Source organism: Micromys minutus (genome assembly GCF_963924665.1).
Source record: "Micromys minutus genome assembly, chromosome: 16".
NCBI classification, from domain to species: Eukaryota; Metazoa; Chordata; class Mammalia; order Rodentia; family Muridae; genus Micromys; species Micromys minutus.
Genome location: NC_137985.1, coordinates 45957114 through 46093931, shown reverse-complemented (window position 1 = coordinate 46093931; position 136818 = coordinate 45957114). Strand labels below are relative to the sequence as shown.

At 46.9% G+C, this 136818-nt stretch overlaps 3 protein-coding genes across 6 annotated transcripts; 2 read left to right on the top strand and 1 right to left on the bottom strand.

Moving 5' to 3' along the window:
• Positions 1-71274: 71274 nt before the first annotated feature.
• Positions 71275-90442, top strand: CHRNB4 (cholinergic receptor nicotinic beta 4 subunit; the record flags this gene model as incomplete). The annotated part of the gene is made up of 6 exons (XM_080930215.1): positions 71275-71326; positions 75852-76000; positions 84180-84224; positions 84329-84438; positions 85135-86116; positions 90302-90442. 6 exons carry the CDS (start codon positions 71275-71277, stop codon positions 90440-90442), a joined length of 1479 nt encoding a protein of 492 aa, XP_080786341.1.
• A 3329-nt stretch (positions 90443-93771) lies between these two features.
• On the top strand, positions 93772-104448 carry CHRNA3 (cholinergic receptor nicotinic alpha 3 subunit; the record flags this gene model as incomplete). Its single annotated transcript, XM_080929998.1, has 6 exons — positions 93772-93835; positions 95670-95809; positions 95915-95959; positions 96897-97006; positions 101135-102146; positions 104320-104448. The coding sequence occupies 6 exons, from the start codon at positions 93772-93774 to the stop codon at positions 104446-104448; spliced, it is 1500 nt and encodes a 499-aa protein (XP_080786124.1).
• Positions 104449-110912: 6464 nt separating this feature from the next.
• CHRNA5 (cholinergic receptor nicotinic alpha 5 subunit) lies at positions 110913-136098 on the bottom strand (the record flags this gene model as incomplete). Of its 4 annotated transcripts, none has more annotated exons than XM_080929999.1 (6): positions 110913-111074; positions 112536-113364; positions 114922-115031; positions 116783-116827; positions 118813-118964; positions 135993-136098. In XM_080929999.1, 6 exons carry the CDS (start codon positions 136096-136098, stop codon positions 110913-110915), a joined length of 1404 nt encoding a protein of 467 aa, XP_080786125.1. The 4 variants fall into 4 exon arrangements, with proteins under 4 accessions (XP_080786125.1, XP_080786128.1, XP_080786127.1 ...); XM_080930002.1 differs by having other exon boundaries at positions 113187-113364; XM_080930000.1 differs by having other exon boundaries at positions 111050-111074; positions 112663-113364.
• Positions 136099-136818: the final 720 nt, after the last annotated feature.

Here is a 136818-nt window from a genome sequence, read left to right as displayed (position 1 = left end):
CCGACTGTTGGGATTAAAGACCTGCACCACCACTTCCAGACTAGGAATTCATTCATTTGTTTTTGCAAGTGGGTTGTCTGTAGCTCTGGCTGTCCTTGAATTCACTATGTAGACTAGGATGGCCCTAAACTCACAGAGATCCAGTTGCCTCTGCCTCCCGAGTGCTAGGATTAAGAGCATGTACCATTACAGCAGGCTTTGAAATCCTTATATTCTATGAGGGACCTTGCTTTTTCCCTTTACACTGGTCTTGAGGTACCTATCCTGGCCGCCTAAATATCTCCTGCTTCTGACTTCCTTAAATTAACAGAACAACACAGGGAGACATTGGGGTTTGTTTGTTTTCATTTCTGAAGTACCACGTTATGGTGCTTCTTAGCTTTCAGAAGGAGCCCCGATCCCACTGAGATACCAAGAAAAGTTGCAACTTATCTTTCCAGAAAAATATCTTCACCAATAAAGCTTGTACTTAATGGAGATTTGTGGCCCCAGCACCATAACCTGAGCTTTGAACTAGAAGTAAGGTACTGCCGGGTGTGACTGCTGCCCTACTCACAGATGTCACTTCCTTTTTCTCCTTCAGTCCCTGGTGCTCAGGATCCTAACAGACGTAGCAGTTTTAAACAAGGCTTGGCAACAAAGGGGCCCATTCTGGTCAGAACTAGGTATCACTAAACAGGTTTCACTTGATTATCTTTAAGTGCTATAAGATGATTTAAAAGCTCTTACATTGTGATTGATCCTACCTATTATATCTTAGAGACCTAGACAAGCATTAATCTCACAATGATTCTGTTCAATGCATCAGCATGGACCAAGCCCTAGCAGGTATAAAAAGATGAGTAGATTATCTGAATTAAAGAAGTTTAATATATCACATTCAGAAAACCAGAATACTGTCTACTGGTGTATTGTGCTACAAATAACAGGAGAGTGGTTATAATGAAATACACTGTTTCATATAATGAGTATCCACAAGCAAAACCATCTCCAGGATTAGTTCGCTTAGTGGGTAATAATGCCATCAAGAACTGGAGATTATCTGAAAGGAGTTTGTCAGGCTGAAAGTAAACAGATATATGGAGACAAAATATCCACAGATAGAAAGGATACATTAGCCCATTTTTCCTTGCAAGACTTAGGAACCTTTTCAAGAACCCTCCCAGTAGACTTCTCTCCTGTGTACAGAACAGTCAGGGGCCAGGAGAAAGATCAAGCTGAGATGTGGAACACTAGGGTACATGCCAGGAACTATAGTTTTGTCTGGTAAGGTCACTACTTTTACAATGAGTTTGGCATTGCTCCACAAAAAAGGATGCATACCAGTTTAAGAAAACAAAATAGCCATCAAGGGGAGGCAATAAACCCAGACTCTCTATATCTGGCCTGCCCCTAACTTTTAAAAATTATTGTGTGTGTGTATGTGCGTGCGCACACGGAAGTCAACCTCAGGTGTCATTTCTCAGAGATGTCCATCTTGCCTTTTAAAATACAGTGTCTCACTGGTGGGAGCTTACACACGGATTCTTCTACGTTGCCTGACTGGCCATCAAACCCCCAACAATTCTCCTGTCTCTAACACATGCCCAGATTTTTACATGGGTTCTGGAGATCAAACTAAGGTCTTCATGCTTACGTGACAAGCACTTTGCCAACTGACCTATCTCCCTATTCCCTCCCCTTAATTTAGTGGAGTAGTTTATACCCCTCTGTGAGGGTCTCCAGCTCATTCTGACCAGAGTGAATGGAAGACATAAAAGCAGACGGAAGATTGTGGAAGGAAAGGAAGAAATCCTAAACTGGGGGCAGAGGGTAATAAAATATGTGTCATGAAAGTAAAGAGGGAAGACGGAGGACCCCGTGAGAGCTGCGTGGGAGCTAGAAAGAAGCACACATAAGAACCAACCATAATGGCATATGGATAAAAATGTCATAATGGGGGCCAGGGAGAGAGCTCACATGATCAGCTGCTCTTCTGGCAAGCATGGGGGCCTGGGTTTGATACGTCCCGACACGTGCAGCTCAACTACACAGTGTATGGCAGACCAATACATTTGTGTTAGTAAAGAATCCTTCATCACATGTCCTTTCACGTGCTTGCTTTAGCAGAACATCCTTTCATCTGTATCTGCTTCAGCTAAACATTCCTCCATGAGTCTGCCTTAGTCTTTCACTTGTGTCCACTTCAGGTAAACATTCCTTCACGTGTTTGCCTCAGCAAAACACCATCCAACCAACTTTCCAAAGAAACCTTAGGTTTCCACTTCAGGTGTCCTCTTGCCTCTACATGCATACACACACACAAACTCACAGAGAGATAGACAGAGTCAAAGAGAGGATGCTGTGGTGAAACAGTTACTTTATGCACAAACACCTTTGAGGAGACTTTGGATCAGCCCAAGTCAGTAGCGAGGAAAGCAGAAGCAGAGCAAGCCACAGTGAGACTAGAAAGTATCACGCCAAGTCCGGGGACACACCTGTGGTAGAGCTGCTGGGTCTGAGAGGTGATAACAGTCAAGAAAGTTTTATTCGGAGTAGCACTGAAAGGTCTCGAAGACAAGGTGGAAGACAGTGGTACCGCACAGCCTAAAGAGACGCCGAATGTAATGTACTCACAGGGCTCAGGACAGAGACTTTGTATCTCAGGCCTGCAGTTAGTAAGATAAGTCAGGGCAAGAGATATTTTTAAAAATTAAAAACTGGGCTTAGTAACGTAAAACTATAACCTGAGCCCGGAGAGGCAAAGGGAAGGGTCTTAGACTCCCTGCTAGCCAAGGCAACTGAATTAGTGAGCTCCAGATTCAGCAAGACACCGTCTCAAAAGATAATGAGAAGATAAAATAGCAGGACAGCCAATGTTGACTTCCAGCCTATATAGAGGAGGTGTGTGTGTGTGTGTGTATACACAAAACACACACAACATATGTATGTGAAGAGAAAAGCACTTTCATCGTTGTAAAAGACAAAACAGGATTCAGAGTCTTAGAACTGGACATATCAAGCATTTTGAACTACCCAGTGGAATAACAAGAGGGCCTTTAACCAGGCTGTATATGTGCCCGGAAGGATGCACCATCACATTAATAATGAACATTCCTGGCAATGACTCTTGAGACTATTTCAATTTTCTATCTGCTTATTTGTATGTTTCAAAATATTGCTATTGGATGGATGCATGTCATTAGCCTAAAGACATAAATCTGAACTAGTCTATACATATTTAAGGTAGATGTCAGTCATGGAAGAATTTTAAAAAGAAAATGTAATGAGCCAGTACACATCTGTTTGGTTTGGTCTCACACATGGGTTTGTGTGTGTCCTTGGGGTGTGTGTGTGTGTGTGTGTGTGTGTGTGTGTGTGTGTGTGTGCTTAGATGCATGTGCATGTAGAAACCAGAGTCCAATAACAGGTGTCTTCCTGTCTTACTCTTTACCTAGTTTTAGGGGTGGTGCTGGGATTCGAACCCAGAGCCTCATAAGTTGCTAGGCAAGCACTCTGTCACTGTACTACCTCCCAGCCCCAACTTTTTCTTTTGTTTGTTCATTTGTTTGTATTTTAGGTCTCTAACTGAGCCTGAATCTTGGAGATTGAGCTGGCCTGGCTGGTGAGCAAACCTGGGAGATCTTCCCCACATCCACCTCCCCTGCTCTGGGGTTACAGGCTAGTAGGACTACATGCATGTTTTTTATGTGGCTGCTGGGGGTGGAATTAGGGAACTCATGTTGACACTGTGAGCACCTGGCTCTCTGAGCTACTTCCCCAGCTCCTGGTTTGGTTGATCTGTTTTCTAATCACGTAAGGATGCTTGAAATAGATGTGACTTAGAGGTTGGATTACAAACACCCAAACCTCAGGCTCCTAGACAAACAGCCAATCCACCAATGCTTTGCAAATTTTACTCTGTTTTAGAAAAAAAAAAAAAAATCTTTCTCTCCAGACCATGCCGAGTAAGGACCTTGAAGCTTTCAGTTTGGCTTAGAGGATCTTCCTCCTCTGGGATCAAATTTGAGCCATCGAGGGGTGTGATTTCCAGGAGAAATTCATGGAAACAAGAGCTTGATTCTGTCTGCAGTTTTCCATAATCAATGAATGCATTATAGGATTCTGAATAGCCTGAAATCAATAGATGATCTCCCTGGTTACATTTAGGTCTCATCTTACAAGGTATGAAAAATTAAATAGTGACAAGTATAGTCCTTCAGGCCTCATGGCCAAGGGCAGACAACCTAGCCCACTCAGGGTGGAGGCTTCTTTACCAGTTACAAACCTGCTCCAGCTAAAAGCTTGGAGCTCCACTCAGAGGGTAAAACAAAATCTGCTCATGGCAGAAAACCAGAATGTCACTGAGCTGGCTGCCAGGGTCACTCTCCTGGGAACATCCGGCCAGTCACATTCTCTGATACTTGGTTTCTTTGTGTGTCAAGAGGACTCGGACAGAGTTCATATTTTCCACCATCCAGACATGCTTAGTTCCAATAGTGTGAGGGAGTTTGCAAGCTCAAAGGGTTGGAAGAGTCAAGGAGCCCATAGGTGTGAGAGCAGACCACAATGGAAGGGACAGAGGGAATGCAGGGCAGTTAGTCGTGTATCTTGGCAAGGAATTCGGAAGGGCAAGGAGAAAGAAACCCTGTCCTGGTTGAAGAACTGACTTCTCTCCTACTTTCTAAATGTGACAGTTCCTGTGGTTCAGTTTCCCTCTGGACTTCAAAGGATCCTAGATTTGGTCTTAGATGGCACTGTCCCAGAAGTAAGCCATTAAGGAAGGATTCCAAATACAAGTATTTTATATTGAAGTTGATCTCAGGAAGAAGGAAGAAAGGCAACCAGAGTTTGGTCTCTCTGTTAAACTGAGAGCATTCTAGAGTGCCTCAGGATCTCAACCATGCAAGAGAAATCTGAACTGTAAGCAGATCCCTCCCATCTCCCCCTTCCACACATTACACTTGTGTTACACATGGCTGACACCCCCCTGCTGAAAGAATGCAAATGTTGGCAGTCAAATCCCTGACTCTTAGTCTGGGGTGCTTCCCTACTGCTCTGGATATTCATCCATTTTTCCTTTTTGAGGGGATGGTTGGTTGCTTGGTTGGTTGGTTTTTTGAGACAGGATTTCTCTGTGTAGCCCTAGCTGTCCTGGAACTCACTCTGTAGACCATGTTGGCCTCAAACTCACAGAGATCACAGATCTTTCTGCCTCTGCCTCCCGAGTGCTGGGGTTGAAGATGTGAGCCACCACTGCCCAGATATTTCCCCTCTTTATAGTCAGTTTTCTCTGGGTGTGTGGTCACCTAACCAAAGACTGTCTTTTTCGATATCCCTTGCAAGTCAGTGGGGCCCAATAGCTAAGACGTGGACAAGGATGTACGCCTGGAAGAGATGACATCACTTTCATGGTGACAGAGCAGGATCACAGCTGCCCTTCGCCTGCTGAACTCACTTCCTACCTACTATGTAAGAGAGAAAGAAGCTCTCGAATGTCAGCACTCTATTTTGGGTTCTTTGTTCTCAGCATATTCCCTAACCAACATACTCCCTCTCAGGACAGTTGGCTTCCCTTTGGGTCTTATTGTATTACTCTTTCTGGATTGTGTCCTTCCTGGAAAGAGACAGGACACAAAGAGAAAAGAAAAAAGAAAAAAAAAACACATAAACCCATTATTAATGTTTGCATTCCCCGTGGCTGCCAACCATTCTTTAAATAATCTTTGTATTTGGGGAAGGTTCTGACAGCGATTAAATAAAGCCAGACAGTAGTTAAAGTGAGGAAAACAGACTCCATTCAGTTAACTTCTGACAAGAGGAAAAAAGGCGGAGCTCCTTTCCAGCGTGTGCATCGGTGACCCGGCTCATAGAAAGGAGGTTAAAGGGAAGAGCTTGCCAAGGGCTGGTTCTAAGCGAAGAGCTTGCTGAGGGCTGCAGAGGTTGATTGTGCCAGCCGTGACCCGGAGCTGTCCGCTGTCAACGTTAGGATCTGCTTCTCCTTGTCAGTCCTGGTGTTTACATTTCAAAGCAATGGTTTTTGGGTCCTTGAGCAAAAACACTCTGGGTTGAAAGATACACACACACACACACACACACACACACACACTCACACACACACACACACACACACACACACACAAAGAGATAGAAAATATTTCAGTTTGTAATACATGTCCTAAGAAAGGGAGGGAGGACAGGAGCCTGTCTCAGGTGTTGGCTTGAACAGATTACACTGTTTCTTTTTTGACTTCTGAGCTGTTCCACATAAAACACTCAAAAGAAGATGGGGATGGGGTGGGGTGGGAGAGCCGGAAGAATAACTCAGCCAGTAAAGGCTAACCATAAAAGCATGCAGACCTGGGTTTGATACCAGAGCCCATGTGTGGTGGCACACACCTTTAGTTCCAGCACTTGGGAGACAGAGGTGGGCAGATCTGTGTGAACTGAGGCCAGCCTGGTCTACAAATCTAGTTCTAGCATAGCCAGGACTACTCAGAGAAACCTTGCCTCAAGAAACAAAACAAAAACAAAACAAACAAACAAGTCAGGTTCAGTGGCAGACTCCTATAAGCCCAGCTCTGGGGACACAGAGACAGATGGAGTCCTGGAGCTTGCTGGCCATTAAGATAGCATGTCTAAACAAAGGGGACCAGGCATGGTGCCACCTGATTTTAACAGGAGGCAGAAGCAGGCAGGTGTCTATGAGTTTGGGGACAGTGTAGCCTATATACTGAGTCCCAGGCCAGCAGGGAGTGAGATCCTGTCTCAAAATAATAATAACAATAACAACAACAAAAACATTTTTTAAGGACACTAGAAGAAAGAGGACTGGGTAGCTAGAAACTGGGTTCAACTGGAGTTAAACCCCTTCGTGAAGGAACTGGAATGGAGCTCGGCCGCTAGTCCCCAGCCCTACAGACCCCTGTCTTCCAAACACACTGTGTTCCCAAGACCATTGTTTCTACATCAGGCCTGTGTGTCTTCTGTCTCTGCCGCAGACTCTCACCCCTTCACCACACTACCTTCTATTCACTATCCACTGCTCAGCTTGTGCGTCATATGACTGTCTTGGGACACCTCCCAGGATCTCACTGTCTTAGTGAAGTTTCTAGTGCTGTGGCAAATACCATGACCAAACGCGTCTGGGGAGGAAAGGGGTTGTTGTTGATGTTGTTGTTGTTGTTGTTTTGTTTTTGCTTTCTGGTTACAGCTTACAGTCTGGCATGGGGGAAGCCAAGGCAGGAGCTCAAAGCAGAAACCCTAGAGGCAAGAACTGAAGTCAAGGCCACGAAAGAACAGTGCTTCCAGCCTTGTTGCTCGGGGCTTGTTCAGCCTCTTCTCTTTTGCCCATTCTCTCCCTCCCTCTCTCTCTTCCTCCCTCCTTCCTTCCCCTCCCCCTCCCCCCGTTTTGTCTTTCCAGTTAACTAGTTGGTATCACCTTGACCCCCACCACCACCCCCCCCAAAAAAAAATTAACCAGGATACTATTATGATCACTGATCACCTCTCCCAGAGCCAGAGTAGGATTTGTTCACACTAGCACATCAGTATCCTTGGCACCCTCAGATTCTTGCAAGGAGCCACATTTGCTATTGTTTATTGGATAATTCCCCAATGAATGTGTTTTATGGCATTTAAACTTCAGGTCTATCTCATTTATGACTCTAGATCTATAGGCTCATGCCATAGGGCCAACTAATAGCAGTGTTCAACAAATATGGAGTGAATGTGTGAGTGAGTGAGTGAATGAATGAATGAATGAACAAATGAATGAATGGAGAGACATCTACGTTATCTGGCACAGAGCATACCAAAAGTCACACTGAACTAGCAACCACCCAACTTGGATTCTAACCCTGACTTTATCACTTCCTGGGTAATCTTCAGCAGTAATAGCAGTAATACGTTTCTTTGAGTTTCAGTGTCCTGGTCTTAAACCCAAAGGGCAGTGGTCCTGGGACTCTTTAGTTTCCCAGATGCTGGGAGTGTTCCTTTTTTAGTATTCCTTCCTGACTCCAGCAGCTGCAGGGCAAGGTGTTTCTCTTCAGGCCCCAGGGTAATACCTTGTCCTCCCAGGCTTACAGAATAGATATTCCTGTCATTACCACCTAGCCAACAGTTGACCAATCTGCTTGAGCAACTTAGGAAATAAAAGAAGCTAAGGTGTGTCAAGCTTCTGGCAAACTCGGGACTCCCAGTTCTCCTGAAATAACCTTCCCCGTTGAAAACTAAGGGGTTAATCTCAGCAAGCCTCCCGACCATTTCCCACAGGAACTCCCACGGCTGTTCTCATGGGGACATGCTGTTGTAGAGCAGGACATGGTGCTGAGAGAAACCACACAAGCCCTCAGCTGCCTAACAGAAGGTCCCGGGGATGGGTTGGGGCCCGCTTACTTGTGGGTGTGTCAGACATTCTGGGAATTCGTGTCAACCCGAATCACTCCCTCTACAACTGGAAGGTCTGAATCACAAGGCACTGACAGTTGTTTGCTTTCCTCACGCCACTCTCCTGAACTCCTCCTCCCGGCTCCCTAGCCCACTCCTGAGATCAGCACACCATCGTGGGAGTGATACAGAGCTCTGGTGCAGAGCTACAGCCAGAGAGAGCTGGTTCAGTGCCTATTCTCCCTGACTCTGCTCCCGAGGGCTGCTCTTAGTCACGGATGGGCAGCATGGGGGTCTTCAGAAGCATTTACTCCCAGAACTCCTGTGGTCCTTCATTACATTACCACTTACTCTCCTCTTCCATTCAGGAAGGCAAAGAGGAAATGTGCGGGGAAAAGATCACCCTGCTAACAACATATTCCCACACATTCTAAGTGGTAGAAGGCTGCCTCGGAGAATCACAGGTAACACATCACTAAGATGGAATGACCCACGACTACATGCATTGTTTAAGCAAGGAGTGCTTGGATTTCGGTAGGGGGGGCTCCATACTTCAAGTCCAATCACTTAGGAGGGGCTGTGTCCTTCTAAAGCCTGCCCTATTCCAGCTGACATTACACAAGGTAGTAATGTCTCTGCTAAGGACTTCAGGTCAGAGTGAACAGGACATCTTGGGAGTCCCTAGATTGGTCTGCCTTTTCTTCATTTGACCTCCTTCAAAACAGTCCTAGTAAGTAGTCATTGTCAGACATCAAAGTGCACGACCTTGTCAGGGGTGTAGCTGGGTTCCATTCGGAAAGATTGTCTGCTAATGCAGCAGACATGATAGGTAACGTCTGAGGGGCTTGCAGCAGAACGTAAGTGGGCATGTGGCCCCTTCAAGGAGAAAGTCGCACTGTTAACGCACCCTCCACAAACGTGCAGTATGCCTGGTGACGTAGTACAAGACTCATCTAGGCTGGCCTATCTGTTCAGTTGGAGACATTTTCATGTGATAACATAGGACGCTGATCCCAGACGTCCGAGCTTATATGAAGTCTGGTGCATGAGGAAGAAAACATTGTACTTAGGGTTGAACGATAGCACCAAACCTTTGTGCTTTGTCTTTCATCTGGCAACAAGACGTTCAGGCTGGGGACCACCTTGCCTTTTGGCTTTCGTACATAGTAATCTTTGTGGGAGGAAAGAATAGAAGCTTGGAATACAGACCTTCTGCCAGTTCAAACAACATGTTCCATTCGTCACCAGAGAAGTTGGTGCCAATCCTGACATGGCATGTCATAAGTATACAAAGTTGACACCAAACACATTATGCAATTGATAGAACATGTCCAATTTAAAAGCACTGGATTCTCATATCAAAAGGGGAAAGGGAGTCACACAGGAAATGGATAAATCCAGAAATTCTATGATTTCATAGGAGGAACTATTCATTTCAGCTAATGATGGAGATTAAACTTAGAAATTTAAAGGTGAAATAGTCCAAGCTTTTAAAATTGCCTAGGATACATCTTCCATGAATGATTATTTTAATTTACTTTCTGTTGCTGTGTAATCATGACCAAAAGCAACTTGGGGAGGAAAGGGTTCATCTCCACTTACAGTTTATAATCCATCACTGAGGGAAGCCGAGGAAGGTATCCAGGGCAGGAACACAGAGCTGAAGGAGAAGCCATGAAGAATCATTGCTTTCTGGCTTTCTCTGTATAGCTTGCTCAGTTTGTTTTCTTATAAAACGTGCTAGGGTTGGTACCACCCACAGTAGGCTGGGCCCAACCACATCAATTCAAAAAATGCCTAAAGACGTGCTTACAGGCCAATCTGATCGAGATGTTTCCTCAACTGAAGTTCTCTTTTCCAAGATAAGTCTAGCTTGTGTCAAGTTGACCGAAAAACTAACCAGGACAGGGTCAGCATACCTTCTTAACACTGAGTATAATTTTTAAAACTATTACATTAACTATATATAGATATAGATAGATAGGGATAGATAGATAGACAGACAGATAGAAAGAAATAGATATCCTTTAGTTATCAGTTCTGTCTCTCTGACCTAGGTTAGATAAATTAACAAAACAAAAAATTGTTAAAATGTAAAGTACTGATACACACATTGCTTTTTTACAGCAGGTGCAAGCATTTAATATGGGCAACTGAAGAACCTCGGGATGTTTGGTGTGAAGGTGACTGTGGAATGTGACAAGGTCTTAGCTGTGAAGTCACAGCAAGTCCCAACGGTTATTACCATGTGCACTTTCACCAAGGGACATGCATAGTTTTGATAATTACATCCTCTCTGCGTTATATTTCTTCTGGTTTTGCGTTCCAGGAAGTCCAGGACAGAGGACAGGAATGAGAATGGGAGAAACCACATCTAAGAGGACATAGAGACCGAAGATAAAAGCCACAGCCGGTGTCTCAAGGTGTTGAGTGTTCTGTAGGTAACAGGAACCTGGGCCACCTGATGGCAGTACCAAACAAAGGACAGTTAGGGTTCTGGAATACCCGTCTCCCCTGGCCTGGGTGTTTGGGCAGAGTGCTAAGGGGTGCAGTGAATTCCTGGGCTACATGATGAACTAAGAGATGAAGAAAGAGAAACAGTGGAGACAAGCCAGGGGAGAGTGGGGGCAGGGCTGTCAGCAAAGGGAGTGGCCTATACAGAGGCACAGAAGCCAAATGACTGAATGATGAAGGCAAACATGAGGCATGAAGCAAGTCTGGTCCAGTCCTGGGACACCTTAGTTTGGGGCTTGAACTAACCAAATATAAAATTCGAACTACACAAGGAATAACTGAGAAGGACTTGACTATATCACAAAAGACAGAGAAAAAGTCAAAGGGCAGAGCAGTCTGGATGCTGTAACCATGGTGACTGTAGCACAGAGAAACGGGGCTCTCTCAATGCTACCCACTACCAGAAGCTCTTAATATGAACTGGCCCTTCAATACTCCCAGTAAAAGCTTCAGAAGAGATGTTGCTGTTGTTCCAACTTGATATGTGAGTAAACTGAAGCACAGAGAGGTCAGGGGAACAGCCTGCATTTACCCAGCTGTAACTGGGCTTGGCGCCGAGGTAGTCTAGCTCCAGAATCTGTGACTGGGGTCAAGGAGCAAGCCAGGTAGAGAAGACTAGGACTGAGGCCAAGAGTAAAGCTGACACTGGATATCCTTACTGTTTTCTCCATGAAGATCCCGAGGACCAGAAACCATGGCTGTTGCCCCTTTCAAATCAGTTGTACCTCCATATTCTCTCTCTCTCTCTCCCTCCTTCCTTCACTCCCTCCCTTCCCCATTCTCTCCCCCTTTCCCCTCCAGTGTATGTGTGTGTGTGTGTGTGTGTGTGTGTGTGTGTGTATGTGTGTGTGTGTGTATGTGTGTGTGTGTGTGTGTGTGTGTGTGTGTGTGTGCATGAAAGCCGGAGGACAACCACTAGTGTTGTTCCTGAGGAGATGTCTACCTTGGTTTTCTTGACGGGGTCTGGAGTTCACTGGGTAGACTAGTTAGCCCTAGGAATCGGCCTGTTTCTCCTGCCCTAGTTCTTGTCTCCCACCAAAGCCTTAGTTCAGGTTTCCATTGCTGTGAAGAGACATCATGACTAAGGCAACTCTTATAAAGGAAACCATTTAATTGGGGGCTGACGTACAGTTCGGAGGCTTAGTCCACTGTCATCCTGGCAGGAAGCACGGCAGCATGCAGGCAGACATGGTGCTGGAGAGGTAGCTGAGAGTTCCACATCTGGACCAGCAGAACAGGAAGATTGATTGGGCCTGACTTGAGAATCTAAAATAAAAAAAATGCTTACACCTCCAGAAATGCCTCTCCCTATGAGTTTATGGGGGCTGTTTACATTCAAACCACCATATCTTGTCTTGAAATTTTAAAAACTATATGTTTGTTTGTTTGTCTATGGGGGATGTGCAAGCCACATCATGAATATGAAAGTCAGGAGCTGGTTCTCTCTTTGTACCATGTGGGACCCAGGGATCAAACTCAGGTGGCTGGGTTTGGTAGCAAATGACTTTACCTGCTGAGCCATCTTGCCCATACACACTCAGCTTTTGTACATGGGTTCTGAATATCAAACTCGGGTCCACAGACTATCCCTCCAGCCCTTATTGAGGAGCCTTAATAATTTTTATTTTGTATCTTGGATTAGATAATAAAGACCAGATTTCAAGAAAGAGATGGAACAGAGGCGGGGGGGGGGGGAGGCTTCGTCATAGCCCTGCTGAAGGTACTGAGTTAATTCAGGTGGTTGCCATCTTGGTCTCCTGTGTCCCTGCTCAAGTTGCTGAGCCAAAGGGAACTCTCAGAAGCTTGTTATTGTGCCTGGCAGTTCCTAATGGCTCTTTGTGACCTGACTCAAAGTTGATCTCTCCCATTGTGGGTGTCCTGGTGATTGGATCACTTCGCCACTTCGCTCTGGAGCTCTGAAGACACAGGTTTTCTTTTCTAGTTGTCCTGTTTGTAAAATGCTCTGCCGCTCCCTCACTTTTTTGTTTTGTTTTTTTGTGTGTTTGTTTTTGGAGACAGGGTTTCTCTGTGTAGCCGGGGCTGTCCTGGAACTTGCTCTATAAACTAGGCTGACCTTGAACTCGTAGATTCCCCCTGCCTCCCAATTGCTGGGATTAATGGCATGTACCACCACCACCTGGTGAAATGCTCATCTCTTAACCCAGGGCAGTCAATGGCCTCGGATAGATGGCACAAACATTCCACAGTTCTGCATTTCAACCTGCTAATTCAGTATTTTTCCCCAAGTTGTATTGTTCATTTCGACCAATTGAGGCATGTTCTTCGTGTGTGTGTGTGTGTGTGTGTGTGTGTGTGTGTGTGTGTGTTCACTTATGCATGTGTGTACATGTGTGTAACCAGATGTGCTCACCTGTGCTGAGTACCATCCTCTATCACTCCCCACCTTAGTTTTGGGAACAGGGTCTCACACTGAACCTGGACCTCAACAATCCATTAGTCTGGCTGAGCAGTGAGGCGCTGAGGTCATCCTGTCTTCACCTCCCCAGTGCTGGGGTTCCACGTGAGTACCACCACGTCTGGCTCTTTACTGACTGACAAAGATCCGAACTCAGGACCTGATGCTTGCTTAGCAAGTACTCTCTCTCTCTACCCAAGGAACCACATGTTCCCAGCCCTTGAAGCATGCTGTTCTTAACCCAGACACATGGTTGCTACTGAAACTAATAAATAGAAAGCAAGAGTGCACATGGAAGGACCCATGGCTCCAGACACACATGTAGCAGAGGATGGCTTTATTTGGCATCAGTGGGAGGGGAGGCCGTTGGGCCTGTGGAGGTTTGATGCCCCAGTGTAGAGGGGATGCTAGAGCGGTGAGGTGGGAGTGGTCGAGTGGGTGGAGGAGCACCTTTATAGAGGCCAAGGGGAGGGAGACATGGGGGGACGGGATGGGAGGGTTTGTGGAGGGGCAACTAGGAAGGGGGATGTCACTTGAAATGTAAAATGAATAAAATGATTTTTAAAAGCAGTGTGTTATGTCTACTTCATTTATCACTTTTGACAGCCGTGCCGTAATGAAAACTGAGTACTGAGTTCAAGAGCCTCGCTAGAACAAGGGCTTTGAGCTAAGACAAGAGGATGTGGAGTACACTCCTGCTATTGCAAACACACAGACATTCAGCTATGGTTATGAGCACTTTCCTGTCCCACTAATGTGTGTGTTGTCAGAGGAGAGTAATCACACTTGAGGCTTTCTGAACCCGGGAGTGTGCTGATTTTCCACACCTGTCTCAGTTCACAATCCCTGCTACACACATCAAGAAACCAAGGCTGTAGCTGTTGTGTGTTTTCCAGCTTGTGTGTGCTGAGCCTGTATCTGAGCCCAGATCCTACACTCTTGGTCATTATAGAGCCTAGAGTCACCTATATAAAATTAAGGTGTTTTCAACTATGTCTAAAGTAGGTGACTGAGTTTGGAAGAATTCTGCTTATATAATCCATTGAAATTAGATTAGATTGAGATAGACAACAACAACAAAACCCTAATGATCTCTGAAAACATAAAATGTAAGCCATGTGAAGCCATTGTCAGAGATGGGGCAGCATTCGGCTTTCTTGTGAACAAACGTCTTTTGCTGGCAGACGGTGAGCCAATAATACAGTCTGTAGCCAGCAGTGCCTGTTCCTTGGGACACACACACACACACACACACACACACTCACTCTGAAGGGAGTCACTGAACCAAGTAAAAGAATTGGAGTCGCCTGTAGAGTTGGCCCAGCCTCGCCTCTTTTCCTACAGGCACCACTTGGGTAATGAAACTAAGACAGGCCCGGGCTGCACATCTTAGGGACCACTGGTAGCTCCAGCCAACTGTGAGAGGGAAGCAGAGGATAACATCTGTTTAACCAGAAGACAGTCTGGGACGTGGCTTGGGGCTGTGTGTGCAGATGGTGTGCTCCAGCTCGGAGACCGGGAGGAGCTGTCCACGTCAGGAGCTGGATGGAGTCAGACTGTATCTCCCTATTGCCCGCTGCCCAGGGCGTCTTTGAAAACAACGGATAACCAGTTGAAAAGCCAATGGACTCCTGCAGTGACTGTGGACAGGCTGTGCTGTGCTGCCTCTGACCCACATCTGAGGACAATGCCGTAGGCCTGAAGGCCACCTTGGGAATCTTTCCATACATGGACACACCAGGGCCTGCCTGCAGAAACTGATGTGGAGGAGAGTTCTTTTGGCTTGGAGCATTGTCCTAGAGGCTGCCCTTAAAATTGTCTCTGAAAAGGAAGAGCTGTTGGCTTTGTTTGGAGGTATGAAGAATGGGGGGGGGGGTTCTATGTTTAGAGCATGTAGAGACAGATTTGCTGGGAGAGAGCTAACCTGAGCCCTCAGACATTGCCTCCTTTTACTGGTGGACCAGTTTCGGAATCAGCTATTCTCCAGCTGTGTGACTGTGCTGAACCTTGGCTTCCTCATCTATGGATGGAGACGGCATAGCCCGTTGTAGTGCACTGTCATAAACTCTTGCAGGGCGATGAGGACGTAACAAAATCACATGACAGCACATTGTCGGGTATGCTGAGTGCTGGGCAACCTCGATAAACTTCACAGCATTTTGAGGTGACAAGTGCCACTTGGCTTCACCTGAGTGGCTGAAGTACTTGTGATGACTGACTCGTAGTGTGTCTATTTCCTATAGGTACAAATCTCTCTCTATCTTTGTCGCCCCCTCCTCAGGACCTGGCCACTTGCTCAGTAGCCCCGGGGGACCCTGGACCTCCCTGCTCTTGTCTGGGTCTGTAGCAACTGTCCCATAGCTGAGCAGGACTGTCACCAAAGTATCAATGGCTGCATGACTCCTGCCCTCACGCTAACTACAGGAATATCACATGACTGGCAGAAAAGTAATGATGAAACCCTTCCCGTTGGATGACCACCCAGTCAGTCGCTCTTGCTTGGTGGTTTTGATACAGCCAAAAGAGCTGCTGGGGGAGTTCTGCAAACACACCTCTGGTTTTACACAGGCAGGAACTTTCTCCATTAAGAGAGACACTACCAGGGCACAAGACTCAGGAATATTGACCTCTTGAAGCAGCTACACCAACTCACGCCCAAATGTCCGTGTGAGCAGCCTTGGGCTCTGTGCACTTCTGAGGCGTCACGTGGCAATGGAAAGGAACCGGTATAACGAGAAATATAAACCTTAGCAATGACAGTAGGTGAAAAAAAAGGCAAACTCCCCAAGGAAGAAAAGGACAGCATCCTTTATAAAGCCCAGGAGACAGTGGGGGAGGGAGGATGCATAGATACAATGTGGGGTTATACAAAGATGAGAGAGACAAAACTGGATCACAAGGAACTGGAGGAGGGAGCGTGACACGCCCACCCTCACAGCAGAGCAAGGGAGCGTGACACGCCCACCCTCACAGCAGAGCTCCCTGTTGTTCCATGTTAGTGCTTGCGATTTCTCTTGATGCAAAAGGTTTATTCAAAATACCCAAATGACGGAAGTAACCTGGGTACAAAAGTGTCCATTCATGCAATGGGATGTTAATTTGTCCATAAAAGGGAAAAAGATATGACACAGGCTACAACAGGGACTGACCTTGAGGATACCACATTAAGGATCCTCACAAAAAGCCACATCCTGTATGATTCACCTTATCTGAGATGCTTAGTCAAACACAGAAAAACACCGTAGAATGTCTGGCAGGTCAGGGAAGAGGGTTCAGGTGTTTTGTAGGTAGTTTCAGTTTTACAGGATGAAAATGATTCTGGAAACTGTTTGCCTAGCACTTTTTAGTTTTTAGTATACTTTATACCATTGGACTGCACACTTGAAAATGGTCATCGCTGTATGATGGTCAGTTTTCCAGTTTCTTGGGGGTTTTTTGTAAGGATTTATTTATTTTATAAATGTGAGTACACTGTAGCTGTCTTCAGACACACCGAAGAGAGCACTGGTTCCCATTACAAATGGTTGTGAGCCACCATGTGGTTGCTGGGAATTGAACTCAGGACCTCTGGAAGAACAGTCAGTGCTCTTAACCACTGAGCCATCTCTCCAATCCAGTTTTCTAGTTTCATGTATTTCTTTGTGTGCATGGCGGGGGAGAAATGATTGTATGTGCACATGCATGTAGAAGCCCAGGGCCAGTGTGGAGTGTCTTTCTGTATCCTCCCCTACCTTTATTTTCTGAGACAGGGTCTCTCATGGAACCTGATACTCATCAGTTTGGCTAGGCTAGCTGACCAATGAGCTTGGGGGTGGGGTCTGTCTCTATTCGCCCTCACCCACCTCAAGGCTGAGGTCACAGGCATTGGCTGCCATACCTGGCTGTTGACACGTTCTGAGTAGGCAGATTCGGGCCCCAGTGCCTGTCTGGCAGGCACTTTAGTGAGTCATCTTCTCATCTCAGCTTTTCAAGTTAGAGTAAAAAATCAGGGATGGTCACCTTACAACAGCAGGAAGTTCATCCTGGCTCATAGTTTTGTAGGTTCCAGTTAGAAAACCTCATGGTAGTCAGGAAGCAAAAGAGAGGGAGGAGAAACCAGGGTCCTCATATCTCCTTCAAGGGCACATCTACTCTGACCAAACTTCCTCCCTCTACCCTCCCCTATCTTAGAGTCCTGTGTCTCCCCAAACCACCATCGATGAGAGGGGTCAAAGCTTTAACATAACGAACCTTTGGGGAACATTCAAACATATGAGCCTATGGTGGCCATTCTCATTCAAACCACCACAGAACATATTAAATGTGCCTGCATGTGCCATTATGAACCAGATAATTACAGAAATCCAAAGTGATTTTTTTTCCTCTTTACCAAAAAAAAAAAAAAAAAAAAAAAAAAAAAAAAAAAAAAAAAAAAAAAAGATCATTTTCAAAGTTCTCTGGCAGAAATGATAATCTATCTCAGAATTGCCAGGAAAGCTGAAAACATCATCTGCACTAAGTGTTCCCTCCTGTTACTTTCCTGATGCTCGGACGTAAAGAACCCTCCTGGGGCTGCAGCCATCCCCTGGTGACAGAGACCATACTGAACTTGTTCAGTTCTTGGTACCAAGCAAACAAATACACAGCCCTTCCAAGAACTGCTGTGCTTAGAACCCGAGCCAGGAAAACGCCTGTGGCAAGTTCAGTGAGATTTCTGGCACCTAGAAGACACAAACAAAATTTGCTCTCTAGTTTGGGAAGGAGTTGGCTCTGCTGGTAAAGGACTCACCCCACAAACATGAAGACCTGAGTTTGGGTCCTCTGCATCCACAAAAAAAAAAAAAAAAAAAAAAAAAAAAAGCTAGGCAAGGTGGCACATGTCTGCAATACCAGTATTGGAGAAGTGGAGACAGGAATTTTCTGCAGAGCTGGCAGATGTGTTTGGTGTATACCTTTAGTCTCCAGTCCTGTGCCCCTGGTAGGCATTGCTAATCGATCACTGAATAGTGCACCGGTCATCCTGGTCTACCTTAGAATCCTTTAGAGCACAAGAGGAACCATATCTGCACCCTCTATGTTTTAGTCAGGAGTCTCTAGAGCAGTACTTCTTAACCTGTGGGCCGTGACCCCCTTGGGGGTTGTATATGAGATATCCTGTATATCAGATATTTATATTACGATTCACAACAGTAGCAAAATTACAGTTATAAAGTAGCAGCAAAGTAATTTTATGGTTGGGGGGGTCACAATAGAATGAGGAAATTTATTAAAGGGTCACAGCATTAGGAAGGTTGAGAACCACTACTCTAGAGAAACAGACTGATAGAATTTATATACACTTAAATTTGTGTGTGTGTGTGTGTGTGTGTGTGTGTGTGTGTATCTCACATATCTATATATATCACACATATATTGTTGGAATCAAGCAAATGAGACTTATCTTAAGTACTGCCATTTTGTTTTCAGACTTTATTTTGATCACAAGATTAAGTTCAAGTTCTCAGGCTCTAGGGGACCTTTCTAAATGTCTATCCAAATTCCTCCTTATTCTACTTTTATTCCCCAAAAACATAATGGCTGTTCCTAACCAGAAAAGAACAAATTACACTGATTGATGAAAAATTGTGACTATAACATGGCACAGATGCTTGTGGATTTTGAGCTTACAAACTCTTTAACATCATGGCTCAGGGGAGGTCACAGTTCAGCTCCTGACTCTGTTCTGTGGCCTGATCCATCAGTAGGAGCTTGAGTACATTTTTGTTATCTACTTAAATACTAAGATGAACGGAGACACAGTCAGCTCCCGAGTGTGCTGTTGCCCCTGACTCATCAAGTAAGGATTTTGCTTGCTGGACTCTTGTCCCTGCTTAGGTTGTTTCAGATTTTCAGACCCCAACAGTATATTTCATATATGTGTATATATGTCAAAAGGGGATTTATTGGGATGGCTTGCACGCTGTGGTCTGGCTAGTCCAACAGTGCTGAGTTCTGACAGAAAAGCCAAGAATGCCGTGGTTGTTTAGTCTGTGAGGCTGGGTGTGTCTCATCTGGTCTTCAGTGTTCATTGGAATCACAAAAAGGTAAGTTCTAAAACCAGGAAGGAATGGCCCAGCTGCAGGATAGATGAACTTGCCAGCAAGATCAAATGCAAGCAGGCAAAAAGGCAAAAGTTTGCCTATTCCCTGTCCTTTATGCGGCTGACTTATCCAAGGTCACACGCTAGCCATCGTTTCTCTTCATGACTTCTGAGTGCCGGTCCCCTTTAGCCCACTCCTTCCAGTGTTCAGACAGAACCTGAGCCACGGATATCCATCCCCCTGTGGCACTTCCAGTGAGCTTTCTGGCACCTATAAGAAGTCCCCTCCTTAGAGGAGGTTATAGCTTATAAAGACTTGACAGAATGTATGTATCAATAGACTCCGTGGGTCTGCCTCGCCTCAACAGTTCTAACAGAGACTGGTTATTCTTACTGTCACCGGAATGCCAGCCATGCTGTCCCAGTGAGCAGAACTCAGCCTCCTCAGTGTAGCCTGTCTATGGATGTCTGCTGTCTATCTTTCCAGTTAAGAATGCTGCTGCTGCTGCTGCTGCCGAGGCCTTCCATAATGAAGGGATGAAGCAGCCATGAAACTCTTCTCCCGATTCTCCCAGGCTAGCCCTTTTCAGAATGTACACCATCAAACCTGAGGCAGGAACCTCCCCATAAGTCCCAGGCCCCTTTGCCAACCCTAGCAGTTTCCATGTAATTGCCTAATTTGGCTCTTCCCATCATCCCCATCCACGAATGGTCACAGCAGTATTCTTTAGGCAAACCTACAAACTCCAAGTCGTTGGACAAATGAAATGAGAGAAAAATTGCAGGAATCTGTAAACTAGTTTGTGTGCAGTCACTGTGGAGGCTGAAGGGAAGCTCTGGTGCCTTCTGAGACTGCCTTTATTGAGGATGCTAGCCAGAGCTGGGTATGGTCAACAGCAACCTCTAGTGCCCCACAGTAGCAGCCTTTTGCTGGGCATGGGCTAGCAGCATCTTGTTCCTCCCTGAATAATGAGATGCCACCTCACAGCCTTTGCCAAGCTGCCTAGATTCGACCTCATACCAAGTGGGTCAGCCTCTCTTACAAATGGAAACAGCATTCCTCTCTTGAGAGCCCCCTGAGGAAGGCTTGGGAAGGAACTGGTCTGGCCTCATTCTTTGCACAAGAGGAAGTAGGGCTCAGGTAACACTGGCCACAGCATTTAGGTAGTCAGAGACCTGCTGTGTGTCTCAGCTCTTCCTCAAAGGCCATGACAGTCAGTGGGTCTTGCTCATGTGCCCCCCAGGCAAGGCGAAACCTACGGAGTATGAAGATACAACTCGAAAGCTAGCCTACTGGGTAAATGCTGCTGCTGCTGCTGACTTCAAAAAGGAAGTGGGTTCACTGCTGGGGAATGAGAGGCTTGGGACAGATGTGCCTGCTCTGTGCTGACGTGGCACTATTGCCTTGTGGCTATTTCCCCTTTCTGTCATAAGAAATGAGTCAGGAGCTGGAGAAATGGTCAGTGATTAAAAGAGCTGGCTGTTCTTTCAGAGGTCCTGAGTTCATTTTCCAGCACTCACATGGCTACTCACAGACATCTATAACTGTAGTCCCACGGGACTTGATGCCTTCTGGTGTGTCTGACAAAACCACATACACACAAAGTAAATACATTGTTTAAAAGGAAATTGGGCAGTCACACCCATTTAATGGATGGTAGCGACTTGGGGATAGTAGGTAGTTTGTCTAAGGTGGCCTTAGTAAATGCTGGCTGTACTATTTAACTCCAGGTTAGTCCTTGGAACTTGGGTGTTTTTGCCTATTTTCTTAGATCACCTTCAGGCCAAAAGAGTGAAGCCACATTCATAGAAATCTCTAAGGACCTCCAGTTAAAGTTGGAATATATCTGGACACTTCCAGGGAGACCCCAGGTAAGGACATACTTTTGAAGATAGGTGTGGGAGACATGATCTTATTTTACATGTATGATTATTCTTGAGTGTGTGTGTATGTACATCACGTGTGTGTAGTGCCTATAAAAACCAGAAGGATACATCAGATGCTCTGGAACTGGAGTTACACACAGTTGTGAGCCATGTGCTTGTGCAACATACTCTAATACATAAGCTGTCTCTCAGCCCTAACTCCTGAGTTTTCTAACCCTCTTAGAAGAATAAAATGTTCTTGAGCCACTGGACAGTAGCTATTTTTATAAAATTACTCTATAATAAGCTATTGCATCTAGTTCTCTGACCTATATCTTCCAGGGGAAAAAAGGCTTTGTATTTTATATTTGAAACAAAATGCTTTTATTTGTGTATTTTAAAAAAATGTAGGAGTCATGTCAGAAGAGGGCACCAGACCACATTACAGATGATTGTGAGCCTCCATGTGGTTTCTGGGAATTGAACTCAGGACCTCTGGAAGAGCAGCCAGTGCTGTTAACCACGGAACCAACTCTCCAGCCCCTCAAATACTTATTTCTAAAAGGGGTACTGTTTATATCTTAGTGCAGATTAGAGGGATCTAGGAAACTTGGCGTGCTCTGAGAGCTGTATCTCCAAACAGCCACACTTTAAGCTGGGGCTGTTTAAAACAGGACAGTGATTTGTGAACTGAATGTCCAATGCACTCAATGGTTACTTTATTTGTGGATGGATATATTATTTTTGTTGTTTAGACTATTGCTAACTGTACTGTAACAAATGTCCTCTACTTAAGTCCTCTCTGATATATAACAATTATTAGTAGCTACTAGTTAAGAGTTCATATATTTGAGTCTACATCCAGTACAAGTTGATACTGCTTATATTGGCCTTGCTTTTTGGAATGGTTTGAATAGGTTTGGCCCCATAGACTCATGGGTTTGAATATGCTTGACCCAGGGAGTGGCACTATTATGAGCTATGGCCTTGTTGGAGGAAGTGTGTCACTGTGGAGGTAGAGCTTTGAGGTCTCATATATATATACCTAAGTCTTGTCAGTGTGACCCAGTCTTCTCCTGGTTGCCTTCGGGACAAGAAATAGAACTCTCAACTCCTTCTCCAGCGCCATGTCTGCCTGGACGCTGTCATGCTTTGTGTCCTGATGATACTGGACTGACCTTTGAACCTGTAAGCCAGCCCCAATTAAATGTTGTCCTTTATAAGACTTGCCTTTGTCATGGTGCCTCTTCTCAGCGATGGAAAACCTAAGACACTTTTTCTTTTTTATTACTAGTGAAATTTAGTACTATATATGTACACTGGCATGTATGCATGCACATGCATGTGCCTGTGTAGAACATGCTACAGTGGACATGATGTCAGAGGATAATCTTCAATGTCCATCTTCACCTTCCACTTTGAGACAGAACCTGTATGTTGTTTGCTGCCACACGTGCCAGCCTCCCTGGCCTGTGAGCTCCCTGGCATTTCTTCTCTGTCTACTATCTTCCCAGGAGCTCTGGGCTTGCTGACACTTACATCACACATCTGGCTTTTTCTTGGCCCTGGGGATTTGAACTCAACTACTCACACTTGTGTAACAGACACTTTCACCCACTGAACCTCATTGCCTCGTGTGTGTAGTATGCATGTATGTGTGTGTACATGTGTATGTGTGTGTATGCACATGTGAGTATGTGTGACTGTATGTATGTGAGTGTATGAGTGTGCGTGTGGATTTCTTCTTTGCCAAATTGTTTATTTATTTTCTTGATTTACTTTTCATTAATATACCCATCTTTCCCATTGGTTGAGAAGTATTTTTATAGAATAGCCACATGGATATATTTCATCACATAAAAGTCAAAACTTCCATATGTTTCAAAAATGCCAGAAAAGAAGGCAGGAGAGATGCTGAGAAAAACCAAGGTGGCCATGGTTTAACTTTCTTCATAATGCCTGTTTTGAGTGTTTAGCTTAAAATTTCTATCATCCCTAAGATCACACAAACACTTGTTTTCCTCTTCCATTGATTGGTGGTGTGTTTAGAGTTCTCTGTCAGCTAAACCCCATAATTCGGGGTATGCAGCTTAAGGCAACCATGACTCTAGACTGATTTCCTTCCGGGCTGTTAAAAAGATCTCTTAAGTAGAATGTACTGAATAATTCTTCTCTTCTCAAGGATCTTTGGAGGGAGTCTGTGCATGGTGTGTGTAGGTATATGTGCATGTGTGTGTGTGTGCGTGTGTGTGTGTATGTGTGTGTGTGGAGGCCAGAGGTCAACCTTGTATATGTTGTTCCTCGGGTGCAGTCCATCTTGGATTTTGAGTCTCAGTGGCCAGGAGCTCACCAATTAGGCAACTGGATCAGCCAGGGAGCCTGAGGGCCACGCCTATTACAAGGATGTGCCACTCGAACAGGCTTCTTATGTGTGTTCTGTGGGGTTTAACTCAGGTCCCCGTGCTTGGTCAGCAAGCACTTTGCTGACTGGTCTATCTTGCCCTCTTCCCAGGGGTTTTATCTCTGGCCAATATAGACTCTTCTCCAGACTCGGGTTTGCTTCTGGACTTGCTAAGCTTGTTCTTCAATCTCTCCTGACTTCTGATGCTGTCCTTGTTTTAACGAGGATCCCAAATCTCAGGAACAGTTTGCATACGTTTGGAAATCTCTGCTCACATTCTTGCCTCCTACACCAGATGGCAAATCCCTTGAGGCTAGGGTCCTGCCTCTTTCCTCTTTGTGCTGAGAGAGCCCGGGGTAATGTAGCAGAGGCTAAGGAGGGGAGCAAGGCAGGATAGGAATGGAGCAAGCCCAAACACGAAGGCTGACAGATTGAGCATGGTACAGGATGCCCAACTAAATTAGAATGGTGGATAAGCACCAAGTCATTTGGTAAATATTTGGGACACACTTGATCCTTCAGGTTAGCCAGGAGTCTCCACTAGAATGCTCAGCCTCCTCCACACCCTCAACCTGCTGGTTACAGATTCAAGCTGACAAGTAATGGGCTTATTTTTACGTTTCCTCTTTTACATGCCCAAGGCTGCTGCTAATGTAGCTCAGCTCGAGATGCAAGCAACTGAGTATGAAGGTGTGTGTGTGATCTTCCACACCTACAGAGGCAGAGTGCAGGCCCCGGAAAGGTGACTCACAGCCTGGGCCCCAGGAGCCTTAACCAGAGCAGAGCAGGGCAGATATTCTGCAATCCAGCATCTGAGTCTGCGATCTCTTTAGCTTTTCCCTCTCCTAGTTAGGGAAAACGGGGCTCCCCTTTCCGCTTATGACACCCGCAGCTCCACTAGAGACACGACGCAGAGGAGAGGTGGCCCAGCTGTTTGAAGTCACATTTGCACAGGTGACATAGTTGGCCCAGCCTGTGCACTTGCTGCGAATGGCTCCTCGTTTGTACCTTGCGTCCCTCCAAGCTGCAGGGCTGGGACAGTAAATGAAATACAAACAGGGACTTGTCTCATGGGAAAGTTTAAGTGAAAAAAAAATCTAAAGAGGTGTGACAGCAGACATGAATCATTTTCTCCCAATAAGTAGCCAGGCTGGAGCCAAGGCTCCTCTCCTGAGACTGTCCTCTGTGTCCTCCTACTGATGGCCTCTAGAAAGGTGTCCATATTCTGTCTAGAGAAATCCTACCCAGGACTGCAGCTTTAACTGGGTCTATGTCCTAACTAAGATGGTCAGAGGCCCAAGACTCTGTGAAACTGACTGTCTAGGCCGCTTTTTCCTAAAGTGTTCAAACTTAAATACAAAACTAAATAAAATATGGAGATGTTTCCATGGGTAAAGGCATTCTCTGCCAAGCCTGACGACCCGAGTTCAGTCCTCAGGACCTATGTGGTATGTTGTAGGATATTTGATCACACTGTGAACACCAAGATTGGGTTACTGAAATCAAAACCTTGTTGTGGTGTGGCTCGCTAGCATACACCTTTAATCCAAGAACTAAGTGAGGTCAACCCCAGGTCAAGAGGCAGAGCAAGCAGCCAGCTGACAGCAGGGTGTAAGAGAACAGAAGGGCAGCTGTTTGAGTTGAAGGGGATGTAAGAGAGTTTGGAGAAGGGGAGAGAGCTTTTTCCTTCGGGACGTCAGTGGAGTAGGAGGGCAAGCTGGTTGCTTTCTCCACACAGAGTCTACCTCCTGAGTCTTCATTTGGTAAAAATTGAATGGCTAGGGTTTGTGTTTTTATAAAACAACAGTGACAGAGGAAAGAACTGGTCTCTCCTGTACATCGTACTCTGACCTCCACACACACTGACCTCTGACCTCCACACACACTATCCTCTGACCTCCACACACACTGTCCTCTGACCTCCACACACTGTCCTCTGACCTCCACACACACTATCCTCTGACCTCCACACACTGTCCTCTGACCTCCACACACACACTGTCCTCTGACCTCCACACACTGACCTCTGACCTCCACACACACTATCCTCTGACCTCCACACACACTGTCCTCTGACCTCCACACACTGTCCTCTGACCTCCACACACACTATCCTCTGACCTCCACACACTGTCCTCTGACCTCCACACACTGTCCTCTGACCTCCACACACTGTCCTCTGACCTCCACACACTGACCTCTGACCTCCACACACACTGTCCTCTGACCTCCACACACTGTCCTCTGACCTCCACACACACTGTCCTCTGACCTCCACACACTGACCTCTGACCTCCACACACACTGTCCTCTGACCTCCACACACACTGTCCTCTGACCTCCACACACACTGTCCTCTGACCTCCACACACTGACCTCTGACCTCCACACACACTGTCCTCTGACCTCACACACACTGTCCTCTGACCTCCACACACTGTCCTCTGACCTCCACACACACTGTCCTCTGACCTCCACACACTGTCCTCTGACCTCCACACACTAACCTCTGACCTCCACACACACTGTCCTCTGACCTCCACACACTGTCCTCTGACCTCCACACACACTGTCCTCTGACCTCCACACACACTGTCCTCTGACCTCCACACACACTGTCCTCTGACCTCCACACACACTGTCCTCTGACCTCCACACACACTGTCCTCTGACCTCCACACACACTGACCTCTGACCTCCACACACACTGTCCTCTGACCTCCACACACACTGTCCTCTGACCTCCACACACACTGTCCTCTGACCTCCACACACTGACCTCTGACCTCCACACACACTGTCCTCTGACCTCCACACACTGACCTCTGACCTCCACACACTGCCCTCTGACCTCCACACACACTGACCTCTGACCTCCACACACACTGACCTCTGACCTCCACACACTGTCCTCTGACCTCCACACACTGTCCTCTGACCTCCACACACTGTCCTCTGACCTCCACACACTGACCTCTGACCTCCACACACTGTCCTCTGACCTCCACACACTGTCCTCTGACCTCTACACACACTGACCTCTGACCTCCACACACTGTCCTCTGACCTCCACACACTGACCTCTGACCTCCACACATGACTGGCATGGATCCCTACTGCTGTAAGCAGGTAGCACGTGAATATACAGTGTTTACCTAAAGCAAACCCTTTCCTGTTACATCCAAATCACCCTTCCAGAGCTCTGTCTTTTGAATTATTTCACGAAAAAAATTCTATCTTAAGGAGCCTTACATGGGTATTTAGACTGAAATTGACACCACACCAAGGAATTGGAAAGACAAATGGGGTTTCAAGAGCAAGACATCCTTGTCACCGACTCCCCTCCCTCCTCTCCTAGGAACCTAACTTGGAAGAAAGGGGGATGTGAGATGATTCTCACTAAGGTGTAAAGGACTCCCACAATGCAACCGTTGTTATCAAGGCATAGATCCAGAAGTAGTTTTGGAGACAGGTTTCCAGGCAGGATAAATGTAAGTAAGGAAACCTCCTATGGATGTAAAAACTGAAACCCAGTCATCTTGAGAAATGGCCAACCTATCAGTCTCATCTATACCACCCAAGAAGCTCAAGGCTCCGGAGATCTGATCTGACAAAGTTTATCAACAATGGTTACAGTCTGGGTTCATTTAATAGCCTAGGATATTTTCTATATTAATAATTCCATGTCAAAAGAAAGACTTTGTCTTTATTCACAACTCAGCTTCAAATGGGCCAATAATAGTTTTTATGGGGGCTTTTGTTTGTGTAATTTCAAAATATTGCTCAGATCAGAGCAGTTTCACAAGAACTCCTGCGTTCAAATTCCAGGAGAGGCAGAGACAGAGACAGAGAGACAGAGAGAACATAGTAGCCCCCCCCCCCCCGCTCTCTTCAGCTTGCTGTCTTTCCTCCCCTTCTAAGATCTTTGTGAAGAATGAAGACTCAAGTCAGAGGCAGCTAGCTGCTTGTAGCTGGAGCAGGGGCATCAAAATCCTGTGCATTAAATAGACTTCTTTTCCCTCTGGAAAATGACGTCAAAAACACAAATACAAATGGAAAAAGAGCTTGGTTTTCTTGGCTTCAGCTGAGTCCTCCAGATTCGTTACTCCTCATAGCAGGTTTCAGCTCACTTCAAAACTGAGCTAGCCCCACTCAAGGTCAGCCAAAGCCACGGCTTGTGGCAGGACGGGCGATTCCACGACATGTCCTGCAGATGGCACTAGAACAACGCGGAAGCTGGGCTCTCTTTTCCAGCCCTCCAAAGGAAGGACAGTGAAGAGAGGCGGAGGGAGCAGGGCGGGGTTAGTGATCAGGGAAGGGGCGGGGCCTAGACCAGGCCGTGGTGGGTGTTCACCTCTTGGCTGGGCAGATCCCTGCTTGCAGAAAGTGGAATGTAAGTCGACACCCGTTCAAAAACCTAGGTCCTTTGGCCAGTTTCATCTATGGAAGACGATCATGTGATAAGCGCCCAAATATACTTCAGTGGGTAGAAAGGGGCACTATTAAGAATTCCAAGACAATGGGTGTAAACGTATGTCCACCTGTCACTGAATATATGTTCACCAACCCCCTGGTCACCTTTCGTTTCTCCTTTACAAACATCCGATGTTCTGTCCCAAGCATCACTTCGAAGGTGATCCAGCTGGCAATGGCGAACATCACCCCTGCAGCTTCTAGGGTCTAACCAACCATCCAAGGACTAGTTTTAGCTTCTAGTTAGAACACCACCCCTCAGTAACGATTGCTGGCAGGTTAGAAAATAGAGATGCCGGGCTGGGACGTTGACCTTATCTTACAATCTCTGTCTCTTCTGACCCTCCTTACTAAATTTATTTCTGTAATTTTGTTCTGAGTGCCCTCATCATCTCTGAATTTAAGCATACTGGTCTACTGAGTTGCAAACACACAAGCCCCATTAGGAACGATTCTTAAATATCCAAGAGTGTCCCATTCTCTATTCAACCCCGAATTAGCATGCTATTTATCCTTTGTTTCTGAACCCTCTTCAGTTAATAGCCCACAAACATCCATCCACAGCAGAAAGGGCTCAAATGTTCCTCATTTCCACTTTTAGACATTTCATTGCTACTCAAACAGGGAATTTGTCTGCAGGAGTCTTTAGTAGAGTCCTGATAGTTGTCTTTATAGCTGGATTGTCCTATATAAGGGTCTCCCTGGTAGTCATCCATTGCTACAAATGGCCTTGGGTTTCCATACTAACATTAAGTTAGAAGTGTGGGATTATCTCAATAACTTAGATATAAGAGGCTTCCTAATTACTAAAGTCCTTCTCATCTAAAAAGGACCCCAAGGGTCACTGGCTCGTGACAAACAAGAAATTGTAAACATTTGAAATCTGTCTTAGTCAGGGTTTCTATTCCTGCACAAACATCATGACCACAAAGCAAGTTGGGGAGGAAAGGGTTTATCTAGCTTACACTTCCACATCGCTGTTCATCACCAGAGGAAGTCAGGAATGGAAATCAAGCAGGTCAGGAAGCAGGATGCACAGGCCATGGAGGGATGTCACTTACTGACTTGCTTCCCCTGGCTTGCTCATCCTGCTTTCTTATAGAACCCAGGCCTACCAGCCCAGGGATGGCACCACCCACAATGGGCTGCCCCCACCCCCCTTGATCACTAGTTGAGAAAATGCCTTATAGCTGGAGCTCATGGAGGCATTTCCTTGACTGAGGCTCCTTTCTCTGTGATAACTCCAGCTTGTGTCAAGTTAACACAAAACCAGCCAGGACAATTGACCCCTTGTCAACTTGACACCAAACACATCACTATTAAGCCTCAACCCTTACTTTCTTATTCATCCCTGAGCCCTAAATAACCTTAAGAGTCCTGCAGTCTTAACAGAGTCTTACATATTAAAATTTCAATCCCTTTAAAATATCCAATCTTTTTTAAAATTCAAAATCTTTTTTCAATTCAAAGTCTCTTAGCTGTGGGCTCCACTTCTTCCTTCAAGAGGGAAAAATATCAGGAAACAGTCATAATCAAAAGCAAAATCAATCTCTAACCATCTATGTGATGAAATTAGGAGACACATCCTTTAGATCCTAAAGACTTTAGGTCCTAAAGCTTAGGAGATGCTCACATTACTGAGGGTAGAAGAGAGACAATAGGTAGTTAGGGTTAGGGTTCAGGTTCCTGGCTGGAAGCTAGAAAGAGCCTGTCCTGGGTGGAGGCCAGAAATACCAGGAGGACTTAAGGGCTCCTGTACTTTAGGGACTCAGTCCTTGAGGGAAGAATGTTACAGACACCATCAGTCTTGGAGGTCATTGAGGACAAGCCCTACTTGGGCTTTCCAGGTAACTCTGGGAAGGAACGCCCTTGTTCAGGAACCCCCTTCACAATCACCGGGTGAACCTGGAGAGCATGCAGACCTAGCTAAGGCCTGTTGAGGTAAGGAATAGAGTTTCAGTTCTGCCCCTGGCCCTGGGTGGTGACCTGCCATTCTAAGTTACACAAGCACTGCACACTATGGGCTCCTCCTTCTAAGAGTTAATCCTCGTGTCCCTGTCAATCACCTGGGCTCCTAAGAAAGAAAGCTGATTCGCCAAAAGACATATTAAGGCTAGGAGAGGACTACTCACCCCCTCAGCGAGCCCCACCCTCCCTAGAATACTGGATCCAATGGTTTCCGCTGGTCTCTGAAGGCAGCGGGCACACAGGGAGTACATACATACCCACAAGTCGACACTCACACAGCATGGACTAAAACATTGTCACCAGTGTGGTCACCTGCCAGGTGTTCTCAAGCAGCACCATGGCATCTGCTTACTTTTCTCACTTCTCAGAAAACTTTGATTTCCCCTTTCTATCATCTTCCTTTGGATACTGGCCAAAACCCTAAGTACACTTTCCCATGGCTGCGGAGAAGCTCCTCACCCTCCCGCTAAGTAGCTACTGCCCTGGTGCTCACCCGCTTGCTGACCTCTGTTCCTGAAGCTGGTTCTTCTCTTAGGCCATGGCTTAAAGGGCTTCTTCATCTCTTCCTCATCTCCATCTCCCTCCTCCAGGCAGCAGGCAGGAAATTTAAAAAACTCCTGTGCATCGTGACATTGGATTGGAGATGCCTATCATCTAGGCATTTACTTAGTGTGTGTGTGTGTGTGTGTGTGTGTGAGAGAGAGAGAGAGAGAGAGAGATAGAGCTCGTGTGTCTATGAGAGTACATGTGGCAGTCTGAGGAGAGAGGTAAGAATCTGCTTATGACTTAACCCTCTCAACAGCTCTGTGACACCATTCAGACAGGGAAATCAAGGCACAGAGAGGATAACTTGCCCATAGTAGTGAAGCCAGGATTTGAATGCATGGTGGTCTAAGAACCTGTGCTCTTCATCACCACATCATATTGTATTGGGGATACTTTGAGTATTTTCTTCTATTAGCCTGGGAGCATTTTGCCCATAATTCAGATCTTATAAATCTGTTTCAAAGAAGGCAACTAAATCAGGATGGGGGATCTAATGTGTGGCATTCATGAATAAATTATAGGGCTCTTTGGTTTTAAATAAAAATGATTTGCTTATCCCTTGACTGCAGTCAGACAGGACTATAATGCGCCAAGCTGCATCTCACTCTCCTCTCTGAGGAGCTGGGCTCAGCCACGGGAATAACTCACAGTGAAGCCTCATCACACCCTCCCTGCCCCTTTATTGAGCAATGGGGGAATTTGTTGAAAAAGAAAAGATGTTACTTTAGTACAAAGGGCTTAAGAAAGATGCTTTTCAAGTGGGGTCATCTGAGCTTTGGCCATTAGCCTGGTATCTTAGTTAGAGTTCTACTGCTGTGAACAGACACCATGACCAAGGAAACTCTGAAAGGGCAACATTTAATTGGGGCTGATTTACAGGTTCAAAGGTTCAGTCCATTATCGTGCTGGAGCATGGCAGCATCCAGGCAGGCATGGTGCAGGAGTTGCTGAGAGTTCTACATCTTCATCTGAAGGCTGCTAGTAGAATACTGGCTAGGAAAAAGGTATTAAAACCCATGCCCACAGTGACATGCCTTCTCTAAAAAGGCCACACCTACTCAAACAGGGCCATACCTTATAATAGTGCCACTCCTAGGCAGAGCAAATAAAACCATCACACATGGGATCAATGGGTTTTTTGGTGTTGACACTTGAGGGGGAGGAGGAGTGAATCTTTATTCTTGTGTGTGTGTATGTGTGTGTGTGTGTGTGTGTGTGAGAGAGAGAGAGAGAGAGAGAGAGAGAGAGAGAGAGAGCGAGAGAGAGCACATAGGCACTTGTGTACACATGTTGAACACTCCAGTTTTCTCCTTCCACCACATGGGTCCAGGATGTGGTCCTGGTCATCAGGTTTAGCAGCAAGCATCTTTACTTGCTGAGACCTCTCATCAGCCCTTGAAACGATTTCCTCTACTGAGCTTTATCTGAGAGCCAGTAACCTGAGACCAGATTAGGCTCCTAAAGGTTTGTCTTCCTTTTCATCCTTAGCCAGCAGATTATTTGGGGTGGGGGGAACAAAAGCAATTAGCCAATCCACAGTTTACTCCTGCTTCTCTGGCCATGAGGTTGACTTTGTGGTGGAGACTCTGCTTTTCCTTCATTATTGACTCTGTAGAAGGGGAGCAGGATGGAACTTATACCAAGAGGTTTCTTACAGACTCTGAAGTGTCTCTATCAATGTGACCAGGGTTCCAGATGAAATTATCTTCATGTTTCATTCTGCCTCTTAACTTTTATATATTTCTTTCTATTTTGATACAGGATCCCTCTCCAAAGCCCAAATGGCTTTAAACACTACCTCCCTTCCTTCACTCCCAAGTACAGCAGCCACGGGTATATGCCAACATATTTGGTTCTATATTCCTTTATAAATGAACTGACTAATCCTTGCTCACTTATCTTCACACTTGATTTACTTATAATTGGGTTTCGTGTGTGTGTGTGTGTGTGTGTGTGTGTGTTTGTGTGTGTTCACATGCACTGTGTGCCCACAGTGGCAGTCAAAGGACAATTTTATGGAGTGTGCTCTCCTCTTTATTTATGTGGGTGTGGAGGATAAAACTCAGGTCCTGCTGAGGCTTGTGCAGCAAGTGCTTTATGCACTGGGCTGGCTTCAAAGCCCTGCTCCCTTGTTTTTAATCAGACACATCTGCCTCATTATGCTGGTTTTTGTGTCTTTTCCCACTCAGCTCCAGGTTTCTTCTCTTCCCCCATGCAAGAACATCCATCACAGGGATTTCTTTCTCTTTAATAGTCTCCCTGAGACTATAAACACACACACTAACTAGACTCAGACAATGCTCTGTGACACACACACATTGGAACTACCACCCCACTTTCATCTTCTCAGGATGCAGGGCCCTCCAACAATGGATAAGTCAAATGTCATCATGCAATCTTTCCAAACCTCTGTTTCCTCATCTATGAAATGGGAGTTAGCAACAGCATCCCTAGAAGGTCAGTTTAGATGTTTTGGTGATGTGGGAAGGAAAGAAAAGCAATGGCATGATGTATAATAAAACTTACATCACCGCTATGGCATGATGTATAATAAGACTTACATCATCGCTTTTGGAAAGGTCTGGCCTATGTTCCCAGTTCCTGGGAGTCTCAAGTATGTGACACCTCACTGGAGCATCTGCCAAGGACCAGCCTTGGCTTAGAGAGGGGTTCCTGAGAGAGGGGGTGTCTGGGAGTGGCAAAACAAACAACTTGAAGTCAAATCATGGATTACAAGCCCACGTTCTGCTTGAGATGGCTCCCTAGACAGCTCTTGGCTCTGTAGTCTTCTTGAGTCATATTTAAATGCTCTCTGGGTAGTTCATGGGTTTTCTGGCTATGATCAGTGTCAGAAAAGCTGCTATAACAATTCTTGGATTTTTCCAACCAAGTCAGAAATCAATCCTGTTTTAAAAATTCTAAAAGTAGTTGTTGGGTTTTCTGATCAAAACCAAAAGGCCAGAAAAAATTCTAAAAGAGCTCTGTTTGCTCTTTGGACAGTTTTCTCCTTGGAAAGCTTCTAGGAAGCATTCTAAAAGACCCGTGTTAGCTCTCTATGTAATTCCTGGGATTTCCATCTGAAAGAACAACATAAGCACTATTTGTTCATTTATGTACTCTGTTTGTCTCCATTTAAGTACCAGACTGGATTTCAAAAAGCGGCCATTAAGTCCCAGAAACTAGGCCATAAGTAAGAGCCCACAAGCTCCAGGGACAGACCATAAAATCCCGAACAAGATCATAAACCACCTCCCAAAGAACAGCCTGGGGATAACCACAAAAATGGGGAAATGTCTTATCTCAGAATGGACCATCTGCGCTGGGCAGCCCTATCTCATCCTATGTTAAATGTTCATGACATAGGAATGCAGATCACTGACCACCTGTGACCACCCTAGCACCCACCAAGAAATTGTAGGTTACCCAGGCTGGCCTTGAACCCAGGAATCCACTGCCTTTGTATCTGACTGTCTTTGAATCATTCTGGCAAGCTGGCTCATAGTGTAGCTGCCTCTGTTTTGCTAAGTCCTCAAAGCCCCTAGTAATAATTCATATTGCATCCTTATATTTTGCATAGTTGAGAAATTATACATTTTTGAACTCATACTTTTAGAGTTTTTTCCCACAGCCTTAAGGGCTGACCTGAAGGTCACAGCATTCTACCATTTTGCTGAAACATTACCCACATCTTTGCCTCCCAGATTCGTGATGTCTCTAATTACCATGAAGTCATTAACCTTGGCAGAAAGGACATTCCTTGAAGGAGGAACATGAAAATTTGTACACTATTATACGAACAAGCCTTATGCCCACAGCAGCCATCAATACTTGTGGAGTCCCACACCCTGCTGGGTTTGTTCCAGGGGAAGGAAAACATGTCTTATGGTCCTTTACATGGTCAAGATGGACTCAGCAAATATCTGAGTTTCTTGGGGGAAACAAATGCCACAAAGGATAATCTGTGAATGTAGAGTGGGGCTTTGGATTACTGAGTGGCTGTGTAGAGGCCTGGGAACATTTCTGGTTGGTGATCATAGCTGCCCATCAAGGCCAGGGGAGTGCTCGCTCTGAGTACCTGGGGAGAAGACAAGAGGAGCCCCATGCCTGGGACTTTTCTGGTCCCTGGATGATTTAATCTATATCCTGTCCTATAATAAACTGTAGTGTGGCTCTGTGGGAGAATATCCAGAAGCCACATTCTCTGAGCTTTCTCATGTTTCTTCCCTTTTGCTGTGTTTGGTTGTGTTTGCTTGTTTGAAGTTTCCTGTAGCTCAGTTAGCTAAGGGTGGCCTTGAACTTGAATTTTTAATCTTCCTGTCTCTGCCTCCTGAGTGCTAGCACATAGGAATGTGCCACCAAGCCTGGTTCACATGGCAATGAGGGTGGAACCCAAGGCTTCGAGGAGCAAAGTCCTTACTCCAGAAAGTACAAGTGAGTTCATCCCCTTATGTGTCTATCTCTAGTTCTTTCTCTCTCTCTCTCTCTCTCTCTCTCTCTCTCTCTCTCTCTCTCTCTGTCCATGTCCATACAAGTTTTCATGTGACTCAGTGTGTGGTAGTTTAAATGGGCTGTCCCCCACATTCTTGTGCATTTAAATATTTGGTTCCCAGTTGGTGACCTTATTTGAGAGGCTTAGGAAGTGAGAGCTTGCGAAAAGAAGAATGCACTGCAGGCAGGGTTCGAATGCCATTTCAGTGTTCTCTCTTTGCTTCCTGTTCGTGGTTGGCTCTCAGTTGCTGTTTCTATCATCATGAACTCAAATCTTCTGGAAAACATGAGACCCGAATAAACTCTTCTGTAAGTTGTCTTGGTCATGGTGCTTTCTCACAGCAACAGAAAAATAACCAATACACTCAGACTTACTCTGCGACCCCGGACGACCTTGGATTTTTGGTTGTCCTGCCTCCACCTTCCTCAGGCGAGTGTTACAGTTGTACATCACTAATTTCCAGTGGTGCTAGGGATCAAATCCAGGGCCTAATGCACATTAGGCAAGCACTTTGCTAATTGAGCTACCCACGCATAGCTCATAATTACAGTAGATGAGCAGCTTGCTTTTCAACCCCCAGCTTAAAGGCTGCACTGGAGCTTTCAGATGATAAAGACTATGCATGCATTGGCCCTCTAGGTTCATTATCTCCAAAGGCTATTAAGACCATTCTTCTGCCTCTGTGAAAGGCACTGCCAACTCCTTCTTTCCAGGCCATTTCCTGTCTCTCCGGGGATCCTCTGCTCTGGTCCGGTTGCTATCTGATTGATTATCTCTACCAGGCTTCGATGAAACCACTTCTGAGGTCGTCCTGTCTCCTTAGGCCTGTTCAGACTTCCTTTCTAAAGCTCCCCTACGGGACTCTCCCCAGACTGTGGCCCCAGATGAGCCCACCCTCTGGTCTCTCTCTGTAGCTGTTCTGTTCCTCATTCAAGTTATTAGGTGCCGTGGTGAGCTGGATGTGCAGAGGGTCAGCTAGGACTGAGAGAAAGAGAAGCTTTTCTCTTGGGGGAAGCTAGCACAGAATCCACGTCCCCGTATGTTAGTCAGCCTCAACTGCCGCAGCAAATACCACACAGAGGGTGGCTTAACCATCAAAACCTTATTTTCTCACAGTCTGAAACATGGGAAGGCACCAGCAGAGCCCGTGTCTGGTGGGAGACCTCTGATTACAGACAGCTGCCTCCTGACCACCATCATGCCTCTCAGATTAGGGCTCTCCCCACAACTGTCACGAAGTCTTAATTCTCTCCTAACAACCCTGTTTCAGGGCTGGAGAGATGGTTCAGTGGTTAAGAGCACTGACTGCTCTTCTAGAGGTCCTGAGTTCAAATCCCAGCAACCATGTGTAATGAGAGATGATGTCCTCTTCTGGTGTGTCTGAAAACAGTGACAGTGTACTTATAATAGATAATATAAATAAGTCTTTAAAAAACAGACCCTGTTTCAAAATGCAGTCACATAGGGTTTTAGAGCTTGAACATCAGGATTTGGGGGAGACACTATCAGTATAGCAGGATGAAGAGAGTGGGGGAGATATGGCCCATGGAGGTGCAGCGAGGCCTGGAGGCAAGGGAGATGCCTCTGGGGGATCCATGTTGGGAATCCCTTCCCCCTGAGGGACCAGCCACACAAAGGTATAGTATGGAATAGAGGCTGGTCATGAGCACATGAAGAGGGGGGGGAAGAGGAGGGGTGGGGTGAAGAGGAGGGGTGGGGGGAAGAGGAGGGGTGGGGGGAAGAGGAGGGGTGGGGGGAAGAGGAGGGGTGGGGTGAAGAGGAGGGGTGGGGTGAAGAGGAGGGGTGGGGGGAAGAGGAGGGGTGGGGGGAAGAGGAGGGGTGGGGGGAAGAGGAGGGGTGGGGGGAAGAGGAGGGGTGGGGGGGAAGCAAGAGAGAGGAGGGGGCAAGCTGCCCCTTTTTATAGTGTCAGGTCACTGGGGCGAAGCATACCTGGCTGTTGCTAGGTAACTGAGGGGTGGAGTTTGAAGCCTACTTGAGACTTTGTCTCAAAACAAATTAAATCCACCACTCAGGAGACTAAGGCACAAGAATGCTGAGTTTCAGGTTAGCTTTGGCTACAAAATAATCTCTCTCTCTCTCTCTCTCTCTCTCTCTCTCTCTCTCTCTCTCTCTCTCCCTCTCCCTCTCCCTCTCCCTCCCTCCCTCCCTCCCCCTTCTCTCTCCTCCTCCCTCTCTCTCTCTCTCTCTTCCTCCCTCCTGCCCTCCCTCTCTCTCTAAAAACACACACACCAAACCAAACAAAAAAATGCTAAGCAAAATTAATTGAATGTATAAATGAGGGAGGGAGGGACGGATGTAGAAGCTTCCTGGGAGCTGACTCAGAAAAACCACTCAGAATATTTTAGTAACCTTGGACATTGGACCTACATCAAGCTGAATGTGCCCCCTGTTTCAAACAACATAATGTGTGCCCCCTCCCTTTGTAATTCCATTTTTGTGACCAAATACAGCCTAAAACAGGTCCTGAAATAAAAGGAAATGGGATCCAGGCTGAGCTATTTTTCAGTGCCCACACAGAAAGGTAACCTCTGTCCCCAGCATGAGCTTTCAGGGAAATTCTCCATTTACCATTGTATGCCTATGGTGGTTAAATATGCCTATACTTAATACCAGATATATCATGGGAAAGAACATGTGCAAGAAACAAAGGCTTATCAATTAAAACAGAAAAACCATTTCTATCCCATCCCTAGCAGCTAACTCATCCCTCCTCCTGACCCTTCACAAAATAGTGTAGGAGGTTACCATGAGGGACCCTAAGGCTTTTTACAGCTCACACCCTCCTTACAGCTTCCCCCTCCCACTGAGGGTGTTACAGCTCCCCTTTCTCACTAAGGGCTTTTGCAGTCCCGCACCCTCCAAAGAGTGCTTCTACCTTATCTGAGTAGCCCTGGAATGAAGAAGAAGAGCTATGACCCTGGTACAACACTTTCCAGGGGGGCTTACATTATCTGGGCAGCCCTGGAATGTAGGGCATAGGCCCTTAGATACAACCCATGTTGGCAGCAGCCGATCAATTTAAAAATCAACATAACCCACCAATGCTTGCATGCTTAGTCACTATTGCTGTAGCCCACCCATTACTAAGTGTATAAACACTATACTAACAGAGGACTCGGGTTCCTCTCCTCTGGATGTAGGCCACCCCAGTGCACTGGACTAATAAACCTCTTGCTTTTGCATCGATCCCCGATCTCTTGTCTCATTCACGGGAGCCTCAAATAAATAAGACTCAATTTGGGTCTTACAACCAAAGCTCCCCTGAGTCTCTCAGGGGCTGCGTCTGCCTGCACTTCTGCTCTGCTTTTGTCTTCCCTTGATGTTTTGCTCTTTGTGTGTGAAGCTGACAGAGACCACTGAGACACACATCTCCAAAAAGATCTGGACCCCATTCTCATCCCTGGGAAGGCCTCAGTGGGACGAAGAAAAGAGAATGTTGGAAAGGGCAAATACCTCCAATGGGATGTCTTGGTCAGGATTTCTATTCCTGCAAAAAGCATCACGACCAAGAAGCAAGTTAGGGAGGAAAGGGTTTATTCAGCTTACACTTCCACATCGCTGTTCATCACCAAAGGAAGTCAGGACTGGACCTCAGGCAGGTCAGGAAGCAGGAGTTGAGGCAGAGGCCATGGAGGGATGTTGCTTACTGGCTTGCTCCCCTGGATTGCTCACCTTGCTTTCTTATAGAACCCAGGTCTACCAGACCAGGGATGGCACCACCCACAATGGGGTGGCTCCTCCTCCTTGATCACTAGTTGAGAAAATGCCTTACAGCTGGAGTTCATAGAGGCATTTCCTCAACTGAGGCTCCTTTCTCTGTGATAACTCCAGCTTGTGTCAAGTTGACACAAGACCAGCCAGTACAGGGGAGAAAAACCTTGGGGTACCCAGGTAGTGAGGAACCTAGGGTTGAAGAAAAGAGCCTCCCAGGACTGGTGACTCACTGTGAGACTTCACTGCTGTTTAAAGCTCAATTTGAAAAAGACTGGAATTAACATTGGCTTTGAGAAGCAATTTAGTCTCCCAGGGAAAAACTACCCAAAGCAGAAATACACACTGATGTGTAACCCAGACTGCCCCCCTTTAAAATGTGTTAAGCTCTGAAAAGTTTGTTTTACAGATTTCTAACCTACCCTACCCAAATCCTGTCCTGAAGAACCCCCTCCTCCTCATGCATCAGAAGTGAGGTGTGCTCTGAAAAAGCCTTGACAGCTGCCCCGCCCTACAAACTGGTGCATTGGTCATCCGTGTCACCTCACTTGTTTCAAAAGCCAACGGTTCTTGTGGGTCATGATGGTTAATATTATCAGCCTCACAGGACCATGGATTGAGTACCTTAAGAGGTGAGCCTCTGGACATACCGGTAAGGGACTGTGCAGATCAGGTTAGCATCTCAGTATATCTGGCAGACTGTGTGGATTAGGTCAATTGGTGGGAAGACCCGTCCTAACTGCTAGACGACTGAATAAAAAGAAGGTGAGCTGAGTACCAGCATCAGTCTCCATTTGCTTCCTGACTGGATGCAACAGGACCAGCTGCTTCCAGCCACGGTGGGGGGGGGAGGGTTGTACCCTGGAACCGTGAGCCAAGTAAACCCTTCCTTCCCTATACCAGCTCCCCATCGGGGCTCTGTGAGAGCAACGCACGTAAACAATGTACAAGGTCATGGCGTGCAATGAGAAGGGGAGCCACTTGCTTGGCTTGCCAGCTCCCGGGTGGTGCTGTTGCATGCTGGGACTCGGGCTTCTTTCACTGGGGCCCTGCAGGGAGCACTTCCTTGCCTCTCTCATCACCCAACAACCACAGGGCGCACATCTGATTGACGCTAAGACTTTCTCCCCACATTGAGCAATGCCTGTACTCAGAGCTCCTTCCACCCTACTTCCCTCTACCGGAAACATGAAACTCGGCCCTCGAGTACCAGCTTCTAAGTGATGTGCCGCATCAGCAAAGGAAAAGTAGTTAAGGGCATTGACTACAACGCCATGAACAATTGAGAAAAAATACCCAGAACTTCTACAGGTGTATTAATCGGAGCAAGACGGATAGGTGACGGCACATTCATCGGTGGAATTATCTGTAATTGTCGAAAAGACTGAAGTGGACTCAAATGTAGAGAAAGCAAGCCTCAGGCTCGCCTTTCACTCCAGCACTCAGGAAGCAAGAGCAGGCGAATCTCTGTGAGTTTGAGGCCAGCCGGGTCTACAGAATGAGCTCCAGGACAGCCAGGGTCACACAGAGAAACCCTGTCTCAAACACACAAAACAAACAAAGTAAGAATATCAGCAGGCTGCAGGAACATGTCTGTTTTAGTCATCCCTGCATGAAACTGTGTTCACACGTTCTACACATATGTGTTTGCAGGGTGTTCACCCAGACACTCAGGAAGGACCCACAGAACCCTGTAGCAGCTGCTGTCATGGGAGGGGAGCTGGGGCACGGAGGCAGGAGGAGAGGGGCTTGCTCTGTAGGTTGAGGTTCTGTGTGTGTGTGTGTGTGTGTGTGTGTGTGTGTGTGTTCATCCATGCATAGGCATGCATATGCATATGTGTATACAGGTGGAGATCAGAGAAAATCTCAGGCGTCCATTTCTGAGGCAGTGTCTCTCATCAGCCTGGAGCTTATGAATAGGGCTAGACTGGCTGGCCAGGGAGCCCCAGGTCCAGAGCTCTGACCTCTAGTTCACAATGTTGGGATTGCAGGTGTGTGCCACTGCACCGGCATTTTTACACAGGTTCTGCCACCACACTCAAGTCCTGATGCTTACAAGTGCACCTGCTGCTCAGCCACCCGAGCTCTCCTCTGTCTCATCCAAGTTTTTGCACTTGCATAGCCACTGAATTACCCTCTTTAAAATATCTAAACGGGGACTGGAGAGACGGCTCAGAGGTTCAGAGCACTGTTTTCTCTATTAACATACACTGGCATATTACTCAGCCATGAAAAAGAAATCCTGATACATCTTCCATATTCGTGGGCCTTAAAAACAGTGTGCTAATAAAATAAGGATCAAGGCAGAGTGCTTCCCACTCAGAGGAGGCAGAAAATTGAACAGTTAATTGGCAGCTGGGGCGAAAGGGAATTGGGGGTTGGTCTTGAACTGAGTGTTTTCCTTTGGAATGGTGAAAGTTCTGGAACAGGGCGAGGGTGATGGCTGCATAGCCACTGAATTACCCTCTTTAAAATATCTAAACGGGGACTGGAGAGACGGCTCAGAGGTTCAGAGCACTGACTACTCTCCCAGAGGTTCTGAGTTCAAATCCCAGCAACCACAGGTCAGCTCACAACCATGTGTAATGGGATCTGATGCCCTCTTCTGGTGTGTCTGAGGACAGCTACAGTGTACTCATATAAATATAATAAATAAATCTTTTCTTAAAAATGAAATCTCTAAATGGACCGTTTTGTGAATGCCTTATGACAAGACTAGAATATTTTATTTTAAAACACATATTTTTTTCAACTTTTCAGTTAATAGCCACCACGTACAAATCTCCCCAGAGCCCACTGATGTGCAACATTGGGACTACACCTTTGAAATCAGACTGGCCCCGGCTCTAGCTCTCTCTACCGTTAGAAGCCCTGGCAAGTGGATGAGCTTTGTAGCTAAGGTCAGCAATCGTGTTTTGTGAAGGGCCCCATGGAAAATGCTGTATGCTTGAAAGGTCACACGTGTCTGCTACATACAAGTAGCATGCACAAGCCCAGGTGTGACTGCGGCCCCATCAGGCAGGCAGGGACAGCCCCAGAGGTCCACTCTCCGCTTCACTGATGACTAAGCGGTTGCTTCGTTTCCAAGGTGGAGGACAGAAGCTGAACCTGTGTTGTAAGACTGCATGGGGTGTAGTGGGGGTAATGAGGCGAGTGCTTTGCTCACTGATCTTTAATAGGGAGACGATAACATTTTCTACTGCGAGTAATCTGTTTTAGTCACTGCTTTAGTGTTGTGAGGAGACGCCATGGCCATGGCAACTCTAATACAAGAAAGTATTTAATTGGGGCTGGCTTACAGTTCCAGAGGATCAGCCCATTATCACCATGATGGGGCACAACGCAGCAAGCAAGGCACTGAAAGTAGCTGAGAGCCTCATCCTGATCCAAAAGCAGAGAGGTAGAGACGGAGAGACTGGGCCTGGCACAAGCTTATGAAACCTTAAAGCCCACCCCCAGTGACACATTTTCTCCAATAAGGCCATGCCTACTCTAACAGGGCCACACCTCCTAATCCTTCTAATCTACTCAGATAGTGATACTTCTGGATGACTAACCTAGGTGGGCCATTCTTATGCAAACCACTACATGAATGACTGTTGAGGTAGGTGCTGTGAATAAAACAATCAAGTTCTCTTTATCGAGTACCTACTGCATACATAGGCCTGTCTTAAAGCAATAGGACTTAATGTTTTTGTTATTTGCTTTTAAAATGTGTTGCATGTTAGCATAGTCCTGTGCTTTTGACCCAGTAGCTTCTGTCACATTCGTGATCACTTCCTGGAGTAAAACTTTCTTGAGTCTACTCTGCTGTGGAGAGCAGAGCAAGGCTCGGTCCCACAGGCATCTTACTCCACATAACACACTCTCAGCTTGTGGGCAGGAGAGCTACGTACTGTTTCTCTGCCTAGCTCCGGCCACCACTGGAGGTTTGGAAATAGCTGAGAGATTTACAGAATGGGAAGACACAACTAGAGCCTAGTGGCCAGGCTCCAAGAATGTTAAAGGCCCCACAGAATCATTTAAACATCTGCAAAAGCATTGTAGCTTCTCTGTAATTCTCTGTAGCTCTGCCAGGAGAGATCACATAACATCTCACAGCTCCAAGGGACACGGGATCTCTGAAAAGCCAGCAGGCAATACCCAGTGTCTACAGGGCACTAATGAGAAGGCCCTGTTAGCTGTGCTGGGAAAGGGCTGGCTGAGGTCTGTTGTTACATACTGTTTCAGCTGTCTTTTTAGCTTGTCTTTTCCTTCTTTTTCTTTCTCTGGAGTCTCATGTGCCCCATGTTGGCCTTGAACTCACTCACAGCCCAGGATGATCCTGAACTTCTGATTTTCCTGCTTCTACTTCTCAAGGACTGGCATTATAGGCACATACTACCATGTCTGGTTCGTAGAGTGCTGGTAAGCAAACCCAGGGCTGGGGGGGGGGCATTCTACCAACTGAGCTACACCCACAGTCCTTGAGTCTTTAAATTTTTTTCTATTTATAGGAAGGAAGCAGTATAGTGTGTGGAAAGGGTCTTTGTCAAAGGCTAAAAGCACTGACAACACACTGACCAGCTGAACAAATCAGGAATCTAACAAACCTGCTCACAATGGGCTTGGATATTCTCAAGGTCTCCACTCCAGCACAAGCCTGGTCCTCTCTAGGTCTGTGGTCTGGGTCAGGTGAACCACCAGAATAAAAGCACATAGTTTAAAAAGAAAAAGAAGAGAAGGAGGAGGAACAAGAGGAAGAGGAGCAGGAACAAGAGAAGACTTTGAAAAGACAACTGTCAACGAAGCTCTTCTCATTCTATTCTTGAGATTGGGCTACAAAGGGCATTTGAAAGATTCTCTGAGCAGCCTAGTACACAGTCTGCCTCTTCTGCTCACCTGATGGGACTTATCCCTGAGAGCCAAACAGCCAGTGTGAAAAATGAGCGCAGGGAACAGCAGCTGTGCTTCCCCTCGGTCATAACTCCTGCATCCTAGAGAAAGATGTGAGCAGGATTAAAACAGCTTGGTGGGGTCACCTGCCGGTCAGGCCTGTAGGAGGGGAAGGATTAATAGTTCCTTTAGTCCAAATGTCAGGATGGAATTAATCTATATTAACATCAAGCAGGCTCTGTGTGCAGTGGCAGAAGACTTGTCAGGGGGCAGATGTTTGTCTCTGCAAGTCAATGATTTTAGCCATCAGCCTGACCCCTGCCTCTTGATATCTCATGACCTGTGGTCCTAACTCTGCAATGCCACATGGACAAGACCATCATCCCCAAACTATCTGCTGAGATCTGGGCTGCTTTTCCTGGTCTGTCCTATAAGCCTCTGTCTACTCAAACACAAAACTAAGTCCTTTCTTTCCTTCTACAGACAACAGAGAAACAAGTGAGTTATGTTGGCTTATTCCTTTATCCCAGAACTCAGAAGGCAGAAGCAGGCAGATCTCTGTGAGCATAAGTCTAGCCTGGTCTACATAGTGAGTTTCAGCTTGGTCTACATAGTGACTTCCAGGCCAACAAGAGCAGCATAGTGAAACCTTGTCTGAGAAGCAACCACCCAGGAGGATTACAAAGAAGAAGGTGGGTGGGCGAAGGGGTAGATACCAAGTCAACACAGCAAACAGTCTAATCGCCCCCCCCCCCCCGCAGACAGACAGACAGACAGACACACACTAATAAAAAAAAAAATCCCCAAACTCCTATTCCCTCACTTACTTTCTTAGGATACCATTTCACCTCTGGCTTTTGCATTTTCATGAAAGCTGCCAATTTTAATATTAAAATGCTGTTGTGAGGACAAAATTAGATTTGTCATGTAAATGCCAGGTATGCCCAATTCAATTAGAACTCTTTCAGCTACAAATCGGTTTATGGAGAGTGGCCAATCAAGTCTGGCAATTGGTCAAAGATTGGTTGGGACTTGGGGGAGTGTTTTATGACATCCTCAGGGCTTGTCCCCACCCCCCAATCCCCATGGCCACACAATAGCAGATCTTTAGGTTTTTTTCTTTCTTCTTCTCTTTCCTTCTCCCTCTTTAAAAAATTATTTATGTATGTATTTTATGTGTATGAGTGTGCTGTCTACATGCATGCATGACTGAAGAGAGCATCAGATCCAATGGTTGTGAGCTACCATGTGGTTGCTGGGATTGAATTCAGGACCTCTATTTTTTAAAGGCAAGGTCTCTCTAGAAGTCCTAGAACTTACTATGTAGACCATTCTGGCCTCAAACTCACATTAAACAGATGAGCCACCATACCCAACTCAGGTCTCATCTCTACCCGCTGTGTCATCCAGAGTCCAGCTTCCAAAATGACAAGGAGACCCCATAGGGGGTCATATTACTAAATACAGGGGTTACATAAAAGTTGACAATGGTAGGTTTCTGAATGTAAAAAAAAACTCTCACATTATTAATAATTCAAATTTAAACCAGGCGATGGTGGTGCACACCTTTAATTTTAGTACTCAGGAAGCAGAGTTGGATCTCTGAGTCCAAGGCAGCCTGGTCTATAGAGCAAGTTCTAGGACAGACATTCATGTCAGCAAAACATTAATACTCATAAAATAAAATTACATAGTGTTTTTGATTGCTGTTTAAGCTGTATATACAATTTTTGGGCATAGTGGAATATTCCCAACACTGAAGAGGCAAAGGCAGGTAGATCTCTCTGAGTTAGAGGTTATCTTGGTCTACAAAGTAAGTTTCAGGACAGACAGAGCTACCTAGAGGAAGCCTGTCATAAACAAATAAACAAGAAACAACTTAGAAAAATGTCTATTCAATGGCTGACTTGAATTTCATAAAATATTAAGTGAACTTTGACTTAGTGTACCATGGCATTGACATGCCAATGAAAGAATTCACTGAGACAGAAAAGGAGAGAGATAGGGTGTTTGATATGCTGTGTCATAGATAACAGACTGCAGAGATGGTCTGAGTGGCTGCTTTTATGGAGCAGTGAGGTTGGAGGGGCTAAAAACATAGTCAGTCAGTTGATGTTTCCAAGTCAGTGTCAGTCGAGGTCAAACTCCAGGTCTTACTGGGCGGGACATCTGTGTAGGGCTCATATCTAGATGATTAGATGGACATTTCTGAAGTGGAAACTTAAGGGTTCTTTGGAGAGTCGGTTAGATGGTGTTTTGCTGGGGCGAACACGTGAAGGAACATTTCATTAAACAGGTGAAAGACTAAGGCAGACTTGAGAAGGAAGTTTTCGCTGAAGCAGACACAGAAGAGGATGTTCAGCTAAAGCAAGCACGTGAAAGGACACGTGATGGAGGATTCTTTGCTAATGACATGCATGCATTGGCCGGCCTTACACTGTGTAGTTGAACTGCATTTGTCAGGGTGCCATAGAGAGAAACGCATCAAAAACCTTCTGGTGGCGCGCTGCAGCATCTGCAGACTCTGGCTGATTGGACGCACATGCTGAGGTAAGACCAGTGATGAGGCGAGGCACGTGGAGGACAAGTGATGTTTGAAGGGTATAAATAGGACTCCACGGAGTGACAGAGACAGAGCTTGGCTTGCTGGTACAGCTGGCTGTGGGTCTTGAGTCTTCGCTGATCTTTACTTCTGGAGAGAGGCACAGCTGAGAACTCCTGGTGTTCCTGTTGGTCCCTCCTGCTGACTGGAGCTGAAGCTGAGGCCTGCCTGTCTCTGCTAGATTATGTCACCGCTGTTGCTAACCCGACTCCACCGAACTGGACCACTGGTGTATCCGTGAAGTGTTTGTGAGTGGATCGACCTGCCACTGCCTGCGAACCTGTGAACTGAACTGCTGACTCCCAGACAAGAGTTGCTCCAAAGAACCTTTCTAAACAGGTCCACGTCCCCTGCATCTTCTCTTTCCTACCACCTCTGATGGGTGGTGGGCTACACGGGAGGTTAAAGCATTTAAGAACCATCATTAAAAATAAGGTCTGGAAAAAAAAAATTAAAGTTACACATTTCCCTATTTTGTAGAGGAATAGGTTTTAATTTCTTTCATTTTTTCCTTTTTTTTTCATTTTATTTTTTATTGGTTATTTTATTTATTCATATTTAAAATGTCATCCCCCTTCCCGGTTTCCACTCCGCAAACCCATTCCCCCCCGGCCCCCTGCTTCTATGAGGGTGCACACATGCATAAGTATACACGCCACAGAATTCATGTGAGGCCAAAGGACAGTTTCTCCTTCTACAATCTCCTACCTAGAGATTGTAACTCAGGTCATCAGGCTTGAAGGCAAGTGACTTTATCCACAGAGAGACCTCGGGAGCCTAGGAATACTTTTTACAGTATGGGCTGGTTCTTCCTGGAACAGGCTATCTGTGTAAGACACGAGCCAGTAGAGGTCAAACTCCAGATAAGTAGAGTCTGCCCATTAATTGACATGTGGAATTCTCTCCGGTAGTGGCGTGAGGCCCAAAGACAGACCATTGCAAAGGCTTGTTACAGTGATATGTTCTGGGCACTGCTGAGAGAGTACATCCACCTTGGCCGGAGCCCCTCCTGCATCTGCCCCAGAACACTGTCCACAACGGCAAGTTTCCATGTTCTGCGATGGGTCTAAACATAGTATGCCATTTTAGTGCTGCCGATTTATTTAAAGTGATGTTCTCAGCTTTGCAGAAGAAGAATCAATGTATCAATCGACTCCAAAATTCATCAAAGATGTTCTGCACCCTGAAGCATCAGTCACAATTTAATTCCTTGTGTGAAAATAACTAAGCATGCCTAACTAATGTGATATGTGACTTTTCTTTCCTCTCTTATAGCTGCTAAATTATCTATATACTAAGTATTTTTCAAATTTATGGGGGGATGGACAGATGGCTCAGCAGTTAAGAACACTGACTGTTTCTTCCAGAGGTCCTGAGTCATGGTGGTTCACAACCATCTATAATGGGATCTGATGCCCTCTTCTGGTGTGTCTGAAGACAGCCACAGTACTCATATAAATAAAATAAATAAATCTTTAAAAAATAAATAAATTTATGATTTATTATCACAAATGTTTGACTTATATACCTACATACCCATAAAAATCTCTCTGTTGAAGGCTGGAGAGATGGCTCGGCGGTTAAGAGCACTGGCTGCTCTTCCAGAGGTCCTGGGTTCAATTCCCAGCAACCACATGGTGGCTCACACTGTCTGTAACTCCAGTTCCAGGGATCTGACACCCTTGCACAGACACACATACAATCAAAACATCAATGCACATAAGATAAAAATAGTTTAAATCCCTCTGGGAAAAAGCGGCCCAGATGGGAAAGAATTTGAGTCCTTATTAAGGATAAAGAAAGAAAAAAATTTTTTTTTGTTTTCTTTAACTATTAAATGAACATTTTAATTTTGGCTCTGATAGTATACTTCAGATCAAGAAACTACCTTACAAGTGACTGTGAGGGCTGGGAGTATGCTGTGCTCTGATTGGCTTAGGTATAAACTATGATGGGAATATTCATGTATCCTGAGGTACCCTAACTTACAGACTCATTTGTGTGAACTCTTGTCTTCATACCTGTTCTCCAAAACTAGTTGTGCTGAGGACATTCAGAAGATAGTGAAACAATATCATTAAGTGGAGATTATAGAATCTAAAGAGAAAATGTGCATGTGTGGGCATGAGCTCATGTGGTGTATGTGTGTGTGTGTGTGTTCATTTTCTGAGACTGTTGTGCAGTTAGTGGTGATTTCCTAAATGAAAGCCAACAACGCCTTTGCCTCTTCACAGCGAGCTGTTGGTCTTCTGGCGGCATCCGTGAAAGCCTCAGGAATACCCTGACTAGCAATGTGCTGCTTCAGAAGGCTGCCTCGTGTTGGCTTGACCCCGCTCACATCAGCCAGGGAGCAAGAGAATTAAAGTTCCAATTTTATTTTTAGTCATTGAGTCCAGAAAGAAGAATAAATTTATCTTAAAGCAGCCTTATTGTAGAGATTAAAAGGAAATTGAGATTTAAACGGGCATGACTATTTTTTAAAATCTAATTGGTGGGGCTGAGCCCCAGTCTTCTATTCTGAGGAACTTTCTCTCTCGCCAGCACAGGACCTTGAAAGGCTGAGGGTGCAGAATCCAGAGCCTCAGCACAGAGCCCCAAACAAGGACACTGGCTCTGCCATAGGAGAAGCGGAGTGGCTGGAATCACACTTCAGATCCCCTCTTCTCTGCCAGGCTTAGCACCCGGTGTCAGACACCAAGAGCTACAGTGAGCATCAGACACTGTTTCAGCCTTACTGTCTTTCTTCTCCAGGACAGCACTGAAGAAGGGGACACCCGAAAAAGGGTGCCTGGAGACCCTCAAGCAAACAACGTACGTCTGGGATTCTGTCTTTCTGGCCATTTCCTGGCTTGCTCCTCAGTACACCCATGTCCAAACACGATCTTGTTACCTTTCCCCAGGCAACTTCAAGCACCTTTCCTATTCCAACCCCTGGACTTCATAACAAGCATAATAATAATTATGGCTTAATTCTAGACCATTCTCCCCATCAGCTATGGCCACTGTTGATATGACGGCTGGATGTTCCAACATAACCTCTACAATAACTCTGGGTGTCCTCTCTCCCATCCTTCCCTAGCCCCTAACAGTGTGAACTTTGGGATTTCAACCCCTCCATACATCTTACTACAGTGTCTCCAGCTCTGTGCTAGCACACATACTACATTCCCCCCAAGTCTTCAATCATTCGCCGTGATTGCTAGAAGCAGGGTCTGCATTCTTCACTAGGCATCTAATGCTCACAGCTCTTCTTATATCCACACATGAGGCGCGCCCTTGCGGACAATGACCCCTGTGTCTGATAATGCGTGTATGCCTGTGGATGCTGGGCCTGCCTCCTTCCTCCTCCTTCCTTCTGAAGCTCTGCTTTTCCTCCAGGTTCTTTGTGTGTGTGTGTGTGTGTGTGTGTGTGTGTGTGTGTGTGTGTGTGTGTGTGTGTGTGACTGTTTCTCCTTACTTCCTGTGCCCCTCGTGGTGACTATTTCAGAATTTATCCTCCATTTTCTCCACAGCCGTGAAGACAGTGCCTGTGAGTAGAACAGGAGGCAGTTATCAGTACTGGCACTGGTGAGGTTATATGCACACAGAATTTCAACCCAGGCCTCAGCTAAGAGAGGTGGCTGTACTCAATTCAACAGGAATCTAAGGCTCAGAAGATGTGTGAGATGGCTGTATCTTTGGTAGGAGTCCACTGAAGCCACTTCCCCAATTCCAGTACAAGAAAGTCAGTTCCTGGGATGGAGAACACCCCCACCCTCATCCCCCTGTCGCCGCTGCCTGGAAACACATCTGTTACCAGTTTTATTTAAAGGGCCCTTGAGTTTCTAAGCAGCTGGCAGGACACACTCCTGTGATCACTAATTCATACTTGTCCTCCCTCTCAGGCCCTGGCCTCAAAGGCCCACCATGAATCAGGGCCCCAGGCCCATGGCTGAGCAGGTCTGCATAATTTGCTGAATGTCACCAAACCCATCTGTCATTTCCTTAGCTTCCCAAATGCCATCTCTGCAGAACCTGGGAGGCTCTGAGCCATATGGCCAAGGAGCCCCCACTGTGAAACCCCATTACTGCTCTCAGATAATTAGCTTTAAAGCAAGCAACGTAATTAGGAAGGGGCTGTGGGAAGCAAGCCACAGGAAGGACTCTGAACTTCCCTGTACCCTCTCCATTGAGACCTCATGTCTGCAAATGCTCTGGCCCAAGGCCCACTGCTGTAGGGAGGCGGAGGGGTGCTCAGAGAAACGGCTTCACTCTCATGTGTAGATAATTGTAACAGGAGCATATTTTGAGGTATTACATTTTTTTTCTCTGCTTCTGTCATCCTTTTTTTTCTTTTTTCCTCTCCTAGTCGGGGCAGCTTAATTCACTGATGGGGATGGGGTGAAGATGACAGAGTATAGGGGGAGCTAGAGACAGGGCGCACCCCTGACTGTAGACCCAGCATTTTCCCCCTTACCCAGCAGCAGGATAGTGTACCAAGAATGACCCTATGCTCTCGGTGGGATAGAAATGATGAAGGAAAAGATGGCTGCCTCAGTAGCAAGCTGGGTAGATCAAGGTATATCTCTGACTTTGTATAAGACCATGGACTTGAAGTCCACCTGCTGTCCAGGACAGAAACGCAACAGCTCTGTTTGAGACCAAGGGTGGGGTCTGGGAGACACCTTAGTAGGTATGAGTGCTTGTTGGGCAAACATTGAAGACGTGGCATTTCAGAGGTGGCCAGAGGCCATAATGAGGCCACTGAGAAAATACACAGGTACATAGACTCTGAGGTTGAGCTGTGATTAGGCCAAGGACCCCCATCTTCCCAAAAGCCTGCGCTGGCAGGGCCAGTGCTGACTGGAGTGGACACAGGCACAGAGCCTCCTTGTGTCATTGGAGTAATACAAGTATGCTCAGCAGAAGAACTTTTCATACTAAAGATGTCTATTCTGCGGATCCCAGTAGCCTATCCCTGGTTGGAATCCCGTGACAACCACGGTGGCCCCATGTGCAGGCAGGCAGAAGTGCCTTTAGAGGTCTGTTCTTTAAGTAGATGTAAGGAAACCTGGGGAAAGGTCCGAAAGTCCAGGCAATAGGAGCCCAAAGAGCAGGGAGAAGCGAGCTGCCTCAGTTGGGAGCACGGATCCCATTCAATTTGTCCTCTGAACATGCTATCTATTCAGGGGACCCTGAACCAGAGAGCCGAGCTCTGGAGGTGATTTGTGAAGTGCCTCCCACTGCAGACAGGCTTTTAAAAGTGGTTAACATAACCTGAAACACAGAAAGCCAAGCATTTGGCTAATTGAACAGTGACAAAACTCACTAGAGATGTTTTTCTATAATTCAGATGGAGCAGAGCCAATACAGGAAAACAAAACAAAACGACCAACACTTGAGCACACACAGAACTCCCCAGTGCTACTTTCTTGGGGGTCCAGAGGAGACACAGAGGTCACACGCAGTGCAATCCAACATCGCTTGCGTCTCTTCTAAGCACTGCTGTCCCCAAGCCTAGTCTTTCCACAAGTGTCCAGAACTATTCTCTCTTCTGTGTCTTCCAGGAAACTCAACCCCTTGCCCTGACTTCTGAGCTCGCTCTACCCTCCCCTTGAGCTCACCAGGAGAACACCTTCTCTCAGACCTGCTCACACCCTTGCACCCTCCCTGCAAGCCTTTAGTTCCCTCAAATGCACTGGCTTGGCCTCTCTCGGCTTCCACTCTGCCCCATTCAGGATAATGTCTGGGAGGACAAGAACCACAAAGAGGGACTCTCCTTTTGCTGAAGGTGAGGAAAGGGACTGGCAAATGTTTATGGTTTTCTTTGTCACCACGTTTGTTTACACTGCAGAGCCTTGGTCCTAGAAAGATCACAGAACCCTTTGCCCATGAGCCTGGCAAGTGGCCCCCAAGAGGCTCTACAGTTGATCTTAGACAAAAGGCTAAGGCCCAGAGGACACCTGTGGCTCATTGCTCAGCCGCCCTGCCCTGCTCTCTGTACCCCTCCATCCCAACCACACTGGCCACAGTTGCCCAGAGAGACCAGGCCTTCAGGAGGCTCTCCCTTGAGCAGGTCCGCTATATCTAACGTAGAGGGACAAACCAGGGAGTTAATGTGGGCAAGGCAGGTCTGGCCCTTAGTGGTACCCAACATTTTATCTAACTGCAGGCTTCTAGCCTTGAGGCCAGTGCAGCTCTGCGATTGTACAGGAAAGAGGGCTGAGGGTCTGCTCGGCCCACATCTGCTTTAAGACCGGGATGTTGAGGCCCAGAGAGAATCCTTCATGGTATCTCATAGCTTCTGACAGGGGCTCCTGAAAGCCAGGTCTCCGAAGCTCAACTGTCTTCTCCATAAGCTGGGGATAGAGGAGGGCCGGTGGTCTGTGTCCTGGAAATGAATGAAATTGAAAGTGCAAATTCTGGGTCCTCTATGGTTGTTTGCATTTTAAATGGAACAGTAACGTCAAAACAGCTTTTTGACTCAGGCAAAGCCACAGAGACACTGCCTGAGGAAGGGGACTAGAAAGTGATAGATAACTCATGGGTTTGGAGCTCTATCTCTATCAATATCGATATAGATATAGTTAATGGTACAAGGTTCTGGAGCAAGATGGGGCACCCAGTGTAGAACATCAATGGAGTCTACACTGGCGTGATTAAAATAGTAACTTTTATGTGAATTTTACGAAAATTAAAAGAAATAAGAAAAGCTTTCTTGAACTGCCCAAAGTGGTGCATACCTGTGATCTCAGTACTTGAGAGACTGAGGCAGGAGGATTTCAAGTTTGAGGTCAGTTTAGGTACACAGTGAGTCCTTAGGTGTCCTAGGCTGTCAAGTCAGATCCAAAACCAACCAGGAAATCAACAAGCAAACCAATCCTTCCTGTCTGAACACACACACACACACACACACACACACACACACACACTCTGCTCCCAAGCCCCAAGTAAGAGGAAAGATTCCTCTGGTTTGCCCTGTCCTTTCTTCTTCCTGCCCTCACCAGACCTACCCTGGAGCTCCAGGTCTAAGGTAGGACCCCCACCAGTACAAGGGACATAAAATAGCAACAAACCATTTACTGGGGTGGGACAGGAGGTGAGGGGATACAATATGCCTCAAAGTCTCTGACAGAGGGGAGGGAGCAGAGAGCAAACTCCTGGTCTGTGGCATTGGTTTATAAGCTGGCTGCCATTGAATGCAAAGCCAGTGTTACCTTTCCAGGGAGCTGGAGTAAGCTGGCTGGAAGGGGGGGGGTCTCTGAAGCTCACCTGCATTTCCCAGTCACACCTCGTTTCCCCTTCTTTCATTCCCTACTTCTGTTCTCTATGAAATCATTCCTCCAACCCTTTACCCTCCCCAGCTCTGCCCAGCCTTGTTATTCTTAGTCCTCTTGGTTAGAAGAACACTGACTCAGAAAGCTTTGCAAGCCTTTACCTGCTTTTTCTAAAGGTTTTACTACCAGGTGATTTCCCCACCTGCTTTGTCTTAAGTGGGTTTTTCTTTTCTTTTCTTTTTTGATTTTAGATGCAGAGATGGAGTTTCTTTTTCATTGCCCCGACTACACTTCCCACCATGCCTAGAATTGTATTCTGTACTCTGTGAAGTATCTGTTGAGATGCTGGCAGTGCTGGGATAGAAGCCTCTGTCCACCTTCTAAGCCCTAGTTCTCTTGTAGGAGTTAGCTGTGTGATAGGAGGTGTGGTTCGAACATGGGACAATGCCGAGAGCCAGATAGGAAAGTCAGCACAAGCCGCCATGCTTGCCTTCCCATGGGGGAATATTCCTGCTGCCAATCAACTGTACCTTCCTCCTTCCTACTCCTTCCTCCCCCAAAGCTCTACTATTGCACCTATGGCTGGTGCCTCTTGGGTTGTCTAGAGCTTTCAGGAAAGGAGTCAAGTCTAATTTCTCTTGGCTTCTTCACATAGCATGGACCACACTGGCACACTGAGCCGTCTGTGCCCCACCCTCCTATCACCTGAGAGTCTCCCTTCTCTGAACTCGTTTATCTGGCTGTGTGATGGAGCTAGTAGACTCAGTAAACTCCAGTTCCCTTTAGAGTCTGTGGTCATAAAAACTGTTCTTGGTGTTGCCCAAGCAGCCGTTTCTCTCTGTGGTCAAATGAGGAGGTCTGGGTGGGCGAACAGCCCTCAGAGGCTGAGCACTCCTTGTCACTCAGCTGTTTCTACTGCACCACCACTCCACAAATGCCCCGGGATACAAAATCCCCCAGGGACCCCAGAGGCCTGCCAGGAACCAGAACCAGTGACCTGGTTGCTAATGACAGCCCCCAGCTGACCATGGGGAAGCTGTTACAACAGTCTGCAGGAAGCGTTTCACTGAAACCCATGCTCTGCAAGTCCATCTGGGGAGAGGCCTGGCCTCTGTAGGCACATTAGCTATTAGCTCTGGAGATCTGGACCTCAAGGGCCTAGGCGATGCTAGGAGGGTAAAGTTGGGTAACCAATTCCCCTCCAGAGGCTGTGGTTGGTTTTGCCAAGGTCTAGCTTCTGGGAACTTGACCATAGTGGGCATTTCTCCCTGAAAATGAGAGATCTACAAATTTGGAGAGTAGGTGAGACTCAGAAACAAGAAGGAACTTTCTGGGGGCCTTTTCATGGACAGGGATTCTTACCTCAGTACCAGTAGGTACTGTGACCTGAACTTAAAGCACTAACTGGGACAGTTCAGGGCTAAACCCTCTGCCTGCCTGGGGGTGGATGCTTGAACAGGAACCAACTGGCAACCCTCTTGGGGAGGGACAAAGCAGTCATGCCTTGTGCTAAAGGGTTAACAATATGGTGTTCTGGAGGGATTCTAGCCAACACCACTCTGTTTTCCTGTCTGTCTCAGCCCAGCTGAAGCCAGCATGTAGGCCCTCTGTCAGATAGGCATCCACAGTCTCTTCCTGACTCAGGAAGCCATGGCTCAAGAACACCATCTTTTTCTTAAATGAATGCATCCCTTCACAACTTCATATATATATGCTTTATTCACACACACACCCCCGGGGGATTTCTTCCTTCTCCCATCGAATCACTTCTTCCAATATCCCCACACACACACCTACTCTCATGATTTTTCTTTTTTATTTACTTCTCTTATCTCTTATATATATGTTTTTTAAATTTGAGGTTTATTTATTTTATATGTGTGGATGTTTTGTTGCATACGTATGCGCAACACACAATAGCTGCAGAGGTCAAGAGAGGGTCTCAGATTCCTAGAATTGGAAGTACGGATAGTTGTGAGCCGTCATGTGGGTGCCGGGAACCTGGGCTCTCTACTAGAACAGCAAGCGCTCTTAACCACTGAGCCACCTCTCCAGCCCTGTCCTTGTCATTTCTTTACCACCCTGCTCAGTGGCTCGTTGCACTTAGTTAGGGTACTTGCATGAGCACATATGGGTATTATTCACTTAAACAACTTACCAGTGGCCACACTATTGAAGGGGAAAAAAGTGACTTCCCCTTTTCAGTTCAGACTGTCTCTGCCTCCTTAGGGAAGAATAAGGCTTTATGAGGCTCTCTCCCAAGGATGGAATGTTGTGAAGGGTTTAATAACTATTATTTTGTATTATGACCCAGCCAGCCCCCCCTCCCCGAACTTATGTGACCAGCTTTAGCACAATTACTGGGTGATTCCCCCTAAACTATTTTTCTATTGCTAGACTGGCTACGTCACAGCTGTGCTCCAATTTACCCCCTGTTAGAGACTCACCTGGATTCTTTCTGCTCTGTCAGTCTGTCCTTGGGGAGAATTTCTCTAGCCACTTGCTCCTGGTCCGTCTTGTCTAATGGAGACCTTGTCTTCTCTCTTCTCCCCCACTTCCCTCCCTACCTGGGACCCCCCAGCCTAGTCACCAAAGCTGTGCCTGCCTCTGTTCTCCCCAGTAATTGTCTGTAGCCACTTTTATTTAACCAATAGCTTTAAATTAGGGAGCAAGGTTTACACAACAGAAGTGTGGGGGAGGTAGGGGGTGAACGTGAGTGTTTCTAGGTATGGTGAAGGTTTACTGTAGTACTGTAGATAAAGGGAGAGCATACATAGCCAGAGGCAGGGACAGCTGGGACAGCATAGCGAACATGACCCTGAGCCATGTGAGACAGGAAAGGGGAGAGGGGAGAGCCAGGAGACCAGAAGTCCAGGAGACCAAGAGGCCAGGAGGGTAGAGGGTAGGAAAAAAAAATGATCCAGCAAACAAATGGCTGATTATATAAGGAAGGGCAGCCCAGCTGTGGGCGGGAGAAGTTTAGGGTAGGGGGTGTGGCATGCCAGGCCTACCGTATAATAGGTAAGGACTCAGAGATGCTGGGAGAACCTGGCATCCAAGTCCACTGTGACACGGTAAATAGGCACCTCGGCCATTTGTCTTGGGTTTGAGACCTATTTCCCCCACTTCCTCTGGGAGGAAGGACTAGCTGTAAGAGATGGAGGAGCAGTCCGGGCTGACTTGGCTGGACATGTCGAACAGTACTATGGGAATACTATGCTAGTCTGACAGCACCTATCACAGCTCTAACAAGGCCCAGAACAGGCTGGCTCAGGGAGTTTGTCAAACTGGAAAGACTGTGTCACTAAAGTCAAAATCTGAGATGTGGTGCCCAGGAAATAAAGGAAGTAAGAGAGGCGGAAAGACAAAGTAACGAGGAAGAATCAAGAATAAGGAAATGCAGGTGGTTAAAAGTTTATTATTCTTGGTTGAGGCAGGAAGACTCTTTAAAAATGCTTCAGAGTCAGGAAGAGAGCATTTGCCTAGCATTCATGAAGCCTTGGGTTCAATCCTCAGCACCCCCCAGGGTGTGGGGGTGCAAGAGCTAGGAGGCTCCAGTCACAGATAGGTCCTAAGCTTCCCACTTAAAAGTAATGGCTCTGCCGTCTTCCTGTCATGGCCTTCCCTACAGCCACCCAACAACAGACATGACCCTTTTGCTCCCAGCTGTGGCTGGATTCTCCTTCCTTCTGGGCCCTAACCTCCCAGAGCCACCCAACAACAGACATGACCCTTTTGCTCCCAGCTGTGGCTGGATTCTCCTTCCTTCTGGGCCCTAACCTCCCAGAGCCTCCTGTTCCAGACTTTCTTGGCTGCCTCCTGTCTGGGTTTCTCTGCCTTCCAGCCTGTCTCCTTCACTCTGAGCTCTCTCTACCTCCTCTCTCTTCCTTTTAGAAGCTGCCTGTCTTTCTTTCAGTCCCATTTCACCTAGTGTCCCTCCATTCATTCCCCTCTGCTGTTTATATCTCTACCTGTTCTCTGTTGCCATTCTGAGAATCTGACCTGCACTCAGTCGTGCCCATGGTCTTTGTCAGTCTCTCCCATCCCACTTCCTGACTTTTTTTCCCCTAATGGATTATGACAGGCCACAGAAACATGAATGCCTGTGCTGAAGGGTCGACCACAGCCACTCTTTAGCTTCCCTAGCACTAACGCTACTCCTCACTGGTTGTCCAGACTGTCAAGATGCTACTGACAGAGGCCAGGTACCAGACACAGAGCTCCCAAAGCTGGTTCACAGAGAGGACCCAGTATACCACAGGGCAGTGCCCTAGGAGCCAGAGCCATGGCTCTTCGGGCTTATGGAGCCAACTTTCCAAGCCTTGTTTCTGGGAAGCCAGATTGAATTAGCCACTGAACCCATCTGGCCAGCTCTTGGCCTAATACCTTTTGGCAGCTCATGCCTCAATGCCAACCCCAGCCCCCTGGCCTCAAGGCCAGAAATCCAATTTTCCAGAGCTTAATTGAGCCCTGGACTCCCTAGGGCATTGGCCCTTAGGCTCTCCTGTTCAGCCAGCAGCAGATGTCCTGGTGATTAGTAGAGGAGGGAGGAAACGGCAGGAGCCAAGTTAATTTCAATTACCCTCATATTCTCCCAGGAGCAGCGAAGCTAAGTGCATCTTTGTGTCAGCTGCTTTAGATGCTGATAAGTATTAAGTATTCGGGGCTCTGGGTACCCCAGACACCTTCATTTATCTGCTGGTTATGGAGAGCAGACTGTGCCTCCCTGCCACCTGTTGGCTCTCCACCTTTAGTCTTGTTTTACAAAACCCATGAAAGCAGGCTGGGACGAAATCAGTACCTAGAAGGGGGCGGGGTTTGTGTGTGTGTGTGTGTGTGTGTGTGTGTGTGTGTGCATGAGTTAATCATTCCTTCAGACAATTGTGGATTTAAACAAAAACTCAACAAGTGGTGTATACTTCTTCAAGGTCAGTTGCAATGTGGACTTAGAAAGCTTGTCAGTAAAAGTTGAGCAGTCTGCTGCCTTAGAGTCCCTGGGATTGGAAAGAAATTAGAAAAACAGACTGTAAAAGAAAATAGACCTATTTCTTTTTCATTCATTCATCCTTTCTCTCTTTTTAAAGATGTATTTATTTATTATATAAGTACACCGTAGCTGTCTTCAGACACACCAGAAGAGGGCATCAGATCTCATTACAGATGGTTGTGAGCCACCATGTGGTTGCTGGGATTTGAACTCAGGACCTCTGGAAGAACAGTCTTAACCACTGAGCCATCTCTTCAGCCTCATCCCCTTTCTGTCTTTTCTTCTTTTTTACAGTCTGACCAAGTTGGAGAAAGAGTCCAGATTCTCTTCACCTTTCCTATGCCAGCGTTCCCACTTTATACACTGATGAAACAGGATCAGGGACATTCAGGGACATGGCTCAGTGGGTAGAGAGGCATTTGCTAAAAAGTCTGATGACCTGAGTTTAGTTTCCACATGGAGGAAGGAGAGAACATCCCTGTGTGCTGTCCCTGTACCCTCACATACTGCTATCCACCTGTGTGCACATACATGGGCAGGGATAAAATAATAAATAAGTAAATAAGCAAACATAATTATTAGATGAAAGATGAAATATGCACATTTTAACTGTGAAAGACCAACCCCAACTTGGGAAATCACAGAGAGCTTTCTTGGCAAGAGCGGCTGAAGACTGAGAAAGTGGTATACAGTAAGGTGGGACTCTAGGTGTCTTTCATTAATAGACGTCCCTCTACACTCAAGGAAACAATGAAGGTGGAGTATAAGGGTTCCTCCCCCTAACAAAACACTTTAAACTATCCAGGACTAAAAGGAGTGAAAGGGCACCCCATTCAGCGACCAGCATGGGCCAAGGCTGGGAGGCTGCTAAGAAAGTATGGCTCACTGAGAAACTACAAGGAAGCACAGGCAGGGGGCAGTTCACCAAAGGCCTTTAATGTCACACCGAGGAAGGCAGAGCTGACCCCGCTGGTTCTAAAGGTCAGCTGAAGAGTTCACACAGGAAAGCACTGAGCTTAGATCTGTGGCCGGGTGTGCAGGAAGGAGTCTGGAGGTGACAGGACCATGGCAGTCCTGGAGCAAAGTGAAGCTGAGGAAGCAGCCACTTCGGGAATCGGAGGTGGCAGAGGCAAAGGGGGTCACGGTGACTTTCCCAGTGAGGAGCAGGAAAGCAGGTGCAGAAACCTCACCTCCTGCAAAGTGCAGGGGTGCTGTTCCCAAACCTGCAGTTATCAGACAAGTGGTAAGGTCCCATGGCAAGCAGGATCCAAGCCAAATAGTGAACCAATGGTTTTTCTTTTAACAGAAAGAAGGGGACCAATCACAAATACGTGGTCTCAAAGTAGCTATGAGAAATGGGAAGGAGGCAAAGATCTTAGGGGCAGACGGTAGGGAGCAGAAGCCCAGAAAATACACAGGGAGCCTGGAGGTGCTGACCTATGGCCAGGTGAGTGCCAGGGAGTTTGTCGGGTCCAGGGCAGGTATCAAGCAGCCAGATGTGCAGGTATACACCTGCGATCCCTGCACTGGGGTGGCTGAAGGAGGGTAGCAAGCTCAAGGCCAGCCTGGGCAACTTCACGAGACATTACCAAAAAAATAAAATAATAGAAACCAAAGAATGTTGTTTCCTTTTCACTGTTATGAGCAGCAGTGCTGAGAAGGGTTACTGAGGACACCTGAGTAGGGTACAGGGAGATGAAGAGAGGTTGTGTGGCTGCTCTTAGACCGCAGCACAGGTCCAGCCCCTTTCTGTCAACTCTGACCCCCTTCCACTCTGGGAGCCTCTATTAGATAGGACCCAGGAGCTCCTTAGAACTTAAGATACCTGGCTCCTCCCCTGGTGTCGGAATCTACATTGTAACCAGTGATACAGTGCCCCTCTGAAGAGGGAAGGGAGATGCCAGGACACAAGGCACCTGGGCTGGGTGCATCCAGAGGCCAAACCCTCCTCTAGCTTCCTTCCTCTGGAGGCCATGGCCTCAGGGACAGGACAGCTGACAAATGAGTGCCTCCATCACACTCCAGATTCAGTTGGAGTCTGCTTGTTTTCTGCAGAAGCAGCTCTGTGGAGTGTCTGTGCTAAGCCTGTGGCCAGTGTGATGGTGCAGTCTGGCTTGTGTCTCTCAATGCAGGCTGGCTTGATTGAAGTGTCAAATGATATTAACTGTGCCCAGCCTGCTGTGTAGTCTTGCTGGGAAGGCAGAGCTGAGGGCCATCAAAGGCCTGGAGAAAGCCATGCTCACCAAGGTTAGATAGGAAAGATTATCTTCTAAGCTGCTATAACACACGGTTTTCCCATGACATTGGGATCTTACATCGGTTGAGAACCAGGAACCACTAAGCTAATCCATTCAGCATATATTAATTGACCTCAGACAAGGAGCCCTCCATACTTTATAGCTTCTTGAGGTGGATGTTACAAAGTTCCACAAAGTAACTTAAAGAAAAAAGAAAAGTAGCCAAAGGCACATGCCTTTAACCCCAGCACCCAGGAGGCAGAGGCAGGCAGGCCTCTGTGAGTTTGAGGCCAGTCAGGGCCACACAGAGAGACCCATGGGTGTGCCAGCGAATGTTACATCCAGATTAATGATGCTGGTGCTCTAGGGAGTATTCTGTGAAACTTTGGGAGATTTTAGTGGCCAAGAGCTGGCCTGGGACAGGACTCAAAAAGAAAGGCTTTTATATACCCTTCCCCTAATCTCATGGCTGTCTAAAGAGGGTATTAATAGCTTCATTCAATCTTGACTTGCCCTGGCACACAAGAAGCACTTAAGAACTGTTAGTTGGAAGGGAAATAGATTGAAACCTGCCCTTAGTTGTCACAACTGTTGTGATAAAGTAATGGAGTCACTGGCCAGGGGCCAGGACAGTTCGGTTTGTACCCCAAAGCTGACACTCCCTGGTTAGCTAGCTGGTCTCTGATCCTCAGTTTCCTCAATCATAGGAGCACTGGTATTCTGTGTGGTTGTTTTGTTCTGGTTTATGTGACCTGTCCCCCACAGACTCACCAACTGAGTACTTGGTCCCATGTGGCTGCACAGCTGGAGACTAGGACTACATGGAAAGGTGAGGAGGAAGGAGTCCCAGCAGGCGAGTCTTGGAGAGTTGTGTGTGGCTCCCACTGGCTTGCTATTTCTCTCCTTCCCAGCTGCCAGAAGGCAAGTGGCCCCCTCCTCCACACGCCCACCGCTACAATTTTCTCTCTACCAAGTTTCATAGGAAGTGGCACCAAGGACTGTGGCTGACACCTGCGGAGCTGAGCCACCTCTGTCCCCGAGCTGTGCTCCCAGATGTCTTGGTCACACCACACAGTAGTAACTAAAACTGCTCTCTGCTGCCTTCCTATTCTTCCTTCTCCCTCTTCCTGCCCTCCTCCTCCTTCTCTCCTCTCCCCCCCCACCCCCGCCTATTTTCCTTCTCTCTGGCCTTCTGCTGAGAGTTATATTCCACAGCTGAGGCACTGATGTTCGGGTATAAGGAAAAGGTAGTTACTGTGGGTAGGCTGTGGTACACACCTTTAATCCCAGCCAGGGAGACAGAAGCAGGTGAAGCTCTGTGGTTTCCAGGCCAGTCCGGGGCTACCTAGTGAGTTTTTTTTTTTTTGTCTCCAAATCCAAATAGTCATTGAAAGCATAGTGTGATTTATACACCACCACTCCCCCCAGTGCCATGTAAGCTTTCCTAGTCACCCAGCCACACGGCAAAAAGCCATTCCTACTACGTGACAGAGCACATTCTCTAAGGCAATCTGCTGGCACCAACCCCAATAGTAGTGGCTTGTGGAAATGCATGGAGAGAGACAGCCACAGGAATGGGAACCAACTGTCCTTTGTCTTGGGTCCTTCATGTTAGGAGGCTGCGTTCCTGAGGTCCTGGGTATGTCCTGGCCTGTGTCTTAGGGCCTCAGTCAGAGAACCAAGGCCATGATTCTGTGGTTCAGCCTCTGTGTGCTCATGCTGATACATCTCTGTGAGCCAAAGTAGGCAGGAGAAAGAAAGGGGGACACACGTAGATGGGGCAAGCAGAGGGACAGTACCAGGGCCATGGAACCAACGGCAGCCAGAGGTGGATATGAATCACCACTGTGGGCTAGTGCTTAAAGGGACCCAGGAGACTTGGCATTTGGAGGTGGCTTTCGTTCCTGCTGTCTGTAAAATGGGACACCAGCATCTTGTGAAGATGCAGGAAAACTGGTAATGGAGTCCCTAGCATCTGGCAGGGTCCTGCTAGTAGGTGACCGATGGCAGGCAGGGACACTTTCACACTGGAGGACCTGCTGTAGGAAGCAGACTTTACACCGCTGTGGGGGGATGGGAAGTAGAGATGCAGGGAGAGAGTTTGCAGTTAGAGATGTCGGTCTTAGAAGCCAAGTCGCTGAACTCTGGACCGCGCGTGAGTCCACAGGTCACTGCCTCAGAGTCTGACTTAGTTTAGGGTTTTACTGCTTCAAAGAGGCACCATGACCATGGCAACTCTTTTAAAAGAAACACATAGTTGGGGCTGGCTTAGAGTTCAGAGGCTTAGTCCGTTATCATCATGGTAGAAAGAAGGAAGGTGTCCAGGCAGAAAGGTAGCTGAGAGGTCTCCATCTGGATCTGCAGGCAGCAGGAACTGACTGTGACACACTGACCAGGTTGAGCTTCTGAGCCCTCAAAGCCCACAGATTAGTGGTACTTCCTCCAACAAAAACCATACCTACTCCAGCAAGGCCACACCTCCTAATAGTGCCCTTCCCTGTGGGCCTATAGGGGCCATTTTTATTCAAAGCACCACAGAGTCCACATCTGGAGTGTGTTGATTAAATATTTCACTGTTGTAATAAATACACAAGACAACCTGAAGAAAGACTTGCTCTGGTTTACATTTTTAGGGGCTTTAGGTCAAGGTTTGTTGGGCCTGTGGCTTTAGGCCTGAGCTTAGACAGACTATTGTGGTAGCAGGATCTTGTGGAAGAAGCTGTTTATTTCATGGCTGACAGGGAGAAGAGGGTGGGAGTAAGCATATACCTAGAGAACAAAGCCACTCCAAAAGACAACAGTAAGCAATTTGAGGAAGAAGCCTGATACAGGGCATAGAGTGAGACCAAGCTGGGACCCACTGGTATGTGACCTCTACCATGCCTAAAGCCATGGCAGCCTTCAGACAGTGGAAGCTACCCTTCCCCGCTGTCTCATGTTCTTCTTTTAGCCAACTCTTCCTCTCTGAGGCTCTTCCAAGGGTATCGGCTCATACAGGAAGGCAGCTAAAGGCAGTATGGGTGTAATAAGCAGGCATTTTGAGGTCGGCTTCTGTTCAGTCCCTGTGGTTGTGATTTAAAGATAGAACCCAGGTCAGGAGCCATAGGCTATAGTGCCCCAGACCCCAGGGAAAGAGTTAGATAGCGTCTTGTAGACCACAGGACCCACCATTTTAATGGTGCATGGATTAACACACCAGGTCCTTGCCTCTTGCTGGACACTGTGGCACATCCTAGACTGCCTAGTTGCCAGTTTATGTCCTCAGCCAGCACCCCTGCAGCCAGAGACTCCGCTGCAAGTGGCTGGCTCCTCCAAGACTCAGGCAACTGGAAAAAAAAAAAAAAAAAAAAAAAAAACCAACAACAACAACCAGAGCCCTAGGCCAGAACATCAACCTTTCTGTTTGGCTATGGAAAAATGCACAGCCTACAGCTGGGGTCAGGCGAGGCCAACCAGGCACAAGGCAAAGCGGGAGAGACAGTTCATCTCCTGGGCACCATTACACAAGGAACTTTTTCAGAAAAGTGTTTTAACTCCTACAAAATATTTCATATACATACAAATCTGTAGAAACTGCATAACCAACACACGAGTCCCACCATCCAGTCTATGAGCATTTATATGTTTGCCTCGGGTCTTGTTTTAGGGAGCAAAGCATTTCAAATAGAAATAGAACCTCTCTCCAGGAAGTGGGGAATATTCAGCCAGTATATAGTCTGTCTGCTTACGTATCTTTAAGAACGTTTTAACATGTCAGCTTATACGTGCATGTCCACATATATCATAGTGTCTGAGAATGGTACATCTTTTAGGCTTTTCTCTGGTTTTTAAAAATGTGTTCACGGGTCCATGTTCTCATACAGGACTTGCCAGAGGGCCTGTCTCCAGCAAGTCCCCCTGAAGTAGAAGATCCGTCAGACGAGCGGCTTTTCTTTATGAGCCTGGTCAAGCATACACTTGTACAGGGTGAAATCGTTATGGGGCAGGTTGGTCTGGGTAGTGACCGTGGTCTGGAAGAAGGCTGGTTTGAACTGGTACAATCGCAGGATGGCCAGGTTAGCCTCCGAATCATAGGCCTTCTCCTTGGCCTGTGCCTCCACATACTACTCTAGGATAGCCAAGTTCTCAGAATTATACCTGTCAATACCCTTGAACAACTCGCCCACATTTGCTCTCATCTGTTCAGACATGGTCACTGTCACCATCTGCAGCCCCAGCTGATGTCGGACACTAGACCCAGCGTTTAGTACCTGAGGACCAGGAGACAAGGGCATGCTGCCGTGATTGGCTTTTCACGTGAACGTTGGGAATCTAACTTGGCCCTCCTGCTTGTGTGGCAAGGATTTTTCCAACTGAGCCATCTTTTTCCTGTGTCTTAGAGAGACTGACTTGTATTTTACCTGTGACCCTAAACTAAGGGTCAGCAAACTCTTGTGTGGAAAGCCAGCACGTAAATACTTGAGGTTTGGCAAGCTGTGACAGTCTCTGTTATATAGTCTTTGTTGTTACTGTTTTGTTTGTCCAGCTAAAAAGAAGAGAAAGCATTCTTCACATCTCTGGGATGCACAGAAACAAGCTGCTGAGCAGATATGGTAGATGGGGAGGGGGGTGTTGCCAGCTCCTCCTTCTCCAGTATACCCACCTCCCTCCACTGTGTGGATGTTCCAGTGCTTTAAAATGTCCACTGATGTCATTTCTGGTTGGTCACTGATACAGGAACAGGACAATGAGGGTACTGTGTGAGGATGTGGGACCCATGGGTAGAACGGATGAGCACTAGGTATCTTCAACTCCCGTGTCGGGTTTTCTACAAACCAGCAACAGTTCCCGAACCTGTCCGAAACTCCAAGAACTCATCAGCAAATGCAATTCGGCAATCTGGCTTTCCGAACAGAGAGAAACTTCATTTCACTGCCTTGGCTTTTGGTCCTCTCCTTCCTGTCGAGGCTACACTCTTTGCAGACTCACGGGCAGCCGCCAAGAGTTCATCACATGAGTCTGCAAGTCACATTCACTCTCCATGTCCTAAGTTCTTGGTTGTTTGACTGTTTAGAAGATTAATGTCTATGGCAATCTCTGAAAACTCTGGACACGCACCCTTTGATGGGGGTGTACTTATTACCAACTTCTTTTCTTAATCTACTGTTTCTCTCTAAGCTCTGCGGGGCGGGGGGGGGGGCTGATCAAGCAGAAGTTTAAGTAGTAAACGATGCCAAGGTTTAAAACAAGTGGAATCTAACATCACTTGAGTGTTTCCCTTTGGGTATTTTGATGAAGAAATTTCTTTCAGAGGCTAGGGATTCGCTCAGTTGGTACAGTGTTTGCCTAACTTGCCTGTAGCCCTGGTGTCTTAGGGTTTTATTGTTGTAAACAGACACCAGGACCAAGGCAACTCTTATAAAGGAAAGCACTTAGTTGGAGCTCATTTACAGTTTCAGAGGTTCAGTCCATTATCATCATCATGGTGGGAGCCGTGGCAGCATCCAGGCAGACCTGGCGCTGGAGAAGGAGCTGAGAGTTCTACATCTTGATCCACAGGCAGCAGAAGGAGACTGTGAGTCACACTAGGCAGAGCTTCTTGAGCATAGGAGACCCCAAAGCCCGCCTCCATGGCGACTAAACCTGGGTACTTTCCCTAGCATGGCACAGACCAGGCGTGATGGAGCCACCTGTAATCCAGCTCTTGAGATCAGAAATTCCTCATTCTCAGTTACATAGTGTGTTCCAGGTCAGCCTCAGAGTCATGAGACCCTTTCTATAAGTTAAATAGATGAGGGCTGGAGAGATGGTTCAGTGGTTAAGAGCACTGACTGCTCTTCCAGAGGCCCTGAGTTCAAATCCCAGCAACCACATGGTGGCTCACAACCATCTGTAATGAGATCTGATGCCCTCTTCTGGTGTGTCTGAAGACAGCAACAGTGCACTTATATATAATAAATCTTTTTTAAAAAAGTTAAATAGATGGATAGATAGACAGACAGATAGATGGATAGATAAAGGTTGCTTACTATTTTGAAAGTACAAAGTGCATATGTTAAATCCCCAGCCCCAAAGTGATGGTATGAACTTCTATTGGAGCCCTTGTGAGAAGGGATGTCTGTTCTTTATCTTGTTTCCCATCGTGTAAGGATCCAAGTAATTCTCCTGAGCCAGGAGGGGTTCCTCACCAAAAGCCAACCAGGCTGGCACCCTAGCCTTAGGAAAGGGCTAGCCTGGAATATGTACTATCCCTGCCTTACCTGGTGTGATTTTGTTTGTGCCCCAGCCCATTTTTATTTCTCATGGATTTGATGATTAGTCTGTCATGTGCCATGAAAAATCCTACGGGGATTCATGCAAAGTCTCAATTGACTTTGTAGATTAATTTGGTGAGAAGCGATCAACTGTAATGTGGAATCTTTTTATTCAGAATGTGTATGGTATACGTTTCCATCTGTCAGTCTCCATATAATTTTTATACTTGTCTTAATTCTTTAATCCTACTGTGACAAAATGCCCAAGACTGGATAATTTATAGACAGAAATTTATTTTCCCAAAGCTCTGGAGAACTCACAGTTCTTCAGATCTACAAGATCACAGCCTCACCAAGTTTGTTAAGTATGTGAATTTGGGAAGCACATTGAGACCACAGTGATACTGTTCGCAAAAGGAGTGGCATATTCTAAATGTATTCTCAGGTTTTAATTTTTCTTATAAATAGAATCTGTTTGTTTTCTGTTATAGTTTCTAGTCATTTTGTTTCGCTTTGGAGACAGCGCCTCATGTATCCCTAGCTGCTTTCAAACTTACCATGCACACAACGATGACCTTTGACTTCTGCCTTCCCCTCCTCAGCGCTAGCACTACATATGTGCCCCATCAAGCCAAGTCTATGCATCGATGGAGATCCAACCCAGCACCTGAGGCATGTTAGCAAGTGCTCTACCAGCAGAGCTGTGCTCTCAGCCCTCTGCCATGCTTTCAAATGTTATTACAAGTGCACAGGAATACTGGTCATTTTTAGATATTTATTTGTATCTGGATGTGTGGATATGCACATGCGTGTGATCTTGGATAGGTTGTTGGATCTGCTGGAGCTGGAGTTACAGGCAGTGGTGAGCTGCCTGGCATTGGTGTGGTTGCTAAGAACTGAACTCTGGTCTTTGCAAAAGCAGCAAGTGCTCTTAACTACTAAGCCATGTCTCCAGCCCCTGTGGGATACAAATCACTCTTAATTTGATCTTCAGTACAGCAACCTTGCCAACTCTCTCACTAGTCCTAATAACTTATTTATTTGATAATTTCTCTCTTGGACTTTCTACAGAGCAATCATATTATCTGCAAACAGGGGTAGTTTTTCCTCTTCGATTCTTAAAATTTATTGCCTTTATCTGCTTCTATTATAGGATGGATCATATAAATTGCTGATTTGGGGAACCTGTGACCTAAAAAGAAATGGCAATTTCATTTAGTTTAACTCTACACATTTCCTAGGATCTCTAGTGCAGAGATAAATAAAAACAGTGATGGATGGAAGGTAGCCTAAGTCCGGCACGGATGGAAATTGCTTGTAAAATTTTTTTTTATTGAGTTAAGGAAGTGGTGTGCTAAGGGTTGTATCGAATGCATATTTAATTTGTTAAGGTTGCACATTACATTCATGAATTACCTGACTGGATAGGTCCTTCTGTTCTTGGGAGAAAGCCCACATTTTGATGATACGTTATTTTCCCTCTGTGCACTGCTGTGCTTGACTTGGTATTATTTTATTTAGAGTCTTAGAATCTGTGTTCATAATAGACAATAACAGCTAACATTTATTAAGTTTTATGTGTTCCGGGCCTATTAGGCAGCATTAAGGTACTTTCTATGAGTTATTTCCTCTCTCCTTTAGAAGGCCTCCTGAGGATGCTAGTTCCTCTTTTTAGAATGAAGGAAGAAAGAGAAGGAGGGCAGAAAGAAGGAAATCACTTCCAGGTCACACAGGAGAGCAGTTGTGAGACTCAGAGGGTCACACAGTTCCCTGGGTTAGAGACCCATCAGGCAGACTGGTCTATGGTGACCTTTCTAATATGTCCTCGTTCCAGCTCAATGCCAAGGTTATGCTACTCCATAAAACAGTTGTGAGTCACGGCTCCTTTGGGGGTCCAGTGCCCCTTCCATGGGGCTCACCTAAGACCATCAGAAAACACAGATATTTACATTATGGTTCATAACAGTAGCAAAATTATAGTCATAAAGCAGTAAAGAAAATAGTTTTAGGATTGAGGGTCACCATGAATTCAAGGGCTGGGGTGTTGGGACCACTGACCTAGAAAGTAACTGGATAGCTAAGTATGTATGAGCCCTTACCATCTAAGCATAAAGACCTGAGTCTGAATCTTTACTACTCATGTAAACATCTGGGTGTGGTCTATGATCCTGTAACCTCAGCCCTGTGGAACTTGCTGGCCACCAGCCAACTCCAGGTACAATGAGAGACCCTGTCTCAAAGGAATACAGTAGAGAGTTTATAGAGCAGGACCTGTTTATAGAGCAGGATCTGGCTTCCATGTTGGTGCATGGTAGCATGTACATGTAACTGCACACACGTGTGTGCATGTTCCTTATGAGAGCATTGACTCTTTTTCAGGCTTCTGTAAAAATATTTTTGTCTGGAGTGAATTCACTGGTTTTTATTTTATTGTCTGCCTGCCTACTTAATCTATTTGCAGCTCTTGGTTTATAGGCACATTTTGCTGTGTTGAATCTGAGATTTATAGAAAAACTACAAGTACCATATAAAAAAACTTTGTGTCTTAAAAAAATCACTACAAGGTTGTTTTTGTTTGTTTGTTTGTTTGTTTGTTTGTTTTAACTAACAAATTGAAAGTCTAAAGCTGTTGAATCACATGTGTAAGAAATCTTACAGCAGCCCAATGGATGTTTCCTGACTAGAGGACTTTCCATTTTTTTTAAGAAAAAAGTTTTGTGTTGGTATATATTAATTATTTTTAAAATGGGTTTGAGCTGGGTATAGTGCTGCACGCCTTTAATCCCAGAACTCAGGATGCAGAGGCAGGGGGAACTCTGTAAGTTTGAGGCTAGCCTGTCCTACATAGCAAGTTCCAGGACAGCCAGGGCTACATAAATGACACACTGTCCCAAAAAATAAATAAATAAGAGTTCACTATGAGGTTGTCGTACGTATGTATATAATATGCTTTGGTCATTGACCACACCCTCCCAATTACTACTCTCTTTTGTCTCTTTCCCCTCACCACTGGTCCTTTTTCTTTCTCAAGAATCCTCAATATGCTCTCTCTCTCTCTCCCCTCCCACCCCACCCCTGCCTCTACCTACCCTCCATGTGGCTCATCAGAGATAATACAGCATACCTTAGAAGCCAGGACTGCAAACAACTATCAGCAGGCAAACTCTCCCTACCCTACCCCTAACCCAGCATCCTCTCAAGGACTGGGGTGCTCTCTGGCTCTAACCAAGGTTCTGCTAGCTCCCTTTTATGTAAAAGGACCCACCACTGCCCTGAGCTTCCAAAACCCCATGAGTCACAGGCCTTGGCTTTCTACATCTCTTTCCTGGTTTGAGTTCAGGGAGATGAGGAACATATTTTCAGTCCTGTTGTGTCTGTGGGTTCAGTTTATGAATCTGACCTGTTACTGTGGTAGTTTAAAGAGCAGACAATGCCCCAGACCTAGCTCCTCAGAACCATCCCTAAGAGGGAAGGCAGTTAGACATCGACCTTTGTGCTTTTCGTTTTGTTTTAAAGCCCCTGTGCCAGCAGGTCAGATTATAGCAAGAAGACATTAACGAAAGTGTCTGGGCCCCCATCTTTTTTAGGTCCAGAGATCATCCCTCTTCCAGGCCAAGCTCTGTTCACCTTGCCCCTGAAGTTGCTGGGTGTGCCTCTTGGGGCCTAGAGAGAGGAGGTTCAGGACTGGGACAACCAGCCTCCCTGCCTGAGACACCCTCTTGACTGGAGCTTCGGGCCCCTCTGGCACCTACCTGTTTTGTGTTGTTCTCTAACTCTAGATTCTGAAACGTAGTGTGGGCCACCTAGAGTGGGGAGGTTGCTGCTTGCTCCTTTCAGCCACTTAGGCTGCCTCCGGAAGGCCCAGGCTAAGATGGGTGAGGGGGGATTGCAGCTTGTCCTCTCAGACCCTCCCTTACCATGTAACTCCACCCCTTCCCCAGTCACCAAGACGAATGAGACAAGAGCTAGTCCACCCTCCCGAATGCCTCGCACTACCAGGCTCCTGAGTGTGGGAAAGTCTCGGGACTATCATCATAGCCACAGGTCCCCCAGACACACCCTGCTCCGGATCTACCCCACTAACTCTAACTCCGGTTCAGTCCTCTGAGTGGGCGAGACCCACAGCAGCTTCCCAGGTGGGGAGCACGGGCTCCATCGGGTCCTAGTGCCGCCGGGCACAGACAGACTGCCAACCGGGACAGACGCTCACTCGCGGTTCCAGTGTGGGGTTGACCGGCTGCCACCCGGCCGGCCATGAGGGATATGCCCCTGCTCCTCGCCTCTCTGTTCGCTCTGCTTCAGCGCGGTGAGTTCTTTTTAGAGAAGGTGGGAGGGACAAGGGTCGCAGTGTGGGAGGAGTGGCCAGAGCAGCTGGGGAGTGGGCGGGGCAAGCCCTATGGGGATGCAGGCTGGCTTGGGTGGGTGGCCTGTGAGGTTTGGGGTCCCCGCTACCTTCTTCCATGCTGCTAGGTCACCATCGATAACGAGTGTTTTCGAGCTGGGCAGTCCCGCTCAGTCCCGGAGCTAAGAGGTCCCCGAAGGGTCCTCAGAGGCTCTTGTCATCTCTAGTGAAGTGATGAACTTGCCACAATGTAAATGTGTGGGAGCAAACCTGCTGTTTGGAGAGAGAGAGAGGTCACGGCGACACTGCCGTCCCACACGCGGGAAGTAGTTTTGCACTTTGGGGGCGGGGCTTCCAGGTATCACATACATGGCGGGCACTGATCTGGCTGGTTCCCTAACTCTGCTTAGCTGAGGACAGGGTTGATGAACTGGGGTCTGCAACTCACAAGCCTTCCATTGACACTGGAAGAGACACACTCAGCTCTCTTTCCCAGGTTCGTTCAGACATAGTAAAGGTTTCTTCCAGACTCAGCTGCCCCCCTCCAAATTCCAAGGTCCTTTGTAGTTCTACTCCCGCCACCCCCAGCTGTGTGTGCACCAGCTTGTCCTCCAGTGAACCCAGAGAACCACCTTCCTCCCAGGAAGACCACCTCCAGAAGGTGCTAGAATTGGGAGTGGTGGGACATTCAAGGTCCCCTCCTCTAATCAAAGGAATGTTGGCAAAGTATGCATGACTTTGGGTCACTGCTGGGTGCCCCTATTCCATTACCCCCTCTCAGTTTCCCTGTTACAATTTTCCTTGCCCGTCATCTGACAAACACTCTGTGTCTCTGAAGTATAGCTCCACTAGGCTGCCTACACCTTTCTCTACAAACTCCTGAACCCCAGCCTAGGCTCAGGGCATCTGAACCTCTGGAAATGGAACCCAGGGATCTGCTTTTATATAGCCAGCTGATCCCTGCCTGTGACTGAGAACCACTCATAGCAGTTGGTGAGTTCCTTCTGAGGCACTGTTCAGAGTTTCTAAGATGCTCGCAGCTACCCCTTAATGAGCGTATGTCTGATTCTCATAGGCCCTCGTCTACTAAGCACACGCCCTCACTTGACAAGCCATGCCCTTTAGATACACACTTACCAATGAGATTCTGTTAACCATTACATCCCCAGACAGTAAAGTAGCTCTCCATTTCTAGACTGGATATGCTTTCTCAAGACTGGACACTCACACAGACATTCATAATTCCACTATGGTCTTCTATGAGATCCTTAACCTTTCTCCCTTTCTTCAAGGGAACACTCTTGCCAAGGAAAATCTCCAAAGGCAAGACCTTGTGCAGTGGCCAGTGGGGCGCTAGTTCTCCTCAGCAACATTGTATCTTGATGACCTCTAGCGGTGGCTTCTCTGCTTAACTGTATAAAAGGTTGATTCAGTGAAAGCCCTCAGGAGCTGGTGGTGAGCCTCTGACCTGTGTGCCTTTTGGATCTGACAGCTCTGGAAAGCATTAGGAGTAAATGGCAAAGCCTCCATGTGTGCTCTTGGAATTCCCCACCACTTTGGAGGTGAAAAGAGGGGGTGCATTTCAACCACAACAGCCTTGCTGGTCATTTCACATCTCCGCCCCATCCACAGACAAGCTAACAAGCCCAGGCAGCAAATGATAGCCCAAGCAGGGCTACCTCCCTCAGGGGCAAGTTAGCAGGGACATTAAACAAGTACAGGGGGGCAGCTATGGCTTCTGTCTTAAAGAGACCCCTGGACCTGGCTTTGTCTGACTTGCTAGACCCTAAATGGTCTAGGGCAGTGGTTCTCAATCTCCCTGATGCCGCAACCCTTTAATACAGTTCCTCGTGTTGTGGTGAGCCCCAACCATACAATTATTTCATTGCTACTTCACAACTGTAATTTTGCTACTATTATGAATTGTAATGTTAATATCCAATATGCAGGACACCTAATATGTGACCCCCTTAAGGGGTTGTGACCCAAAGGTTGAGAACTGATCCAAGGAAATTCTGGAGTCCATATTTGGTTCATGAGATGGGGAGAGACCCTTGAGTCCGCTCAGTGTTAAAGAGGACAAGCTGAAGGTGACAAAGTACCCCAGGTGGGCTCAGAGCTCAAGCACGAGGCCCCCCTCCCACCGGCTGAACAGCCTAGAGCCTAGTCCAGCCAGACTAGCCTCCTTGGGACAGCAGAGAGATTCAACCCAGAGCTGCAGGACTGGAGACCGGGTGCTGCCTCAGACTGCCAGGTAGACCTTTGACAAGTTAAGATTCATCTCTGTGAAATGAGTGGTCAGCTTGAATAAACCAAAAATTGTGAAAGGAACCTAGATTTATTCTTTGGCTACAGATAGGCCCCAAGGATACTTAAGCTGGTGGCCTGTGGAGAAAGAAATTTAAGATGTGAGGAGCCAAGCTCAGAGTCCAGTCCATGCATCTGCTGGACAACCTTCCCACCCTCCCCCCAACCCAGTGTGGGGGAGGGTCAGCAGGCAGCAGGTGTGCCTGGAGCATCTTTTCTCCAGGCACTAAATATTGCATCTGTTCTAGATAGGCAGCCAGTTGGAAACTGCATGGAATAGGCAGGGTAGCGGCTGCTCACCATGAACATGTGCCCAGCCCAGCACCCTCCCAGAAGTCAGCTTCACCTTTGCTAGCTTGGGATGATTCATCTTCTAAGTACTCAGCTCCATCCAAAGAGGAGGGAGTTAGGTAAAATTCGAAGGTTCTTTAGGAAAGATAGGATCAGACTCCTGGGCTTGGTAAGATTGTCAGCCCCTCACCACCATCCCTACTGCAACCTCTCGAGCCTTTTCCTCTTTCAACCTGCTACCTGCTCTCCTTCCCTGATGGTGTTCCTTCTGACCATCTTCATCTCTTTTCCTGCTCCTGGGCGTCCTGTTCATGTGCCCTTGACCTTCCTTTGAGTCTCCTTCTTTTCATGTCCCATCCCCCACCCTTCCCGGTCTCTTTAATGACATCATAGTCCACAATCCAATCCTGAAACCTCCCCTTCACCTCATTCCCAGCACAAGAGGCAGAGGAGACAAAGACCCAGAAACCACTTGGCAAGGGATCTTAGATGCGCAGGAGGGACAGAACTTGGGCTGCCAGTGCTCTCAGAGGGATGACGGCTGTCTGGTGCTCCCTGCAAGACGCTGTGCTGGAGCTGGTTCTAATGTGGCTTAGAGCCAAGGACTCTGTCTTACCAGAAACCAGCTGGTGTCTCAGAGAGACCTTGTGTTCTACAGGTCAAAGTCTGGGTCCAAGAAAGCCTCCCCTAGAATAACCCTGTTTCCTTATTTCCTTATCTTGTTTTGTGTGTGTGATGCATGTGTATAGTGTAGCAGATACGTATAGGTGTCTTTCTTTGAGCAATCTTTATTTTTTCAGCTAGGCTTTCTCAATGTACCTTAAGCTCACTAGATTTTAGTTACTAGTTGCTGGCCAGCCAGTCACATTCAGGGATATGCCTATCTCTGCCTGCCCCACGAGGCCACAAAGGTTTTTTGGAGGTGTTTTGGGGATCCAAGCTCAGACCCTCCAGCCGTTTACTGCCACGCCCAGTCCTGTCTACAAGTTCATTTCATTTCAGGAAATGTCCTGCTAGAGGTGCCCATGTGCCATCCCCACGGGCCAGGAACTGCTCCGGGGCTTTGCTGTCATCTAGAGCACAGCACCTGGGACAAACTCCACTCAGACACTGGTCAGCTGGTGGGCTGGGAAAAATCCTGGTGGAAGAAAGAGTGTGTTCACAACCCTCCCGGAAGTGAGATGGGAAACAGGCCGGCAGTGTGTAGAGAAAAGGCTGGGGTCGGTCGAGGTAGGAAAGTAAGAGAGATATGGAAGATGAGAAAGATAAACCATTGTTAAGGGGGAAAGGCCTGGAGCGGGAAGCCAAACCATGACTGTGGGCGGGGCTGTCCACAGAGTCCTCTGCAGGAAGACGACTGGCTCTGTAGGAGTGGCCGGGCAGGTGGGAGCGGACAGAACAGGGAGGCTGCGGGCACAGGGCACCAGAGGTAAACGAAGGCTTAGCTAAAGGTTGGGAAATGGGAAGACAAAGTAGAGGAGTTGGGAAGTGGAGAAGGTAGATTTCAGTGGGTTAAGGTTGGGGCAGAAGTAAGGAAGAATGCCCAAGGTTGGAACAGGATGTTGGAGCATGGAACAGCATTTGCTGCCAGGAGGAACACGAGGAAGAGGTCTGTCCCAGAGGAAAGAATGACACAGACAGGCCTGTTGACACACCCCTACCCCCGCACAGCCCCACTTCCACCACACCCCCGCACAGCTCCCTCCCAGGACCCCCGAATCCCCCAGACCCCACACAGCCCCACCCCCACCCCTGAAAGCCCTCCAGCCCCCCACCCCAGCCCCAGGGCTTCTGCACTCTTGCTTCTCACAGCCCACCTCTTCACTGGCACAGCTGCAGTGGGGGTTCTTCCGGACAAGGGCCCAGCAGGTCTGACTGTGCGATTTCCCAGGGGACTCCCGCCTGGCCAACGCAGAGGAGAAGCTGATGGATGATCTCCTGAACAAAACCCGTTACAACAACCTGATCCGCCCAGCCACCAGCTCCTCTCAGCTCATCTCCATCCGCCTGGAGTTATCGCTGTCCCAGCTCATCAGTGTGGTAGGTGCCTGGGCAGCTGTGGCCTGCGGCTTAGGAGAAGAGGCAGGACTTTTTCCAGTCGACCCGGAAGAGAAGTGGATGGATGTCCAGGGTGCAGGGCTGGGAGTTTAAGTGATTGGCATGTTACTTCTGACCTTGCCAAATGGGTAGCACTCCAGACTGCTAATCTTTTCTTCTACTGTTTCTTAAAATGTATATTGACACATCTGTTTGATGGATACATTGTAATTCTTTTTGTGTGCAATGCAGTGAGACATTACACTGGTCTGTAGAAATCATGTCAGGGTCACTAGCAAACTTCAGACATTTATTATTCTTTGGTTTGGGGCCTACTCAAATTTCTCTCTATTGCTATTTTGAAATAATAGTTAATTATTATCAACCACCGGTACCAACTGCTATCCAGCTCCACCCTGTGCCCATCTCTAATTCCTCCTCCCAACACAGCCTTTTGTAAACAAATGTCTCCACATCACTTTTCAGACAACCAGGCCTTTCCCCTATGTCTTTTTTTTTTTAATATTTATTTTATGTATATGAGTACACTGTCGCTGTCTTCAGACACACCAGATGGTTGTGAGCCACCATGTGGTTGCTGGGAATTGAACTCAGGACCTCTGGAAGAGCAGCTGATGCTCTTAACCGCTGAGCCATCTCTCCAGCCCTCCCCCTATGTCTTAACAATTTATCTAAACTGTGAGGGTGCTGTTCATGCTTCCAGGTTAGGATTCTTTTGTCAAAAAAATAAAAAAGAGTATTACCTGTGCCTACACACATGCTGTTCTCTCTTCCCGGGATGTTCTACCCTCTGGCACCAATGATTTATGGTTGGAGCCGTCTGAAAACCCATGCTCTCATGACATTTAGTAATGGAACATCGAACTGGGAGTGGCTACAACAAAAAGGGCCATTTATAGTATCACATGACCAGGAGCAGGTCAGTGCTTGCAGGGTTGCCTAGCTCAATAATTCAAGGGTGTCAGAACTCTAGGGCACGGCCAGAGATGCAAATGGCTGTGGGAAGTCATTTGGATTCCTTGGATTCCTTTTGGAACAACAACAAAACTCTCTGAGTCCTGCCCTCTCCATAAACACTGCAGGCATCCTATGGACCCCTCGTGGTCTCTTCCAGCTGGGTCTCCAACAGTCAGCCATGACCCCCACCTTGCTCAGAGACAGCCTCCGTATCAATTTGGTGAAGGAAATAGAAACCAGGCCAGGAGAAATGATGGGTACAGAGGTTTTGGCCTGTGGCTAAAGGTCTGGACAGGCACAGAAGGTTGGACAGCTGTGGGAAGGAGGGTGCCAGCATTCCAGGTGTTCCAAACTGGTTGTGAGGCAATGGGGAAGCTGAGGAAGGAGAAGCGATCTGAATTTCCTCCCTTGTTCCCCACAGCTATCCCTCGTAAACCTTCCCGTGTCCCCACCAAAGGGTTAGAACCCCTGCCCCTGGAAGCTATTCAGAAGAAGTAATCACACGGGCGCTGTCCAGGCATCGGGTGCTAGCTGGGAGAGATGGGACTTCTCTGGACAGTGTCACCTTCTCTCGACAGCCCCGTGAGCCCTACTTTTTCCATCTTTACTGCTCAAGAAGGATTTGCCCAAATTAGCAGCTGCCTCTGTCCCCTAGAAGGGAGCCTAGCCCAGAGTGAGAAGAGGCGCACAGCCCCACCTCTGACCTTTCCCTGCCGTGGAGAGATGAAAGCAATGGGCTTCCGGCCAGGCCAGGCCAAGACTACTATCTGAGCATCCCTGACCTGCAAAAGCCTTGTATTTAATCAGCAAGCCAGATGCCTGCTCTGGCAAGGGTGAACCGGCAGGCAGCTCTGGCCACACTGCCAGACTCAGGCTGTCCCTGCCAGATCTGAGCTGTGGACCCTGTGGAGCAATAGAGGCTTCCAGAAGCAGAAGAGAACATAGCCTGCAGCTTTGCTTCTGCAAGCACCCCTATGGGCTGTCATAGTCCCGAAGGCAAAATCCTTGGCTTCTATGGGGAGGGTTCCTTCCTGGTTTGGAGGAAGATATTTGTTTTTGAAGCATGAGTATGAGAGGTGTAGCCAGTTTAAAGATGGACTGTCTAGGGAATAGACTAGGAGTTTGTGCTGGAGGGGCAAGCAGGCTTTCCCACTCTTCTCTCTGAGGAGCGACAGCCAAGGTCTTAAACCAACGTTGTCACATTCGGCAGCCATTAGTGGAGTAGAGAAAAGTAAGTGGCAGAAGAAATGCACGGGAGAAATTTCTGAAAGATAGAAAAGTCCCATATCCATTTGTTTGTTTGTTTTTGTTTTAGAGACAGGGTTTCTCTGTGTAGTCCTTGGCTGTCCTAGAACTCACTCTGGAGACCAGGCTGGCCTCTGAGGTCTACCTGCTTCTGCTTCCTGAGCTTTGGAATCAAAGGTAGGCAACACTTCTGCCCACTAAAATCTCCCATATCTTAAAATGAAGAGGCTAAGGAGACAGCTCCGTGGACAAAGCTCTTTTCCGTATCCTATGAGAACCAGACTATGGACCTCCAGAGCCCGTTTAAAATCTAGGCAGACATGGCGTCCATCTGCAAATCGAGGACTCAGGAGGCAGAGACCGAGGGTCCCCAGGGCAAGCTGGCTCTGTAGAATAGCTGGTATCAGTGAGCTCCAGGTTCAGCAAGAGACCCCGCCTCAATAAGCAACTGAAGACGACACTTGCCTTCAGTTTTGAAGCCAGCATACACACCTGTGCATCGTGCACCCACACATGCACACACAAAAACAAAGCACACACTGCATTTGTGAAAGCTGGTCAGGCAGGACACCTGACACCAGTACCAGTCACTGTGGAAACCATGGGTCCACACAAAACAGTGTCTTGTTAGAGAGAGGGTCTAGCTATGTAGTCATCCCTGTTAACTCGACAGCCCCCTGCCTCAGCTCTGCAGATGCTGGGATTATAGATATGCACTACTGTGTCTTGCTTTAGAACATTTTTAAAAGATAAATTGAGGTTTTTATCTTTCATTGATGGCAGAGACACTGGAAGATTAGCTGTTCCGAGGAACAGTTAGAAGGGCTAGACAAAATGCCGGAGGACAGGGAGGGTATTTTAGGGTAATTGGAGCCTCAGCCAGGCTCCCAGATGTGACCCTGACAGCTTGAGATACTTTTTTCCCCACACTTGATGGCTGGCCAACAGTATCTGCCCAAGAAGCTAAGACCTGGGACAGACAGCGGGAGCTGTGGAGGTAGGAAGTTGGTTGGTGCTGGGGCCATTACAGGAAAGGATGCTCAATGGCAACCTGGATCTGAACAAGGACATAGAACCCTGGTGTGGCTCCTGGAAGGGTCACCCCAGCACCTAAATGAGCAAAATCAGAGTGTTCTCTCCAAACCAGCTCAGCCCAGACCTGATTAAGATGACCCTCTGCAGCGCCTGGCACCTGTGGAGGGAGGTGCAGTCAGATGAAACTTAGTAGGTATGGGGATGGGGAGATGGCCCAGTCAGTACAATGACGGCCACAGGAGCATGAAGACCTCAGTGCAGACCCTCAGCACCCTGCGAGAAGTCCTCTGACGTCAGCACTCAGAGCAGAGCGTGTGAATGTATGAGCACAAATGAACGTGGTTAAAAAAAAATTAAACATTTAAGTTTTATGCTGAGTGAGCATATTTTGCCATAATTTAAAATTAAAAAAAAAAAAAAACTTCTTAAAAATGAAAATAGCTGTAACTAATATATTCAAGGAAATGATCATGGAAAAAATCTCCAGAGAGCTAGGAATTTTTAAAAAGAACCAATGGTCTGATTTCTAGAACTCAAACAAATCAGAACCTTAAAACTCACTGGGGGAAAAAAAACTTATCAGAATGGAACAGCCAACATTCATTTGCCTTCCTGCTCTTTCCCTCATAACAGGGCTGTGGGTATGGTTGTGGTATGGTCGTGGTATGGTCGTGGTATGGTTGTGATGTGGTTGTGATGTGGTTGTGGTTTGGTTGTGGTGTGGTTGTGGTATGGTTGTGATATGGTTGTGGGTATGGTTGTGGGTATGGTTGTGGTATGGTTGTGATATGGTTGTGGGTATGGTTGTGGGTAGGGTTGTGGTATGGTTGTGATATGATTGTGGTGTGGTTGTGGTATGGTTGTGGTATGGTTGTGGGTATGGTTGTGGGTATGGTTGTGGGTATGGTTGTGGGTATGGTTGTGGTATGGTTGTGGTGTGGTTGTGGTGTGGTTGTGGTATGGTTGTGGTTTGGTTGTGGGTATGGTTGTGGGTATGGTTGTGGTATGGTTGTGGTATGGTCGTGGTATGGTAGTGGTATGGTTGTGGTATGGTTGTGGTATGGTTGTGGTTTGGTTGTGGGTATGGTTGTGGTGTGGTTGTGGTGTGGTTGTGGTGTGGTTGTGGTGTGGTTGTGGTGTGGTTGTGGTATTGTTGGAACCCAGTGACCATCCTGAACCATGCAGATGAGCCATCTAATGTGGCAGCCAAGAGATCTGGAGAGAAGCCAAAGGGTCTTGTAGAGCGAACATCTGTATATTCGCAAAATGTGACATGTGGGTCACTTTTGTTCTACTGATGTAATTACCTGGTTGAATTGCTCCAGGAAATGACCAGCAGGTTAGAATCAGAACACTGGGAATTAGTTAATGAAGAGGAAGCAGAGAGCACAAGATATATTCAAAGAAATAAGGAAGGCCAAGAGAGCTGCGGCACAGAATAAAGGAGCCCAGGGCGGTACAGTGAGGCTGCGGGAGTTACCCATCTAACTCTGAAGAAGAGAGGCAACCTAAGAAGAGATAAGACTGAAGAGAAATGGCAGGAACTGTAGAAAACTCAACCTTCCTGCAGAAGAAAATAGGTGTGTGTGTGTGTGTGTGTGTGTGTGTGTGTGAGAGAGAGAGAGAGAGAGAGAGAGAGAGAGAGAGAGAGAGATGCAGAATGGATTTAGATTGTGCAGTGGATGAGGTGTGAGTATTAGTTATGATAACAGGATTAATTTATTCATCCAAAAATATTCATCAGGTATGTAGCATATCCCTGTCGCTCTATCTTTTTCTCCTCGGTCTCCTTGGATCCTAGAGGGAGGCAGAGACACTGTGTTATAGGGCCCAGGGGTAAACGTGTTATGAAGAGAGTAAGGGTGTGTATGGTGAAGGGAAGCAGGTACAATTTAATGCAGGAAGGTTGGAGATTTCTCTGATAAGGTGACATTTCTGAGAGGTGAAAAAGTTAAGTCAAAACCGCGTGCGTTTCCAGGGAAGGAGAGCGTGACAGAGCAAGGGTGGCCATGGGGGGAAGGGTTGCAGACGCAGACGCAGGCATAGCTAAGGCCACAAGGCCCCGAGGACAGAAGGGAAATACTAGATGCTTTCCACAGAACCATGGTCTAAGGACAACCAGAATGTCAGCCGCGAAGCTCCCCAGTGGTCCAAGGAACAGAGAAGAGCGGCAACAGAAACGGAGAGAGATGGGCGATTCTGGGAGGTAGGAAGTACACCTGAGAGTGCTTCATAGACCAGGGAAGGGCGTGGCAGAGCTTCCAGGGTCAGTTGTTGTCCTTGCTGTTGTGAGTGGGGAATCATGAGCTTTGTCTCCGATGTGCTGGTGTGAAATACGTTTGAGTTACCTAATATGGTTTGAATGTCAGTGGCCTCCACAGACAGGATCCTGTGTAAGAACACTTGGTCTTCAGCTGGAGCCACTCCTGTGAGGAGTCGTGAAATGTCTAAAGAGTAAGGCCTGGCTGTCGGAAGTAGGTCCCTGAGGGTGTGTTCATGGCTTATGGATTTTAGCCTGGTTTCAGTTTTGTTATTCGTCAGCTGCCGTGGCGTGACCGCTGAGGTTAACCTGTCCCAGATGTGCATAAGGCCTTGGAAATGAGTCATACAGGGAACTGGGGGGCATGTAGCTAAAGAACCAGGGAAGTTCTAGCATGCTATAACCGGTGTTTGACGGGTCCTTTTGATAAGCGTTGTGAGAGACTAAGACGGGGAGCAGGGCAGGAAAGACTGGGCTCATGAGATCTTAGAGAGGCATATTCTGGAAAGAACAAATCTGGTTCTGTTCTTCCAGTGCTCTAACCATTTGAATGTAGGCAATGGACTAGGTTGCTTGGGGAGAGGAAACATTAAGACAGTATAACTTTCATGTTTTGGCATGGTTACTGCTGATTGCGTTTAGCGGGATTTATGATAGAAATTGAAGCCAGGAAGGTGTAAAAATACACTGTAGAACGGAATGTGAATATATGGCTGAAGTTGAGGATGGATAGGGTCGTAGACAAACTGGTTACAGCTGCAAAAAAAGGGGTGGGGGTTGGCGTGATTTAAGAGAAACCAGGCGTTGTGCTCTGGGATAACAGGAGAGGTTCCCTGAGAATTCACCCAGGTGCTGAAGCCTCAGCGAGTGAGAGAGCCAGGGGACCCCCCCACCAAGGGGAGTGTCCTCTCTGGGTCTGCCACCAGAGTGCAGCGTGGAGAGCAGCTGTGTTAGAAGGGGACCCTCTTGGGCTGGAGGGATGGCTCAGCAGTTAAGAGCACTGACTGCTCTTCCAGAGGTCCTGAGTTCAATTTCCAGCAACCATATGGTGGCTCACAACCATCTGTAATGGGATCCGATGCCTCTTCTGGTGTGTCTGAGGACAGCTACAGTGTACTTATACATAATAAATAAATAAATCTAAAAAAAAATAATAAAGTTAGCAAGCAGCAGGGTAGTCCTGACCCTCTGGAGGCAGAAGCAGGTGACTCTCTTGGGTTCAAGGCCAGCCTGGTCTACAAAAGTGAGTCCAAGACAGCCAGGACTACACAGAGAAACCCTGTCTCAAGAAAAAAAAAAGGGGACCCTCTCAAAGCTGGTGGCAGGATCTGGCTGGCATTTCCACTTGCTCCTGGCCTGTCAGGTGTGGAAGGTGTAGGAGGACCAGGATTGTGGAGCCTCTTTCGAGGTTTCAGAAAGCTGCTGGGGCAGACGGCGTGTGGTGGGACTGGATTCTCCACAAGGAGTCCCTGAGCAGCCATTGCATGAGACTGGGAAGGCAAAGATGCAGTGGAGCCCCTCCCCCAGCCCCCAGGATTTAGGAGATGGAGAAAGCATGGAGCACTCAGCAAGGAAAACTGCAGGCCACTGAGAGGAGTCACCCCAGGCTCCACTTCTGTTGCCCACATAAAGCCACCAAGGCCCCCACATGCTGGACATGGAGCTACAACGTTTTGGGTTTTTCCTGACTGGTTTCAGTCTTGCTTTGATCCAATCTTTTAAGATTTATTTATTTACTATTGATATTTATTTATTGTGGCTATTTTGCCTTACTGTTTGTATGAGCACCAAATGCGTGCAGCATACAAAGAGGCCGGCAGAGAGCATGGAATCCTCTGGCACCGAATTACAGATAGTTTTGAGTCACCACGCAGGTGCTGGAAACCTTAAGACCAGTCATTGCTCTCAACTGTGAAGCCATCTCTCCGGCCCCTCTGGTCCCAGCTGTGCCTGCTACGTTCTCATACGTAATGCAAACATCCGTGACATTCTACCTCAGAAGTAACTTATCTTTTGGCGTTGCAGGGACTCACTGTTAAGAGGACGTCTGGGATCTTAGAAAAGACTTGAGACTTTCACAGGGTTGGAACCGTAAGACTGCGCGGCCTTTGGAAGTTGTGTTAAAATATATCATTGCACCCGCGATCAGATGTCCAGGAGCCAGTGGGGACGGGGAGAAAGTGTTGCGTGTAAATGGGAGATGTTCTCTGCAGGCTTGTTCCTTTGAACACTTGTTCCCTGATAGGCTACACCGAGAAACAGTAAAACCTTTCAGAGACGAGGAAACAGCATTATGAGCAGGCTTGTGGGTTTATATTTATATTTATATATTATATAACATATAATATATATTTATATAATTTATATATTATAACCTCATCCCGGTTTCAGCTCAAGTCTGTCCCTGCTTCCTACTGGCCCCTCAGTATGACCAGGGGCGGCTCCACATGGAGGCCGGGGCTGTGGTGCCATGCTTCCTTCACCATGTGGGCTAAAACCAGTCCCTCTTTCCCTGCGTATGTGGTCACAGCATTGTAAGAAGTAACTAATTCACTACCGCAGAGATATTTAGGTGACAGCTGGGGCTCTGAGCCTTTTTGAGATACAGTCCATCTGTGGGGACCCTCCTTCCGAATGAACTGATACCCCCATTTCCCTCCCCAGAATGAGCGGGAACAGATCATGACCACCAGCATCTGGTTGAAACAGGTAAGTACATCGAGGGGTCCCTGGCCCGGGTGATGTTTCCTTGTAGGGCTGCTCTGTGGTGACAGTGGACCTTCGGGTGACAATGGTCTTCCCTGTGTACTTAGGAATGGACTGACTACCGCCTGGCCTGGAACAGCTCCTGCTATGAAGGGGTGAACATTCTGAGGATCCCTGCAAAGCGCGTCTGGCTGCCCGACATCGTGTTGTATAACAAGTGAGTGACAGGTGGCCAAAGCCTAGTGAGAGTCAGGCAGCAGGTCAGCCCTCAGGGGCATCCATACCTGGGTGCAACCCCAGCCTTCCTTTTCCACATTTCCCTCAGACTTCTAGCCATGGAGCTAGAGAAGTGGAGGTGATGGAGACAGAGTCTTCTGAGTGGAGGGTGGGAAGGGAGGTCCAGAGGCCCTGAGCTGCTCAGCACAGTGGGCACTGGGCTAGCCTGCAGACCCTCAGGCCAGTGCCCTTTCTCACAATCTTTGCCGCACCAGCCTGTCTTTTTGTGACTTGGTGGCTTTGTCAGTGTTGGGGCTGCAACATTGACTTGTCGGGTGTGCGGTTCATGATAACAGCTGAGGCAGGAGGATCAGGAACCCAGGAGTTTGGTCAGTCTAGGCAAATAGAACAAGCATGGGGGATAGGAGGACCACACAAGACAAGGATCTGTATCTCTTCTCTCCTGCTTAATATTCTAAGAGGTTTGATGGAGTCCCCCAGTTTCCCCAAGCCTTGCTCTCCACGCTGTAAAATGAGGAACGCGGTAAAAATACAGCTTCTCATGGTTTGCTGAGAAAAGCAGGCTTGTTTCAGTGAGAAAGGCAGATGACCCCCAAAAGCTCTTGGGGTTCTGAGAACAGGCCAGGCTTCCTCTGTAGATCTGTGATGTCCTTCTCTACGCCCTGCCCTGCCCCAGTGCCGATGGGACCTACGAGGTGTCTGTCTACACCAACGTGATCGTGCGTTCCAACGGCAGCATCCAGTGGCTGCCCCCCGCCATCTACAAGAGTGCCTGCAAGATTGAGGTGAAACACTTTCCCTTTGACCAACAGAACTGCACCCTCAAATTTCGCTCCTGGACCTATGACCACACAGAGATTGACATGGTTCTTAAATCACCCACGGCCATCATGGATGATTTTACCCCCAGTGGTGAATGGGACATTGTGGCCCTCCCAGGACGAAGGACGGTGAACCCGCAGGACCCCAGCTATGTGGACGTGACCTATGACTTCATCATCAAGCGCAAGCCGCTCTTCTACACCATCAACCTCATCATCCCGTGCGTGCTCATCACCTCTCTGGCCATCCTGGTCTTCTACCTGCCCTCCGACTGCGGGGAGAAGATGACGCTCTGCATCTCCGTGTTGCTGGCGCTCACATTCTTCCTGCTGCTCATCTCCAAGATCGTGCCTCCCACCTCCCTCGACATACCGCTCATTGGCAAGTACCTCTTGTTCACCATGGTGCTGGTCACCTTTTCCATCGTCACCACCGTGTGCGTCCTCAACGTGCACCACCGATCACCCAGCACTCACACCATGGCATCCTGGGTCAAGGAGTGCTTCCTGCACAAGCTGCCCACCTTCCTGTTCATGAAGCGCCCCGGTCTCGAAGTCAGCCCCGCCACGGTCCCTCATCCCAGCCAGCTGCACTTGACCCCAGCTGAAGCGGCAACCACCTCTGCCTTAGGCCCCACCAGCCCGTCCAACCTCTATGGGAATTCCATGTACTTTGTGAACCCTGTCCCTGCCACTCCTAAGTCTGCACACACAGCAGGCCTCCCCAGGGACGCCCGGCTGAGGTCCTCTGGGAGGTTCCGGCAAGATCTACAGGAAGCATTAGAGGGTGTCAGCTTCATCGCCCAGCATCTGGAGAGTGATGACCGAGATCAGAGTGTAAGTCACTGCCCTGCCCCCACCCCTTATGGTATCCCCATGGAAATGCTTTTAGTATAGCTTCCTAGGTGAAGGAGAGGAAAAATCGATGATCTTCCTGTGTTGGCCTTGGGTTGACCCAAAGCAGAGTCTGAGATGGGGTTTGGGTCCAGGTAGCTTACTTGTAATGTAACCCTAGAAGCACAATGAGGAAGTAAAGAAGACAAGATAAAGGCAAAAAGGAGGTAAATACAGGGTATTAGTGAGCCTACTGTTGTGGGTGCAGCAGCAGATACCCCCAAGGAGTCAGAAAATTAGCCTCCATCCCCTCCAGTTGACAATGGCCTTCAGATGTGATCTTTCTCATGCTTCCCTTTAAGCCACAGCAAGCACCCTTGGTGCGGAAGAAAACCCCGAGGCAGATCAGAGAGGCACTGCATGCCCTGGAGTAAAAGGTTCTCGGCAGATTTGAAGGAGGTCAGGCTATCCTTAGAGAGCACAGCTTGGGCTGGGTTGCATGGGGTATCTGCTCCTACTCACTCAGACCTGCAAAGCAGCCCTGTGAAGACTTGTGCTCCTGTTTTAGGAGTATAGGAACATAAATCATCATGTGGGGTGACCAGAATTACAGATCTTCTAAAATGAGGCTAAGTTCTCCTTCACAGGGAACCATGAATTCTAGAGTCTATGCATCTCAAAGAACTCCTTGGAGGAAACTGCAAATGTGTTTCAGCTTCACTCTGTTGCTGTGACAAACCTAAGACCAGTAGCAACTCCAGAGAGGGAAGAATTGATTTGGCGTATGTTTGGCGAGTCACAGTCTGTCACTAAGGGAAACCAGGGCAGGAACTGGAAGCCAGGCCTGTTCTCTGTTCCAACAGGATTACCTCTCGATGGGGAACTCACCAGAGCCAAGAATGATGACAGAAATCTTGGAGGAGGGCCGCTTCTGGCTCACTCACAGACTCATGCTTAGCTAGCTTCCTTATACATCCCAGGCCACCTGCCTAGGGAATGGTGCTGCCCACAGTGGGCAGGGCTCTCCTATATCAATTAGCAACCAAGACAATCTCCCACACACATGCTCAGAGTCCAATCTGTTCAAGTCCAATCCCTCGGTTAAGACTTTCCTCCCTGGTGTAGGCTGTGTCAAGTTGACAATGAAAAATAACTAGGATTAAGAGTAAGGAAGATTTTACAATGGAGACCTTCATGGTTAGACCTTCCTATGCATTTCTCTGCCCTAAAGAGCATTTGTCATATGCATGATAATGTTCCAGGTTTTACATGGAAACTGTGTCTCTCCGCTTAGCAGCTACATGAACAGAAGAGGATTTCTTCCTTCTTACCTTTTTGCAATTTCTTCCTATGAACTGGCATCTCAGGAGAGAACACTGTTGTCCGTTGGTTAGCAGCAACTGAAAAGCGCAGGCCTCAAAAGTTCCAGAATCACACTGTGAGGAGGAGAGAACTGCTCAGAGAGGGAAGACAGCCTGCTGCTCAGAGAGTCGCTCCCATCGGGTAGCCTCAGCCTCACGGGGGCTCATTAGATTCCTCTTCAGCCTCCAACTTGAATTTTAACCGGATCCCTGGGACCTCCTGGGCCCATTGCAGTCAGAAGCACAGCTGTTTTATTTGATTATGTTATTCTTTCTTTCATTCTCTCCTCTTCCCTCCCTCGTCCCTTAAGCTGGGCTTGAACTCACTACATAGCTGAAGGTGACCTTGATATTAAAAAAAATATATCAACCCTTTACTCTTCGAACTGGCCTCATCGTCAACACCATCACCACTCTGAGCTGCCCTCCCACCGCCCTGCGTCTCATTCCTTCTTGTATGCATCGACATTCGTATGAGTCACGAGTTCCCACCCGTTTTTGTTGGCCTTCTTCACCACTTCAGCCCAAACACTCGGAACTGCTGATGGATCTTCTCTTTTCTTGAGATAGTGTTTCATGTAGCCCAGGATGGCCCTCAGTTCACTATGTGGTTGGCAATGACCTTAAACTTCTCTTCCTACCTGTACCTTCCCAGGATGGGAATTTCAGGCACACACCGCCACCTAGCTTTTATTCTGGTCCTGGGGGTCAAACCTACAGCTTTGTACATGCTAGGCAAAAGCCTTATCACTAAGCCACGTCCCCAGGACGAACCTTGGACTTCTGTCTCCCTGCCTCCACCTTCCAAGTGCTAGAATTACATCTTCGACTGAGGCAGGATTTCTAGGGGAGGCTTTAGGAACCACTTCTTAAAGTCCTGTGGGTTCCTGTGCACATCCAGGTTGAGAAGGTCTCCTGAACCTTGAGCAAGCCTCTGTCCTAAGCTTGGCGCTTGCAGGACTCCCTCCTCAGTTAATTACAAGTCCCAGGAGGGAAGGAGCCAAGCAGAACTCAGTGGAATTATAACCACCTGTGTTCCTGTCAAGACAAACTTACGTCAGGTGCTCTGGCAGGAATGGACGAACAACTCCAGCTCCTCCAGGAATCCTGGGGAGTGACTTTATTTCACAACGGGAAGCAGAAGCCCATCGATTCTGGGAAGAGCCCTTATTTCACAATGGGAAACTGAGGCCCAGAGACATCGTCTGATTTGTCTGGGGTCACACAGCTGCGATCCTTGACCTCTGAGCGTCTTGCCCTGTACTGAGCATATGACGATCAACTATTGGCTAACTGACTTTCTCATATGTCGTTAGAGAAAAATCTGCTTTCCCTCTCCCGGCAGGCCCACTCCTGAGCTCTCTCAGAAGCTGTTTCTCAGCCACAGCACTTTTGCCCTCCATGGTGACCACGTGGTCACTGTAAGTAGCTCAAAATCATGAAAAGATGGAAATAGGCTTGAAATGAAGGCTGTCAAAACGAATCCCCCAACCTTAATATCACCGTGTGAAGAGTCCTGCAGTCCCTTCCGGGTCTTGGGAACAGGAACAATTGGTGTTAGAAGGAGTGGAGGCTGGTCTGGTAGAGGATTATCCTGGAGTGTGACACACTCCATTGACAGGGCCCGGGAAAATTGGGTCACTGACGTCAGCCTGCATTTCTAACTCTTGAGTCTCTGCAGAGCCTTCCCAGCTAGGGGGTGGAGGAAGGAGGCTGGAATGCTGGGTACACGGCCATTCTGTGGTACCCCTGGAAGCCAGCCAGGGTTTCTGCTAGGGTCTCATCCGGTGATTGGGTCTGAGAAGGTGAAGCACATGTAAAGCAAGAGTTGGGATGCCAGAGAGCCAGATGATAAGGCCCGAGGAGGCAGAGTCTTCATTATCGAAAACAGCTGTTTGTGTAGCTCACTGCTGTGAATAGCGTGGAACGGTTTAAACCGTGGGGTTTCCAATGTTACACAAGCAAGGGAGGGGAGCTTTCGTCTCCCTCTCTGCAGAGCTACCTCAGGCAGAGGGCCTGGGGTTAAAAATGAGAGGAGGGAACCTTGTGATCCCTCAACATGCTTCACCCATAACCAGATCTGCCTTTGAAATCACCGTGTGTGGTATATTTGGGTCTCCGTTTCTGCATCCATGGATTCAACTGACTGTGGGGAAAATAATGGGGCGGGAAAGGTGTCTTCACTAGTGTGTTCTTCCCTCCCTGCCATTAGTTCCCCCAAATACAACCCACTGATGGCTCGTATAGCGTTTACACTGTGTTAGGAACTCACACGGTCTATTGACATTGTGTGTACAGGGAAGGACTCCATGATGCCTTATGTTTTTGTTGCTGAGATGAAGTCCACGACCAAAGCCAGCTTGGTATAGAAAATTTGCCTTACATATCCTGAGTCATAGTTCATCAAGGGGAGCCAGGGTCCCCTTGCTATGATCAAGGTATTTTCTCAATTAAGGTTCCCTCTTCTCAGAGGACTTGTCAAGGTGACCAAAACCTAACTAGCATTTATGAGTTACACACACATGTTGCACCCTTTCTGTGAGGCCTTGAGCAGCCTCAGGGTTGAGGGGCCATAGGGGATCCAGAGGAGACTGAGGAACATCGGTACAGCCCAAGTTTCCATGGCTTTGTTACTCCCTCCCCACACCCCAGTCAGGCCATGAGAAGCCCAGAGGAGGCCAGCCCAGGATTCAGAAGCTGACACATCAGTGCACAGTTCTAAACCCCCGTGTTACCTGTGTGCTATTGGTCAGCAGGTGAGGCTGTGATTCGGAGAGAGAAGGTACTCTGTGCTTGGCACTTGTAACCAGCCCCTGTTTGTCTGCAGGTCATCGAGGACTGGAAATTCGTCGCGATGGTCGTTGACCGCCTGTTCCTGTGGGTGTTCGTGTTTGTGTGTATTCTGGGCACCATGGGGCTCTTCCTACCGCCCCTTTTCCAGATCCACGCACCCTCTAAGGGCCCCTAGGCTACCCGGCATGTTATGGGGCCCTGGGTTGTAGTGAGATTATATGAGCAGCCAAGTGGGAAGTCTAGTGCTTCTTCTGGGTCATAGCTAATGAGGCCCTAAGTAGAGATATGACTATTGGCAGCCAACCCATCAAACAAGCCATAGCCAGGAGAAGGACAGAGATAGGTGGCTTGTACTGATCCCTCTGAATGCCTTCAAGTAAGTCCATGAAGGAGGGGTAGTAGATTGCCAAAGTCCAGCCTGGCCTCCTTTCTTCACTGTGGAGTCAGACAGCCGTGAACCAAACTATCACAACCCAGCCCACCTTCCCATTCACCTCCCTCCAATCCCAGCTACCCACTAGATTCCCTGGCTGTCTTTTATTTCCTCACATTCTCCCAGGTCAGAACCTTTATATCTGCTGTAGCTACCACCCAAACCTCAGACTCTAAATTTCCAAGCTTTTCACATGGCTGCATTAGTCGGAGCACTACTCCCATGATCCTCTGCTGCAATGTCACTTCCTTGGACAAGCCTTCCCTAGCCATGCATTCCAAAGCAGTGTCTCCCATAACCGCCTCAAACCTCCAGCTTCCTGAGTGTTCCCCATTGGTAGCTGCAGTCCTTAGTTGGTGGCACACTCGGTCACCAGCACCTTGCCCATTAAAGTGTGTATGCTTCACAAGGGCCAGGGAATGTGACTTCACATCCACACTCCAGAGCTTGGGATCTAGCTCTGTACACAGAAGGTGTAAAATAAATGTTTGTTGAATGAATGGCTCCTGCTCTCCTTCAAACACCCCCCCCTCCACACACACCCCACACCTTCTGAGTCTTTGGTCCCCACCTGCTTTCTCCTTTACACTATGGTTGGGTCAGGCCTGTCTCTTTCACACACTGATCTGTTTCTCTCACAGTACCTACTCCATTGTTGGCACTCAAGATGCTTTTGGAGTTAAGGAGTGTTTCTTTGTGGCTTTTTTAAAAAAAATAAATGTTGCCATTTTCTTTTTTACCCAACTATCTCCCAAATAATTTCGACTGGACTATTATGTTTATTTAACAAGCTTTAAGGGCACAACAACTGAGCAGTATTATCCCAGTGATACTTGCATTTTAGTACTGATCTGGCTGTCTGGGCTCCAGGTAGTTTCTTGTGGTATCTCCTAGGCTCTCTTCCCAAGTCAGATCTCCACTCATCTCTCTCCTACCTGCTCCCTTGGCTGGGAGGAAGTCCAGCCCTATTCTCTCCCCTGCGCAGTCACTGACAGATCAGCTTCTTTATTGACCAATCAGGGAATAATTGGGGAGCAATGTTTACATATGGAGACTGGTGATTCTCAGAATAGGGATTGTAGCCAGATATGGGAGCACAGAAATCAGCATTTGAATAATACAAGGATAATTTTTACACTGGATATAATACGCCTACAAAGAATATTTAAATTTTTTAAGTATTATTTTATGTATAGGGATGTTTTGCCTTCATGTATGTGTGTGCACCACATACATGCTGGTACCCCCAGAGGCCAGAAAAGGGCACTGGAGCCCCTGGAACTGGAGTTCCAGACTGAGCCACCATGTATGTGGTGAGAATCAAACCCAAGTCCTCCGGAAGAGCAGCCAGTGCACTTGACTGCTGAGTCTCCAGACCCTGAAGGAGATTAAAGGGTTTTGTTCTTAGAATAAACATACAATAAAGTTGGCTTCTTTAAATTCTAACATTTGTATATATGGTTGTGTGGCTGTTCATGATACTAGGACAAAAAAAAAAAAAAAGATGTGTCACTCAAACTCTGTGCTACCCTGTATAGCCCCACCCCCTGCATACCTAACCCTGGCCACCCTTCCCTTATCCTCACTGCTGTAGTCCAGTATCCAAGCCTGCTGCTTAAACGGAATCCTTCAGGCTATAACCATTACATACTGGCTTCTTTCTGCTGGGTGTCTTAAAAACAACGTCACTGGGCCAGCAAGATGACTCAGACTCTCAAGCCTGGACCCCAATCTCCTCCCTGGAACCCTTATAAAGACCCAAGAAGAGAATTGATTCCCACAAAGTTGTCCTCAGGCTTCTGTGTGTGTGCATGCCCGCACACACTTCAGGCTCGTGTGCGCGCACACACGATAAACAGAAATCTTTTTAAAACGAACGTTTTTATTGACGTGTAAGATTCACTCATTTTGCACTGGGCAGTTCCAGGAGTTTTAATATGTTCATCACCACGATCAGTTTTAGTTTTGCCCCATCATACTCGCAGGGTCCCCAATAACCATCAACAAAGCCTTCAAGTGTCAAGTCAGCCCTAGCGGGTGGCCAGAGAGGTCAAGGGACCCCAGGACACCTATCCTGTCACTGTCTATTCCTAGAACACAGGGGCTTGCAGCTGGAAGGTGAGACAATAGGAAATCTATAGCAGTCAGTATGGAAAGGCAGATACTCTAGTTATTCCAACTTTATGTATATAAGTATTTATTTACTATGCTGGGGAATCAAAGCCTGGGTCTTAGGTATTGCTAGGCAAGCACTGTACGACTGAACTATAACCATCAGCATCTGTCTGTTTTCTCAAGGGGGCATCTCTAGCATAGTCTAAGTAATGCAGAGAAAATAATATGAAATAATATAAAAGCCTCCCATATGTCATCACCCCGTGTCCATCAGTGTAAACTCATTGCCAATGTTGTTTCCAATCCAAGCCATCTAGTCCCTCTTAACTGTATGCTGTATGTATGTATGTATGCATACATGTGTATGTATGTAAGTACGTAGTACACAGACACACACACACACACACACACACACACACACACACAGACACACATACACACAGAGTATCGTGCTGAAAATAGTTACTTTAAGAGCATCAACTTCCACGGTCCCCTTTTGAGTTGCACTAGAGCTGATCTGGCACATGCGACGTTCTTCCCCAACCCCCCACCCCCCGCCTGCCCCCCAGCCCTCCTTCAAGCTGCACCTGCCAGAAGGCCCAGGCTGGAAATTTGACTTTTTTTTTCTTGCCATGATGACAATGCCTGACACCGTCTGGTCTGGAGCCTAGAGGTTTCCAGACTCCCGGGCGGGCGGAAGGCTCTGGGCGAGGCTTCCACGCAGGGGACGGTGGCCCGACGCCCCTCCCACGACGGCGCAGCTCCCGCTCGGCCTCCCCACCCTGCGGCCGCTTGCGGCGCTTGGCTGCCTGGGGTTCGTGCACTCGGGCGCGCAAGTGTGAGGGAGCTCGGCGGCACGAAGCCGGGAGGAACCCCGCGGTCCCCCGGCAAGCATTAGCTGTGCTTTGGTGGTCAGCACCAGAGTGGCTCCCGCCCTGTCCACGTGGTCTTCAGACATGGGTGTTGAGCTGCTCCCGCTGCCGCTGTCCAGGCTGATGCTGGTGCTGATGCTGCTGCCAGGTACGAGCGGGAAGTGGTCGGGTCTGGAGCCCAGGCTGGCGGCTGGCGGTGGCCATCGGACGGTGGGTGGGTCGCCTGTGCGAAGCTGCAGCCAAGGGCTTGGTTTCCCACATGGCTTTGGCCACCAGCCAGCCCCCTTAGAAGTCCAGGCACCCACTCGCCTTGGATCTCAGCGTGGTCCCAGTCCCTACCACGCTGAGTCCCTTGGCCACTCCTTTGTTCCCAAACCTGCCAGTTAGCTAAGGCTCGAGGCTAGCCCAGAACGGGAATTCCGGTTCTGCTTGGGAGATAGAGGTTCAGGTCCCGGTCCCGAACGTCGCCCTGCAGCCCCACTTCTAGCATCTGCCTCCTGGCCACCGCTTGGTTTTATGAACCATGGGGGGGGGGGGGGGACTTGTGGCCAAAAAAGACTAAATATTTTTCTAAAGCCACCGAGTTATTTTGGAGCTGGAACTGGACTATGCCTCTGGTTCTGGTCATCGGGTCTCCGCACACAATGATCACATTGCCTAGAGAGCTTCCGACGTGATTGCTGCTCCCAGGACTTTGTGGAGGCTCTAGGGGAACCTATGAGGAGGAAGCCCTTGTAGAGACTCAGGATGGTCGGTAGGTGAGGCAGGAAAGCAGCTATGATGTCCCTGGAAGGCGGTCAGAGCATGCAGGGGCGGCGGTGTGTGTGTGTGTGTGTGTGAGTGACCATGCATCATCACAATCTGCTCGTCTATGTGAGTGAGTCCTACCTAAATATAAATCACAGCCAGAAGAAATTAAGTTCCCCCCCCCAAAAAAAAACTGTCCCTAGACTGACCCCAGTATTGTAGTTGAGCCAAGATGTCTTGCTTAGTTGGGGTGGGCTTGTGAACAAAGGACCAGAGGTAAGGGCTGGGGTGCGGACGAAAGGCAGCGCTGCCAGGAACCCAGTAGGCGCCTGGGCTCCTAAGATACTAATAACCAAACCCCTGCAGAATTTGGAGAGGATGTGGGGGCTGCAGTCTCCCACACGGTGGAAAACAGGGCTCCTGGTCTGGGAGGACCCAGAGTTGGGTGAATCATCTTTCCACTTGGGCAGCTGCGCCGGTAATAGCTCTTTTATCTTTTAGAAAGCAAGGTTAGGTGGTTTACTATGTAAAGATTGGGGTTTTATTAAGAAAACAAAACCAAAACAAAACAGTATCTGGTTCTCCTGGGAAAGGCATTTGCCACCCAGCCTCATGACCTGAGTTAGATTCCCAGGACCCACATTATAGAAGGAGAGAATTGAGTTACCCTCCAAACCCCCACGGACATGCCATGACACACACTCTTCTCCCTTAATATAATAAAAATAAATAAATTAAAGAAGAAAACAAGGAAGCCTTCATTTATATCCAAGAGAGGGGAGGAGGGAGAAAGCTAAGGAAATGGCAGGCACACACACACACACACACACACACACACACACACACACACACACACACGTGTCATGACTGAGGAGAATCCCAGCAAGCTAACAGTTCTTGAGTCCTTGCCACGGGCAAGACTGAAGGAAGCACTTCATTCCCACCTCTGAGGTGCATTCATGAGTACTATTACTTTTGGTAGTTAAGAGACTAAGGTTCAGAGAGTTTAAGCTACTAGCCTAAGCTCACACAGCTTCCCTGGGTTTGCTGGGATATTCCCCAGATGTACCCAGCTTCAGAACTCAGGCTTCTAAACCACTGGATGCGTGCGACGTGACTACCCTGGAAGCCTTCATTTGCTAAGTACCCTGGCAGATGGGACTCTGTGGACAGGCTGCCCTCTCTGGGAGAGGCACGTGTATGTCCTCAGGGACTGACAGGGATTCCTCCTGTAGTGGCCAGTGCCTCGGAAGCCGAGCACCGCCTGTTCCAGTCCCTGTTCGAAGATTACAACGAGATCATCCGGCCAGTAGCTAATGTGTCCCACCCAGTCATCATCCAGTTTGAGGTGTCCATGTCTCAGCTGGTGAAGGTGGTAAGTTCTGGGGTCACAAGATGTGCCCGTGGGGTCCTAGGGAAGTCTGACTGCAATCTGCCTTGTTTTGGTCAGTCGCCTGCCAACTTCAATCTCACTTTCTAGGATGAAGTAAACCAGATCATGGAAACCAACCTGTGGCTGAAGCAAGTAAGTACCCAGGCTTTGTGCACTGCTGCCCCCTGGTGGTGATTGCTTTATTTGTTGCTGGGGAAAAGTGGGGGGCTGGACTGGACACTACTCCTGGACCCGGGACAGGGTCACCTCACTGCTCTTGAGGACTGACTTCTCACTCATGTCACAGACAGACAAGCTACAGACTGGATAGTGAATTCTCTCCATGGCCCCACTACAAAACTGAGCTGGGTGGCTCAAGCCTTTGATCTCTGCACTCAGAAGGCAGAGGGAGGTGGAGCTCCGTGAGTTCAAAGCCAGCCTGATCAATGTGTGTGTCTGTCTGTCTGTGTGTTTCCAGGACAGCTAGAACTATGTAAAGGAACCTTAGTCTCAAATAACACAACCAAACAACCAAAACCAGTTGGATCCACAAAATGAGTTCCAGGCCAGCAATGATCACACAGTGTGGCCCTGTCTCAATGTCCCTGGCCCCTCCCCTCACACACATACTGCAAAGCCAGTCGTGGGGAGTTGCATTGTAGGGAGGGTGGGAGTACAACACTGGTTCTCTTCAGGAGGCAACGAGCTTGGCTCCCATATGTCCTCCCCAAGCAGGCTTTGGCCAGATCTTTTGGGAGCTTAATGTATGAACCTAGTAGAAATTCAAAAGGCTGACAACGTGACCAGAAAAGGCAGTGATGAATGGCTTCCGTTTGGTTGATAAGGATTAGGCTCTCCAGTCTTGAAGGTTGACTTCTAGAGCAGGGGCAACCTGCAGACTCAGCTAGTGCTGTCCACCCTGCTGCTCCCATGTTGTTCCCTTGGGCCAACATTTTCTGCAGCAGGAAAATGGCTCAGTAACCCGAAGCAGGGGTAGCTTGTCACCATGATGGCCAGGATGAAATGTCTGTCAGGAGACAGGAAACCTGGCTGGTCTTTCCACTGTCTTCTCCCTTCCTCCCTCGGCCAGATCTGGAATGACTACAAGCTGAAATGGAAACCCTCTGACTACCAAGGGGTGGAGTTCATGCGCGTTCCCGCAGAGAAGATCTGGAAACCGGATATCGTGCTTTACAACAAGTAAGGAGCTGGCTGTCCCCTACTCTTTCAGTTTGGCAGACCCTCCTTGTGCTTACACTGGGTCCCCCCCCCTTTTGGGAGGGATCTGCTTACTTGTTCACCCTGAAGACACTGGGCATCGGTCATGTGGTGGGCACCATAGATGCCAGTGAGCCACAGAGGCAGGATGCTGAGTGGCTCCTAAGAGTGGTGTGTGGCCGGAAGAAGGGAAAGGTCACCAGAGAAGGCTGCTGGAAGGAAATGGCATTCACGTGGGCCTTGAAGGTCACATGGGATTTGGAAGAAGGGACAGACCTACCGCAGGGAAGATCCGGGGAGGCAGGAGAGTATGCCACCAATAACTGAAGTGACCTCATTAACTGCATTGTTGGGGATAAGGCTGGAACAGCCCCAGTGTATGGTGGGGGATCTGGATGGCAGGGCACATGGTGCTGGGTGCTAGCTCTGCAGGCAGGGATGGGAGGAGATGGCTGTCTTACCCTCTTAGAGAATACTCGTGGGAGAAAGGCAGGGCTGGGCAAGACTCATAGGTTGTCCCAGGATCCCAAGCTAGAGACCAGAATAGTCACTGAGGAAGTGCTAAACACACGTTTTCCTGGGATTAAAACATTTTCCTTTTTACTGTCTTCTCTAAAGTGTACACACACACACACACACACACACACACACACACACACACACAAAACCTTTTTTTGAAAGTGGCATAAGTGGCTTGTTCTTTAGCGTGGCCACCCAAAGTATTTTTATCAGTCTCTGTTCATCCCATTTCCTGCCATGGACAACTTTTTCTGAGTGGTTCCAAGAGTTTTGTGGGGCATGGGGTGTTGAGAGTTCTGAGATCTCTACAAGACTGCCCCAGCCTTGACTGACTTCACTGCACCCCTATGTGGTCCTTTTCTTCAAGTATGCTTCTGACCCTGAACTCACTCTTAGGACCTTGAGACCCCATTTTCCCCTCCCTAGGTTACCCCCATTCAGCAGCTATTCCTACCTGACCCCTGGGTCTCATGATGCCCTGGTTCTACGCCTTCAAATGCTGACACCCACGGGAACCCTCACTAATGGGGTGGGTGGTGGGCTTGTCCTGCTCACCGGTGCCCCATTGTTCAGCTTTCCGGAGTCCCTGCTGTTGTGTTTTTTTTTTTTTCTATCCTTGCTTCATTTCCACATATAATCTTCTTTTACATGTAAGGACCTTTGCTGATCCCTTACACTTTACACTGCCTTTTCTCATCTTAACCAACTCTCGGGTTCCAGCAGTAAAGCAGCTCCCACCCTTCCTGTGGCTGCTGTTTCTTTGTCTCTGATGCCACCAGTTCTTGAATTCACTCTGTATGTGTGATGGGTAGAGATTTTTACTTAGGGTTTTTTTGGGGGGGGATTGTTTGTTTTGGGGTTGTTGGGGAGGCACTTACTTTGACAACAAATACAAAGGCACCGTGTGGCAATCACTGTGCCAGATTTTAGTCTCCTGCTGGGTCCTTGTGTTCTGTGACACACAATTTTTAAATCCCAACCTGTGCAGCAAACAGGCCTTCTGGTATGGGTGGATACAACCAGGGGCTTCTGTGGCTGTAACAAGCAAACAGGACCCCAGAGACCACAGGAATGAGCTGGCTTGGGGCTGGGCTTTCTCTGGTACTTGTCCATTGAGTACGCATGCATTTTGCTGATGTGTGTACTGACGTTCTGAGAAGTCCAGGCTCTGCCCACAGATGCCCCAGGGGCCTTGAACAAATCAACCCTGTTCTTTGACCTTCAGTCACATGACACAATTGGGCTAGAGCAGAGGCATCCAGCCACCCTGAAAAAACCAGGTAGTAAGAAATAATAATTTAAGAAATTTTAAAAAATTGAAAATAAGAATCTGAGTAGATGTAGTCTCTGACACAGATATTCAGCTCAAAGTAGCAGCTAGTCAATACGTAACAAATGTCAACAACTTTGTTCCAAGAGAAACTTGTGGGAATCATGCTTGGGAAGATGGTAGTGGTTAAAGCACTTGCCACATGATCCTGAGGACCAAAGTTTGGGTTTCCCAGAACCTATGTAAGTGCCAGGTGTGTGTGGCAGCCCTGGAAGGCAGAGATGTGTCTCTCTAGGTCACCTTACCACCACAAATGAACCTTATCGTTACTCTGGGTTTGATTAAGTGACTCCGGTAAGCTCTGGGTTTGACTGAGAGATCCTGCCCCAATGAACAAGGCTGAAAGAACAATCAAGGGCGATTCCTGACATTGCTCTCAGGCCTCTACATGCACTGCATACATGCTCACCCCCACATATGTGCCCACATACACACAAATTTACATACACACGTTTGCACAGCCTAAAAGCACAAACAGAAAACAAATGGTGGAAATATGGAGGAAATGTGTCTTAGTTGGAGTTACTATTGCTGTGAAGAAACACCATGACCAAAACCAACTTGGGGAGGAAAGGGTTTGTTTCATTCCCAGTTCAACATCAAGAGCAGTTAGGACAGGAACTCGTGCAGGGCAGGAACCTAGAGGCAGGAGCTGACGCAGAAGCCAGAGGAGTGCTTCTTACTGGTTTGTTTCCCATGGCTTGCTCATTCTGCTTTCTTATAGAACCCAGGATCACAAGCCTAGAGGTGGTTTCATCCACAATGGGCTGGGCCTTCCCCCAGAATCAGTAATTAAGAAAACCCTCAATAGGCTTTCCTACAGCCCATCTTATGAAGACACCTTCTCAGTGAGACTCCTTCCTCACTCATGAGCCTAAGTTTGTGTCAAGTTGACATAAAACTAGCCAGCACAGGAAGACTTGTGGCCATAGTTTGCCAACTCCTAGAGCGGGCCCTGGGCTTTGAAGTAGGTTCCTTACTTCCCTGTCATTTTCTGAGCATAGATACCCCAAGTAACCTTGTTCAGGAGGCCCCTGAATTCTGTGGGGTCTTCAAGGTTCTGCTCAGCTCTCATAGGGACCTGGGGGTGGGGTGCTGTACTGAGTCTAAGCAGTGCCCACCTGGAGACTGTATAGAGCTCTGTCCCCTCCAACTACTCCTTTCCTTCAGAGTCATTCGGGGTTAAGAATGTGGAAACCCATCAGGCAGGCAGTGGGGACCCTTGCCTTTATTCCCAGCACCCAGGAGGCAGAGGTGGGAGGATCTCTGAGTTTGAGGTGATCCTGGTCTACAGAGCAAATTTCAGGACTACCGAATGAGTTTCAGAATAGCCAGGTCAGGTCTACACAAAGAAATTCAGTCTCAAAGAGGAAGGAGGAGGAGAATAAAAAAGGAAAAAAATTAATAAACAGGATGATTCTAATAAAACATCATTTATATAAAAAAGAAAGGAAAGGCAGGCAGGTACTCAAGGCCAAAAGAATGAATAGAAACATTAGGGGCTGGGGGGTGAGTGGAGGCAGCTAGAGAAGAAAGCAAAGGGACCTGCTGGCTGAGTTTGATTTGAAAGTGTTCAATGAACTCAGAAAACATGGTCTTTTATTGGAGAGAAGTGTTGGGAGAAAAGGGGGCAGTGATATATTGGGGTCTAGTGGAGAAAACACACTTCCTTGCTAGGATGAGTTTCACAGCATAAGCACCTGTGGCTGCCCAGGGAGCCATTCCCGGGTCTGCCATGGGCTTTCACACATGTATAGAGCACTTGGTGGAGACTGGCCATAGAGGTGTTCATAGGGTCCTGGTCCTGCCTACTCATCTTCCCAATGGCCGCTGAGACACCCCCCTCTCCAGGACAACATTTATCTCATCCCAAATTCGGAGCCCAGTGGGTCCCATTTGGGGTACTTAGGAGTCTCTATAACGTCAATCTGGAAATTAACACCAGGACTGGTGTCATGACCAGCATGGCAGTGTGTGATACGGGCATGGGGAGAGTTGCTAGGAGAAGCTGGGGTGGGAGTAACACGTGTGGTAAATCATATGCCAGGAGAGGTGGAGGATGGATAACCAACATGGCTACGCATTGCTGCGGGAGGTCTAGCCTCAGTATCTCCACTGAAGAATGAGGCAGTTGGCAAAATGGCCTCTTCTGGCCCTTTGATCTCTCATGTCCCCTTGTTTTATAAACCGTCACTTGTTATAATCCTGGTGGCAGCATAGAGTGATGGCCCTGAGTTGTGTGCCCCACTGTGTCTTCCCAGTGCCGATGGGGATTTCCAGGTGGATGACAAGACCAAAGCTCTACTCAAGTACACAGGAGAAGTGACCTGGATCCCTCCCGCCATCTTTAAGAGCTCATGCAAGATCGATGTGACCTACTTCCCGTTCGACTACCAAAACTGCACCATGAAGTTCGGCTCGTGGTCCTACGACAAGGCAAAGATAGACCTGGTTCTCATTGGCTCCTCAATGAACCTCAAGGACTACTGGGAAAGTGGCGAGTGGGCTATCATTAAAGCCCCGGGCTACAAACATGAGATCAAGTACAACTGCTGTGAGGAGATCTACCAAGACATCACATACTCGCTGTACATCCGCCGGCTGCCGCTGTTCTACACCATCAACCTCATCATCCCGTGCCTGCTCATCTCCTTCCTCACCGTGCTGGTCTTCTACCTGCCCTCCGACTGTGGGGAGAAGGTGACGCTCTGCATCTCCGTGCTCCTCTCCCTGACCGTCTTCCTCCTGGTGATCACGGAGACCATCCCTTCCACCTCGCTGGTCATCCCCCTGATCGGGGAGTACCTCCTTTTCACTATGATTTTTGTCACCTTGTCCATCGTCATCACAGTCTTTGTGCTCAATGTGCACTACAGAACTCCAACCACGCACACCATGCCCGCTTGGGTCAAGGCCGTGTTCTTGAACCTGCTCCCCAGGGTCATGTTTATGACTAGGCCGACCAGCGGTGAGGGAGATACTCCGAAGACAAGGGCCTTCTACGGTGCTGAGCTCTCAAACCTGAACTGCTTCAGCCATGCAGACTCCGAAAGCTGCAAGGAAGGCTACCCCTGCCAAGATGGGACATGCGGTTACTGCCACCACCGTAGGGCAAAAATCTCAAATTTCAGTGCCAACCTCACCAGAAGCTCCAGTTCTCAATCTGTCGATGCTGCGTTGTCCCTCTCTGCTCTGTCACCAGAGATCAAAGAAGCCATCCAAAGTGTGAAGTACATTGCTGAAAATATGAAAGCGCAGAATGTAGCCAAAGAGGTAAATATGGTTTTCGATAATGGCTTCCTTGTGCAGTGACGAGAGAATTGGACTCAGGGGCTGGAGAGATTACCTAGCAATTAAGAGAACTTGCAATCTTGGGGAGGATAAAAACTTGGTTTCTAGCACCCATATCAGATGGTCCACAATTCCCATAACTCTAACTCTAGGGAATCCAATACCCTCCTTTGGCCTCCTCAAATAAATACACACACACACACACACACACACATACAGACATGGGGGCAGGGGAGAAACAGAGAGACAGAGAGACAGAGACAGGGAGATAAGGAGACAGAGAAAGAGAGAGACAGGGAGAGAGGGAGAGAGATAGATTAGCCTCTTGAGTCAAACCAGTTAGATGCCCTTGGATATATTAATTACTTCACTTGTAGTCCAAGCTGGCCTTGAACTCACAATTATACTGTCTTAGCTCCCTCCATGGTGGGATTCCAGGACTGTGCCATTGTATCTTGTCTAAGATTTATACAGGGCTAAGAGCCATTTCTTAAATCAGCATTGCTATTTAGAAGTACTGATCACCAAGGATTCTGCTGAAGCAACCCCGAGACTGCACTGTCTTTAGCTCCAGTTTTCAGACGAGGACGCTGAAACTGACGGATGTGAAATGTGCTCAGAAAGGAGCAGAGCTGGATTAAGACTAAAGTTTGTCACCCTTCCCTACAGGCTGTCTCCTAGAGCCTTGGCGCTGTTATTAATCCTACAGAGTGATGAGCAAGACTCAGGTTGTGGAATTCAAATCGAGTAACTTATGAGTAACTTTACCACAAATGTGACTTCATGGTGTCACCGAAAGGACACATTTACTCAGGCTTATAATGGTGAAATAAAACCCACATCTCCCAGGCCATTTCAGTGTGTTTAATTGAATTACAAAATTACACACTGTTTCTTCATTATGTGATCATTGCTTCAAGATCATTTGACTTCTGGGCTCTTTCTCAACCCAATTGTGGTTTCTTTGCTTTCTGAATTGTCTGCGAGTTTAATTACCATAGATTCTCTTTCCTGTTTCAAGCCCACACTGAGGCTCATTATATACAATTATTCTTTCTTCCACCTTTGGCTGTATGGTCAGCCATTGTGTCCGCTGTTCAACCTGTCTGGCCAGACAACTGACAATGCCATTTGTTCAGTGGGCATTTTAAAGGGAGTAGTGACAAGGAAAATGTCAGGCTTGCCCAGTGGGCTTATTTCACATTTGGAACAGATGTTACATGAAAATTAGAACCTTAAACAAGGATCAGTGCCAATGAACAAGTACTTTGAAACAATGTCAAATGATTTTGGTTTAAAGTCACCATTCTAACAAAGGCCTCCAGATCCTCCTGTAGAGGTACCTGAGCTTTAATAACTGGAATTTGATGTAGAAAAAAAAGATTTTACACACACACACACACACACACACACACACACACACACTCACACACTCCTGAGTGGTGGTGCAAACTTGTAATCACCACTCTTGGGAGGCTATGACATGGTGACCAACAATCTGAGCCCTACCTAGCCTTTGCGGACACGAAGACCAGACCTTACCTTGGAAGAAAAATGTGTTCTCATTAGAAACACGGCACACATAGCTCATATTTTCCATCTGTTTCTCCACTACATGAAATTTGCAGTTGGTAGATACATTAGTGCTTTTCTCGATGCTGTGACCTTATGTCTGATAAGAAGCAACTGAAGGGAGGGTTTGTTTGGACTTCCCACGGCAGGGGAAATGGGCCAGCATGCAGTCATGGTGGTGGGAGGCAGCTGGTCACACTGCACCCATAGTCACGAAGCAGAGACGAATGCTAACATTCAATTTACTCTCTCATTTGTGTCCATCTAGGACCCGAGCACAGGGAAGGATCCACTCAGGATAGGCCGTTCCACCTTTATCAGTCTAATCTAGACAGTCCCTCATGGTCACCTCCAGAGGGTAACCTAACTGATCATCTCTCCTGAGCATACCCAGTAGCTTGTCTTCTAGGTGATTATAGATCCTGTCAACCATTACCATAAATTTCCTCAGATCATATTAATAAAATTAAAAGATTCCTTATATATTAAATAAAATAGCTTCTCTACCTTAACAAGATTTAATACTAAAAATTGACTCTTCTTCATGTTCCATTTTCTTTTATTGTTTTTGTTTGTTTTCCAGATTCAAGATGATTGGAAGTATGTTGCCATGGTGATCGATCGCATCTTTCTCTGGGTTTTCATCCTGGTGTGCATTTTAGGAACAGCAGGATTATTTCTGCAACCCTTGATGGCCAGAGATGACGCATAAACTGTGACCTGTTCACAGAGGCTCACCTGTGCTGCAAGGGCACTTTCTCAGTAGCACCATGTTTTATTTGATCAGTGGCTTGGAGTTTGCTATTTCAAGGGTTATTTTCAACTCATCTTGATTTTTTTGTAAAAAAAAAAAAAAGAAAGAAACGTGGGAGAATATGTCTAGTTATTTATCATGGATCAATGAACACTTCACTACCCATGATTGAAACTTGACTAGATAGAAATTTTTTCTGTTCATTAAGTATTAAATTGGGATCTCTATAGAACTCATCTGTTCAGCCCACAAGCTACTTGAGATCGCAGAGCACCCGAACAGCACCCCATCACTTCTGCTCTTTACTATCTTTCTGAAGGCCATGCCCCGACTTGGGCATTTGTGTTGCTGCTAAACCCTACACATCATGCCCTGAGAAATTACACCTGGCCTCACACCCATTGTTAGTAAACTACTCTAGTCTGTCCAGGTTGCTAATTTAGGAAAGCATCCCATAGAGCCCTGCAAAACTTTAATCCCAGCACTCAAGAAGAAAAGTCAGAGAGGCAGGTGGGATCTCTGTGAATTCCAGGCCAGCCTGACCTAGATAGCTCCCGCTCAATCAGGGCTGCATAGTGAGACCCTGTCTCAAAACAACAACCCCCCCCCCTCAAACTGGACAACTAAACACAAAGATGTCTCATAGTTTAGAAGCCTGGGAAGTCTAGGATCAAGGTCCCAGCAAGATAGTCTGAGGAGTCATCTTCCTCATAAGACGTACCTTCCAGTATGTCTCCAAGTGGCTGAAAGGGCTAGTCTTTCTGGAACCTTTTACAAAAGCACTAATTCCATTTGTCAAGGCATGACCTCTTGACCTAATAACTTTCCAAACAGTATTGCATGGTACGCTCACACACGAGCTACAGGGAGCCATCCAGACTACAGGATGAGCCGCCAGAGCAGGGTTTCACTATTTTAGCACTAGGGCTTGGGCTCCAGAGTCCTCCCAGGATGTGTGGACTTCAGCAGCTGATGGTTCCTCCCCACTAGGATGCCGATGACAAGCCCGCATGCCTCAGCTGCCAGAGAACTCAGAGTGTAGTACAGTGTCAAAATTGGTTATGCCTGAGAAGCTATCTGGACAAATCAAGCTTTCTATATTACACTTCCGCATCTGAACCTCAACTCCTAGAGGTAGTTCACAGAGACCATCCGAGTATTCTTGCTAGGTTTTTTTTTTCCCCCAATGCAAAAATAAAACCTGACCATTGCAATTTACTGTGGCTTCTATTTCAGTAAGTCAAAAGGAAGAGTGTTCTATGAAATCTGTTGGCTTACAAATATCTTAACAGTGATTGAGATATGAGAGATGAGAGAGATATTCAAACTAAGCTGGCTAACAGCAATTTACATTAAACTAAATTGTATCAGTGTTCCCTCAGGTTGTTAAGCACCTGAAATAATAAACTTTAGAGGAGGAAACGTGTATTTGGGCTCAGTCCAGCCAGTCACATGGTCTGTTCCTTTTGGGCTTGTGAGGAGACAATACATCGTAGTGAGGAGCGCGTGATTCATCAATGACATTCGCCTCAAGGCAGCCTGGAAGCAAAGGGAATGAGGAAGAAGCTGGACTCCTATATTTCTAAGAGGCATGTGCTCCAATTACCAAGCTCCATTCTTCCTAAAGGTTCCCCCTCTCCGAGCAGCGCCAGCAGGCTGGTGACCAAACCTTTGATACACTGGCCGCTGTCACTTATTCAGAATGTGGCATTCTGACCCTACTTCCCTAAGGCGTGTGTCCGCATCATTACTTGTTTTTATAAGAGTTCCCAAAGTCTTAACTGCTTCAGAGTTGTTCCGTAGTCCACATCAAACTCTCAGCGGGAGAAGCTGTAAAAAGATTATAAATGCCCAGGAATATTGACACAAAGTAAACATTCCTGTTCCACAAAGGAGCACAGATGTGTAGAAGGGAGCAGGACAAAGCAAGAGTGAAACCAAGCAGGGCAAACATCTGGCACACACAGTGTGTGCCATCCCAAGGGCTCAGATAGCCTGGTCCTACAGACCAACTGCTGCCCCTGTGCCTGTATTCTAGCGCGGGCGGTACTCACCTCCTATGCTTTCCCCAGCAGGCACTCCATAGTCTGTCCTTGTCATCTCCACCGTAGATTTAGCTTCACTGTTTCCGACACATTTCCAGCTTGAGAGCTGTTCACCTCTGAAATCTTTGTGGAAATCTCCACGACTCCGTAATTCTTGCGCTCCACACGTCTGTAAAATCGGCATTATGTGGATGACGCCCAGGTCTGCACAAGCTATACAGGACCCACCTGAACCGCAGCTGCAGTCTCCTCTGAGCATCTGCAAATGAGGAAGGAGTTTTGGGGCAACATGCCCTGTGGAAGGAGGCTGTCCTGGGTCTATTTAGAGAAAAAAAAAAATCTGAGTCCTTTGATCTTACAACAGGCTGAATAATGGAGGTGCCTTCACAGTATTTTATTTTCCTGGTGTCAAGTACTAGACTTCACTTTTAAATTAGGGTTTATTGTATCCTCTATGCTCATGGAGAATTTCATACGTCTTTTGATCATATTTATTTCCTCCTCTTCCCTCTTCCCAGACTCAGCCTCTCTTGACTCATTCAATTTTAAGTCCTTTTAAAATGATGATTACAATAAAATACATTTAGGGCTGGGGAGATGGTTCAATCAGTTAAAAGCACTGACTGCTCTTTCACAGGTCCTGAGTTCAAATCCCAGCTACCACATGGTGGCTCACAACCATCTGTAATGGGATCTGATGCCCTCTTCTGGTGTGTCTGAGGACAGCGACTGTGCACTCACATACATAAATCTTTTTTAAAAAACACATTTATCAAGACCAATTTGTGTTGCCTAAGCATTGGGTGTATGGCACTGCAAGTTCCTTACCAGGGAACTACTCTTTTCGAGGAACCTAACTCTCCTCCCGGTGGCAGCAACAGCCAACAGTAGCTCAGCTAAGAGCAGGACTTCACACCCGGCTCTGCTCTTTGTGCGGAGATTTTATCAGATTATTTTGGCCTTGCACAGATCTTGTGCATGGCAGGAATCACAACTACTGTGAGCTCACAGATGTAGCTGCCCTTCAGAAGACCCATTCCTTGTAGTCATCCACCACCTTGGGGTCTCACAATCTTTCCACAGTCTTCTGGAGTGGTTCCCGAGCCTTGGGAGAAAGGATGCGGTATACTGTGTCCCGTTAAAGCCTGAGCTTTCTACCATGGCTTATTCTTTGCACCCTGGCTAAATGTCAGCCGCTATCGACTGCAGAGAAGTTTCTCTGAGTTAAGCTGAGACGCATTCATCTGTGGGTATAACAATTAGTCATCAGGTGTCGGTTTAATAGTATATCTATTTAGCAGAACAACAGGAATATGTCAATCCCCAGAAGCCCGTGGCCCGTCTAGTCATTGGTTCTCGGCCTTTGGATGGCACCGGGTGCGAGTTATGTCTTGTGAAGCAGGATTTAGACTCAATCAGAAACTGTTTGGGTGCTCTTGTGTTGTCGGCACGCTATTGGGTCAGAGGGAGAGCCTTGCCAGGCAGCCATTACTGAAGTTCTTAAGGTTCACGGCCACTCGGTGACTGCTCTTGTCCTCTGGTAACATGCATCACAACTTCCAGCACTATGAAAGCTGTCCGGTCGGCATGAGCCTTCCAAGTCAGTACCAGTTTCATTGTTCCATGTTCCATGACTCACGTATATGGTGCTTCAGAAACAGGGTCTGGAGGGTGACCAGAGCGTTGGTAATGGCATGTTATGTCTGGTTTTGAGCCCTCATACAAAGTGCCTATCGATCCACGTTTACACATCCTGGGCTTTCTCCAGCCCGTTTCTTCAGAACTTTGCAGATTCTTTCTACAGATCGAGTTTGAAGGCTACAATGCCACCCCGACATTTGTCAACACGGTAACTACCCTGTTGTGTGGCTCTTCCCTCCAGATTGGAACCTTCCCGTCTAGGAGGAAGAAGGAAGCTCGCCAGATTCATGAATCCCCCAGGACTCGCCAGACTTCCAAGATTCGTTGCTGAGTCTATGAAAAACAGCAAACAGTTGCTGGGGGAGAGGAAGCTCCGGGGCTGTTATCTGCAGGTTGTAAAAGTTGTGACCCAGGCTAGGGTGACTTCCCATAGTTCACTTCCCCAGACACCAAAAACCACTGGGAGAAACCCCTCCCCCACGTTCCTGTCCGTGGCCACGGTAAATTCCTTGGTTTTTCCAAGCGAAACATGGGCAGAATTGTCTCTTTGTTCTATTCCTACCTTTTTATTTTATTTATTAAGTCCAGAGTGACTAGAAGTAGACGCTGCAGCAAAAGTCACACCACAGATTCTACTTTGGGACACTAATATTCTACCAGCTTTCTGATACTATGGGACAAAAATACTTGAAATAATAAAGAAAATACTGGAGATAATTAAGAGAAAGCTTTGCTGTTTCTCATGCTCACAGAGGCCTTAGTTTATGACAGGTTGGCCCATTGCTTTGAGGTCACCATCAAGACGGTATATACCTCTGAGGAGCACAAAGCAGAGCCAAGTCGTCTACCTCACTGTGGCTGGGAAGCAGAAGGAAGAACTGGGGTCTCAATACCCCCAAGGGCAAACCCTACAGACCTAACTTTCCTCTACCAGAGCCTCTGCTCATAAATATCCCACTGCCTCCCCAAACCACCATGACCAAGCTTTCAACAACGAGCCTTTGGGAGACATTTACTAAACGACAGTACACACTTCCATTCACTCTCGCAGTAGAAAACACAATAATCACAATAAAATAAAACTCGGCAGGGTCCATCCTGCCTTCCAAAGTATGCTGACTTGAACTAAAGCCAGTGATATATTATTGATAAATGAGAGTGTTGCTAACTTTTCAGTGAAGAATTCTGAATCGAACACAAGCTTCTGGGTTGTACCTGAGTTGAGACACTTGGATGAATTGTAACTACTTTAGCTATGTTATATTAGACTGCACTGACCGATATCACACCTAGTAATAGGCTAGCTAGACTATATCTAAAGCATTTTGCTCTAAGATTTGACAATTATAATTGGGGTAAAAGATAATTAAGACATTATAAGATGTGACAGTGTGCTTACATCACCTCACAAGAGCAATTTTTGTTTGTTTGGCTTTTGAGACAGGGTCTCATACTGTAACCTAGGCTTACCCACAACTCACAGCAATCCTCCTGCCTCTGCCTCCCAAAAGTAGAGATGACAGACATGAGGCACCGTCTCCAGCTCAGAATGGCTTTTCCACAGAATTATCCAGGCAGAGACATGGCATCCCACTTTGAGATGGGAATCTGGACAAATGCAGTGTTATTCTGAAACCAGGACGAAATGATCTACATAAACCAGAGCGTGCGGACAGGGAGACTGGAGTCATTGCAAAGGAATATGTCTGCAGGAGTTTCCTGCCATAAGTTGTCAGTGGAAGATATGCTGCAATATTAGTTAACACAAAAGCCATTTCATATCACCATATGAAGTATAAAGTGGACTTAAGGAGTTTCTAGTTACCACTTTTCACTTATTAAAAAAATGCCAGTAAAGAACAGCATCATATTAAGTGTGGTTTGAATAGGAATGGCTCTCACAGACCCATGGATTGAATGCTTGATCACCAGAGATGTGGTCTTGTTGGAGGAAGTGTGTCACTGGAGGCAGGCTTTGAGGTTTCAGAACTCAAGCCAGGTCCAGGAACTCACTCTCTCTTCCTGCTGCCTGCCAATCTAGATGCAGAGAGCTCTTGAATCCAGCATTATGTCTACCTGGATGCTGCCATGCTTCCACCATGATGCTAATGGACTAAACCTCAGAAACTGTAAGCCAGCACCCATAAAACTTATAAAAGTTTTCCTGTATAAGAGTTGCTGGTCATGATGTCTCTTCACAGCAATACAACATTAACTGACATTAAGTTATTATTAAACCAAGTAATTGGCTTACCTCCTATAAAAGTATGATGTATTTCATATCTGTAAATACAGAAGAGGGCAAAATGGAGCACACCCATCGTCCCAGCTACTTGGGAGGCTTTGGGCCAGCTGGACAATTTAACCAGACCCATTCTGAAAATTCAAAACCACACAAATATATGCTTTTACTAAATTTGGGAAAAGATTTAAACAGTCTTCAAATATAGTTAAATTCCCCAGCACTCGAAAGATGGCCTTCATCATTGGCTGCAAGTTAGTAGGGTTTGCCAGGATGCAGATGTTAGGTCTTCGCTAGTGCAGAGTGAACAAATACATTGTTGCTATTCGAGGTTATTACTGCAGTTCTAATGGACAACATTAAGCCTATGTTGGAAATTGCTAATCTGTTACAGCCTATATCAAATTGTAAATATGTTCACATTTTCCGTAACAGCAAACATGTCCTAATAGCTGCATGACTGTTCACTAAATCCATGGTGTAATTTCTTAGTTTCACTTAATTGTGTTTCCAATGTGAACTGGGACTATTATATTGGCCCATTTATAAATAACAGGAACAAAAAGCCCTAGAGTCCCAATGATTGAAACCAGAAGAAACGTCCACAGAAACATCCGATCAAGAACTTGGGCTATGAATTTCCAATCTTCAACAACCTGTTAAAAAAAAACAAAACACATAGATAAAGCCATATTTTAAGATAAAAAACAGAGTTAAGAGATAATCGTTTGGTCTCTCCTATACCCAGGTCTCTAAGACAGACTAGTATCATTTATTAAATTCCGCTCTAAACTTAAGAGTTTATATTCATTAAATCCTTACCTTTTAAAATCCCACTATAATTCAGTCATACTGAATTATACTTCTATATATTATAGAAGACTACAACCAACAAGTGTTAGTTTTTTGGACATAACCTGGCCTCACTGGTATGTGTATCTAGTATCAGCTACTTGGGAGACTGAGGCAGAAGGATCAGAAGTGCGAGGCCAGCACCCTGGAACAATGACAGTTAAAGTCATAACCTGGAACGTAGCAGCATTTGCTGAAATCCCAGCACCCAGGAGGCTGAAGCAAAAGGAAGGACAGTTCGAGGCTAACCTGAGCTACATAGTGAAACTGTCTTTAGAAAAGTGTGGGGGGGCACTATGGCATTGTGGTACATGCCTTTAATCCCTAAAGGTGGATTTCTGTAAGTCTGAAGCCACCCTGGTCCACATGTTAAGTTCCAGGCTAGCCAGGAAAGTGACAAAGGAAGGGAGGAAGGCAGAAAGGGAGGGAAGGAGATGTCAAATATTAATAAAAAATCAGAATTTATATATCTTAATGGGACCATTAAATGTAAATTCAGATATAAAAATATTAACAGTCAAAACTTTAAAGATATTATATAACAGAAATAAAAATACTAACAATTAAAAACTTGTATTAAAAAACATTTCAACACCATAAACAGGTAAAAACACATCCAATTTTTGCATTTCAACTATCAATCATCCTTAATAAACCAAACTTATTTTTATGTAAGGCTTTAAACAAATTTTGTCATAAGCAAATTAGGTACTATTACTGCTTTATATGAAACTTTTGAAGAATAACACATGAGAACACCTTACTCCTCTTCTTTATTTTATGGTTATTTCACTTTGCTTTTATGAAACATAGTCTCCTTGTTTAGCCCAGGCTAACCTTGAACTTGCTTAAGTACACCAAGATAGAGTCTAACGTTCAATCCTCCTGCCTCAGCCCCCAAATGGCAGGATTATAGCCATGCACCTTGCTCTTCTCAGTTTTACTAATATTCTTTTGTAAACAAGCTACAAAAAAAAGTGTCGTTATGGAAAATATCTTGGTTGTACTTTTAAGGTCTACATTAGCCTCGTTCTTCAAAAAGAGTACATTTTGATGAGCTATAATGTAAAAATTCTGAAGCAAAGTTATGGAAGATAAATCTAAATCAGTACATTGTTCCAAAGCCAAAGAAGTATGACAATATTACTATTCCCTTCAAATGCATACTACTAAACTTCCTTCAGGATCGAGATGTTCTGGGGAAATGGAGGGTGAGATTTGTGTAGACGCCCCACTTCGCGGGGGTGTTAATACTCGCCACAGACCTCGCGGACGCCGTTCTCTTTCACGACGTGCCTCGTGATGTAGCGAATGCAGTCGAGCGCAGCTTCCAAAGTATTCCGAGATCTGGGTCCACCAGCATTCTCGGCTTCTTCTCTCTGAGTAAAGTACCTATCCGCATGACTTCTCATGCAGAGCAGTTTGGGAAGCTTGTGGAGAAATATCTTACGAACCCAAGGCGCCATAGCATTGTGTGTGGAGGAAGAGCGGTGGTGGATGTTGATGGCAAAGACCGTCACCATAATGGACAGGGTCACGAAAATCATGGTGAACACCAAGTACTCCCCAATCAGAGGTATGACTTTGGAAGATGAGGGTATAATCTCCTCAATAACCAGAAGGAAGACAGTCAGAGAGACGAGGACTGAGGTGCACAAGCTAATCTTTTCACCTTCGTTTGAAGGGAGATAGAAGACAACCACAGTCAGAAACGAGAGCCCAATGCAGGGGATAATAAGAAACAAAGTATAGAAGAGAGGCAGCCGCTTAATCACAAAGGAGTACGTGATGTAGGGGTACCAACAGCAGCTGTCCGTCCGGTTCCCCTTGCTCCCCATTGCGCTCACAATTTCCCATTCTCCATTGTCAAAAAAGTCTGTTCTGTCGACATCTTGGTCCTCTAGGATTATATCAACCTGGGATCCATCATACGTCCAGGAGCCGAATTTCATGGAGCAATTTTGGAGATCAAATGGGAAAAAGGTAACGTCTATAGTGCAAGAACTTTTGTAGTTTGCTGGTTGCGTCCACGTGACTGTGCCATTGTGCCTGACAACTGTTTTCGTACTAGCCCCTTCAAAACGTCCATCTGCACTGAAAGAAACACACAATAATGGTGCCAAAATCACATTTTATAAGTCTAATATAAAAGGAACCTATAGTGTGAAATAAGTTTGAAATTCCTATCTGCTGGGCCCAGGGGGCTTCATAGGCAATCTTTCTATCACATAATAATTCTGCTGAGCCTGAGCTTATTCCTCCCTTTGTACTGTGAGATGGGCAAATCCATTGAAATGTTGAGATTTCAGTAATTGAAAAGACACCACTTTACATACAAATAGGGTCGGGCTGTTTATATACTGGGCATGAAGAAAGGTAGAGCCTGAATTCCCATCCCTAGACTTCCTCCTTCTCCGAAATAAGAGATGGCTTCTACCCTAAGAGGAAGGAGTATCTGCACCATGCAGGGCACCCCTGGACTCCCCCGTGCTGGACAGGCCCAGCGGCAGGCAGAAGCCCCATTCCTTCACAGCCTTGCTCTGTATCTTCAGGTCCTTCCTCTGGTTTTTGCACAGTTCTGTGCAATCTACCTGTGCTGAGTCACGCAAGTGCTTTCAATACAGAGAGCAGCGGATGCTCATGGGGCTGCATCACGCTGCCTTGCAAGCTTTGTTCGTCCTTTCAGACTAATATGGAAGCAAACGGTTTCAAAAGATGGGTCTTTGCACAGCATTTGCTCTGTCCTCATGCCAAAGCCTTTGTGCAAACAGGCTTCCGTTGCTGAGGGTAAAAGAATGTGCGGGAGCTCCCTCGTGTTACCCTATGAGCCTTCTCTGTCCTCCTAAATCAAGGAACGCAGAAGGAAAAGGTTTCAAAGGATCTTTTTTTTTTTTTTTTTTTTTTTTTTTTTGCACAGCATCTGCTCTAAAAGCCTTTGTGCAAATAAGACAGAGTGCTTTGGGATACACGCAAACTCTCACATTTACTCTGGGATGACCCTGGGAGGGGTGGGGGGAAGGGAATAGGACTGGTAACTGACAATCACCTTCAAAAATAAACCCCACACTCCTCACCATAGGAAAATGGACTGCACCATCCCGACAGTGTACTTACATAATATTACAAAACCGGGTTGACCGTAAACTGCAGCCTCAACTATAAAACAATGCCCGCCCCCAACCCTGGAAGTCTGACTTGAATAAGGGGGTAAATGGAGATGTGTCTTGGAGTGAAACCTTACCGTACCGTATGAGAGCTTTGTAATCACAGGCAAGTGTAACCACCTTAGGCCAAGTACGATGGGTGACTCTCCAGCACATAAGCCGTGAGCACACTGCCAAGCTCACCAATCTTCTGTGCCTGTAACTTCACAACCGTTCTCTCCTCCACACTTCCTTATTCCTTTCTACGTTTGTCACATCCTTCTTATTTCAGAAACCAGATAACACTTTTATGATTAAACACACACACACACACAACACCACAAAAGGCAAAGGATCCACAACACCTATGCAACAAACAGACACAAAGTCGAGTCATTTAATTTCATGCCTAAACAATTTGCAGACGAGAGGGGGAAAGATCACTGGTGCCTAGTAGCAGTACAAGTTTTCTTTTGGAAATGGGAAGTGATATTTAAATATGACTTACTTGTCAAACAAAACGATGTCCGGGATCCACAGAGAGTCTGAAGGAACGCGTATAATTCTTATTCCACCATAGTCAGCAGGGTCCCATCTCAACTTTACATCTGTCCATTCCTTTAAAATGAGAAATTCACCTCCATTTCAATCAATAAATAATGAAAAATGTTTAAACTATACCACACCCAGGAACTTCAGACAGGAATCATTTCTGCTCCTAATTCAGAAAGCCTTCCCAACTAATAACAATAGCCTTGCCCTCTGTGCGAGACTCTCTCGGTGGTCCTGATGGGGCACAGGTGAGGGTCCATGCTGATTAACGCACACCCGGCCCCTCTTCTCCCACAAGCTGACCAAACTCAAAACCTGAAGCCATGGGACCAGTCCTTAAGGTCCAGGTTCCTAGCTGTATCGTGCCCTGATTTGGTGGAAGGGAAGCTGGATTTATTATACATCCCATACACTTAAGCATTTTGTCCAGTGTCCGGGCAATAACAATTCTGTGACCTTATTAAGCTCAGAAATGAACTGGAGACACAGCTCGGCAGGAGACCCGCCTGGCATCCTGCAGGGCCCTCAGTTCAATCCCTAGCACAGCAAACGAATAACGTCAACCTGTCTTCTGTAAGTTTGGGATCAGGGAACTGGTGTTAAGTGTAAATAATCAGAGGCAGAGAAAGAATAAACAATGGAAGACGCTCAACAGCAGCTGGAGACACATGAATCTTGGCCCAGAATTTAAAAGCCCTTCATGTAAAAGGCACTCCGTCCATACAAATAATTCATTACAAAGGGAGATGCTAAGGAATGGGATGGGTGCTGGAGGAGGGTGATTACAGGGTGGATGGGGACACGGAATGCATTGCATCTGCATGTATGAAAATAGCACAGGTAGCATGTTAACAGTGATAATAAAATAATTAGTGGCATTCTTATCCTGTCCCGTTGCAATCAAATTAAAAGCCAGAATCCTGGGGTTAGGCAGATGGCTCAGGATGAAGAACACTTGCTGCTCTTGGAGAACAGCAGAGTCCAGTCCCCAGCATCTACGTGGCAGCTTACAACCCTCTGCAAAGCCAGTTCCATGGGATGCAATGCCCACTTCTGGCCTCCTTGGGTATTTCGTGTACATGTGTAAACATGCAGACTAAATACTCATACATACATCAAGTAAAAGTAAAAATCCAAATCCATGCAGTATCCCATAAGCTAATATTCTAGTGGCTTCTCGTTGCTCCTTTGACCCCATTTCCACACCCCTCCCTGTGGCTCACACACTGCCAGCCACACTGGTTTCCTTAGTAAATGCAGTCCCTCCTCTGAGCTTTTTACTTGCTGGCCCCTCTACCCAGAACAGTCTTGTCCCCTAGGTGCCCAAAAGGCTTGCGCCATCTCCCCTGAGCCTTTTTAGTTAGGTTTTCATGGCTTGGTTGGATGTTTTCTTCGGTTCACTATTTTTTTTTTTTTTTTTTTTTTTTTTTTTGCTGACAAGTACAGTCCCCAACACTTCCAGTCCTCTCTCCTGTGTGATGCCCCCTCAGACTGCTGGTCTCTAAGGCACTATGGCTCATTCCCTTCCCACTAGGATGAAGTTCCTGGGGAGCGGTGAGTTCTGTCTGTTCCGTTACTGCAGTTTCTCTAGTGGTAATCCCAGAACTTGGGAGGATGGAGACTGAAGACTGAAGCAGCAGAACCAGACCCTGGTTCAGACCAAATATTTACAAAGACACACAAACATGTACAATGAGAGCAACACCTCCATCTACCCTCAGCGCCTGCAACCTGACAATCCACAGAGCACGCACTCCAGCCCTCCTCACTGTAGTAAACAGCGCTGCCGACTGCTCGCTCGGTGCCCGTGTACACACCTGCTTCAGCCAGACGTTTGTTGTCATTAGCTGGTTTTTCTCATCCTATTAAAAAAAAAGAAGAAGCAATGTTGCTTGTTTCTGTTACATATCAATAATCTTTAAGCGTGTCTACATTTGTGGCAGTTGCCTGCAGTGACAGGGTGTCACCACGAAGCCTGTCTACTTTTCTGAGTTTTGAACCCCCCCCACCACAAAATGTAACTTCATTTTCTCCTTTCTAGTCTTTAAATATCAACTAAAACCCCAAGTATGTTTTCCCTGACATTCTGGCCTCCTCGTCGTTTTTTTCTGAAGACCCTGCCCTTGTTCTATAGCTGCTCACAGACCGTCACTGCTGACCTCAACTCAAAAGGCGTGGCTTTCCTCTGCGTCCCCCTTCTCCCTGCACCTGTTGAGATGTATAGCTCCCCACCTTCCCCCACTCTCTCCCCCTCTCCTCTCTCCTCTCTCCCCCTCTCTCTCAAACTTTAATAATATGGTGCCTTAAGCCTAAAAAAAAAAAAAATCAGTACATTTCAATACGAATGTTCCTCTCCATATGGATAGAACGTTCTGCTAACTCATCTGCTCCTCAAGAAAATAAGATTAACCTGCTATTGTTCCTCGAAACATTCTGTAGTTTAGGTAAACTACCCTAAAGCATACTGCTAGCAAGTCTATTCTGTTTTTTTGCTCAAATTCAAGAGAAAAGCTAAGATATAGGTGCAGCATTCCCCTAGCTAAGCAAGGGTGGGAAGGAACATGCTTCCGTTCTCAGCCTGCCCTTCTTAAAGGAAGGAGAATCCAGACATTCATGTACAAACATAGCATCGTCATAGGAGGACTAGACAATTTTATGCAAATAGAAATACAAGTAAATTATACAAGAATCTGGGAAAAAAAACAGTCAGCAAGACTGTATCAAAAACACATTACAGGGGCTGGAGAGTTGGCTCAGTGGTTAAGAGCATCTATTGTTCTTGCAAAGGATCTGGGTCCAGTTCCCAGTGCCACCCAGAGGCTCACCACTTCCTTAGGCAGCAGACGTGCATGCAATACACAGAAATATGTGCAGCCAAAGCACTCATACACACAAAATAAAATAAGAAATAAAAACTCCAAGTTCTTAAAACAAACACAAGGGGGAAAATGGCAAAAAATTCAACAAATTGGATTTTTTAAAATACAGGGTCTCAGTAGCCCAGGCTGTCCTCAAACTCTCTCTGTAGAAGAGGATAGCCTGGAACTGATTCTCCTGCCTTTCCCTCCCAAGTGCTGAGACTGTGTGAGCCGCCCGCCTGCCTCAGTTACCGACTGCTAACATTAGTCACCAGTGGATGGTAGACTATGAATCTGTTTATTCTATACACTTTAAAAACCCTCTTAAAAATAATGTGCTACTTCTGCGATCATAACATAAAGGCGCACTAGTGTTATTTTTAATACAAGTAAATCTTTGTTCACTATACTAAAAACAATTGTTGGCATTATCAGAACTAGAAGAAATTAGTTTTTAAAGTGTGAGTTTCTTAGGGTAAACACTGAGAAGCAGGAAATTCACCCCTGATGAATGACACATAAAATCTCTCTGGAAATATGTTTTATTAATGTGTATCAGTGTCTTGCCTACATGTGTGTATATGCACCATGTGCATGCAGTGCCTATAAAGGCCAGAAGAGGGCACCAGATCCTCTGAAACTGGGGTTATCAGTGGTTGTGAACACTATGTAGCTGCTAGGAAGCAACTCTGGGTCCTCTGCAAGAGCAGTCCAGACAATATAAAAGGTTTTAATATCTTTAAATTTCACTAAGGATAGACCTATTACGAGCAAATGAGACAAAACAGTTCCTAAACTTCACAATGACACATCAACAGGGTATTACTATGCCTGTGGCATACTAGTCATCGTTCCCTGAAGGGCTCCTTGAGCAAAGGGCTACATTTGGTCACCTTTGTAACTCAGGTGGATGACGACACCCGGGAAAAAACTGATTTTCCCTAAGTCCCTAAGTGGGAAGTGGAACATCTAACGACATGTATACTTACCACGTCTACTAGCTGGGATATTGCAAGGCCAAACTTGATCTTTATCTTGTCACTCAGGTGTTCCACAGGACGAACCCATTTTTCATAGTCTTCAAACAAATCCCTAAATAAACTGTCTTCATGTTTCGCAGCTGAGGACAGTTCAGGCAACCCTGCATAACAGGTTTTTAGGAATTAGTGTGCTGGCTGCTTTCCCCCCAGATACCCACACTTAAAATCAACGTAATCAATGACTGCATTAAAGTTTAAGTTATGTCACTGATAATGGGATGCTAACCCCAGAGGCTCGCACTGCCCCAGAAACAACTCACAGACTGTATGAAGTCCAAGAAATAAAGAAAACAAAACAAAACAAAATCTTTATACAACAAGAAAACTTTGACTATTTCCATGTTACATTTTGTTTTACATGTACTTTATGCTCATTGTAACTATTAAGTTTTCAATGCATACTATCAAACCTTTAAAAAAAATCAAGTACTGACTAACAAATATATTCATAGTTTTATGTAAAAATTATTTTAAAATCTAAAAAAAAGTACTGACAAAAATGTATTGTATAATTTTATGCAAAAAATGCTTAAAATCTGTACATTTATCTTTGTTTTGTAAAATAAAGTAGTTTTAAAAAGTTTAAGTTATTATTGCTTTTAGTTTGTTTGAAACAGGGTGGCCTTGAATTCCCTACGTAACCAAGTATAGTCTTGAACAACTCCTCCTGCCTCCACCTCCAAAATCCTGGGACTGACTGCAGCTCATCCCTCTGGCTCCTGAAGAGGCAACCCCAGAACTGCTCAAAACAATGTTTCCACAAGCATCTGTGAACTCTAGACTACTCTGCAACCGTCTCCACTTAGACTCCGACTGTTGCTATAGTGACTGATGAGAAGGCCTAGGAGGTAAAGGCACTTGCTGCCAAGCATAATGACACTGGGTCCTCCATGGTGGAAGAAGACGGACTCTTCCTGAGCAGCTCCTCCAGGAACCCCATCCTCACTGGAAACAGGCACCCTGATTGGTCCCACCAGTGGCTGACTTGGGGCAGCGAAACAGTTCAAAAAGAAAGAAAGGCAGAGACAGAAACAAAATAATAGAAAGCTGAAATGGGGAACAAAGGCTGTGAGGAGTCGGAGAGGGGAACCTGCAGGCTCCGGTGGAGGAAGAGTTCCAGAGAGCTGTCAAGTCTTCAGCGCTCAGCCCCCAGACCGAGAACAGTAACCACAGCCACGCCAGGAGCTCTGCTACCAGGACACTGCCCGCCTACTGCTGGCAAACACTGCCAGAAGTGAAGGCTGCTGGGTACCAGCATTTGAGGAGTTGCTCTGCCCGCCCGAGACTTCCATCCAGGTAGAGAGAAGAGCCACCGGCAGGCCATCCTTGCAGCGCTCCACCCACTCAGCACGGCTTGGTTCTCAGCAAAGATCCAGGCAATCTTTTCAAAACATGGACTGGATGATGCTACACATCGGCCCAACAGCTCTCTTCCATGGGTCTGTCCCTACCTCTGCTACCATTGCTCATCCTTGGTTCCAACAGTACTGTCAGAATCAGCTTCTGACCTAGCACACCTTCCCATCTATGAGGCGCATGCCCCTCCTTCCCCGCGCCCTAGCTAAGTCTCAGTCTCCAGATCTCAGCCACCACATCTTCCTCGTAACCTCTTCCCTGCCCCATTTCTCACTGGGTTCCTGTAGCAGCTCGTGTTTTCATGCTAATCTTGTTACCCAAATTCCTGTTTGCTATGTCCCTCTGGTAGGCTAAAGGAAGTCGGCCCCCAGCTGGTTCTGATTGGGAAACAAAGTTGCCAGCAGCTGGGCATGGAGTCAGAGGCTGGACTTTTGGGGTTCCTGGGCAAGAGATGCCCAGGGAGAAAAAAACAGATGCCGCCGTGAGAGGGGCTTAGGATAGACTACGCTGAGAAGGAACAGGATAAGATGGCCGAAATGTAGGTGCAAAGGGGGAAAGGGCCCCATGGGAGGGCTGCCCAAAAGGAAACAGGGCCGCAAAGATAAACTATAGATTTAGAAAGTGTTAACTCATGAATACCAAGGTGGACGTGTGTTAGCCTCGGGGAGGTTTGGGAGTGCCCAACCATTAAGCAAGTTAGATATATTAAAATATGAAGGTTGTGTGGATTTGTCTTTTCATTCACGAATCCAGAGCTCTTGGGCGAGCACATAGCCAGGAGCACGGAGCGGAGTTTTAAAGTATTTACCACTCCAGGTTTCTCGCCTGTACTGCAGCCTTGAGTGTGTACAGTTAGTCTGTCTTCCTCACTGTGCTTTCCTCATCCCTCTGTCTCTACACTTAATAACAGAGACAAACAGTAGCCATGGAGTGTGTCCAGTGAACAAGCATATCTGAGTAAGTGAGCTAGGACTCGCTCCTTACACGCCCTAAACCTCATTTTTCTCTAGCGATTCAGAACGTTCCCTTTGGTTGTGGGACATTCTCTGAAGCTCACTAGACTCGTGACACGCTCGCCAAGAGTTCAAGAGCTAAAGCTGGCCCAGCAGCATGCACCTGTAGTGTCAGATACTCCAGAGCACTGATTCTCAACCTTCCTAACGCCTCCCAATATAGTTCTTCCTGTGGTGACCCCTAATCATAAATCATTTTCATTGCTGCTTCCTAACTGTAATTTTGCTGCTGTTATAAATTGTAATGTAAACATCTGATATGCGACCCCTGTGAGAAGGCTGTGTGATCCCCAAAGGGGTCATGACCCACAGGTTGAGATCTACTGCTCAAGAGGCTAACACAGAGGATCACTTAAAGCCAAGAGTTTAAGTCCATCAAGACCTTCTCAAAAACAAGTATTTACTATGTGACTTCATGGCCAGTGCCTTAACCTGTCTGCATATGGATTTCTACATCTGTGAGAACAGGTATAGAACAGTATAGAACAGTGCCTACCTTAAAAGGCTACTGTGAAGACTAGAAGTGTGTGAGTGTGTGTGTGTGTGTGTGTGTGTGTGTGTGAACACCTGCACCAGCTTGCTCTTATTCCACAGATAATTGCTACAAATAATAGTTAAAATGTGGAAGGCAATGGGGCTCTATAGGCAGCCATACAGACACTACAACAAAAGCTACTGAACCTGTCTGAAGCCTCCCAATGTCCATCAAAGATGGTCCCAGGCAGTCCAAGGCACCAGAACAGAAAATGTGTGTGTGGCACAAGGCACTCTCAGTGTGGTGTGATGACAAAGCTTTCTCCAAGTTGCGTGTGTGTGTGTGTGTGTGTGTGTGTGTGTGTGTGTGTGTGTGTGCTCGTGTGCGTGTGCGTGTGTAGGGGGTTGTTTGGAGGAGGAGACTGTTTTGGGGAGAGGGTTACCTTTAAGTCAGTGTCTTGCTCCATAACCTAGGCTAGCGTACCGTCCTTGCTCTTGCTGACTCTACTTCCCGGTGCTAGAGTCACAGGCATGTGCTAGCAACACCTTCAAGCCTCATTAAAGCTAATACGTATGTCACCAGTGCACTAATTGCATAAATCACAAATCCCAGGGAAAAACAAAACAAAACAGGGAACCAAGTAGTTAAGTGGGCTGGGAGAAGTCCATGACACAACACTCCATGACGTGATTCCTCTCAAGTCTTTAAAAGTACAACAACATAAAAACTAAGCTGAACGGCTGCCATGTCATTAACATCGCCAAAGATTTACACTTTGGTTTTGCACATTCAGTTTTAATTCTGAATATCAACTGCCTCGGGTTGAAGAATTGGAGCGTGACATTTAAAATGTTTCATAAAACCAGGGATGGTGGCTGTTGGGAAACCCCACCCCTCAATTACCTGGCAGTAGCCAGGAATGTTCCGCCCCAGTGACCTGACACTATAAAAGGGGCTGCTTGCCCCCTCCTCTCTCTCTTGGCCTCTCTTGCCCTCCCATCCCTATCCCTCCTCTTCCCATTCCCTTCTCCCCCTCTCTCCACGTGCTCATGGCCGGCCTCTACTCCTCTATTCCTCTCCCCCTCTCTCTCTGTCTCTACCACCCTCTTAACTCTCCCATGACCTGAATAAACTCTATTCTGTACTATACTGTTGTGTGGCTGGTCCCTCAGGGAAGGGATTCCCAGCATGGGCCTCTCAGAGGCATCCCCCTTGCCCTCAGGCCTCGCCCCACCTCCATGGGCCATATGCCCCCTTGGGGGAACTGTAGCAGTCAGGGAGGAATATCATAGCTTCCAGTCTAGCACAGGCTGCACCGCGGGTTCAAGGTCAGCCAGGGCTGTCTGAAGACAAAAACTCAAAGTCAAGTAATTTAGTAACGCTACATCTATTTTCAAAGAAACATCGTCCCGCCTTAATTTTACTATGGTGAGGACGAACAGACAGATCTGCGGAGCTGAAAACCTCCCCTGAATACTGGGCTTTCCTCCAAGCCTTTGACCGCCACGTGCTGCAGTAGCTAATCTATATAAAAAGAGGATTCTCTCATTGGCAACACAGAATCATCAATAAACATAGCAAGAACCCTCAATCCGTTATCTCCCTAAAGCACCCACTCCTCAAGCTCGGAGATTTGAACCTAAGGTCTTCTACCCGAGAGGCACCAAGTCACGCCCTTGGCCCTCCTCGTGCCGAGACAGGTTCTCAATAAGTTTCTCCAGCTGAGCCTTAACTCAGTCTGTGACTTGGGCAGGACTGGAACCTGTGACCTCCTGCCTGAGTTTCTCATTTGGCTGAATCTACAAGGCCTGGGCACTCTAGGACCACTACACTGGGCAGATTTTATGTTTTCATTAGAAAACATTAATAAGCTGAGTGTGGTGATATACACCTTTAACTCCAGAACGAGGGAGGCTGAGGCAGGAGGATCCTGAGTTCAAGTCTAGGCTGAGCTACATACAACACAGGACCCTGTGTATAAATCAATGACATTTTAAAAAACATTAACTTCTGCTTCATTGTTTTAATGTGTAAATCACATAAAATTTTATAATTTTTTTTTACTATAGCAGGTAGTATCTAAGTAATTTAAATATTTACTTATTTTTTTCTCTCCACTTGCCCAAGGGCTCAGCTGGTGGAACATGCATGCAATGCCTGAAGAGGCCAGAAGAGGGCATCAGACCCCCTTAGAAGTTTGAGTTACAGACAGCTGTGAGCCTTGGGTGCTGGAAATCAAATCCCAGTCCTGTGGAAGAACAATCTTAGCCACTGAACTATCATTCCAATCTTAGACCTGTATATTTCAGCTTCTACCCACCAGACACACTGTTGTTACACAACAACCACAAGTGCCTTTAGACACTGCCCAATGTGGGGAGGGGCATCAAAAATGCCTCCCTCTGAGAAGCACTGCTCTGACTGTATCAAGTAGGAAGCAGGAGCCTGACTTGTTTCTCTGAATGATACTTTCATTACAAAAATAAGGCCTGATCACTTTTACAATTCAAACCTAGAGGTTCTTTTGGTAGGGAATCTCCCTCTCCTCCCTCTGAACCACTGGTAAGTTTGAAGGGTCCACATTTTAATTGCAAGCACACATGCACATCACATATGCACAGAACAGCACGTTTCCCTTTTAAAGCGTTCTGGCTTTCATTTTCCATCCAAAACGATGTCGTGGTTAACCCACCTATATCTGTTCTTTCTTCACAAGTAAAAAGCGGTCTGAGTTATGGGCTCGCGTCATACTTTAAGGTTTCACAGGTGGGCAGCCAGGTCGTGTTCATTTGGCCTTGTTTACGATGATGATGCCATAGACAACGCAGGAACTACCATCCTTGCGCATCTGCCTTCCCGTCTTAAGCAGGGGCTGACTCTTGGAAGGAGGGCTGCTGAGACAGGGCATGCACGATTTCAGCATTGCCAAGAGCCTTCCCTAAGTTCTTCACAGGCTACATGAGAGTGAAATAAATCACCTATCTAAAAAGATTTGTAATGGTGAGAGAGAGATACTCTATCCCAAAATGAAGGCATTCCTGGAGTAGTTAATGCTCTCCTCTAAGTCTCCTTGTGTCTTTTTTTAAGTTAACAAAAAAAAATTGACTTTAATACCTTTTTTAAAAAAAATTCTCCTTGCTGCAGTCCTGGGAGAGCTATTTTAAGAGATATCAGGAGAAAGCAGGGAACATAAGCATTTAGTTAATACAAGGAACTAAGTATGTACTCACTCAGCGTTTTCAACCTGACAAATAAGGCCAGAATGCTTACTAATCATTGTTTCAGTACTACAGGAGTGCAGGGGTATTGCTTTCCATTGATTTCTAACACAGAATTACAGGACACAGTTACACTGCATCTGCTGCTGCAAAGCTCAGTTCTACATCTTCCCCTGACGCACAGAACCCGAGGAGGAACACAGTGACCTCGGGCAGTGTTAGGTTTGGGCCCAGTCAATAGTCCTCAAGGAGTTCAAAAAAAAAAAAAAAAAAAAAAAAAAAAAAGGTTAAATATTATCAAATCAAATAAATGCAAAGTTCACTATTTTGATTTGGCGTTAGAAATTTTCTCAATGGGTAATAAATACATACTTAAGCTAGTACATTTACAGTGTTAGGAAAGAAAACGTCTAACAGGCATAAGGAACTACAAAGCCTATATGACCTTCATAGATTCCTGCAAAGCTCTTCCCCTGGAGCCATGGGGGTGACACACCCCTGTAATCCCAAATTTGTGCTGGAGTCGGGTCAGGAGTTAAAGGCTACACAGTTGAGACTGGATCTTTCTTTTTTTTTATTGTCCAGTTATAAACAAATAATGACTTAAGGAAATGCAGAAGATGAAGATAAGAACCAGGCACACGCCCATAGTCCCAGCACTCAGGTGGCCGAGTCAGGAATTCTTCAGGAGTTTGTTGTAGCTAGAATTTAAATGTGTGTGTGTGTGTGTGTGTGTGTGTGTGTGTGTTGTTTGCATATGTCTGTGCTCCACATGAGTGCCTGATTCCCTCAGAGGTCAGCAGAGAACTGGATCCCCTGAAACTGGAGTTTGGAGGTGGTGAGCCACCATATGGATGCTGTGAATCAAACCCAGGTCCTCTGCAATAATAAATGTTCTCAACCAATGAGCTGTATGTTTCCAGTCCCAAGGCCTGGAGCTTGAGGCCAGACTCAACTACTCAGAGCAGCCTTAGCTACATAGTTGCAAGGAGACCTGTTTCAAGAAACAAACCGGAAAAGGGAAAGGGGCAGAGACCTGCTTTGTGTGAACAGGGAGCCAGTGTTTGTTCTAGTGGCTTCTATTAATCTTTTCAGATTTTTACAAAAACATCCGTGTGTGTGTGTGTGTGTGTGTGTGTGTGTGTGTGTGTGTGTGCGCGCGCGCGCCGTGTGGTGAGTATACGTACAGAGCCCAGAAGAGAGCACTGGCTTCTCTGGAGTTGGAGTTTCAAGTGGTTTAACTGCTTCATGTAGGTTCTGGAAGAGCAGCAGGTACTCCCCACCCCTAACCCCCTTGGTGTAGCCCTGGATGTCCTGGAATTCATATAGATATGCCTGCTTTTGCCTCCCGGGACTAAAGATGTGTGATACAACACCCCAAGCAGCAAGTATTCTTAACCACTACAACACCTCTCCTCTCCTGCCCTAAGTGTGAGTGTCTGTCTGTCTCTCTCCCTCTTTAAATAAGTTAATTTTTTTTTAGTTTTACTTATTTATTTTATATATATGAGACATGCTGTCTTCAGACACACCAGAAGAGGGCATCAGATCTCATTATGTATGGATGGATGGATGGTTGTGAGCCACCATGTGGTTGCTGGGAATTTAACTCCGGACCTCTGTAAGAGCAGTCAGTGCTCTAACCACTGAGCCGTCTCTCCAGCCTCCCCACCCCACCCCACCCCCGTTGCTGTTAGTTTTGTGTCACTGAAGCAAACATTCACTGCTTTCACTGGATCCTGAGAATGACACTCATTTGACAGGCGTGAGGACTCACCTTGATAGCTTGTTACTCTCCGCAGCAGTGGCCACATACAAAAATGACATCCACCTGGGCTACATGACATCCTGTCTCAAAATCAAGCAAGCGAGCAAACAAAACCCAAGTACAACCAGTACAGCTTGAATTTCATAAATTTCCCTTGGAAGCTTCGAGACATTTGAGCCTAAGGCCTTGCCTCTGACCTTCCGAAGCCCCATATGCCCTTAACTCCCAAGGGATCTCTTCCCACAGCAGGAAACCACAAGCGGGGACCTCGTGAGTCAGGGAAGAACAGTTCTGTCCCATGGAGACGTCTGAGTAGGGTGCTGGTGGTAGCTCACAGTAGAGATCAGAGATGCTGTACACACACCTGATAGTCAGGACCCTTTCCTCCAGGGATGTTAGTAACATGTTACATGGCTAAAACCCTTTGCTACAGGGATGTTGGAAACACATTAGATAGCCAGGACCCTTTCCTCACAACAACCAACACTTCCCAAGCCCAAGGATTCAGAAGTTGAGAAACTTCTACAAAGATGAAAAATTCTGCCTAATTCAACACATATCACTAACACTCTTCAAGGAGAGAAAAATTTAACTCCTTAAGTTTATCATTCTCTTCTTGTCAGAAAACTGAATTCACATCTATTTTTACTGGTACCCCCTTCCTTCTCTTCAGTCCTGCTTAAATTTTGAAAGAACTCCTTTCTTTAATGCGGTCAAAATTAAAAGACATTGGAGAAATGATGGTGTGTTTGTTGTTTTAAATAATAAAGAAAACATTTAAATACAAGTCTTAGCTGGGTGATTGGTCAGAACCTTAGAGGCCACTCCCGATGGGGGGAGGTTGCCCCCGCTGGGACTGGTGGGCGGAATGTCCCAAGCGGGTGATGGTGCCTGCGTGAGGAAGTGAGGGCTAAGAAGACTCTGCTGCTGCCAAGCCCGTTCAGCTTCAGCCCAGAGCCCACGCTTGAGACACCTCCATGCAGAGTTCACGGCCGAGCGGGAATGGGAGTTCTACCAGCCTCGGAACCTGCTCCTAGCCTTGGTGGGAGAAGCGGGCGAGCTGGCAGAACTCTTTCAGTGGAAGTCTGATGCTGGGCCTGGTTCTCAAGCATGGCTGCTAAAGGAGCAAGCAACCCTTCAAGAGGACCTTAGTGACGTCCTCATCTACCTGGTGGCATTTGCAGTCTGTTGTCTTGTAGATTTACCTCCAGTAGTAATCTCCAAAATGGACACCAACTGCCAGCATTACCCAATCCATCTGTCCCGAGGGTCTGCCTGCAAGTACACAGACTTATCCTGTGGAACCATCTCTGAAAACCAGGCTGTGGGGTTGGATACCCACCTCTGAGTTGAGAGACCAGGCTTCACCTAGAAACACAGTGCTAGTCTGGTCTTATTAAATCATAGGTCTGGGCCTGAGTGTTTTCTCTCTCAATAAAATGACTTAAGGAAAAAAAAAACTTAGCTGGGCAGTGGTGGCGCACACCTCTAGTCCCAGCACCCGAGAGGCAGAGGCAGGCAGATCTCTTGAGTTTGGGGCCAACCTAGTCTACAGAGTGAGTTCCAGGGCAGCCAGGGCTATACAAAGTAATCTTGTCTTGATAATTTTTTTTTTTTTCCAGAAACGGGGATTCAGTACTTGCTGCTCTTCTAGAGGACCTAAGATTGATTCCCAGCACCCACACTGGAAGGTTTACAACTGCCCATGACTCCATCTCCAGAGAGCCGGACACCCCTGGCCTCACTAGGCACCCACGCTCATGCGCACATATGTAAGCAGGTAGGCACGCGCATGCGCACACGCACACACGTAAAAGGTTCTAAAGATGATTTTCCATTACACTGTTTCCACTGTTCCAGAGAAAATCCCTAAAGAAACAAATACTAGCTTCCCCCTAAAGTAGTCTAACTTCAATATATCTGCATCTGCCTGTCTGCTTAATTTTAAACTGAAAATACCATCTAGAAGAATTTAATCCCAACTGTTCCAAAAGAAAAAAAAAAAAGCTATGCTGAAATTACTGTACTAACCACTGAGCCCAATTGTTAAAAGTTGCGAGGTAGATATAATTTGTAATTACAGAAGCACAGGGACACTCTAGTCTAACAACTGTATCAGAGCGCCATCGGCAGGTACTTTCATAAACTCAGACGCAATCACGAGAAACCAGTTGGGAAAGGGAGGCAAGATGGGTTCAAGGTCATCCTGGACTACTCGTCCACCTGGGGCCAACCTGGGCTACATGAAACATGTCTCAGTGAATCATTAAGTACCCGGGCACAGTATGTTCACACGCTAGGTCATAGGGCATATTCTGCATTTTCAAGAAAATAATTCTTTTCCCAAGACAAGTCCTGTGTATCCCAAGTTGACTGTGAACTTTAAAAGGGTTTTGTTGGTGTCTAGTCATTATAGATGGTGATGAGTCTTGTGCAAACATTTTCATTCAAGTGTCTCTCGTACCTTTGCCACACTCCTCTCCGAGTCCTTCCCCCGCAGCCCCTTCCTTACTCCCCCTAGTCTCATTTCTCCTTTCATGTGTCTCTCCTCACACACGCAGTTTTAGGCAGCTTTTATCTACACAAAATTTAGAATCTGAGAGAGCATGTGGTATTTATCTTCTGAGTTACTTCAATATGCTCTCCAGTTGCATAAATTTCCCTGCAAATGACACCAGTTTGTTAGTTTTTAAGGCTGAAAAAATCCATTGTGTGTGTACCACATTTTCTTTGTTCATCTGTTGGCTAAACACAGGCTGACTGTTCCTTAACTTAAGCTATTGTGGACAGTGCAGGAATAAACCCAGATGTGCAATGCAGATTTATGTTAAGTCGATACATGATTGGACAGTGGACAGGTGGGCGGAGAAAAGGTAGAAAAATGGATGAGGAGCAGAGATTGGGGAGAAATCAAGATGGAGCTGGAGAAAGCAGACCTGGATCCTGGTGGCCATAACTGGCAATATTTTAAGGACTCTATAGGTCTTATATGGAAGGGCAGTTTGTGTCTTTGTCTATTGGGTGTAATCTTATTGTGTAGAGGGTTTGTGAATTGAGAATCTATTTTATAAACCTGATTGAAAAGTTACTGGGCTTTAGAGTAAAGTCTGTGACGGGCGGTGGAGGAAAGAAAACGCCAGCGCAGTAATCACCATCTGAGACAGAAACCACAGGGCGGGTGGGTGGGAAGGGAATTGTGTGGAGAGGGCGGCTTTCAGAGCGAGTGACAGAATCCGTGCACTTGGATCCACACTAGAAAGGTATCTGCAGAGTGAGACCTCGGGGGCCAATAAAGAGATAAGCCTCCCATTTTTAATATTTACTGCAACAGTGCAAGTATTTCTGTGACACCCTGATGTAGAGTCCTGAAGATGCACAGTTAGGAGTTGTGAATCTGGGTAAAACAGGCTCTAGTGTTGCTCATCATCGGAAATGGGCACAGATTTCCACAGTCACTGGACTAATCTGCATTTCCATAAAGGTTCCTCCACCCTTCCTGACATTTTTAAAGTGTGTCTAGCGTCTCTTTCTGTGCGTATGTACAGGTAGATACCTGTGGAAGCCAGAAGAAACCATCATATCCTTTGGCACTGGAGTTGGGAGTGGTTGTGAGCCCATCAATATGAGTGCTGGAAACCAAACGGTGGTCCTCTGCTAGATCAGCAAGCACTCTTCCCTGCTGAGCCATCTCTCCAGCTTCCAGCATTCAGGAGTTTCTTAATGGCTTCCTTCCTGAACAGAACGGGTATCAGTGCAGGTTTGATTCCGATTTCCCTGATGGCTGGGGATGTGAGACACTTTTATAGGTGTACTGGCTATTTGTTATTCCATCTTTTGAGAAGTCTCTGATGGGTACTAGCCCGTTTACCAGCAGGACTGAGTTTTTGTATTTGGCTTGTTTTTGCTTTAAGTTCTTTTTATACCGTAGGCACTGATTTTCTATAAGATGGATAGCTAGCAAAATAGTTCTGCCATTCTCCATAGCCTTCAACTTCTCTTGCCTCTGCCTCACAAATGTAGTAGGTTAGCCTGGTGCTGTTTGTATTCTGGTGTTAATACTGGCTCCTCAAGAAGGGTTGCCCTCCTCCCGCCCCAACAAATAAACCATCAGGTACTCAGGTGATGCCATGTGAAGCTTCTCCCCATTTTAACTGGCCAATAAAAGGCTAGAGCCTGTGATCGGGCAGTGGAGGGGGAAGGTGGGACTGGCGGCCTGAGAAGGGGTAGCAGGTAGAGAAGGAAAGAAAGAAGCTGGAGGAAGAGGAGGAGAAAGAACTGAGGAAGAGGGAGAGACAGGACAAAGGAAGAGGAGGAGAAGCCACAATGGACCAGAACTGTGTGTCTGGGAGAAACCACAAGTAACATGGGGTCTCCTAACTGGGAAATCAGTATAGCATTAGATCTGCCCAACCCAGGCTTATAGCTTATACTTACAATAACTGTATTGTGTGTCTTTCATACGGACTTACTAGTGTTGGAAATTCCAACAACACTCAAGTTCTGGGAATACCAGTGAGTACCACCTAGCCAACATAATTTTTGATTTCAAAATAAACTGTGAAAAGTTAGATGTAAGCATATACACAAAAATGGCAAAGGTGGCTTCTACCCTGCCTGCACTCCCTGGGTCTCTGCTGAACCTTGGTACAGACCCCATATGCTCTTTCCTGTGGAGCCTCTCAGCCCTGCCTTCTAGCTCATTCCCATTCCTTTGGCAGCCCCATTCACTAGACCCAGGACCCTCCTATCTGTCTCTCCAGACATAGTCTTTGTCTTACTGCAACCTGAGTGCAGGAACCCTTTATCCCACCACACCTCAAATTCCCTGGGGACCGTGATACTCGTGTAGACAGGATCCCCTTAGCTCTTTCCCAGAGCCCCTCTCAGCCTTCCTCCTAACCCATCTCTATTCCTCTCTGAGGACCACCGGCCTGCAGAAGCATCCTCTACCAGGGACCCCACTGCTGCCACACTTTCCTAAGATCCAGGGAGGGCAGTGTGGTGGGAAACACCTTTAATCCCAGCAGTTGGGAGGCAGCCTGGTCCAAAGAGCTAATTCCAGTGCAGCCAGGGTTGTATAAGGAAACCATGTCTTGGGGGATAGACATGGGCAGGTGGGAGTGGAAAAGTTCCAGAGAGGGCAATGGAAAGCAGGGAAGGGAACACTCAACCAACAAAGACTATGCCAGATATCCAGTCCTAGGATCATCTCGATTTTCACAACTCCATACATACATGAAAGAACTCTAAACAGACTCACTAAATAATAAAAGCTACATCTAGTTGAGCCATTGGCCAAAGGGTTATCATGGAAAACCCCAAACATCTCAGTCTATTGTCAAGGGCACTGGTTGTTTTCCACAAACTGATAGTGAGGCCCTATCGCTGAAGTCAGCTCTTACATATCTCATACAACATAGAGAAGTCAAACTGGTGTCTAACTAGAGGTGTCACCCCTCCTGATTGGTGTTCGTGGTACTGGAAGATATTCTACCACAAACTCTACTACAATCCACCACCGTGACATGCCTGCGTGACATGTTTGTGCAGTCACCACTGTAGGAGTGGATAACCATTCTCTAACTGGATCTAAGACCGACTACACGAAACAAAAACCATGCCTGACACTGCTCTGGTGGCCAAGAAACTGAGACAGGATAGGTCACGGGCCCAGAAGAAAACCAAATACCACTGTTCCAATAAAAGGACAAAGCAATAAAATGATTCCTAATGACATTCAGCTACATTAACAGAGCCGTGTCTGGCTCAGCCATCATCAGAGACGCTTCCTCCTGCAGTCGATGGGAACCAACACAGAGACCCACAGCTGGCCATTGTGTGCAGAGGGAGAGAGGTTTTGGAACACTTCGTCTAAAATAGGACGTCTTTATTAAACCACAGAAGAGGCAGAAAGAAAACACGTGCTGCCTTCCAGACACAGCAGGAACGAAACACGTATGAGCCCACAGGGACCGTAGCAGCATGCACAGGGGCGCACAGGTTCAAGCCAGACAGTGTCCCAGCACCGAGAGGGGAAGTGGACACAGGCTCCCACTTATAAGCAAAAAGTTACTTCAAATTGACAACCTCCTGTAAAGGAAAAAATTCATTTTCTCCAATGAAGTCTCGTCAGGTATACTAAGCACACTTAAGGATAAGCCGCATGCCCAGCAGCTGACGGCCAAAACAAAACAAACTCAATGATATTTTTGTAGATATTTTTGCCTTATATTGCTTTGTTTGGGCTTTTGTTCTGTTCTTTGTTCTGTCCTGCTGATCTTTTCCTAATATACTGTTGGTTTCCGACTTAGTGGAGTATCGCTTAGTTTGTGGTGTGTGTGAGTATGTGTATTTTGTATTTTTTTTTTCTGGTTTGCTTGTTTACCTGTTTGTTTTCTAAAGAGAGAAAAGGTGATTATTTCTCTGAATGGGTATAGCGTTGTGTGGGTGGGGAGAAAGGAATGATCCAGGAGGAGTTGGGAAGGGGAAACTGTAATCAGAATATATTGTATGAAAAAAATATTTTCACTAAAAGTATATATTAAAATATTAGCCCCCCCCCCAAGTTAAATACCTGGTCTGTTTTACCTCCATTGGCTGATTAAAATATGAGGTTAGCTAAGAAGAGTGACTAAAAGCAAAGCCCCAGTCAGACTCCCCAAGTTCAAATCTAGAGTCTCTCATCTGTTAGCTGCAGCCTAGACCAAATCTTATACATTCTTTGTATGTCTGCCTCCTTAGCTGATGGATTAAGTTCTAAAAAGGCGGAGAATTGTGTTTATAATCATCTACCAGCACCTAAGACACTGATTTGTCCAGTAGGATGGGCTGATGGAGATACTACTTCACACACTGCGGTTGCTTCGTGGGAGTTAAACCATACAAAGCCAGAGTACTAAACGCATGCTCAATAAACATGAATACTTTCTTTAAAAATAGCAAATAAATGATAAAGGTGAAGTTGGCAGCCACATGAACGTATTTTCTATGAAATTACTTTACCTTCCTTTGACAGAACACATACTGAAAGTTTCAACCATTTAAAATGTCGCACAGCTGAGAACGACACTTAACTAATGACTCTTTAATTTCCATAAATGTCCTCATCACAGGTCAGTTCCGAGACCTATATTATCTTAATGTACTAGTAAATTATATTTCATTGCAGACGAAATTGCCTTCCAGGCTACTTCTCCACAGCTCTGTGACCTTCAGTCAGCCAACTAGGTATGGCTGCTGGCTGACCAGACAAGGATTCTTTTTGTCTGGGAACTGGCTCAAAGGAAACCGTAAGAGATGAGAACGTAAAAGGAATATGAGAACAATAAAACATAAATATAAAATCAATTCTCTGACAAACATCCACCTCCACTCCATCATCTTAAAGGGGGAGAGATAAGGAGTCAGCAAAGTTGAATATGCCCCAAAAAAACAAAAACCAAAACCCACAGCCAGTTTGTCTCTTAAGTCCACACAGAACTTCTGGCCACTGAAAATTCAAAGGTAATAGAACACAAAAGCATGTTAACATTTATTTGCAAATATGCAACAGTATCACTCTGTATTGTCCTCTATTTCAAGGCACTCATTTAGAATGCACAGGATTTAAGAAGTTTGGAGCCCTACAGGAGAATATTTAATGGCCTTTTCTTACAAGTGAGAAAATATCCAGGGCGATGTTATTCCACTCACTCATTTGCCAACATTTACTAGCCTCCTGTAATAAACTAGGTATTCAGGACACAAAGATAAACAGGACAGCAGAGCAGCTCTTGAGGGTTGGGAGATGACACAGCTTTTGAAGTGTTTGCTCCAAAAGCACAGAGACCTAGGTTTAACCCACAGCAAAATGTAAAAAGCCTAGCGAGGAGGCCTTTTAGTCTCTAAAAACTGCCCTGGGAATCCCAACGCTTAGGGAGGCAGAGACAGGCAGATCCATGGAATTCAAAAGGATTGTCAACTAGCCTATCCTAATGCACCAGCCCCAGGTCACAGGAAGAGAATGTCACCACAAACAAACAAAACAAACAAACTGGACAGCCCCGAGGAAACAATGCCCATGGCTGACCTCTGGCCTCTACCAGCACAAGCATGCGTACACACACATACCCACTCACAAAGGAATTGTAGGTCTTAAGGAGTTTGCAAGGGGAGGGAAACACTATACAAATGGTTATTATTAAAGAAGTCCCACTGATGGAAACGGAAGAGAATAGGTCATCAACTCTGGTTAAAACACCCAGCCAGGCAAAAGAGTTAGCTTACATCATTGAAGACTCAGCAACAATGATTTATCTTAAAACAGAGAAACCTTTTCAAATTCCCAGCTCCATCAAAAGAGGCAAAAATACCATTTCCTAGGCTGTCGGGCACAGTCTGGCGTGTTATATGTACCAATCAATCCTGAAACCCGCCGGGGAAAGTAAGCCGTATTGTGTTCGTTGTTCAAGGGACGAAAGAGGCAAGAGAATTCTGTCTTAAGACAAAACACACTGGAGCCATAATTTGAGACAAGGACATCCCTTCCCTTCTCTAAACTGTTGACCCTCTCTGCAAAGATTCCATCGCTTCAATAGACCCATCCTGTAATTGGAAATTCTAGTCGGGGAAGTTTTCCTAAAGAAAACCAGGGCTCACAGTTTAAGAACTTTAAGGAAAGAAAGACAAGGTCCGCCAGGCTCGCCAATACTGAGCTTAAAGGAGCCGCACCTTCTCTAGTATAAGACACACCACAGGTGCTCCAGAAATGTTTTTTTTTTTCCCCAGAGTACTTAAAGGGCTGACTCAAATATGCTAAAGCACTGTAAATTCAAAGCACTAGGCTGTTTGTTTCTATCCCAACCCACAACATCTGAAACACTGACAGGCAAGGGAACGGGGAGCGGGAGAGCGTGGCGGGGCCGGGGAGGGAGGGAGATACAAGCCGTGAGTCCCGAAGCCTGGGGATGTGAACTGCCCACCATTTCTTCAGCAAAACCTTTGCTTCTTCTAGCAAAGATGCTGCGGGAGGGAGGGAGGAGAAGGTAAGCTGTAAAGTCTCAAAGGCGAGCATGAAGCCCAAAGTCTCCACACTGTGAACCAGCCACGAAGTGGGAAGCCCGGTGGCAGCGGCACGCTCCAGGAAAGTTGTACCGAGGCACATCCTACACAGCCGCCCAACGGTGACAGCCACCGAACGCCAACACCGGCCTTTTTCTTTGCATTTGGGTGCTAACCTGGAACCTCACCCCGAATTCCCAGAAGAAAGGGGAACGGAGCGGAGCCCCGCTGCGCGGCCCCGCGGCTCCACCCCGGCTCACCTCCCCGCGCGCCCCGCGCCGCCCCGGCCGGCCGCCAGCGCCCCGCCAGCAGCTGCACCACCAAGAGCAGGCGCAGCGCGCGCCGCCGAGACCCCCGCGCCGCCATCGCCCGCCCGCCGACGGCCGCCTCGAGGATCACGCCGGGCCCTGAGGGACCGAGCACGCCGGTTGCCGCCGAACTCCGCTCGTTCCTCCGGAGCCGCTTCGCCGCTCCCTCTTCAGCGCCCGAACGAAGCCCACCTCACAGCTTAGAGGAAGGTCCACCGAACCCGAGGGCGGAGCCGTGGCGCTTGGTCCCGCCCCGATGGCCCGCAGCCCCGCCCCCAGAGCCTGCACCCGGTTTTCCTAGGCTCCGCCCATGGTCCCGCCCCCATCAACTCGTAGCTCCGCCTTTTCCACGCCTGGCGCTGCTTTGTCAACCCGTTCAACCTCCTGCACAAATATTCTGATAGGTTGGAAGACTGTCCTGACTTTTGTTTTGGTGCGGTTTTGTTTCCTTTGGTATTGTAAACTCTGGATTCCCGCGTGAGCCTACAAGCCTGCCTCCCTGCTGCGGCCTCTCATGCCCCTGTTGTAGATGCTAAGTGATCCATATCAGGAGACCGATATTCTAGCTCTACAAGACCACCCTGGTCAAACCACCTTTCCTTTGTGCGTCTATTTCCGATTCCTTGAAAATGAGATGGATAAACTAAAGGACTCTGGAGGACAGCTGTGACCAACAGCTCTGTCATTCATTCATTCAAGCCATCCGTGAAAATTATAGGCAATTGCTTCCAGAGTAGAACATGCTGCCTGAGCCACCATCACTTGGCATTGTAAATTT